The sequence below is a fragment of the Paramisgurnus dabryanus genome, chromosome 2 (genome assembly GCF_030506205.2).
Source record: "Paramisgurnus dabryanus chromosome 2, PD_genome_1.1, whole genome shotgun sequence".
Lineage (NCBI taxonomy): Eukaryota > Metazoa > Chordata > Actinopteri > Cypriniformes > Cobitidae > Paramisgurnus > Paramisgurnus dabryanus.
Genome location: NC_133338.1, coordinates 55,585,785 through 55,696,044, shown reverse-complemented (window position 1 = coordinate 55,696,044; position 110,260 = coordinate 55,585,785). Strand labels below are relative to the sequence as shown.

General features: G+C 38.0%; 2 protein-coding genes and 2 long non-coding RNA genes across 5 annotated transcripts; all 4 read right to left on the bottom strand.

Annotated features, from left to right (window-relative positions):
• Positions 1-26,157: 26,157 nt before the first annotated feature.
• Positions 26,158-109,316, bottom strand: LOC135743922 (macrophage mannose receptor 1-like). Its single transcript, XM_065261826.1, has 31 exons — positions 109,149-109,316; positions 107,620-108,021; positions 106,769-106,942; positions 106,443-106,598; positions 106,247-106,360; positions 103,015-103,155; positions 91,160-91,342; positions 90,465-90,622; positions 90,244-90,357; positions 89,773-89,888; positions 89,547-89,695; positions 89,251-89,447; positions 88,920-89,035; positions 86,508-86,589; positions 86,237-86,381; positions 84,615-84,653; positions 76,782-76,945; positions 75,749-75,819; positions 65,015-65,115; positions 62,943-63,082; positions 48,840-48,942; positions 48,060-48,232; positions 43,561-43,666; positions 42,343-42,575; positions 42,064-42,229; positions 41,197-41,349; positions 36,802-36,918; positions 36,561-36,722; positions 36,442-36,474; positions 27,757-27,789; positions 26,158-26,789 (listed from the first exon to the last, which is right to left on the bottom strand). Exons 1-31 carry the CDS (start codon positions 109,219-109,221, stop codon positions 26,563-26,565), a joined length of 4,341 nt encoding a protein of 1,446 aa, XP_065117898.1. The 5' UTR covers positions 109,222-109,316; the 3' UTR covers positions 26,158-26,562.
• On the bottom strand, positions 31,744-33,829 carry LOC135743935 (uncharacterized). Of its 2 annotated transcripts, none has more exons than XR_010530611.2 (3): positions 33,662-33,829; positions 32,448-32,594; positions 31,744-32,338 (listed from the first exon to the last, which is right to left on the bottom strand). It is a non-coding gene; the product is annotated as an uncharacterized lncRNA (long non-coding RNA). The 2 variants fall into 2 exon arrangements; XR_012335806.1 differs by having other exon boundaries at positions 32,458-32,594.
• LOC135743936 (uncharacterized) lies at positions 80,597-83,676 on the bottom strand. Its single transcript, XR_010530612.2, has 3 exons — positions 82,513-83,676; positions 82,239-82,386; positions 80,597-81,521 (listed from the first exon to the last, which is right to left on the bottom strand). It is a non-coding gene; the product is annotated as an uncharacterized lncRNA (long non-coding RNA).
• LOC135743929 (uncharacterized) lies at positions 97,542-103,008 on the bottom strand. The gene is made up of 3 exons (XM_065261840.1): positions 100,634-103,008; positions 99,061-99,819; positions 97,542-98,939 (listed from the first exon to the last, which is right to left on the bottom strand). Exons 2-3 carry the CDS (start codon positions 99,070-99,072, stop codon positions 98,334-98,336), a joined length of 618 nt encoding a protein of 205 aa, XP_065117912.1. The 5' UTR covers positions 99,073-99,819; positions 100,634-103,008; the 3' UTR covers positions 97,542-98,333.
• Positions 109,317-110,260: the final 944 nt, after the last annotated feature.

The window sequence follows — 110,260 nt, the reverse complement described above, 5'->3', positions numbered from 1 at the left end:
CGTTTTTTCATCAGAATTATATGATTCACTGCGTGATCCATTTTGCGGATGTTTATTAAAACAAACCAATCTGGCAAACAAATCCAAGACGTAAGGCAGAACAGTAAACAGTATCAGGCAGGCATGTCAAACACAGTAAGCAGTCCAATCCAGGCAAACAATATCAGTGGATAATCCAAAGGCAGACAACAGGTAAACAGGCAAATGGTCATAAACAGGCAGTCAGAATCAGGGCCGTGCACAGACATTTTGAGGGGCAGTGGCCCAAACCAAAAAGGGGGCAAGGGGGGCACAATTTATATGGTTTTAACAATATGATGTGTTATAGATTATCAAATAATATAAGTGATTATAATGGAAAATAGACTTTATAACAAGATTTAGAGTGTGACAAAACTTCTTAATATTCTATATGATTTACATGCTGAAGCTTTGAATCCATGTTTGCAATTTTGAACAGCTTTTGCAGCCTCCCTTCCAAGTTCCAACTCTGACTTTTTTTTTTTTTTTAAACATTTTTTTTTTTTTTGTCGACAAAGTGTGCCAACAACAGCAAATTTGGTGCTATTTATATTAGATCTCATCGGGTACTCATTAGACAATCACTGTAATTCTAAAAATGTTTGCTAAGTTGTTAGCACTTTAAGAAGACAGAGAGCAAATCATCCACAGAAATACAAAAACATAGGAAAGCCGAGAGAGGTCATCCATATTTTTATTTTTGCTGCTTGTTTTCTCATGATCTCGAGATAACAAAAGTTGTTTTCTCGCTATCCAGACATAATAATCCAAATGCCATAATGTAATTTCCTGTCCATAATATTTCATTTATTTTGAAGTGGACTGCTGATGCATATGGAGTCTTCGCCGTTACCACGCGTAGCTCATTGTCGATAGACTTAATAAATAAATAAAGTTTGATGTTCGTGAATTTAGGGACCATCTCTAAAGTGCACTGTACACGTTTCTATCTTCAATAGTATTTAACAGTTTATTTGAATAAATATAAAACATCTAAAAAAGTGTGCATTAAAGTTGACAACCACGAACACTTTACAGTTGGTTTTGTGACTGTTTGTTGACTTTAAGTTATTCAATTAAATGCTGTTTAAAGTAGAAACGTATATGGAGTACTTTAAAGACGGTCCCTAAATTCACCGCGCTATCAAATGGTCAATTATTGGCAAATCTGTTTCCTCTTAAGCGAATCCCTAAAGTAAAATCTCATTTGTTCATCCATTCTAATTTGCTAAATATGCTTTTGCTGTCTAAAAATGATGTTCTATTGAGTACACGTAAGCTTTAATCACATCACAAGAATACAACTTTTGTTATGTCGAGATCACGAGGAAACAGCAGCTTGTGGTCTTGTGATGTGATTAAAGCTAAAAGATAACGAATTAAGTAGTGATCACGAGAACACAAGCAAGCAAAAATAAATATAGAACACGACCTCTCTCGGCTTCAAACTACCAAATTACTAATTGAGCAGCTCAACAACTGAGGTAATGTAATGAATCTACCTGTTAATACAACAAACTGTCGTCTCCGCCCTTCAAAGAGTGGACACAGAATGTGAGAGATGCTGCGGAGCGGGCGGGAAATCACGAAGTGGATTACCAGAAACAGTGTATCTTTAGACGAGCGGTAACAGAACACTTTGACTGGGGTTGGCGAGAGGGGCACCTCAGCCGATTAGGGCAGAAGGGCAGTTGCTCTAGCCACCGGGCCACCCCCCTGTGCACGGCCCTGGTCAGAATAATACTCAGAATAACGCTTTGTATGCAGGAATTAGCTGGCAATACTTTGCGCTAGCCCTAGGCTAGCTTGAGGCTTAAGTAAGGCAAAACAGGAAATGATCAGAGAAGCACGGGGCGGCGCTATGTCAGTACTCCGGAGAGGGCTCCCTCGGGTGGCACGGCGGTATGGACGTTACAGAATCCCCCCTCCTAGGAGCGCCTACGGGGGCCTTCCTCGAGGATGTGGTGCAAGTCGGTCGGGTCTGGCTCTGTGGAACTCCTCGATGAGGTTGGGGTCCAGAATGTCGTCCGAGGCTACCCAGGACCATAGCCCTCCCAATCAACCAGATATTGGGGACGACCCCCGCGTCGCCTTGAGTCAAGCAGCTCTCTCATGGCGTAGGCCGGCTCCCCGGCAATGTCGAGAGGAGGAGGTGGCTCTTGAGGCTCTGCGTGGGGGCGTACTCCGCATGATAGGGTTTCAGTAGGGAAACATGGAAAGAGGGAGAAATACGATAATTAACGGGCAGTTCTAATTGGTATGTTAAATCATTGATTTGTCTGACTATGCAGAAAGGTCCTACATACCTCGGACTCAGCTTCTTGGATGGAAGCTGGAGCTTGAGATCTGTGGACCCATTGCATTATGCGGTGATGGAGAGTGTTTGTTTTGTTTTGTTTTGTTTTATTATTTATATAGCACACATAATACAACAGAAGTTGCCCAAGGTGCTTCACAAACAAGTTAAAACACTTAAAAAACTTACATACAAGCAATGCAGTTTAAGAGCACATAAACCGTGGGTGCAGGTGAACGGTCAGATGGTGTAGGATCATGGTAGTGAGAAAGTGCATCTGCCTTGCCGTTTTTATTACCAGGTCTGTATGTGATGGAGAAATTGAACCAGGTAAAGAACAGAAACCATCGAGCTTGACGTGCGTTAGGTCTTTTTGCTCCTTTTACATACTCCAGGTTCTTATTGTCACGACTGGTTTTAACAAAGAAGAACCCAAATGCAGACACGACGCAAAGTAAATAATAAACTGAAGGTTTATTACAACAAACACAAAAACCCACGTGGGGGTAAAACTGATGATAAATAAACACAGTGATGGAACACAAAACACTGGAACAAAATAACACTAATTCAGGAAACAGATCTCAGGAACACAGAGAACATGAAACACTGAAGTTAGACGAACGAACGCGCACACGACAGAGAACGAGAGGGCAATATAAAGACACGACATCAATGGGGAACAGGTGAACATAATTAATTACGTAAGACACGAGCACATAAGGGACTAGGGTAAAAGTGACGAGACACTGGGAACACGTGACACAAACACATAATGTGAAACACACGTGTCCCCACACAAAACACAATGCTGCCATGACCTTGCCCTCTGAAATTGGACCTGAATATTACACCAAGGTCTGGCAAGACCATGACAGCGACAAGACAGTGGGAACACGTGGAAGCCACATACACAATATGACTCCACGTGTCCCCACACAGAACATAAGACTGTCATGGTCCTGTCAGATGTACTCAGACCTTAATCTAGTACAGAAGGTCTGACAAGACCATGACACTTATGGTCTGTTAGGATCACAAAATGATGCTCGGCTCCTTAGAGCCAGTGCCTCTATTCCTCCAGAGCTGCCTTAATAGATAAGAGTTCCTTATTACCAACATCATAGTTGTGTTCTGCCTGTGTGAGTTTCCTGGAGAAATAAGCACATTGGTATACCTTATTCAATGGTTCTTGGCGTTGGGAAAGAACAGCTTCTATTCCTGTATCGGAGGTGTCTACTTCTACAATGAACTGTTTCTCTGGATCAGGGTGCTTCAGGACAGGAGCTGTGATGAAACAGATTTTTAGTTTTTGGAATGCCCGTTCAGCTTGAGGGTTCCAGGTCAGCTTTTTGGGTTTGCCTTTCAGGAGAGATGTCAGGGGTACTGCTACCATACTCTAGTTACGTATAAATCTTCTATAGAAGTTAGCAAATCCCAGGAATCTTTGGACATCCTTAACTGTACAGGGTGTGGGCCATTCCGTGACTGCCTTGACCTTAGAGTTGTCCATCTCGACTCCCTGTGAACTAATATTATAACCTAGAAAGTTGGTTTTCGAAACATGGAACTCACACTTTTCAGCTTTGACGTAGAACTGGTTCTGGAGAAGACGAGACAGGACTTCTTTGACATGGCTGACATGGTCCTCCATACTGTTGGAGTAAATCAGGATATTGTCAATGTAAGCGATTACATACTGGTTTAGGAGGTCTCTGAAGACTTCATTGATGAAGGACTGGAATACTGCAGGAGAGTTAGATAGCCCATACGGCATCACAAGGTATTCATAGTGCCCCCTGGTGGTGTGGAAAGCAGTTTTCCATTTGTCTCCTTCACAGATTCGAATGAGGTTGTATGCACTGCGTAAGTCAAGCTTGGTATAGATTTTTGCCTCTCGGAGCTGTTCAAGGGCAGAAGGGACAAGAGGTAAAGGATACGGGAATTTCACAATGATATTGTTCAAACCTCTATAATCAATGCAGGGTCTCAGGCCTCCATCTTTCTTTTCCACAAAAAAGAAACCAGCTGCAGCAGGAGAGGTGGATGATCGGATAAACCCATTTTGCAAGGCTTCAGAAATATAATCCTCCATGGCACAGATTTCAGGCTGGGACAATGGGTAGACTTTGCTCTTGGGGGGCATAGCATTCGGGAGTATTCTATCGCGCAGTCCCAAGGTCTGTGGGGAGGTAACTCAGTAGCTTTGGATTTACTGAATGCTTCAGAATATTCATGGTATACATCAGGAATCTTAATGTTCTTACCCGACGGGCTTTCAACACTGGTAGACAGACAGGCTTTGGGTTTGAGATGGTTTATGCAAACCTCCATGCAATGAGAAGACCACTGTAAAATTTCTCCAGACCTCCAGTTAATCTTAGGATTATGTGCCATGAGCCAGGGATGACCTAAAATGATGTCGTAACGAGGAGAAGAAATCACATACAGAGTTATTGTTTCCTGGTGAAGTGTTCCAAATTGAAGTGTGAGGGGAATGATGCAATGGGTAATACCATTACCAATGGGAACATCATTTACAGCAGAAATTTTTAGTGGTGGCTGACATGGAACAACAGGGATAAAATATTTAGCAATAACATCTTCATGAATGAGGTTTAATGAGGAGCCAGAGTCAATAAATGGTGTGAATGACAGGGTTTCATCATTGTTGGTGATAGTGATGGCTTGCGAACACATCTCATGACATGCAGGGAGATTTTTAAATTGGCTCACCAAGTTACTGTAGCGAGGCATCTTGGCTGGACATGAATCGATGCGATGGCCAGGCTTTCCACAGTAGAAGCACAGGTTAATGGTGCGTCTGCGGTGACGTTCCTCCATAGTAAGTGGTGAAAACCCCATTTGCATAGGTTCAACAATATTTGAAGCATCAACAGGGGGATGCAATACTTTGCGGGTTGTACTCACAAGTGGGTATCTGGAACAAGGTCGAAAAAAGTCCTGAGTGTGGTCCTCAAGGAAGCGGGAGCCCTGGCAAAGCATGAGTAGTTTCATTGCTGGAGACTAAAACTCCATTCACAAAGACCTTTGGTCCCAGAAAATACCCCTACAATTGCTAGACAACCATCTGTGTGAACACAAACTCATCCCGTAAATCTTCTGAGATCGTTTCCGGAAAGAGGACCTAGTCAGATACACGGAAAAGTTAGCAGTTATCAGAAAATAATAAATGAGACGCATAAACAATGACGCGCGTGCCGTAGCGAGGACACGTGTGTCATTGCAACATGGCGTTGGTTCAACTTTTTAAAATGAGGGATTTACATGCAATACAACATTCACGACAAGAAATGTCAGCACTGAACTGGACTGAAGCAGATATCAGGTAAGTTAGCTCGTCACTTACTGGGCAGAAGTGGAGTTCATTCAGCAGCATAAAATAATATTGCGTGACATGCTCATTTGAGCTATAATAAACAAAACTTACCGCACTCATCCCAACAAGATATATCGTTCAGCTCCTCAAAAAGGGATATAAACATAAAGCATATAAACAATCACGATGAGAAATGACTGAAAACTGGATTAAAGCAGAGATCAGGGAGCTGTCAAATATCCACTCTGAAGTTGAGATCATTCACCAGCATAAAACGGCGCGTCACACGCTCCCTTTTATAGTCTTTTCATAAACAAAAATGCGAGTGTTTTCTGGAGAGAGAAATGATAAATAATATGCAAACTTAAGATGCTGCGTAGAAGATAGGGCAGGACTTTCAACAGGTCAAATCATCAGCAAATCATTGGCAGTGTGAATTAACAAAAAAACAAACGATCCCGGAAAAATCCAGGATGCATTGTCCCTGTATTTTCCGGAATATCTGTATGAAAAGGGCTTAAAAAGCAGCTGAATCCATGTTTGGTCAGTCTATCTGTTACGTTGGTAGGAAGTAGTGATGTTCGGTTCTTGAATGAATTGTTCTTTTGAGTCTGTTTTCAGGAAGTAACCAGTCGAGCCAGTTTACAAATCGAACTAAATCGAACTATAGTTCTGGGTTGATGATGTAAAGCAATGTGTGCTGTAGGTGCCAAACTTTTAGGAGTCTTATCCAAGTGGTAAGCTAGTGACGAGGCTACATTCAACCTAAAACGGGAAGGCGATCATATTTTCAACTAATCTATGCCCCCTCCAATATATTTATCTTAAACACTGAAAATATAATAAAAGACTTGACTAGTTTTAAAATGAATAAACGTTAAGAAATTATTTTGCCAGGCAGGTAAGGTTACACTTAAATCAATCATTTTTATTGTTTTACAATGTCTCTCCATAAACAAACACAAAGTTAATTGTTTAACATGTGGTCTTATAGCGCTGCATCCAAAACCGCCTACTTTGCCTACCAAGTAGTATGGAACGTCTCGGTTACGTATGTAACCCTCGTTCCCTGAAGGAGGGAACGGAGACGTCACGTCGTGACCGACGAATTGGGAACTCGCTTAGAGAGACCAATCTGCTTCGAATACTACTAAAACGCCAATGAACTTGGCATTGAGATATTTGCATAATGCTGGCGCCGCCCCGCCAGGTGCGTATATAAGCAGCAGGTGCAAATGAGGAAATTAGCTTCTTTTTCGCTGAGAAAGCCGGAAAGTGTGACCGGCCGTAACAGCAGGTGGCAGCACCTGTGGCGACGGGACGTGACGTCTCCGTTCCCTCCTTCAGGGAACGAGGGTTACATACGTAACCGAGACGTTCCCTTTCAGTCGGTCACTACGACGTCACGTCGTGACCGACGAATTGGGAATCCCTATCAAAACGCCACTAGGGGCTGACCTCTTCCAGTGTCTGCGTAAAGCCCTCCGGTTCCACTTAAGGATAAGGAGAATTAGGTTTTAAGGCAGAAGGCCGGGCACTAGATGTTCCTTTAACCCCACGGAAGTGCCAGCGACTGGGAAGCGCCCTACCTGAGCGGGATAGGAACGCTGCGGAAGCCACCACCCGTCTTAAGGGTTAATGGTGGGCGAAAGTCAACCGTAGTTGAGGTAAAATGACAGCCGTGGCTGTGTAAGCAAAGCAGTGCTCTGCTAAGGGAAACGTGGGCTAGTAGGATTAACCCCACGGAAAATACTCACAAAGGAACCCGGTGGGACACAATGTGGAGCCCGAGCCAACACGTAGGTTCGCGAGGATGCAGCTAGTGAAGGCTGACAGCCAATGCTCCGCAACAAAGGCTGCCAAGGCAGCGGAGGAAGAACAATTCAAACCATTACGCATTTTTGTTCTGAAGGCCTTCCATACTGATACAGTTATGAAGCATCAGATGGAGGCTGCAAGCCGACCTGTGAGACTGTTCTCCGTGCTCCCCCTGGTGAGGAAAGAACACGAGAGGATACAGGCTCAATACGAACACTGTAAAATCTAATGAACGTATTAGGTGTCGCCCAACCAGCAGCTCTACAGATGTCTGTTAGCGAGGAACCACGAGCTAGAGCCCAAGATGAGGCAACGCTCCGTGTGGAGTGCGCTCTCAATTTAAAGGGGCAAGGAATACCCTGAAGATTATAAGCCAGGGCGATAGTATCAACTATCCAATGAGACATCCTCTGCTTAGTGACAGCTTTCCCTTTCTGCTGGCCACCATAACAAACAAAGAGCTGGTCTGAGGTCCGGAGGCTTTGCGTGCGATCCACGTAGAGTCGCAGTGCGCGTACGGGGCACAACAAAGCCATGGTTGGGTCTGCGTCCTCCGGAGGCAGCGCTTGCAAGCTCACCACTTGATCTCTGAAAGGAGTAGTGGGAACTTTGGGCACGTAGCCTGGTCTGGGCCTCAATGTTACGCTTGAGGCAGCAGGACCAAACTGAAGGCACGAGTCGTCAACAGAGAATGCATGTAAATCCCCTACTCTCTTCACTGAGGCCAATGCTAGCAGGGTCAGAGCTTTCATTGATAAAAGCTTCAGACTCACAGACTGCAAAGGCTCGAACGGGGGGGCCTGCAGGGCTTTCAGCACCATGGACAGGTCCCAGGGAGGAATAGAAGGAGGGCGCGAGGGGTTTAGCCTGCGAGCGCCTCTTAGAAATCTAACAACCAAATCATGCTGGCCAACTGTACTGCCGTTAATAAGTGAGTGATGAGCAGAAATAGCAGCGATATCAACTTTAATGGTGGAGGGTGACAGCCTACCGTCTAACCTATGTTGAAGATATAAAAGCACGGTGTTAATAGGGCATTCTCTGGGGTCCTCGCGTTGCGAAGAGCACCAGGTGACGAAAAGGTTCCATTTAAACGCGTAAGCCCGTCTCGTAGACGGAGCTCGTGCCGCGTTGATTGTGTTAGATACCGCTTGTGGTAAATCACTTAAACCTTGCGCGCGCTCAACGACCACACATGGAGATCCCACAGGTCGGGGCGCGGGTGCCATAATGTGCCCCCTCCTTGAGAAAGAAGGTCCTTCCTCAGGGGAATCCGCCAGGGAGGGGCTGTCGCGAGGAGCATTAGCTCTGGAAACCAATTCTTGCTCGTCCAATATGGGGCGATCAGTAAAAGGTTCTCCTCGTCCTGCCTGACCTTGCACAGAGTCTGTGCGATTAAGCTCACTGGGGGGAATGCGTATTTGCGCATCCCCCGAGGCCAGCTGTGTGCCAATGCGTCCACGCCGAGGCTGCCCTCGGTTAGTGAATAAAATAGGCGACAGTGGGTATCGTCCGGCGACGCAAACAGATCTATCTGCGCACGACCGAACTTCTTCCAAATTAGCTGGACCGTCTGGGGGTGGAGTCGCCATTCGCCGGGGCGCGCAGCTCGAGAAAGCGCGTCCGCCGCTGTATTGAGCGAGCCCGGAATGTGAATGGCACGAAGGGACCTCAGATGCTTCTGACTCCAAAGGAGGAGATGACGAGCGAGATGCGACAGGTGACGGGAGCGCAAACCGCCTTGACGGTTGATATACGCAACGGTCGCAGTGTTGTCGGTGCGTACTAGTACATCCTTCCCTCGCAGCTCCGTAGCGAAGCGTACGAGTCCCAGATATACTGCCCACAACTCTCGGCAATTGATATGCCAGTGCAACTGGGGTGCTGTCCACACCCCTGAAGCTGTAAGCTCGTCGTACGTGGCACCCCAGCCCGTGTCGGACGCATCTGTGTGTACAACAGCATGCTGGGCGATCTGTCTCATGGACACACCGGACCTGAGAAACGCGGGGTCCGACCACGGGGGGAATGTTAGGCGACACGCAGGTGTAATGGTTACACGGTGGATGCCGGCGCGCCACGCTCTCCTCGGGACTCGATCGTGAAGCCAACGCTGAAGCGGTCTCATATGGAGCAGTCCGAGCGGTGTCACGGCCGCTGCTGCAGCCATATGCCCCAGGAGCTTCTGAAATTGTTTCAGCGGGACCGCATTCTTCCCTCGGAATGAACCGAGGCAAGTCAGAATTGACTGGACGCGCTCTTCTGTCAAACGCGCCGATAAATCGATCGAGTCCAGTTCCATCCCGAGAAAAGAGATCCTCTGCGTGGGGCAGAGTTTGCTCTTTTCCCAGTTGACCCGAAGACCCAAACGGGCGAGATGCCGAAGCGTTAAATCTCTGTGCTCGCACAGCGTCCGTCGAGAATGCGCTATTATAAGCCAATCGTCGAGGTAAGCCAATATGCGAACGCCGCTCTCTCTGAGGGGTTTTAACGCCGCCTCCACTACTTTCGTGAACACACGGGGAGAGAGGGATAGCCCGAACGGTAAAACTTTGTACTGGTATGCCCGTCCCTCGAACGCAAACCGGAGAAACGGTCTGTGACGAGGGATTATGGACACATGAAAGTACGCGTCTTTCAGGTCTATTGCCGCAAACCAATCTTGGGGGCGAATTGAATTGAATATTTGCTTCGGTGTTATCATTCTGAAGGACCTCTTCTGCAGAGATCTGTTCAGAACGCGCAAATCCAAGATCGGTCGCAACCCACCGCCTTTTTTGGGTACTATAAAATACGGGCTGTAGAAGCCCGATCTCATCTCGGTTGGAGGGACCGGCTCGATCGCGTCCTTCGCCAGCAGGACTTCGACCTCTGCACGCAGTACATGTGCATCGGACGCTTTCACCGTGGTGAAACGAATGCCCGAGAATTTGGGTGTGTGCCGGATGAATTGAATTTCGTAACCGAGGCGAACAGTGCGTAAAACCCAACGAGACGGGCTGGGAAGCTGAAGCCACGCCCCCAGGGACCGTACGAGGGGAATAACGGCACTGTCGGGGTACCCGCGGTGGGGCGGCTGAGCGGGACAGGAGGTACTGCCGGTACGTCTGCTGGGACAGCATAAGTATCTACAGTATGTGTGTGTGTGACACTGACCTGAGCCCGCTGAGGGTGACGGTCGTCTGGTCTCCTCAGCGGAGAGCACAGACTCCGAAGAGGGTGCTGGTGGTCCCGTCTCCTGAGCGGAGAGCTGGAACTCCTCAGAACACCCGCTGGCGATAGAGGAGAGGGAGGAAGAGCATGTAAATGCCCGCTCACATCTCTCTCGATCCTCTGGAGACCTGGAGAAGGAATAGGAATGCACTCTTTTTGTGGTTTTGTGGGTACCGGCTGAAAAGCCGGCGGAACAGAAACAAAAGGAAACCAAAGATTCTCCATCCGGCCCTCTACCGGTGGAGGGAGCGATGCCATCACCGTCTCCCGTAGAGTGATCCCATCCCAATCCAGGTCGCCCGTCTCAGGGCCGCTTCGTCTTCCGTTTACCACGGGAAGCGGGTGGGGCGGGCGGGGCGGGCTGTCGACGGCTGTTCCCCCTCCGTGGCCTGGAAGATGTTCTCGTGGGGGGGGCGGAGGCAGCCGCCGCAGGGCGCCCTCGGCGAGGAGCAGACGGGCCCGCCGGCGCTGGAGGGCGAGATGCAGGTCGCTTGCGCCGGGGCATGATCTGTGCGATCGCCTCTGTCTGCTTCTGGGCGGCGGAGAACTGCTGGGCAAAAGACTCCACCGACTCACCGAAGAGGCCAGCCTGTGACACTGGAGCGTCCAAAAACTTGTTCTTGTCCGCTTCCGACATGTCAGCCAGACATAGCCATAAGTGGCGTTCCTGGACCACCATCGTGGACATGGCACGACCAATCGCCTGCGCTGTCACCTTCGTAGCGCGAAGAGCCAGGTCAGTGGCAGCCCGGAGCTCCGAAAGGACAGGCGAGTCGTGTCCTCCCTCGTGCAGATCCCTCAAGGCCTTGGCTTGGTGAACCTGCAGCAACGCCATTGCGTGCAGGGCGGAGGCCGCCTCTCCACATGCCTGGTGGGCAGCGCCCGTTAAACCGGAGGACTGTCTGCAGGCACGAGAGGGGAGGGTTGGGCGGTCCTTCCAAGAGGGAGCGTGTGCCGGACACAGCTGCATCGCGACAGCACGCTCCACGGGAGGGATCCCCGTATAACCCTTAGCGGCTCCGCTGGTGAGGGAGGTGAGGGGGGAGGGCTGAAACGGCCGTAATCTCATGGAAAACGGCGACTTCCAGGTTCTAGTCAGCTCCTCGTGCACCTCGGGGAAGAAAGGCACCGGTGGAGAGGGTTGTGAAACCCGGGCAGCTCCAAAGAACCAATCATCCAGGCGGGACGGTTCGGGCTGAGGGGGGGGGACCCACTCTAACCCTACGGTCTCCGCCGCTCGAGCGAGCACGGCCACCATCTCTGGATCGAACTCCGGCGTCCCAACCCGACCAGAGGGAGGAAGGGCGTCGGGGTCCACGTCAGGGGGAGGAGGCCCACCCTCGGATGCTGCGGCGTCGGTGGACCCGGAGGGCGGCACGATGGATTCTAGAGACATCGTAGAACACGATGCTGAAGTCTCCATCGGCACATCAACCGGCTGTGGATGAGGAGGCTGAGAGCCTGAGGACGAATCCCCCGCTCGGCTCAGCACAGTGATGCGCAGGTCGTCTTTTGAGAGCTTCACAGCCGCACCGTGGCGGCGTTCAGCACTCGCATGACGAGGGTTGCGTTTTTCCCGGAGGAAAGACAACCGTCTGCGCAAATCCACAAGGGACATGTTCTCGCAGTGAGAACACTTACCCCCAGCGAACGCTGCCTCTGCGTGCTCGATGCCCAAACACGAAAGACAACGCTCGTGACCGTCCTTCGGACCCATGTACTTGCCGCACCCAAGATCGCACGGACGAAAAGCCATCCTGAAAAGGACGCTGATGTCCGGATATACGAGAGAGTGGCTGCCTTTAACAAGGCACAAAGCTCTCTCGTATCACTCTTTTAGGGAAATTCACTCAGATGCTTAGTTGATGAGCGCACAGGAAGGCAACGCACACACAAAACTCAAAATAAAGATGTGGAGTCGTGGAATTAAGCGAAGCGTCCGCTGTGGTACTGCTAGTCCAACCAACTTCAGCAATCGAATCCCACCAGAGTAGAGTAGCTTCTCAGTAGCAGATACTGCCGGCTTTCGAAGCGATAAAAAGCTAATTTCCTCATTTGCACCTGCTGCTTATATACGCACCTGGCGGGGCGGCGCCAGCATTATGCAAATATCTCAATGCCAAGTTCATTGGCGTTTTAGTAGTATTCGAAGCAGATTGGTCTCTCTAAGCGAGTTCCCAATTCGTCGGTCACGACGTGACGTCGTAGTGACCGACTGAAAGGGAACTAGGTGGTTTCGGACGCAGCATCGGGCTATATATACACAGAAATCAGGGACAATAGGACGCACCTTGGAACAATTAACACAACGACCAATGAACAAAATAACAGACATAACCAGAACTTCAGAATAAGAGACATGGACTGGGGAAACACAAGACAGGTACACACCAAAAGATTATCTGGCTGATTTTGGGCCAATTTCCCCCTTTCGACATCTTGATGGTTCTACAAATTATCTTATCATATTTTCCCTTGGTGTGCGGTGTGTAAAGAGTGTCTGAACCTGATCGGAAGAACATCGGAGCTGCCCCGATCACGAATCGTAAATATTAAAATCAGAAATCTGGATGTGTGGTGGGATTGCTATTTCTCTTAATATCATTTAGTATAGTATTTACATTACATTTATTAATTTGGCAGACACTTTTATGAAAAGCAACTTACAAATAAGCAAGCATTTAACATTTTAAGAGACTAGAGCCATCAGCAAGCAAAGTAAACAAAGCTAAGTTTACAGTTACAAACAGAAATGAAGCAATGCGTTTGCAGAAACGTTTATGTAATATACTGGATGTAATGATTTTTATAAGTCAGCTATTTTTTAATAAACTAGAAAATAAATTCTTGGTAACAGTAACAGCATGATTCTGCACATGATTAGTTTTGGTTCTTGATTTCTAAAACAAAGAGGAATAGAAACAGATATGTCAAAATCGTTGGATTCTCAACAATTAATACTGTAATATAAGATATGATAAAAAAACCTTTAGCATAAGCATTAATGCTTATAACAGTGTAGCTATGAGAGAGAGAGAGAGAGAGAGAGAGAGAGAGAGAGAGGGGTGTTTTTACACTACTTTATTCACCTCTTTTTTACAAAATCATTCTATTTGAACATGCAGTATACATTTTCCAAAAAAAAAAAAAACATTGCAAAAACATTGTTATTTTAGAAAATGTCTTAGATCTTCCAGTCGTTAACCATTATGGGGTCCACGTCCTTCAGGTCCAAAAAATTGCATTTATCCTTCCCCAAAGAATCCAAACGGCTGCAGGAAGATAAACAAAGGCCATCTGAGGGTAATCCGCGTGGTGTTGTTGTAGAAATATCCATATTTAAAACTTTATGAACGAAAATAACTAGCTTCCGATAACGCCAGAGGCAGACAGAGTACACAGCTTCATTACAGATACCCCTTGCTTAATTTTACTAAAGTACAACTAAAAGTACTGCAGTAAGATGTCAACTTAAGTAAAAGTACTGAATACAATTTGCAATTCCTTTTTTAATATTGGCTCCAAAATTATTCCATACATTTGAATGGCTATAGCTGGCAAATTGGCGGGTGCATGTGGCTTCAACTACTACAACGTAACCAAGAATGTAAAAAGCTGCATTATCACAGCTAGCTAATCATTTAGTGCACTTTTCTGTAGCTAGAATCTAGCTTTGAAAAATGTAAGGACATTTATTTCAATATACGTACCTTGACATGCTTCAGCAATTTGGAGGATACATTTTTGTAGGCGGTGATGAAGTTTTGTTAGGGTAAACTCAGCAAACACTTGAAGTGAAAACAATCATTAATTTCAGAATTTTAAATATTTCAGAAAATTGAAATAGTTAGGCGAAGTGGGGGAACGGATTGGCACATTCCTGGGATGGTTTCATCTCTTATCTAAATCTGACCATGAAGTTGACTATGGCGGAAAGCTTTTTTTAGTAGGAGTAACGGGTACTTAGGGTTATGAAGAGAAATGTGGTAATATTTTGTTACATTTTATATAGCGCTTTTCTGCAGCACTCAAAGTGCTTTACATATGAAAGGGGGATTCTCCTCAACCACTACCAATGTGCAGCATCCACCTGGATGATGCGACGGCAGCCATATTGCATCAGAACCCCCAATACACACTAGCTTAGTGATGAAGGGGTTGATTAGCAGGCCAACAGGTAAGTTTGGAGCCTACTCTTTTTGAAGGACAACCTGGGATTTTTAATGACCACACAGAGTCAGGACCTCGGTTTAACATGTCATCTGAAGGACAGTGCTTTTTTGACAGTATAGTGTCCCCTTCACTATAACGGGGTGTTAGGACCCACACAGACCACAGGGTGAGCACCCCCTGTTGGTCTCACTAACACATCTACCAGCAGTAACCTGGTTTTCCCAGGTGGTCTCCCATCCAAGTACTGAACAGGCTCAGCCCTGGTTAGCTTCAGTGGGCAAGCTGTCTTGGGATACAGGGTGATATGGCTGCTGGTTAGCAAGTACAGAGTAAAGAGTACTATATTTGCCTCTCAAATGTACTTGAGTATAGTCACGAGTACTCCCCAAAAATGATACTCGAGTAAAGTACAGATCCCTCAAAATTGTACTTAAGTACTGTACTCAAATTTACTCTGTTACTGTATGGCTCTGGATAATGCCGCCATCTTAGTCGCGTCTGCATTCAAGATGAGAGCGTACGCAGTTTACGGAGGGTTCTCTGCTGCTGTTCTGTGCCCCTGCCCTCCGCATTTGTCATATATCACTAAGAAAACTGTGTACACTAAGCTGATACTCTCTCCTGAATACAGAGGAGTCTAAGATGGTGGCATCAAGGCCGCCTTAATGCACGGGCTTACCTGGGCTGAAGCCCAGGGGCCTCTCAAGTTCAGGGGCCTTCCAAGTTCACGTTCATATTGTTTTGTAACTCGTCAGGTTATCTGTCAATCACTCTTACTGTACGTTACATGGCTGCTGATTGGTCCGTGGTAACTTACCGTGAAATAAAATATCAGACGTAAAAGATTTTTCTATTCCGCGTAATGTGCGCGTTTTCAACTTGGCATTCCTACATGTTAGACTGAGTGTGACAGAGAAACGGGAAATAATCCACCAACAAATGAAAGAGTAATTTCTGAAATTTCATAATAAGCACTGATCGGGGCATGTCTCTCTCTCTTTCGCGTGCGCGCTCGCTCTCTCTGTGCTTGTGCCTTCTCTGGCATGCAGAAGTCTCTCCAACTGTGCGCAAGATACTGTGCCGCCAAATAAAGAAAGGAGTTCCCGAACATATTAATGCTGTCCGTTGTTATAAAGTTTAAGTTTACTCGCGTTTATATCAGTGACGCGTGCGCAGCTGTTGCGATGTAGTTTGATGCGATGTCAGCTCACAGTACACATCTGTTGGTTTAGAAAGACGACGCAACGGTAAATGTGCAAGTCAAAGCGCGACATGACCATCTCTAATGATCATCCCCTGATCGCACCATTCATATTTATAATCTCCTTATCTAAAGATCTTATATACATGTATGTTCCCTGTCTGTTTTGTGCATATTCATATGTGTTCGTTTTACATGCGTAGTATGCATAAATACTAAATACAGTGCAGACTATATCTTCAATAGCCTACAAAATAAATTACTGATTAAAAGATTATGTTTATAAGACTTATCTTTTGTTAACATTAATGCATTTCACTAACTTTAACTTCTTATATTTTTAAAACTGTGCTGAGCATTTAATTAGTGAGTGGCAATTTTCTGCAAATTTGTATATTCCAAAAACTATATAAACATTAAGCTTATAAACATATATACTCTCACACATTTAAGTTGCTGTGTGTGGTTGTTAAATAAAGTGTCTTGTGTTTATGCTCAAGTGGGCTCAGTGATATGTTAATAATGATATTATGGTGTTTTCTGGGTCAAAGAGGGAAAACTCACTTTTGTATGTATTGAAAGAAAATAATGCATTTTGTGATGTAGATTACCTAGATATTACACTTTTTTTTAATGAGACTATAAATTGAGGGTATGGGGGCCTCCAAAACCTCTCAGTCCCAGGGCCTCACATTAGGTTAAGGCGGCCCTGGGTGGCATTATCGGAAGTTTAAGTGTTTTAAACAGATAACAATGATACAAGTACAGCCCTTTTGCAAAAAGTCCATACTTGCAATGTCACACTTTTGTGCTCTAAACAGTTCTGTATAAAACAACCTTGCAATTACCCTATTACCCAATCTAATGGATCAGTTGTCAACAGTGTTGGGCAAGTTACTTCCAAGGTGTAATAAATTATATATTACAAATTACTGTAATTTGAAAGTAATTAGTTACATTACAATATTACTGACTCTGAACTGTAATGAGTTACACTACTTTTGCGTTACTGGAATTGCGTTACTACATAATTACTGGAAAATGATGGTACACATACCAAACACAATAGAGCTAGAGCCCAATATAATGCAACCTATAGACTAATAACATGGTAAGAGACGCAACCTCTTTTCATTTCTATTCTTTAATTCACTTTTAATTTAGATTCACAGCACAAACCTGGCATGCACTGGGTTGACACAACTTATCAAAAAGTGTTATTGGAGGATTAGGCTTTAAGGAATACAGCTCATTTCAGTACAATAAAGATTACATATAGACTAACATATAAAACGCAGACAAACAGAGAAACACTGTTTTTTGCCAACAATGAATATAGGCTCCCATACAGAGGCTGGTAAAAACTTTAAACAGTGATGTTTAAATGTTCTATTTAGATAACCATGTTAGTCTACACTAATGTTATGTTAGGTTGCTGCTTGTAATAAAACTGTAGATAGCATAGCAATAGCCTAGCAATATATTATGTATATGGACTGTAACCATAGCAACGTTAGCTTACCTTGTCATTGCTGGTGTGATATGGATTTTACTGGCAAGATTTCTAAAAGTCTCTTTACTTCTGATGTTCAAGCAGCATGGGAGACCAATAGAAACTTTCTGTTGGTTTTACTTAGTGCTCTCATTCGCAGAATTATGCGTGTGCGGCGTTGCCGGACCTGATTGCGACCACTTTAGTCAATGCTTATACTGTAAAAATAAAAAATAAAAATAACACGCAGTCTAATTTTGAAATGCATTGTTGTAACGCGCGTTACTAAGACTGTAACAAGTAAAATATTACCAAAATTTTGGTAGCACTTTATTTTACAGTACGTGTACTTACAGTGTACATATATGGTAAATAAGTTGTACTTACCGACAAATGTGTGGTACTTACTTTTAGGTATCTACAAGGTAATTAATTGGTATCATTACTGTACTTACCAGTAGTACATACTTGGTAGTTAAAATGTAACTCTAGATAAGTACTGGGTAATAACATATACATACGTATAGTGTAGGTATACTGTAACTAACTAGAAACACTACTCTACTTACAAATGAATGTACAATATAAGTATTTAGTATTTACATGCAAGTTAGGGTAAATGACAGGTATTTATAGTGTACATATATGATAACTAATATCAAACACTACTGTACTTACAAATTGTATATACATGATAAGTGTGTGGTACCTGTAGGTCATAAATAAATGACCGGCACATATGGTGTATGTATACTGTAACTAACAAGAAACACTACTGTACTTACAAATAGTATATACATGATAAGTGTGTTGTACCTGTAGGCCAGTGTAAGTTAATGAAAGGCATATATGGTGTATGTATGTATACTGTAACTAACTAGAAACACTACTGTACTTACAAATGAATGTACATGATAAGTGTGTTGAACCTGCAGGTAAATGTAAGTTATACTTATACCATACCTATATGATAAGAACAAACATTACTGATGTGCCATTTTGGTACTCAGTATCTTTGTCCTTTAAACCAAGCATTAAATAACCGTATGCATTAACTACTGGGTACATTCACTAGTACATCCATGGTAACTACAGTACATGGAAACAGGACTGTAAAATAAAGTGTTGCTTTTTACACAGTTATTATATAGGACCTACCACCTAAGATATAGCATCATATACATGTCACTGTGAAGCAAACCCAACCATTGACTATCCTACGCATTAACTACTGGGTACATTCACTAGTACATCCATGGTAACTACATGGAAACAGGACTGTAAAATAAAGTGTTGCTTTTTACACAGTTATTATATAGGACCTACCACCTAAGATATAGCATCATATACATGTCACTGTGAAGTGAAGCAAATCCAACCATTGACTATAATACGTATTAACTACTGGGTACATTTACTAGTACGTCCATGGTAACTACATGGAAACAGGACTGTAAAATAAAGTGTTGCTTTTTACACAGTTATTATATAGGACCTACCACCTAAGATATAGCATCATATACATGTCACTGTGAAGCAAACCCAACCATTGACTATCCTACGCATTAACTACTGGGTACATTCACTAGTACATCCATGGTAACTACATGGAAACAGGACTGTAAAATAAAGTGTTGCTTTTTACACAGTTATTATATAGGACCTACCACCTAAGATATAGCATCATATACATGTCACTGTGAAGTGAAGCAAATCCAACCATTGACTATAATACGTATTAACTACTGGGTACATTCACTAGTACATCCATGGTAACTACATGGAAACAGGACTGTAAAATAAAGTGTTGCTTTTTACACAGTTATTATATAGGACCTACCACCTAAGATATAGCATCATATACATGTCACTGTGAAGTGAAGCAAATCCAACCATTGACTATAATACGTATTAACTACTGGGTACATTTACTAGTACGTCCATGGTAACTACATGGAAACAGGACTGTAAAATAAAGTGTTGCTTTTTACACAGTTATTATATAGGACCTACCACCTAAGATATAGCATCATATACATGTCACTGTGAAGCAAACCCAACCATTGACTATCCTACGCATTAACTACTGGGTACATTCACTAGTACATCCATGGTAACTACATGGAAACAGGACTGTAAAATAAAGTGTTGCTTTTTACACAGTTATTATATAGGACCTACCACCTAAGGCCATGTTTACATTAGAGCATTTGCGTTTTAAAACGGCATTTTAAAATGAAAACGATCCTCGTTTATACTGGCATTTTAAAAAGAATCTTCATCCACACTATACACCACCATAAACGCATGAAACATGACCAATCATGTAACTGGGCATGCGCATAAAAGTGTAAAATAACTTATTACTCTAATAATAGCTTACCTGCACGTTTACGCAGCCTAGGGGTGTGCGATATTGACAAAAATTCATAGCTAGATCCTTTGCCGGCCACTACAACAGACCCTATTTTTTAACCTATAAAAATGTGTTTGGGAAAGTCTTATACTGTTCTATCTACCCCCTACAACATATTAATATGATTAATAGGTTAATTTTTATTTTATAAGTAAACTGAAATGTCTTTATGATTTAAAAAGAAAGCATTCAAGTGAACAGTACTAAACAGTAGCGAACTTGAAGCAAAAAATAAATTTTAGCAAATGCAAACTTCAATCAAACATAGTAAGAGGTTAAGTATTAATTTAGCCTACCAGAAATGCTTATTGCATTAATTTTTAAAAGTGTGCGAGGTCCGTGCACGTCCTCCGCTAGCAACACACAAATAGCTAAAAGCGCAACGCCTAAAAGAGCATTATATATTAATGACGATGAGTTTATTGTTTTTATTAATTTATATTCACAAAACTTATCAACAAAACATCGATTCAAATTAAGAGACAAATTATCTGAAACGAAATTCATTTTAAAGTAGCAAACAAAACTTACATTAAACTGGAAAATAATTTCTGACCCATTACAATTCTCCCTTCATATTAGCCTTTACAACGCCTATATGGCATTTAAAATTACAGTCTATCTTTCGTAAGCAAACTAAATTTAAACAAAACAAACACTTATACTGTTCTAGCTCCCCCCTACAACATATTAATATGATTAATAGGTTAATTTTTATTTTATAACTAAACAGAAAGGTCTTTATGATTTAAAAAGAAAGCATTCAAGTGAACAGTACTGAACAGTAGCGAACTTGAAGCAAAAATAAATCAGCAAATTCAAACTCCAATCAAACATAGTAAGAGGTGAAGTATTGCTTTAGCCTTTACCAGAAATGCTTATTGCATTATTTTTAAAAGTGTGCGAGGTCCGTGCACGTCCTCCGCTAGCAACACACAAATAGCTAAAAGCCAAGCGCCTAAACGAGCATTATATTAATGACGTTGAGTTTATTGTTTTTATTAATTTATATTCACAAAACTTTTAAACAAAACATCGATTAAAATTAAGAGACAAATTATCTGAAACGAAATTCATTTTAAAGTAGCAAACAAAACTTACATTAAACTGGAAAATAATGTCTGACCCATTACAATTCTCCCTTCATATTGGCCTTTGCAACGCCTATATGGCATTTAAAATTACAGTCTATCTTTCATAAGCTAACTACATTTAAACAAAACATAAACACATTAAACCCAACAATACTCAAACATTCATATAAAACAGACATTATCTATAAGGATACATGTTAAAACTATCCGATATAGCGTTTATAATAGCTGGTTGGTAGATGTTTACTATTTTTGGCAAAACCTCCGTAACAAACCAACATTTACATGAATAAAATAATTTTTACTTTGAAAATGATGCGCTGTCACGTTAACATCAGCTGTTCGTTTACATAAGACTCCGTCTATGTTCATTTACACTCAGAGCAACGTCTGAGTTCTCAAACTAAAACGGGGTCTTCAGCGTTTGCGAACGAATCCGTTTATGAGGGTCGAAAACGGTGATGTAGTGTAGATGAAAGGCGTAAACGTAGCAAAAGTAACGCGTTTTAAAGGATAAACGCATTAATGTAAACATAGCCTAAGATATAGCATCATATACATGTCACTGTGAAGTGAAGCAAATCCAACCATTGACTATAATACGTATTAACTACTGGGTACATTCACTAGTACATCCATGGTAACTACATGGAAACAGGACTGTAAAATAAAGTGTTGCTTTTTACACAGTTATTATATAGGACCTACCACCTAAGATATAGCATCATATACATGTCACTGTGAAGTGAAGCAAATCCAACCATTGACTATAATACGTATTAACTACTGGGTACATTTACTAGTACGTCCATGGTAACTACATGGAAACAGGACTGTAAAATAAAGTGTTGCTTTTTACACAGTTATTATATAGGACCTACCACCTAAGATATAGCATCAACCATTGTACAGTAGGTTTCTAGTTAGTTACAGTATACATACATACACCATATATGCCTTTCATTAACTTACACTGGCCTACAGGTACAACACACTTATCATGTATATACTATTTGTAAGTACAGTAGTGTTTCTTGTTAGTTACAGTATACATACACCATATGTGCCGGTCATTTATTTATGACCTACAGGTACCATACACTTATCATGTATATACAATTTGTAAGTACAGTAGTGTTTGATATTAGTTATCATATATGTACACTTTAAATACCTGTCATTTACCCTAACTTGCATGTAAATACTAAATACTTATATTGTACATTCATTTGTAAGTACAGTAGTGTTTCTAGTTAGTTACAGTATACCTACACTATACGTGTGTATATGTTATTACCCAGTACTTATCTAGAGTTACATTTTAACTACCAAGTATGTACTACTGGTAAGTACAGTAATGATACCAATTACTTACCATGTAGATACCTAAAAGTAAGTACCACACATTTGTCGGTAAGTACAACTTATTTACTATATATGTACACTGTAAGTACACGTACTGTAAAATAAAGTGCTACCAAAATTTTATTAGTAATGCATTATATTACTGCAATACAGCAAAAACTAATATATTACTGTAATATATTATATTTTGTAATGCGTTACTCCCAACACTGGTTATTTTATACTTCAAACAATAATAGTTTGATCATCCAATAATAGTTGTATTTATTTTATTTATTAACAATCATATTTTTATTAATTTAAGTAAATTTTATATAATACGTATAGAAGTATTTTTTAACACAGTGCCTCGCCCTCGACCAATCTGACTCCTTCACGTGACTGACTGTCACTGCCTGCACTTTTAACTGTCCTTGTGGCTGCTGCAATTGTAGGCAGTCAATTGTACATCTAATGCTATGTCCACACGTAGCCGGTGCATTCCCTATCCGATCATTTTTTTCCCTTGCTCTAAAAAATAATCGGTAAACACGAAACCACTGAAACCGACTGAAAGCGGTGTAGTATATATGCCGGACCAGTATGGGGTGCTGTAATTCTGCCACAGATATACACTATACACGGAGAAGAAGACTTTGAGCATGCACATAACCAACGTATGGTGTTGTCCATTATCGCTTGTTGGTCACCACAATTGCATAGAAGCAATAGATTTTGCTGTAATAAAGCTAGTAGGCTTTAGTAGCTTCTGTAGCACGAACACAATCATGTAGTCTGGCGTTATTGTTGTTGCTGTTACGTGTGACGCTTCCGACACGTGACGTGATGACGTTTTCGTATATACGGATTGGCTGTACAGACGAAACCGCAAGTGTGTCGGTTTCAGATTTATCCACTTTAGGACCCGGTTTCAAAAAATAGCGGATTCAGTCTCCCAAAACGCCGGATCCGTGTGGATGAAACGCCAATACGATAACAAATTTATACGTATGCAGTGATACGCGTCTCCGTGTGGACAGCCCATAAAATGTTATATATTTGTGTCACGGTAGGAAATCCATTGTTTCCTCCGTGTCATGTGTGTGTGTGTGTGTGTGTTTGCTCTGCCATGTGCCTATTAGACTGATGCCGCTCACCTGTGTGTTGATTGTCTCGCTCCAGCTGATCATCATTACTGCCACTCCATAAATACTCACTTCACTCTCTGTTCTCTGCCAGATGATTACTCTATGTTCGGCCCCTGTGTCGTGTGGTTCTCTGTGGTGTGCTGTTTGGATTACGTGTTTTCAGTTTGATTGTTTATTGTCGTCGTCGTTTCCGTGTGGATGTTCCTGTGTACAGTTCGGATCTTCACCACTGCTCACCACTCCACCAACGCCGCACTCACCAACTCACCACCGTAGTCTTCGCCACCATTGCCACCATTACTGGACATATCTGCCTCTGCATTTGACTCTGTTTCTCTCTCTTTGTTTATATCAATAAACATTGTTACATTTTCACCTGCATTTGCTTCTGCGCATTTCGTATCATTACAATTTGACATGGCTGATAATTCATAACTGCATAACTTTTTTAGTGTACTTGCACAGAAAACCATGTCTAACATAATCCTTTCGGGGGGCCCTGGGCTGTCACTGTACCAAATTTCAGCCCCCCAGGACCTTTAACCCCAGAGTAATGATGCGTCCAGTTACCAACTAAAATATAGGGTGTTTGTGTTTTTGGGGCCAATCGAGTGCTTAACAAAGTCCAGGGGCCACGGAACTTTGGACATGGCATCAGGGGCCTCTGACAAGAAATACATGTGGGATTTAAAGGCCCTTGGAGGTCAAGCGTGCCCCACCGCTACTTTTGACCCCCAGAATGTAGAGCATCCCACCTGACACATAAATATAGAGGCAGGTTGTGTTTTATAGGGGCAATTAAGCACTTAACAGGGCCAAGGGGACATGGAACTCTGAAAGCCACCCCAGCTTGGGCCAAGGCGTGCATGCCCAATTCGAGCCTCGGGCCCTACGGGGGAAGTCTGCAGAGCCACAGGACTCAGGGCTCCTGTCCGGGGGCCTTTGGAGGTCGAGCATGCTGAATTTCAAGGTCCTGCAACCTCTGGCAGTGTAGATTCTTGATCATCCCGTCTACTGCCTATTTTGGTGTTAATGAATCAATGGGGGATGGGAAGGCGATCTGTGGACAACTTACATGCTCAGCGGGACTGAGGAAGACTATGGTGCAGATAGGCAATCAGGGTCAGGTTATGGCACTCCCTGGACGAAATTAGGATGAAAAGGCTGTCAGGGGGATAAATAGGCTGTCTGCTAGACATGTGCCCAAAGCCAGATATGTTATCTGTAAGAACACAGATAATGGCTTCAAAACAAATAATGAATTCATCCCAATAACAGTAAAAAATTCTAATTCTAAACCCCTTGAAACACGAATGATGTATGTGTGAAGTGAATACGTGTAATCTCTAAAGTGTAATTATTTTCTCTTCTTCTCTTATTTAAAAATCCAAGCTTTTTTGGAATTATTTTAAAAATCTTAAAAATGCTACTATCATCACACTTCTTTTAACCCAACTGTAAAAATGTTTATTTAATTAAGCAGACCAGAAAAGCTTGATAAAATGTTGCACTCTGATAAGAAAATATTGACAGTCTATGGAGGGACACAAAAGGGGTATGATCCCTCACACCACCGAGAAGGACAATGGCAACACATTTGAATGGTCTGAAAAACCCAAAACCCCCTAAATTCCCTTACCTGACCATAAGGCCTGTATCCATGTTTTCTGAGAATCCTGTCAAAGCCGAGATGGTTGCCCCGGGGTTTCCTGTGCCTGTAGATCAGCTCCATAGTCTCTCTGCCTTAGCCAAGATGGCAGTTCCTGAGTTTCCTAGTCTCTCTGCTATGGGAGCTCCTGAGTTTCCTGAACTTTCTGTCATGTCCAAGATGGCCGTTCCTGAGTTTACTAAACTCTCTTTCTAGTAGGGGTGTAACGGTTCTTGGTAAAGAATCAAATCGTCCTGTTATCCTCCTTTGGTTCGGGACGCACGTGCACCAAGGTGCACCATGTTTGATTCGACCACGCATTTTTAATTTAAATTTGTAAAAAATGTATGGTTCTAAATAAGCTCTGCTTGTGTTTAGGTGAGAGTACCTGTCCAATCAACTCAAAGTATACAAATCAGTTGCCAACCTCACAGTTCCTCCTAACATGTGTGTGTGGGGCACGGACAGTTTAGTGCGGCAAGCGAAGGAAAAAAGAGAGGCACCGCCAGCTTTATTTAAGTCTACTGCAGCAGCGATGCTCAAGAAAATGTGGACAAAACTGTAAAATTTGCGAGTACCGTATGCTCAAAGCAACACATCTAATATGACAAGTCGCTTATTGTGCCATCATCATTCTATGCCATCATCACCAGGGTGTTGTTGATAGCACGCGATCGCAGGTGAGACAGAAACAGCAGATATTGCCTTTTGTGTTTAAATGTTAACAAACTGATCTTCTTGCGAAAAACTTGAAGATTTTGGCATAGAATATAAACAGTAACTCAGTGTTTTCAGTGATCTCGTTAATGCAAGCTAGTTTTATAATGCTGTAACCAACTGCCTGAATCTTTTCAATGTCAACCAGGACTTTGCCTTTGTTTCCCCAATCATCATGCTATATAAATACAATTTAATTCAATATACACAATTAATACACAGTAAACAAACATATATGATGTATACAAAAACTTTTATTCTGCAATTGATTAGTTGCAATTAATAATTATGCAGTCCTATACAGCCACATCTGGTTGTTCTTCAGTGAAAGTTAGAAAATGAAAATCCCCTATAATCTTCTGAAGTTGTATGACTGCTTTATGTGACTTTGTCAATCAGGCAAAATTCCATTTACATCTGCATGTACAAACATCACTCATTCGTTTATCAGCTAAGTGTGACATCATTGACACTCAAGGGTATTGATTTTTACAAGTCACAACAAATGACAAACTTTACAGTTTAAATATTTTAAGCTGTTCCCCCTGTAAAACATTTTGGTGCATGAGACCCCTGAACATAATTATTGTGGAAGTTAAGCATTTCATTCAAACTAAAGGCTGTGTGTGTGTGTTTATGTGTTATTCATCTTGATTCTGTTCAGTGTTGGCAGCAGGTTCTTTACTATCAAAAACTGTTAGAGGCTCTGAAAGGTTATTATAGACTCTGCTGTCAAAAGAACCAATCAGAGTCCTGGGATTTCTCTTAAAGAACAGAAACCAGGCAAGACCTGCGACAGCGATTATGACCAACACGACCCCTACAGCGATGCCAGCCGATACATGAGACTTCTCATATACCTGAAGATCTGCAATACACATTAAACACATATTACAGATTAAAACAGATATCAAACTAATAAATTAACTCTGTTTAACTATATACATGTGCTGGTCATATGATTAGAATATAATCAGAAAGTTGATTTATTTCACTTATTCCATTAAAAAAGTGAAACTTGAATATTATATTCATTCATTACACACAGAATGATATATTTCAAATGTTTATTTATTTTAGTTTTGATGATTATAACTGACAACTAAGGAAAGTTCCAAATTCAGTATCTCAGAAAATTTGATTGTTTCTTAAGACTAATACAAAGAAAGGATTTTTAGAAATCTTGTGAATCTCCCTCATATTTTTGAATGGGTTTTGTTTCACAATCCTCCCCACAATGCGGTTATCACTATTGCTTGTACAAATTTTTTCTACCACATCTTTTCCTCCCCTTCGCCTCTTTATTAATGTGCTTGGACACAGAGCTCTGTCAACAGCCAGTCTCTATTGCAATGACCTTTTGTGTCTTGCCCTCCTTGTGCAAAGTGTCAACGATCAAGTCAGCAGTCTCCCCATGATTGTGTAGCCTACAGAACTAGACTGAGAGACCATTTAAAGGCCTTTGCAGGTGTTTTGAGGTAATAAGCTAATTACAGTGTGGCACCAGGTATTTTTAATATTGAAACCTTTCACAATATTCTAATTTTCTGATATTGCATTTTCCTTAGTTGTCAGTTATAATCATCAAAATTAAAAGAAATAAACATTTTAGCGCTGTTATCTCATGAACTCTCAACACTTTACCTAGGTCATACCACAGTAAAATCTAGGGCCACATTTACACGACAACATTTTAAAAAAAGCATTTGTAGTTGTTATTATAAATCTGTGTGTACGCATAATTTTTTACAACATTGTCATGTGTACATGAATCACAAAAGAAAAAAACATTTTAGTACATTTACTATATGTGACAGAGATTGAGTTCATCATACCTGAGACTGATAAGTTTGCTGTTGTAGGTGTAACTGAAAAATAAAAAAGTACAAATAAATGTAGTGTTCAAGTATCATTTGATTTATAACTAAACAAACTGACCAAAGATAATAAACACTAGTGCTTGAATTCATGGGGGTATCCAGAATACCATAAGGCACCCCCTTTAAGAAGTAAACATTATACTTCAAGTTGTTTTTAGTTTGGACAGCTCTTACATTTATTTCAGTCTTGATATAGTATTATCCCTGTCCAGGAAACCACCCCATATTTGTGTTCAAATAGGGTCATATTATAAGACTTTTAAAAGATGTAAAATAAGTCTTTAATGTCCCTAGAGTGCGTATGTGAAGTTTTGCCTCAAAATACCCCACAGATTATTTAAAATAGCATGTTAAAATTATCACTCTGTAGGAGTAAGCAAAAGTGCCATTTTTGGGCGTGACATTTAAATGCAAATCAGCTAATGAAATGCAAACACTGATCACCATAATGGTGGATTGATGAAATTGAAACTCAATTGTGCTGACAATGTTTTTTCTCTCTCTCTCATAGCAGTGCAGTGACCACACCACACCAAACTATTTTTTGAGGACTTTTGAGCATTCCGGTATTTACTGGACATTCTAGTTGGCGATCATATACAATTTAATTTCACTGATTCAAGTGTTTTTGAAGCTGCACCCACTGATCTGGATGAGCTCACTGACAATGATAAGCCATGGTTTACTGCAAAACCTGAAACAGCTTTGCCAGGCCATTGATGATGCCTACATGAGTAGGGACAAACACACTGAATAAGAAGATACGAGTAGCTTTTAGAAAAGACCAAAAAACACTCCCATCTGTCAACTGGCTCTGAAACTCCAGACCAGCACTACTGAACGCAAACAAACCAAAATAAACCAAATCATTAAAGAAAGGCAAACTTCTTATTTGGATCATTGGTATAATAAAAGTACAAATCCAAAGTAAACAAAGCTATTATCGGGCAATAAACAGAAAATACAATCTGTCAGAATAAAAAGCCTTTAACACTCTGGGGTCGACGGTGGCGCGGGCGCCGCAAACTCTTTATTTTTCAATCACTCCGCAAAGAGACTTAAATTACTCTGCTGATTTTTGACATACAGATATGATTTATACATCATTTCAAACGTTAAAGTGTCTAGTATTTTTCTGTCCACTCCCAATAAAAACAGAATGTTGTGCTTTTCGCAAAATTAAGAAAATAAACATGATGCACGTTCTGTTCTCTCTCCCTCAGTGAAGTCCTTTCAGAAACGCGTCAGAAAAATAAACTGTAACTTAACGAATACTTGTCGTAGAAACAAAAGATAAATGTCTACATAATGCTTGGAATGTCTCCTTTTAAATGATATAAGTGAAATTGAAAACAGATATTGTCATTCGGTGTAAACTGTATGAGAAGGAGGAGAAGTACCGTATTTCGCCAGTTACCTCATTATCTGTAATGAGATCGGATCGCCACACCCCCGCGCCATTGAAGTGAATGAGCAGAAACATCCATATGCATGACTCGTGCCTCCTGCAGTCAATGGATATGCAATCCACAATCCAGTCTCTTCATTCCTTGTTGTTCCATCCGATTGCACCAAACATGACATAAATCCTTATTTCCTTGCGTATGTGTGTCAGTATCTCCAGACGCGAGTGTTTTCTTTGTTCTTCCGTCAAACAGTTCACGCGATTGGAACACACATACACAAACACGCGAGTCAGGAAACTCGACGCGCTTTTTGGTATTCTTATATAATGCGCGATTCCAAACAGTACAATCCTTATTTAGTTGCGTCTAAGCGCATATCTCCGCACAGCAAGTTTATTAAACACAGGATCACTCGCGTGTGCACACATTCACTGCTTTCATGATCAACACGTGAGGTAATGGCGGCGGTTGTAAACAAACATTGATACGTTTACCACGCGTGTCCCTTGTTGTGTTTCTACTATAATGATTACAAATACACAAATAAGAGTCCAGACAACGATAGGCAGTTGTTCTTTTGAGCTTTTTACTGCACAAAAGTAAACCTCTCGCTGGCCAACCAAACACTAACCCTGGGTTGAAGTGTGTTCATGTTAAGATGGCCAAACAGTATCTTTACCATGATTAAGCTACTATGGTTTTTAAAAGGTAACTTATACTTGTGAAATTAATAGAAAATATTTCAATATAAATATATATAAATATATATAATGTGTGTGTGTGTGTGTGTGTGTGTGTGTGTATTTACATTATATTGAAAAGTAAACCTTATCATGGTTTTACTACAGAGAAAGTTATTCCTGTTGAACATCCACACAAGGCTCATTAGTGGCTCATTATTCAACTCTTTTGTCTCTCAGCTGTCAATCACTGATTATTCAGGAGCTTTCCCGCCCACATGCATACAGCCTTTCCCAAGCAAAAGTGTCTTAGAAATTGTAAATCAATATCTTGCTTTATGTGATTGAGTAGGCCATCCCAGATAGCAAAATCTGCCTGGCCCACCACTGGGCCACATATTTGCTTGAGTTCTGGCCCAGTTCTGGCTGGGTCCCCGGCCCAGAACTGGTCCACACACAAAAATTGGATCAAACTATTAAATCTGGGCCAGTTGTGGCCCACACCCAGTAAAATAGATCTTACATACTGACTTGGCCCAGATTTGGCCAGCACACTGTAAAGTGACCTAAATTGTTTATTTGGCCCAGGTCTGGCTAGCACACTGTAAAGTGACTTAAATAGCTTATTTGGCCCAGGTCTGGCTAGCACACTGTAAAGTGACTTAAATTGCTTATTTGGCCCAGGTCTGGCCCAGACCCTTTGTTTTATATGGCCGACAACATCTGCATGGTCCCTGGGCCAGATGTGGCCCAGAAACTGGTAAATATTGTATATTTTTTATTTTTCAAGAAAAATACACCCATTTAAGAAGATTAAGAGCCTTTTATTAAAAAAATACACACATCACATTAATGTGAATTAACAGTTAACAAATACACAAATATGAACATGTTTTAACATGTACCAACAATTAACCAAATACATTGTAATTTTGAACATATAAATTCTTAACAAATTCAGTACACTTTACAAAAACCCAACAAATACAAACAGACATATATCTCTTACACAACACATTTTACAAGCACATAATCCACTTTATAAACAATTTAAAGGGATAGTTCACCCTTAAAATTATAATTTTCTCATAAACCACTTACCCCTGTGTCGTTCTAAACAACCAAGTGCTCCGATTGTCTTCAGAATACATTTTTTGAAATTTTTTATGAAAACCAGGAGGCTTTTGTCTGTCCCATTGACTTAAGTTAGTCTCACAATCCGTTTCCCAGAAAAGAATGAAAGACATCGCCAAAAAGGTCCATGTTCCATTGGTAGTTTAATAATAATATTATGAAGTGACAAGAACACTTTGTGCAAAAAGAAAATAAAATGAACGATTTCAACAATTTGTTCTCCTCCTTAGTTGTTGAAAGTGTATTCAAGACCAGACTATGGCGATGCTGCTGACATCACCTGCAGCTCACGTCACTTGCTGATGTGGTTAACAATGTTTTTTAAAGCATAATGCAAACATTGTAACAACACTTAAACAGCCCAAATAAATGTACAAATTACTTGGCAGCCTATTCTGTCTGTACGCTGGCAACTACGTCAGCAGGTGACGTCAGCAGCAGGTGACGTCAGCATGATGCGCCGTAGTCTGGTCGTTAACAGGCTTTGAACGACCAAGGAGAAGAACAAACTGTTGAAAAAAAAAATTAAATACTGATGGAACACTGAACTATTTGGCAATGTCTTTCATTCTTTTCTGTGAAACGGATTGTAAAACTAACTGAAATCAATGGGATGGACAGAAGCCTCCCAGTTTTCATCAAAAATATCTAAAAACGTGTTCTAAAGACAATCTAAGCACTTGTTGGTTTAGAACGACAGAGGGGAAGTGATTTATGATAAAATTGCAATTTTAGGGGGGGAACTATCCCCTTAAGCAATTACAGCGAGACAACATGTAAAACAAATTAATAAACATTTAAAGAAATAAATTCTCTCTCACACACACACACCACACACACAAGTTGGCATATGTGGTTTACCGGGACAATTTCATAGACACAATGCATTTTATACTGTACAAACTGTATATTCTATTGCCTTAACTTACCCCAGTCCCTAAGCCCAACCATAACAAAAATCTGTTGGAAGTCTTTAATCTATGAAAAAGTATCACTTAGTATTGTGTCCCTGTAAAGCATGTTTATAGCATATTAAACATGTCATTATACACTATTCCCCATAAACCACATATACCAACCCACCCGCACACACACCTCTCACACACAAACCAAGTAATTAAAACAAGTTAAACACATTTAACCAAAACACCACCACTCTTTTTACAGAACAAAACATTCTCCTTTGCAGACACAAACACAGGCGCTAACACTAACTGCTTTTCTTTTGCTAAAGTTGTCTCTTGCACCCACCCTCTCGATCGAGCCACCTCTTCATTGTCCCCTCCACAACTGTAAGGGACCTTCTCCGAACTGCATCTTTAAAATAAATAATCCATATTGTCATTGTGAAATCTTTAACATTTAATGAGCATATTAAAAAGAAATGTCTAATTTTTATTAACAAATAATTAACAGATATTTTTACCAATCACTACCTCTCTGAGTTGGAGGGTGGCAAATAAAGTATTTTCCATCCAGTTGAGGTTTTAAGCCAGGGAGTTGTCAGTCGCCCTCTTCAATGCCATGTGCAGTCTCGTACATCTGTCCCGCCAATAAGCCCCAACCAGTTAACCTGAAACAGATTTGTAGTCTTAATAGTTGGTCATAGTTTCATACAGGACACAGGTCATACAGTAGTTGATTGCTTATATCAAAGAGGTGATGCATGCTATTTTTTTGTGTGCTAATTTAAGAAAAGTTGTGTGCAATCCATAGAAGTAAACTGTTGTGTGTTTGTTGAAGTCCAAGAACAGAGATTTAATTTGAAGAAGATAACTGGCGTCATTGTTTACTTACACTGTAAAAAAATTCTGTATAAATTACAGTATTACTGGGTATTACTGGCAACTAGCTGCCAGTAACTTACTGTAGATTTTACATTTATGTTATTTACTGGCAACAGTTTGTTCAAGTTAAATGAACATGAAACATTTTCAGTCTTTAACTTCTACAGTAAGTTACTGGCAACCAGCTGCATAATTACAGATAATTTTTTACAGTGTAGGGTTTTGTACATTTGCACATCGTTCACATGTCTCTAACACTTACACATCAAATGGTGTGTAAATTCGTGAATCTGAAAATATGTGCCCTGCTGAAAAAACAGCATACCAGCAAGACCAGCATATGTTGTTTTGGTGCTGGTTTGCTAGTGAACACCAGCTAAAACAGCCTCAAACCAGCACCATCACCAAACCAGCATTAGCACCAGCATCCCATGCTGGTCATACCAGCAAGCCACAGCATATGTTGTGTTTTGGTGCTGTTATGCTGGTGACCACCAGCAAAGACCAGCATAATTCCCATGTTGGTTTGATGCTGGATTTTTCAGCAGGGTGCTCTTTAACTTCTTAACTACTTTAGCTCAAATAAGGTTCTGTGTACTGCTCCTTTTTATGAAGACATGAACGTGTGTCTGAATTCTCTGCTTGATTATTAAAAACCTGTTAACCTGCATGAGGACGACGACTGGTTATTTAAATCTTTCTAAATGGATTCAGCTTACTAACAACAATATTTAAGCTAACGTGATAGCTGGGTAAATGTGCAGGAAAATTCACGGTTTTGAATATGTAGCAAACAATTCCTTTTCATTGTTATCATGCATTTTTACATATAAAAACTAAATCAGTGACTTACCAGTTATTGATGATGGTGTCTGTGTCGAACGGGAGCTCAGCTTTGTGCTCTGCTTGATTCAAATCATAACAGCAGTCGTGATGTTGCCGTTCAACAGCTAGAGGGCTGATTGCCACATCACGGAATCGGGCCGTGTACTGTATACTGTCCGTCTGAAGCATAAACATTTTTAAATTGCCGAACAGCGTTACAACTGGCATGTGTCAGTTGCACTGGCATCGGGCCACATACTGAATTTCTGACATCATACACATCTTGGCAGTATCATATCAAACCATAATTGGTCCAGGCACAATGCAATGTAGTCGGTCCGACTACACAATGCCAGAATCGGCCCGATTACACTGAGACACTACTTTAGTAGACCCGGACTTCAGCTGAGTATGCTTACACTCGGGCCAACAGCTATAAATAGTGTTTACTACTGGTATATTATTTCCTCATCTGGGCCAGTTCTGGCGCATACACTAAAAATCTGTCCGGCTTTCAGCCGACACTGGCGGAAAAAAGCCAGAATCGGGCCAGAACTGACTGCTATCTGGGATATGATTTTCACATCATTTTGAAGAAAAAACTCTAGACTACTAGATCCAGTTTGGAAAGTCTTGGGAAAACATGTTTAGAATGAGTTTTGTGGAGTTATATCAGTGACTTAAAAATTTTGCTTTTTCAAAAACCACGCATAAACATTTTTCTCTCAAAAATACAAACATGTACATACATGTTGATTATATGATATTGTAGCCCAGTTTGTGATGAACACAGTGTTATGAGACTTTTGCCATTAATATGTTTTCAAGCAACTGAAAAAAGCACAAATGTCAGTGCATGTCAAAACTTCCCAAGGGCCCTAAAAACCCCTTAGACCCCAGAGGGTTAAAAAAATGTATTTACAGATTCCTTTTCAAGCTTTCCTTTTCATTTTAATATTGTCAGTCTTGACTCAAGATTATATTGAAAATGAAATGTCAAATCATCAATTTAATTAAATTTTTCAATTTGGCCGGAATTTTGGCTTCATCACGTTAAAAATGAAATAATTTAATATAATGTTTTAATTTTAATTTTAGCATTTCATTTTCAAATTTCTGACATATTTTGCGATTTTATTTTAATTTTATAATTTAATTAATTAATTTAAAAAAGTTAAAAAATACCTTCCATAATATTCAAGAAACCTGCGTTATTTACAGCATTTATCGGATCTTGCTCTTCTAACTTTCACTCTGTGCGTGAACACGCCGCGCATCCAAGTGATTGACATCAGAGGAGCGCGAGAAAAACTCGAGAGAGCTAAACTCAACAGATAACTTCCCTGCGCCTCATCCATTAATTGTATATAGCAGGAAAAGTTATCAGTCTCTTAGAAATACAAGGTGTGAGTGGGTAAACTAATTGAAATGCGTGTATCTTCTCCGGGGCGGATCCGCAACGGATCCAGACCGGAGCTGCCGGCTTCAGAGCGGATCCGTTGCGTGTATCCATTGACTGCAGGAGGCACGAGTTATGCATATGGATGTCTCTGCTTGTTCACTTCAATGGTGCGGGGGTGTACAGTTTACACCGAATGACAATATCTGTTTTCAATCTCACTTACATAATTTAAAGGGGTCATATTATGAGATATTTTTAAGATGTAAAATAAATCTTTGCTGTCCCCAGAGTGTGTATGTGAAGTTTTAGCTAGGGTGACCATACGTGCCATTCTACCCGGACGCATCCCGTCCAGGATTTTGTGTTTGTCTTCCGGAAGTCGTCTTTGTCGACCGCATACGTCATAGAGGATTATTATTATTAATACAGAAAAGCAACAGTTACATTTTAAGGTAAGAATTAAACTACGATTGTATATCTTATGTTTTTAACTGAATGGCGTATGCGGTCAACAAATACGACTTCCGGAAGACGCACCAAAATCCTGGACGGGATGCGTCCGGGAAGAATGGCACGTATGGCCACCCTAGTTTTAGCTCAAAATACTATATAGATAGTTTATTATAGCATGTTAAAATCGCAAATTTGTAGGCCTGAGCAAAAGTGTTCTATTTTTGGGTGTCTCATTTAAAATGCAAATGAGCGGATGAAATGCAAACACTGATCACAATGATGGCGGTTTGTTGTAATTGAAACTCAATTTTGCTGTCAAGTCCTTCTTTTCGCCCTCTTTTTCTCTGAACTAAATGGCAGTGCTGTGGTTGGATAGTGCAGATAAAGAGGGCGTTATTATTGTAATTCGCCTTGCTACCTACCTCACAAAACAGGCGAAATCTGAACGACCTAATTTTTCACATGCTTGCAGAAAATGGCTTACTCAAATTAAGTTACTGGGTTGATCTTTATCACATTTTCTAGGTTGATAGAAGCACTGGGGACCCAATTATAGCACTTAAACATGAAAAAAGTCTCATTTTAACGCTATGACCCCTTTAAAAGCAGACATTCCAAGCATTATGTAGACATTTATCTTTTGTTTCTATGACAAGTATTCATTAAGTTACACTTAATTTTTCTGATGCGTTTGTGAAAGGACTTCACTGAGGGAGAGAGAACAAAACGCGCATCATGTTTATTTTCTTAATTTTGCGAAAAGCACAACATTCTCTTTTTATTGGGAGTGGACAGAAAAAACACTTTAACGTTTTAAATGATGTATAAATCATATATGTATGTCCAAAATCAGCAGAGTTATCTAAGTCTCTTTGCGGAGTGATTGAAAAATAAAGAGTTTGCGGCGACCACAGAGTGTTAAAATTAAACCCTGCAGATGTAGTTCATCATACCTGAGACTGATGGCTTCTCTGTTGGTGGTATAACTGTTAATAAAGACACATGTAGATATTAACATACAGTAAGGTGATGTGATATTAATGGAGATTATTTGTAAGTGTATTTGTCAGACCTTTAGCAGTCTTGCAGATATAACCTCTGCGATCATCACAGCTGCTGGTGCTCCACATCCCAGTGTTTGACTGAACTTCAACACATTTTTCACCATCACCCCGCATCTCCGGTTTCCAGTTTGTGTAATCCACAACCGTATTATCAATCCACATCCAATCACCTGTCACACACAAACATCAGTTCAATATCTCTGTGATTTTAAATGCGTTGTATTGGTTTAGATGAAGGCTCGTTCTGACCCTTATGACTGCGGTGAAGTCCAATCCAGACTGACTCGACTTCATCATGCAGGATCTCCAGGTTTTGTCGGATAAACTGTGATTCTATTGGATCCTCAATACTCACTAAAGATGCACCTGAAATGACAGATAACTCACTGTATCTGCTTTTAAAAACAGTCATTCAGCCGTTAAACTAAAGCTCTGAATGTTACAGCTGCCAAAGATGAAACAACAAAACAGTAACATTAAACCATTTGTCCATTTACTGTACTATACATTCAGATGTGAGGAGTAAAGTTTGGTCTCAAAATGAGTGAATTCCATCTGTGTTTGTCAGATTTAAATGTATGTAAATGCTGTGAATATTTGGAAAACTGATATTTTTAAAGGTGCCAAAGAATGCATTATAATATCTGTTAATTGTTCTCTGATATCTACACAGAAGGTTTGTGACTTTATTATGTGCAAAATGATCTAAAGACAGTTAAAACCCTAGGATTTTTCTTAGAATTAAATGGGCGGTAATTACCTTATTTGGAAGGGTCATGAATAATAATGTTAAGCTCTGTTCTGATTACAGATTTTGAGAAACACACAATTGCTATTAGATTGGAAATGAACGTTTTTGAGTTTTAAGTTATTTGTGTTTCTTTAGTAGGGGAGAGTGTGGTGATTTGTGCCAGGGGGGAAGTTGTTCCACCCCTTGTTTATGCAAAACCATAGAAGAAATTGGTTGTGTGACCACATCATTTTGAAAAGCCATCAATTTTACTTATCCTCAAAAAAAAAGAGAGATACATAGCATGAGAGGTGAGCACATTTTAGCTCCAAAGACTGTTTTTTCCTTTCAAAGTAAAATTTCTATGATTAAGGTTTTTTTATTGTAGTGTCTAAACAATTATAGATAGGTTTGAAAATATTTTACACATGTTTTAGTGCTTTAGCAGGCTACACAATGAGTCTATACAGTTATTATAATGTTAGCTCTTAACTGCTGGATCATGCTAATTGTTCAGACTTGTAGGTCTTGAGTGATTTGTGCCAAAGGGCCTGGGTTAAGTTGTACCAGAGGTGATGTCCTCAGAAACTACCCACACCCCCAAAAAATGGTGAAACAGCCATAAGACAGCATAAGTTTATATTCCCCTGCAGTATTGACCAGTGGGATGTTAAATAGTAGGCCAGATCCAGACCACCTAGACCTACATACTCACAGGGGATAATCTGGAGAAGTGAGGAGATGGACATGCCTCATCAGTGTTTAAATAAGGCCTAACCTGCCATTTGTTTTGATTACTTAACATTGATTTCAGTTTTGAGTTTGCACTGTTATTAAAGAGAAGTTTTATTAAGTTTTTAAGTGGCCAAGTCACAATAGGATGTTTAGAAATGTAGCGATTCAGCGGGGGGAGGAGAACGGCGTTATTTAAAACACTACAATCCTCCCTCCGAAACACTCCGGGAATTTAACTCTTTCCCCGCCATTGACGAGATATCTCGTCAATTAAGAGAAAACGCTTCCCCGCCAATGACGAGATTTTCCGTCTTTGCGCAATACCGCTATTATCCTTCCGCAACTTTTTAAAACCGGAAGTATTGCCCTATGGCAAGGTGCTGCATGTCCGTGTCTGTTTTAAAGATCGCTCTGAATGAGATCTCTATGAAAAGTCCGTCACAAATATGGAATTATTTTTGCTTTTTGCTCAAAATATGGTGTTTTTGCAAAAACCTACCCATATTCAAAAGCTGATTGCAAAAGAACCACTAAAGGTAGGATGAAACGGGTTTTTTTTGTTTGAAAGCAGAGGGTCTGTTCTTTCATTTGGTATATTGTATGTTTATTTATTTAAAGAAGAACATTTTCTGGAAGGCATTAAACTTTGTTGAAAATCATGAAAAACGCTGGCGCTGGCTGGCAACTTTTTTTTAAAACGCTGGCGGTGAAAGAGTTAAGGGAATTTGGGTAAATTCCCAGATTTAGCTCAAAGGGAATAAGTACAATTAACTGTAATTAATTATACCAATTATAAAGATTTTAACTGATTTAGCAGAATAATAATATCAATTAATAAATGTATTTGTCCAGCAAATACTCATAATTGTACATTAAGAAGTTAATTCCGTGGCCTTTAGAAAACAACATTCTTACTGCTATAAGGTATTGTTAAGCATGTAGCTTTAAGATCTTAAAGGCAGATTAAGTGACATTTATTTCATGACCATTGAACACATTGTGAAATGCAAAACCGGTTTATTAAACTAAGTTACACTACAAAAACATACGATACTAACTACACATATAAACAAACAAACGAGAAACATATATGATAGAGAAAGAATGGAAAATTAAGAGAGAGAGAGAGAGAGAGAGAGAGAGAGAGAGAGAGAGTAAAAGAAGGGCAATATCACTATAGACTATAACTTCTACACAAACTATCAGAACTCTGAGAATCACCTTAATTAAAAGGGACAATAATTTTTTACAGCGAATGAACAAGCGATACTTTGGCTTTTGTGAGGCGCGTGTGTACGTCCAGCTGTATGGGCGCGTATGCGAGGAAGAGAGTTCCTGAGTTTGTGGTCACGTGACGGAGTCCTTGGAGGTATCTGTAGGAGTTGAAGTTTAAGTCCAAGTGCCAGGGTGCCTGAAACTAGAGGGATAGGGGTCCCACAACCGGAAGCTGAGCTGGGAGCTCAGCTGCACGCCGTGACCGGCGTGTCGTTGAAAGCTGTTGGCCAACTGTGAGCTGTGAGCAATGATAAATTGGGGTGCAGGCCTCTTAACCTGAGTTTAGACCAACCCCTTGAAGTTCAGATTACCAATCTTGAAAGGGTGTTGATAGAGTAGGGAGACTTTGTCTTTGTTTCACCAGACTCATTTGCATAGATGGACTATGCTAAAGATTTTGTTACAATAATAATTTGGATTGATATTGAACAAGTTTGATATCAGTTATGGTAAGATGATGCACATCATTGATCAGGAAAGGAGAAGGGGATTATTAAGAGTGTAAACAAGGTATGGTTTGAAACACACATCAAATAGTAATCTCATAAATGTGAATTATGAGAAATGCTAAGATGAACGACGCCTCCATATAGTGTTACAAGAAAGAGGTACATTACAGATACAAACATGCAATACAATGATATATAATATATACAATTTAAACTGCTTATTGTGATCTTTAGTTGTGATCTTTAGACGCAGACACATTTCTGTGTCATGCTGTAGGCACATAGTCTGAGCAACCCACTGTGTTTATCCAGCTGTTTGTCTCAAACAAATGGTCACTTAAAGTCTTTAGGTCTCACGTTTTCTCTGGGCTTTTGTTTGAAGTTTGCATTTGTAAAGATTGCATTTTTTATTAGATTGTCACCAAAAAGGCAGACAGAGAGGACACAGAAGAAGAGCAGATCTTCTGATCAAAGCATTATGTTGGGGCCAGGTGCTAAACTCGAACTAAATTCACAGCGTGAAGTAAGTTAACGATCCAGACTATTGGAGACGACCGGTCAGTCGTTACAGAAATTAGTAATTCTTATATATTACATAATTGAAAGACAGCGTTCTGTGTATGTCAACAGGCATCTATTGCCAAAGCCACTTTGCCTGAAATTATTCAGAAATATCATATTTTGTGTATTTAAGTTAAAATATTTTAACTTAATATATTATTATATTATTATAATATATAATATATTATTTAACTAAAAAAATATGACTTATTCCAAAAGTTTAATAGAGTGACAATATCTAAATTAACCTTAAATGAGTAATTGTGTGTTGAATTTGTCTTGTGTATTGAATTTGTTTTAATATAGCATTACAGTTCATAACATTAAAATGTTCTGTGAAACTTCAGAAATCACTGGCACAACTTATTTTCCCTAAAGGCACAACTTACCCCACACCAGGGGCAAGTTGTGCCACAAGACCACTTTTTGCCAAAAGCTATATTTCTGAAGCATTTTATTTCAGTTATTGTTCTTAGGGATGCACAACATCCTGAAATATATTTAGATCCTTAAGTTGAAGGCATTACTGTCATGGCCTCACTTTAAAGTCACTTTGAGTAAAAACTGGCACAACTCACCCCCCTCCCCTATATTCCTGCAAAACGAAACTGCAACGTCAATAGTAGCTTAATTCTAAAAACGCTAGCATATAGCATTAACTAGCATAACTCAGCAGTCACAAATTTAAAATGTGTGTCATGTGAACTTATGTGCATCATGTGTCATATAAAAATAAGTGCGTGCTACACTTAGCGGTCTTTTGCATGCACAAGATTTACATAAGAAGGATGAAACAATCGCGTTTAAGGCTCACAATATTATTATTCATCTATACAATTTTACATTCTTCAGCACCTTTAATAATCTCATTGGGAGGAGGATGAAGCGTCTTACCCATTCTTATACATTCTACTGTGGCTTTAGCCCAGCTGTCTCTCGTTGAGGTTATGAATGTATAGCAGTGTCCTCTACACGGTATCCAACTTTTCGTCTGATCTGATTCGGGGCAGTTACCCGGCAGCTGAGGAGGATCTGTAGGGGCAAAAACTGTGGACCGTGTGAGGGGTTAGTATATCAAATCTCTCTCTTAGCTCTTTCCCCACCATTGACGAGTTATCTGATCAATTAAGAGAAAACGTTTTCCTGCTATATCATGAAATTTATATCATGAACTCATTCCCAGCCACCATTTTTTTTGTTTTTTAGAAAAGTTGCCTGCCTGCCAGCATTTTTGTGATTATCAGAAAAGTTTCACAAAATTCCTTCGAGGAATTTTTTTTTTTTCAAAAAATATATATAAACATACAAATCTATCAAATAAAAAAACAAACCCTCTGCTTCCAAACAAACAATAAACAAAACAAACAGACAAAAAAAGAGAATTTTTTTCATCCTATTTATATTATGAAATAAAAAAATATTTTTGCTTCAGGTCTTTATAAATTGGGTAATCGTGGTATTACAAATAACCATAAAAACTTATCAAGAACACTTTTTCAAGCAAATGTTTTCTCCTAATTGACGGGATAACTCATCAATGGCGGGGAAAGAGTTAAAATATCTCTGATTTTAAAATCTTTCAAATGATCAAAAAAGGCAAAGTTAGTGTCTAGGTTCATCTTTGAACAATCCAGATTGTATTGAACTTGTAAGGATTTTTTTTTTTTTACTCAAATGGTAAAAATGAATGGGGAAATATTTCTGGAAGCAAAGCAACTAAACATTATCTAAATATAAATGATTATATGTAGAATGAAATACCTGTTGATCGTTTACAGAGGGAATAATATGTGTTGTTACACGCTGCAGTTTTCCAGTCTCCATCCGTGTCAATATAAACACAAGCTAAATTGTTTTTGGGTTCTCCTGTTGCCCATTTACTGTAGCTCAGAAACCAGTTATCCACCCAGCGATAGCGTCCAAGTGTCTGAAGAAACCACATTACCACACTCATATGTTAGTAAAATCATTTCTGCAGTGTGTATACAGTATATGATATTACATGAATGTGTTTATTGTGAAGAGAGATGCATTTATTACCAGGTTACTGTTGAGTCCGATCCACAAAGGTTCTTTGAGTTTGTCGACTTGTAGGCTGGTGTACGCCTGACTGATGGAGTTCAGTACACTCGCAAGATCAGCATCATCAGCTTTACACTGTCTTCTCGCTTCATCCCAGCTCATCTTCTCCAGCTGGACCTTATATGAATCATTGCCCAGACTGAAGTATTTCTGTGGTACTGCTGTGGTCACGGGAGCAGACAGCTGAGAGTCTAAAATACACACAAAATACTTACAGATTATCTACAGCAAGAGATCAACAAGTGACCGATAAACTCATGTCTTTTCTTCACTAATTGTTGGAAAATATTTTACGTATAAAGGACCATATTTTAACGTTCTAAGCGATTGCATGGTCAAAGCGCATAGCACAAGAGCACTTAAGGTGTGTCTGAATCCACTTGTGCTAGATTAACAATGGGAAAAATGGTCTATGTGGCTGGTGCAAAGTCTAATAAGGTTTTTCCTATTCTTGTAATGAGAAATGTTTTGGGTGTAATGTGCAATAAGCCAATAAGAGTCTAATTTCCCATCCACAGTTGTGCTTATGCCAAGGTGGTGTCCCGATTTACCTGGCGGAGTTTGTATGCGAAAAACTGTAAACATAGGAAGAAGAACACCAGTTTAAAATTGATGTTAAAAATATTGCATGTTTTTATCTATTGAAACGTTATTTGTGTTTATAACGTTATATGTTATAAAGCTTTGATTTTCTTTAAAAGTTGTTCAGTAATGGCGTAATAAGTAGAACAAGCAGTGTTTTAATTGCTGATAAAGTATGACGCATTATCACTATAATCTCAAATGTTTTTATAATAATAATTTACAAATATTATTAAATTTTCAAAAAGGTTTCCATGAGTAAAAATACTTTATATTTGTAACAAACAGGAGGTGAATAATTTACAAACATGTGGAAAGCAGTTTCATCATTGGTACAGAGCCATGAGTGTTGTGAAAAATATTGCTATGGTTCTCATCTCACCATATCCAGAGGTACAAAGTCATCATATACAATAAACCGGTGGAGTTGAATCTGACCTCATTTGTATCCAAAAGACAAATGCTCTATAATTTAGCTGGACGTGAAAATTATAACTTTGTTAGGCTGAAACTGGCAAAAACACTTGCGTTGTGCACTGTCCTGCATTTTGCTGGGTGTATGATAGAGACAAATATCTCTTGTCTTCATCTAACCTGTGTTCCTCTTGCAGATGAAACCTCTCTCATCTTTACAGTCTTCAACTTTCCACATACCAGTGGACTTCTCTGGGTGTTTAACCATCACAACACAGTCATAGTTCTACATGGAAAAGAGTTCAGATTATTTGGTACCTGGGACCACAAAACCATACAGGGTCATTTTTACATCATTTTACAGCTGAACAAATAAACTTGTTTGGTATAAACCAGCTAAAATAAATAAACCGAAATCTGAGGGTGCAAAAAATCAAAATATTGAGAAAATCACCAAAGTCCTTGGCAACACATATTACTAATGATAAATAAATTCGTTAAATATTCAAAGTAAGAAATTTACAAATTATCTTCATGGAACATGAGCATTACTTAATATCCTAATGATTTTTGGCATAAAATAATCCATCATTTTGATTCATAACATTTATTTTTGGCTATGGCTGCAAATATACCTGTGCAACTTATGAGGTTTTGTGGTCCAGGGTCACATTTGTGAAATTCATAATAAATTCCACAGTGTTTTTATGTAAATTGCTGACACAATGCCAGTTTGAGTTAACGAAACATCTACATGTTATATGCCCCTCCTCGCCTAAGGACAATGTTTATAGAGGTTAAGTGGTAAATTTTGAAATCCAGGTTAAAGTCTAATAATCTCTTATATATTGGACATATAAGATATAGCAAAATAATGGTACAAAGATCTCCTTCTCAGTAATTCCTAGAAGACACAAAAATTGCATTTTAGGAACAGCATAAAGCACCTTAAGTTTTTCCCTTAAGTATGACACTTAAGGGGTAAATTCCCCTTTACTACTGTAAGATAATAATTAAAGATTTTTGCATATAATCCCTTAAACGGTTCTCTTAGGTAAGGGTAATCGTTAAGTGTTTCATGACAGCAACCAGTGGCGGCTGGTGACTTCTTTTTCTGAGGGCGCACGATGCGAAGTTCATCACAACATGTATGTAGCCCGTCATGTGTGTGGTACGTAATTTCAAAATATGTGTTCTGCTCTTTGAGAGATCGTATGTACATCACGTGTCCTGCCAAAATAAGTGTCTGCTGCAGACGCGTCAAAGGGTTTATGATAAAAGAGACGCTCGCGTTTGCCAGATACTCGCATAATCTCATGCGTAATCAGAGTTTAATGTTAAGGGAGTGTCTTTTGGAACATGAGCGTCTCTTTTATCATAAACGGTTTTGATGCGTGTGCAGCAGGCACTTATTTTGACAAAACACGTGATGCACACAGGATCTCTCAACACGCAGGACACATATTTTGGAAAAGGGAACCACACACATGATACTCCGAACACTTATTTTGAATTCGCGCCCCTCGGATGAGGAGTCACGAGCCGCCACTGACAGCGACCCCAGTTTGTTGTTATAAAATACTATTGTTGCCATGGAGACGCAACAGAAAAAACTTAAGGGTTTTTCTGCAACACCCTTAAGTTTAAGAGAAACATAAGGGTGAACTTAAGGGAAAATTAGCACTTAAGGTGCTTTATGCAACCAGGCCCAGGTTTTTAACATTCAACATTTAAATATTCATGTATACAGTTAAGATCAAAATGAAAAGTTTTCTTATAATATCTTATAAAGATTTGTCATTAGAAATGAACAAACCCAAAGTGTTTATTATAAAATGACAAAATCTTGAAGAAGACTCTTCTGATGAAGATACTATAAGGATGCACTGAGTTGAACAAGGACAACATATTTAGTCTAGATCAGTGGTCACCAGCCTTTTTTTATGCCCAAGATCCCCAACCTCGGCTTTCTCAAAACTAAATCTTAACATGTGCGAGGTCCAGAAGGTCCAGAATAAGCCAATTTAACAACAATCATCTTGCAGGAATTCACTTGGAAATGATGGTACAGGTATAGCCACCTTCTTTAACTCATTCCCTGCCATTGACAAGTTATCTCGTCAATTAAGAGAAAACATTTGAAATAAAAATGTGTTCCTGATGAGTTTTTATGATAATCTGTAATACTGCGTTTATCCACCCAATTTATAAAATGACTGACGCACAAAATTATTAATTAATTTTACACTACATGGATGTTTATGATAAGCATTCTGAATCTGATCTCTAGCAACATTTCTGCAAAAAAATGCAATAATTTCTTCGTTTTTTTTTTTTTTGAAGAAAAATACCCATATTTAAAGAGTTTATAAGCAGAGTAGAAAATATAGATAGGATGAAACGTTTTTTTTTCCCCATTTTGAGGGTCTGTTTTTTCATTTAATATATTTGTGTGTGTATATATTTTTAGAAGAACATTTTCCTGGAAGGTATTTTTTGAAACTTTTGTGAAAATCACAAAAAAAATGCTGGCGACATAAAAAAAGGGTGGCGGGGAATGTGTAAAGATGTGCATCCATCTTTGTTGGTTTTTGTGCTGATAAATGTTTTTGTTATAAGTAGAAGTGGTGTCTCTTAATCTTAAAGAGATACAGTGCATCAATAATCTTTGAGTCTTGTCAATCCTTGTTGCATCGCTCGTGTCCGATGGAGACACTGTTAAAGATTTACTTCAATATCAAAATTGTAACAAATGGAAGTGTTTTAAATGATAGACTCATGTTAAGTACATACATTTATATATACCGTAATTGGTAAAGTTTTATGAATGATCAAAACTGGACAAAATGATAATGAACTACATTTTAGCACCAACTGTATGAATGACAAAACAGTTTTTCCTGCATAAACAAGAATCGTGATCAGATGCTTTAACTGTGCAAGATTCTATTTTGTATACTCTGATGATACCAAGTAGAGGTCGACCGATTTATCGGCCGGCCTATTAATTGGCCGATTTTTGGCATATTTTAAAAAATCGTCTTTGGCCGATTTTGCTGCAAAATTAGGCCGATTAATAGGCAGGCGCATCTGCGGGCACCTAAGCGCTGTTGTAGAACTCATGACGCTGCCTCTTGCTGCAAGCAGCTCGCTTCCGTCTCGTGTGTGTGCAGCCATGCCTTGTTCACAAACAGCTTTACTAAATGATGGCGGATCGCGCGAATTAAGCAGCCAGTACAACAGCGCGACGGGCTTATGTCTCGCGGTGCACTGTCCGTGCAAAGATTAGGCTCATTTCATGTGATTAATGAGTGATGATGAGTTTTGTTTGCGTGACAGAGAGAGAAGAGCCGCGCCCGCACGCTTTCTGTCTCCCTGCTTTTATTACTCAAAACAAAACTGACCTGATGGCGAAAGGTCGGAAGACCAAATCATATCCACAAAGGAAATGTTTTTCGTGTTGTTACAGTAAGACTTTGTTTACAGTTTTGCGCTGCTCAGCCTGGATTAGAACACAGCGCGTCCGATTCGCGAACTGACTCCTTTGAACGGATTCGTTTGAATGAACGGTTGAAACAACAGATCTGTCCCAACACTAAAGTCACAAGACGTCACTGTCAGCACAATCAGTCACTTATAGCGTCTCAGAAATGAGAATGTAAATGTGTTTAAAAAGATTTGCCCTAAATAACAGTCTCAACTAAAAACCATAGACATTTACTATGTTAAAGCAACACTATGTAGTTTCCATGTAAAATTGACTTACGGCTCCCCCATGTGGTTTAAAAGCGCAACAGTGCCTGGTATCAGACACTCTTCTACAGGCAGGGGGAGGGGCGGGGCTGTGTGCTCTACCCTCCACTGCCACTTTCAGAGTGTGCTTGTAGCAGCTAGGAGGCTGCTCAGGTTGCAGCAACAGTACAATTTGTCCAGTTAAGAGTTGTTCTATCACTGAAATAATTTAAGAGACATTATTTAAAGGTTGAAAAACTACATAGTGTTGCTTTAACTTTATGATGAATAAATAATTTATAAGGTCTACCAAATAAGGATTTTATCCTACAAAGCAATAAAAGCCATGGTAAAAAACTGATCAAAGATGATGACAGCAGAGTGTCAGGTAATATCTGTGTCTGATAAATGCATGGTGCAGAGGAGGTTGTAAAACTCTTCAGAAAGACCAGTCATATATTTTTAAATACTTTGACTTAAATAGTGACATTTTTGCATTTAAAATATCTGCTAATAATGATGAGAACATTTTGATTATTATGTACATATAGAAAATCGGCCAAACATATCGGCCATCGGCTGCTCTGATTTCTAAAAAATCGGTATCGGCATCGGCCAGAGAAAAAGCATATCGGTCGACCTCTAATACCAAGATACAATAAGCCAAAAAGACTTAAGGATCCACTGAGTTAATAAAATGGTAAAACATTAAAATTAACAACTAGGATCAGAACCCTAAAGTCACCCAGAAGTTAAACCCTAACATGCTTCCAGTGAGAAGAACATATAATGAGATGCTTATATTAACTGCTGTGATCAAACCCAAAGCTTTTAGTGTAAGATTACACAGAAAACTGACTGCTGAAATAAATACACAACAAACAAAATAGAAGCTTTGATGAATGTACTTCATTTTTATTATTTGTAATAAACTCATGCACATTTACCTCCATCATAGTGTAGTATCTTGACTGTAAACTTGACGAAGGTTGACCTTTGAGCCAGTTTGTGTATTTGAAAGCTCGATTGTCAGTCCAGACAAACTTTCTTTCTGAGACAATGTCATTTAAACCGATCCACATGTCATCAACAGCACTTAGCATTAAAGTTGTGAGAAAAACTGGGAATGCAAACAAAGGGATTTTTTTAACACAAGGCACCAGCTATATTCATTTATCATCCGTGAAACTTTTTGTATTTTATTTACAAACCACTCACACTCCAGTTAAAGTACAGCCACTGTCTGTGCTGGTTTAGCACTATACTGTAGGTCACATATTTAAAGTATTTAAAGCAACACTATGTAGTTTCCATGTAAAAATGACTTACAGCTCCCCCATGTGGTTAAAAAGCGCAAGAGTGCCTGGTATCAGACACTCTTCTGCAGGCAGGGGGAGGGGCGGGTCTGTGTTTCCTACCCTCCACGCCACTTTCAGAGTGTGCTTGTAGCAGCTAGGACGCTGCTCAGGTTGCAGCAACAGTACAATTTGTCCAGTTAAAAGTTGTTCTATCACTGAAATAATTTTAGAGACATTATTTAAAGGTAAAAAAAACTATATAGTGTTGCTTTAACATTTTTACAATTAAAATATCTACAGTGACTTGTTTTACTAGAGAATACATATTAGTAATTGAAACTTAAGCACCACAATGATACAAGCAGGTTTAATTTCTTATCTAAACAATAAATTGAAATGAACAGATAACAGTATTAGTGTCATACTCACATTGCTCTGTGTGACTCCGAATGGACACCAGATTGCCTCCATGTGAAATGCAGTGATCTCGTGATTTATGCCACTTCATCTTATTATCGAAAAACTTGTAACACTATTTGGAAACACAAACACTCAAAATTATTCAAATAATTCTTCTCATTTTCTGTGCTTATTTCCAGAAAGGATGGATTAAATATTGTCAAATAGGTTGGGTTTTTCTATTTTCTATTATATTTATGTCGTCATTTCTATAAATCTTGCAATACATCATGTTAGTCACTGAACACATTTTATTATTAATGTTATTATTGGTGATATACTCAAGAGATCACACTTTGTCTTTAGATTTTAAATGTTATTAAGATAGAAATTAAAGTGAAATCTTCCTGCTTGTTAACATATACTACTAAATTATATTATTGTTAAAGGTGCACTGTGCAAATTGGATCTCTTGACCGAAATGCAATATATTTTATTGGTTTATAAGGACCTTACACAATTAACATTATTGTTTTTATTACCTCAGAATGAACCGTTTTTATCTCCAAACACCGCGGGTCCCCTTAAATGGAAGTCGCCGCCATGTTTCTACAGTAGCCCTTAACGGACAAACTACTCTAGAGAGCATGCTTAATCACTGGATTATCTCAGACAACAACATGTTTGTCCTGTGGCGACATAGCATTTTTGAAATAAAGGACTGAGCTCTGGACTAGGCTGTTGGTTACAATTTACAAGCTCACCGCTAGATGCCGCTAAAAATTTACACAGTGGACCTTTGAGTGTTTTTTTTATTAATAATTACTAGTAAAAACAGCTGCAATAAATTAACTTTGAAGCATGTCTGCAAAGTAGACCCATTGACGCATTTACATGCCTGATCCACCAACAACTGTAGTCCGAAATTTCTGTCTGAAAACTTTGCATGTTAAAAGATAAATACAACTTCCCATTGCATCAATCAGGTTAACAAACTGCCTTTGAAACTTTCATCAGTCATAAAAAAGACTAGATTTTGTTCAGTTGTCTGCGTTTTTCACATCCGTTATACATTCTGACAATTCAGACAATGTAAAGAAATGCACCACAAAGTTAAAACAACTTGTTTTTGCCAGTTAATTCAACCTATTATTTTAGGTTTGGGCAAACCGTATAAATAATATTCAAGTTGACAACTTAATTGTAACTTTAATTTTTAAGTTAAAGTAACATAAAAGTATAGGTTGATTTGACAAAAGTGCTGCAAATGTTTTCTTTCATACAGCAAAAAATAAATTTCTCTCGCCAAACATTATTTGTAATATATGCCAAATACATTTTGTAAAAAGAGTAAAGCTTAAATAAATATATTTTTAAAAATTAAAAATATATTTAGTTTTAACCTTCATATATCAACGTATATTAAAAAATTATTTTAGGGGCAACAAATACATTTCTAATTTTACAACCCATATGGCAAAAAATACATTTTTCCTGACCAAAAAAATACAAATTTTGTATAAAATTTAGAATAAATATAAAATGTATGTATAAAATATAAAAATATTAGCATATTTCTGCTGTTGAAAATAAGTAGTTGTAACGGGCCACCATTCGTCAAACTTTTATGACCCCCTCCCCCACCCGTTGACAGGTCGTGTTTTATGACCCCTTTGACAGGGGGGGCAGGACCATCAATCAAAATCTGTACAAGTTGTCAACTTTAGACAGAAAGTATTTAATGGTTTTATTGCCGGTCATTTAGAGTGATTGTTTTTCCTGAGTGTGTTTTATGTCAAGCGTATGGTGTAGGCATGGGCCGGTATAAGATTCTGGCGGTATGATAACCTTTAGCAAAAATACCACGGTTTCACGGTGTTGCGGTATTGCCATTGCGACACTAAAATTTGTTATTTTCAAATGCCAGGTACAATAAAGCCTTTAAATTATAATATGCTTTCAAAACATATATAATATTTTCGTAATATATATTAAATGTAAACATCAAATCAATCACATGACTTCATGATTTAATGAATTTTGTATAAACACAGCTCATACCTTGGAGACGGTATCACAGAACATTTTAGTGGTTTTGAAACCTTGACTGTTTTAAACCTCGGTATACCTTGAAACCGGTAATCGGCCCATGCCTAGTATGGTGTCATGTTTAATGACGGCTCGTGTTTCGACATTTGCTGTTTATTGACATTTGATGTCAGATCTCAACCATCCTCCCTCCTTTGCTCGCCCCGTGCGAGTCTCACCACTGCGTGTCACACCGCGGGTGTGTTGTTGAATCTAAAGTTTTGCAACATTAAAAGTTTATTTAAAGGCAATCACTAATCATATATATATATATATATATATATATATTAGATGTACCTGGCTACGCTTAAAGCCGATGTTTTCTATCGAGCTATAGTTTCTGATCAGACACAAAGTCTGAACTAAATAAAATTTTAAACGGTTCACGAAGTCCGGGAATCTTTTCATGACCTGGTCTACAGTTTCACGCGTATTAAAGATCCGGCGGTGTCTGACAAAGCGTCGGGTGATTGTTCATATCTGTCATTTAAAATAAAGTTAATAAATGTAATTCTGTCCACTATGGCAAAATAGGATTTTATTTTAGATTTAGGGGAATCTTTAACCAAGTCTCTGATTAAGACATGTGTATACGTGCACAGATGGTGACAGAGAAACTTATATATGTCGTTAATAAACTTTTAAATGTTTTTAAGACGTATTCACCCCATTTTGGGGTTTTATTTTTAATTAAAGGCTTCTTAAAACATGTGTGAATATGTGTATATTATACAAAGAGTCTTATATTGTCTGCTCTGACAAAAATAAAGTATTTTTTAGATTTAGGGGAATTGACTGCGTGTGTCTTATAAATACAACTTGATAATACGTTTGTTTTGTAAAGAGACTTCTTTAAAGTCACGCAAGAATAAAATATTTTAGTTGTAACTGGTTAAACTTAAATCTGTTATTATATATTTAACTATAAGCTGTATTTTTCTGATAAGACACAAAGTTTTTGATGATGAACTTATGACCGTGTGTGATAGATATTTCACAGCAGGGTCGGTTTGTAATCTAGGTAGAGTCTTTTAAAACTGTAATGGTAAAATGTAATATGGACACTCTGTCAAAAATAAAGCATTTGTTTGTAACAAATTATTTAATGAAATATTCAGCAGTGGTATAGCGATGAGCAGTGCCAAAACCACCGGGGACACCAATAACACATTCTTTAGACTAAAGGTTATTTATTTTAAACTAAATAAAAGTTTAATCTTTTCAGACATAGTATTCTGATCACACCATTAGATCGCGCTCCGGCGTTTACAAACATACGCGGATGAATGTTCATATCCACCGTTAAGAAACTTTTAAATGATTAAAAACACTTTCATATCATTTTCTGAGTTTTGTTTTAAATTAATGACATCTTAAAATCAACTGTGAATATGTGTTTATTACACAATAAATTGTAATTCTGTCCGCTCCGGTATAATAGGGGTTTTATTTTAGATTTGGGACTTTCTTTAACCAAGTCTCTGATTAAAACATGTGAATGCGTGTACCAACGTTGCCAGAAAACGTACGCTGATGCGCACATATATCTGGCGTTAAGAGCCTTTTAAACGTTTTAAGACATTTCACACCCTATTTTGAGTTTAATTCATTAATGTCATCTAATATCGAAGTGTGTACATGTCTATTTACGATAAATGTAACACGGTAAACATTGTCAAAATAAAAGGGTTCTTGAACATGTTATTCCAGTGGGTGTTTCTTGTTTTGCGAGTGTTCGACATATTTATTGATGTGGAAAAAGTTTGTTGTTTGGACGAACAGTTTCAGTCTCTCTCTCTCTCTCTCTCTCTCTCTCTCTCTCTCTCTCTCTCTCTCTCTCTCTCTCTCTCTCTCTCTCTATCACCAGTCCGCTATCAACCAGCAGACAATCCCCCAGATGTCTGGACAGAGGGAGTGTTGGTAAAATAAAAGAAACTCAGCCCCCATTGACAAAAAGTAATAGGTTTATTTTAGATTTCAGGCTTCATTACTCAGATACAGATTAAAGCATGTTATTTCTTATTCGTAATTTAAAGAAACTTAGAAGTTTTAAGACATTTCATCACACATCCTATGATGACATAAACCCTTGTGTTAGCCCTTAGAGGACAACAAAACGGGTGCAAATATTATTTATCAACGTTTGATGTTGTTATAAACCAGGTTGTCACATACGTGACAACAATCATTGCTTTAAAGACAAAACATTTAACAAATTTGACATTTTGTTAAACATGGTTGTGTGCGTCCATAAACACAACAACAGTTAGGACATGGTTCTACATAATATTAAAATCACGGGCTTACGTTAAATAGGTAAACCTTAATTTCTACTAAATAAAATAAAAATAAACTATTTGAACATATTATCTGATATTAGGTTAGGTTTAAGATCGTAACATCGTAAAACCCCCAGCGGATATGGTGTGTGCGCGTGTGTGTGTGTGTGTGTGTGTGTGTGTGTGTGTGTGTGTGTGTGTGTGTGTGTGTGTGTGTGTGTGTGTGTGTGTGTGTGTGTGCGCAATGGATGTTATCACGTGGTGCGGACCAAACGACCAACGCTGCGGGGGTTGTGAAGCGAAGAATGAGTTCTGAACACAGAACCTTTACCAAAAACGTAACCCCGGATTAACACAACACAGAACAATTTGAACAACCGTGTCGGATTCGTACACACCAGAGGTCTGTTTTATGTTTTGCAGAAACTGTGGAAACTTTTGATGCTGCCAAGGTGTCCGAGTTCGCAAACAAACTACCAAACGCAACGCGGCGGAAACAGTGGACACGAGCCTTTTGTTGCTGAGAAGGCGATTGAACTCAGAAACAAACAAGCAAGCAAAGTTGTCTACGAAACTACGGATTCTTGAAAAAGATGGCACAAAATCATTCGAACGACTACGCAATGGCCAGAAGGGGTATGTGTACGGGACCGACCTTTTTAAAGATATGCTTAAAAAGAACTACAAGCGCGAGATGTCCAATCTACTATGTACTGTGATATACAAAGATGCCAATGTGTGCATGCCTCCAAACTATTGCGAATCTAACGCCGGTCGTGTAACCAGACTCAAGGAAAAACAGTTGGTGTGAAAAGTATAGATGGCTCTCTCAATAACATGGTACAGACGGTGGTACAGGCCCAAGAGGAACCCAGTGTGATTATTAGAAAGGCCCTAGAGATATTTTATGAATGTGACGAGGTCGAGTTCTACATCATCAATATCATACTTATGTCGGCCTTTGTAATTGATGTATGCATTGATATGCTTGTAAAGAAACGAGAAATTAATGTGTGGGAAATCATAGAAAATGCCGTAGATTTCATGTTTTGAAAAGGGTCTTGGTTCATGCATGCACGTTCTATGGTATCTAGATAATATCATAACGTTTAATAATGATGATGACTAAAAAACCAAACCTGTGAGCCAATGGTATATCTTACGCAAGTTTTTACAGTTGTTTTTTAGTTTTACCAAAAGTTTTAATCTGATTTTATTTTTTACTCAACATTATGATTGATAATCCATGTCCGTCAACAAAGGTATACTTTAACAAAAACTACGTTCTAGTAGTTTCAATGTATGGTAACTGTTGTTTTTTCATCATTGATTTTGTATACTGCTTATGTTTTTGTATGTTTTGCTGTACCGATTTCATAAAAACAAAAAATATACAAGGATTTTTGGTCTTAATGTCTGTGTTGTTACCATTAGAACATTTAGACATCTTGTTCAGACAACGTGTGACATTGCTCATTCTTCATATGTTTTTGCAAATCCACACAGAGAAATGTGAAAGATTAATAGAAATTACATGTGGCTACATCACATGTCTTTCAGAGGCGTAAAAATAAAAGTCAACAGTGTTAGTATGGGATGCTAAAACAGCACAGGCACAAGATGATCCTAATTTTGATACCTGACGTCTGTCACATAGTCAAAGCTCATCTACTTCATGTCTCTACGAATCCTGACAGAGTTTTAGTTTCATATACACAACACATCAAATGTAAACCACGGTAAACTAAATACATTTGACAGTCAAGATCTCTAATTTTCTGACAAGCCCAAAAAAGATGATGAGGTCATCATCAAACATCACTCACTTTTAAGGTACCGAAAGGTTTTTGTTTATTTTAGTATAACTCAACACTGAAATTTTAGTTAAGCACACAGAAATGCACAGATTTTACGTTTTCAGTATACATGTGTACATCACATTGCGATTTCAGTCTCAACTAGATCGATGATCTATCAATATTAGCCACAAATGTTGTTTGTATGCGTGCTCTGATTTCACAAAACATCCATTTACATTCAAAACCTAGGGATTCAATGCCTTAAAGTCATCAATGTTATTTCGTACACATCAACCACACCAAAATTTTTAGAATGTGCAAACTGTTTTACTTCGTTTTAAACATGTTTGTGCGGTTTCGGTCTAGATTTTATAGAAAACTTCAGAACATGACACCATTTTAACATTTACAAAATGATGAAATATTTTACTTTTAAATGGCTCCCATGAGTATGTGTTGCTGTGACAAATACTTTTGATTGTTTGGAAATTATATGAATGCAGAGAAACAACGCAAAAGTTTGGAACTTTAACATAATTTATATGCGTCCTGATTTTTAAAAACAGTAAGCTGTAATGTTTCTTACACACAGATCTAAACACATCACAAGTCTGAATGTTTATTAGTATGCAAAGGGTTGTTGGCGTATTTTAAACACAAGCTGTTTATCTTAATCTTTAAACAAATGTGTATGACAAAAGTTGTCCTTCCTGAACTGACACTAAGGATCGATGCCGAAATGTTAAATCTAAGTATTTGCAAAACAACCTTCACCGTCATATAGATGTTTTCAATCTAATGGTACCTGTTTAAATGTGACCATACTATTTCAAACATTACAAAGTTGTAGATGGTTGTGACTCAATTTACAAAGGTTTTAAGACACATTACTGTTTAGTCACGGTGTGTTTCATCGCATTGTTGTTGCATGCAACAGACTCTCAAGTTTTATGTTAAAAGGATTACTAAATAAAAACCTAAGCATTCTGTATTATGTTGCCACTGATGATTTTACAAGTTTTACAGTTTCAAACATTTTTTGCTATATTCGCTGTGAAAGATTTAGTAAATAAATCTAAAACATAAACAGTGTTGAAGCGTTACCTTAATCTTCTAGCAACAATTTTCAAGAGATTACCAACATGTATGATTTACTAACTGTCAGGGGATCTGTGATATTATTTTCTGAAGTAATTAGCTATCTAATGGCTACTGCACAATAACTTATGCGATAAAGAGTTTGTTACATAACCTATAGAAACGAAACAAGATAAATTACAAAGTCACTGGCATGAGGTTTACACTTAAACAAATCACGCAGATGTTTAAAGTGGTACATATTTTTTATTTCTCATCAAGTAAAAGAAATACATCATATGTTGTCATTGTAGTGTAGAAATATCACAACGTTTTTCACGATTGGTTCAATAATTTCACCAACAGCAATTTGATTATTATTTGATATTGTAAATACACACAAACCACACAGGTAATAGTCTCTAAATATTCTATAGAAAGCCATTAGCTTTTTGTCATCAAGTTTGTAACAGATGTATCACTACGACTATTTCATGATCTTGAAACCAAACAGTCTGTGGAATCGATACACGCAATGTGTATTGATTCATCAGGCATTGTCGGATCCTTCTTGGGGGCACCGGTCCATTGGTACATCATCAGACATTACTTGATCCGTACAAAGGGTTGTGTTGTTGTTGTAGGTTGATGGTCCGCCATCAGATACCATGGTGGACTTATTGAGTGCACAGGTCCAGCTGTAGGTTCTCTCATATACATATTGCTCTGGGGTGGGGGTAGCGCGAATGTGTTGGTGTAGCAGTAGGAGTCCATAGTTTCTTGAAACTTGTTAGGCGATTGTGTTTGAATGAATCATACTGGCACCGATTTAATGACTGTAATGGATAGGCGGAGATAGGAGTCCTGGAGTTAGGGACATTCCTCTCTGGGCGTAACAACTTCACTTTAAACATCTGCGTGATTTGTTTAAGTGTAAACCTCATGCCAGTGACTTTGTAATTTATCTTGTTTCGTTTCTATAGGTTATGTAACAAACTCTTTATCGCATAAGTTATTGTGCAGTAGCCATTAGATAGCTAATTACTTCAGAAAATAATACCACAGATCCCCTGACAGTTAGTACATCATACATGTTGGTAATCTCTTGAAAATTGTTGCTAGAAGATTAAGGTAACTCTTCAACACTGTTTATGTTTTAGATTTATTTACTAAATCTTTCACAGCGAATATAGCAAAAATGTTTGAAACTGTAAACTTGTAAAATCATCAGCACCAACATAATACAGAATGCTTAGGTTTTTATTTTTAGTAATCCTTTTAACATAAAACTTGAGAGTCTGTTGCATACATCAGCAATGCGATGAAACACACCGTGACAAACAGTAATGTTTGTTAAAACCTTTGTAACTTGAGTCACAACCATCTACAACTTGGTAATGTTTGAAATAGTATGGTCACATTTAAACAGGTACCATTAGATTGAAAACATCTATATGACGGTGAAGGTTGTTTTGCAAATACTTAGATTTAACATTTCGGCATCGATCCTTAGTGTCAGTTCAGGAAGGACAACTTTTGTCATACACATTTGTTTAAAGATTAAGATAAACAGCTTGTGTTTAAAATACGCCAACAACCCTTTGCATACTAATAAACATTCAGACTTGTGATGTGTTTAGATTTGTGTGTAAGAAACATTACAGCTTACTGTTTTTAAAAATCAGGACGCCTATAAATTATGTTAAAGTTCAAAACTTTTGCGTTGTTTCTCTGCATTCATATAATTTCCAAACAATCAAAAGTATTTGTCACAGCAACACATACTCATGGGAGCCATTTAAAAGTAAAATATTTCATCATTTTGTAAATGTTAAAATGGTGTCATGTTCTGAAGTTTTCTATAAAATCTAGACCGAAACCGCACAAACATGTTTAAAACGAAGTAAAACAGTTTGCACATTCTAAAAATTTTGGTGTGGTTGATGTGTACGAAATAACATTGATGACTTTAAGGCGTTGAATCCATAGGTTTTGAATGTAAATGGATGTTTTGTGAAATCAGAGCACGCATACAAACAACATTTGTGGCTAATATTGATAGATCATCGATCTAGTTGAGACTGAAATCACAATGTGATGTACACATGTATACTGAAAACGTAAAATCTGTGCATTTCTGTGTGCTTAACTAAAATTTCAGTGTTGAGTTATACTAAAATAAACAAAAACCTTTCGGTACCTTAAAAGTGAGTGATGTTTGATGATGACCTCATCATCTTTTTTGGGCTTGTCAGAAAATTAGAGATCTTGACTGTCAAATGTATTTAGTTTACCGTGGTTTACATTTGATGTGTTGTGTATATGAAACTAAAGCTCTGTCAGGATTCGTAGAGACATGAAGTAGATGAGCTTTGACTATGTGACAGACGTCAGGTATCAAAATTAGGATCATCTTGTGCCTGTGCTGTTTTAGCATCCCATACTAACACTGTTGACTTTTATTTTTACGCCTCTGAAAGACATGTGATGTAGCCACATGTAATTTCTATTAATCTTTCACATTTCTCTGTGTGGATTTGCAAAAACATATGAAGACTGAGCAATGTCACACGTTGTCTGAACAAGATGTCTAAATGTTCTAATGGTAACAACACAGACATTAAGACCAAAAATCCTTGTATATTTTTTGTTTTTATGAAATCGGTACAGCAAAACATACAAAAACATAAGCAGTATACAAAATCAATGATGAAAAAACAACAGTGACCATACATTGAAACTACTAGAACGTAGTTTTTGTTAAAGTATACCTTTGTTGACGGACATGGATTATCAATCATAATGTTGAGTAAAAAATAAAATCAGATTAAAACTTTTGGTAAAACTAAAAAACAACTGTAAAAACTTGTGTAAGATATACCATTGGCTCACAGGTTTGGTTTTTTAGTCATCATCATTATTAAACGTTATGATATTATCTAGATACCATAGAACGTGCATGCATGAACCAAGACCCTTTTCAAAACATGAAATCTACGGCATTTTCTATGATTTCCCACACATTAATTTCTCGTTTCTTTACAAGCATATCAATGCATACATCAATTACAAAGGCCGACATAAGTATGATATTGATGATGTAGAACTCGACCTCGTCACATTCATAAAATATCTCTAGGGCCTTTCTAATAATCACACTGGGTTCCTCTTGGGCCTGTACCACCGTCTGTACCATGTTATTGAGAGAGCCATCTATACTTTTCACACCAACTGTTTTTCCTTGAGTCTGGTTACACGACCGGCGTTAGATTCGCAATAGTTTGGAGGCATGCACACATTGGCATCTTTGTATATCACAGTACATAGTAGATTGGACATCTCGCGCTTGTAGTTCTTTTTAAGCATATCTTTAAAAAGGTCGGTCCCGTACACATACCCCTTCTGGCCATTGCGTAGTCGTTCGAATGATTTTGTGCCATCTTTTTCAAGAATCCGTAGTTTCGTAGACAACTTTGCTTGCTTGTTTGTTTCTGAGTTCAATCGCCTTCTCAGCAACAAAAGGCTCGTGTCCACTGTTTCCGCCGCGTTGCGTTTGGTAGTTTGTTTGCGAACTCGGACACCTTGGCAGCATCAAAAGTTTCCACAGTTTCTGCAAAACATAAAACAGACCTCTGGTGTGTACGAATCCGACACGGTTGTTCAAATTGTTCTGTGTTGTGTTAATCCGGGGTTACGTTTTTGGTAAAGGTTCTGTGTTCAGAACTCATTCTTCGCTTCACAACCCCCGCAGCGTTGGTCGTTTGGTCCGCACCACGTGATAACATCCATTGCGCACACACACACACACACACACACACACACACACACACACGCGCACACACCATATCCGCTGGGGGTTTTACGATGTTACGATCTTAAACCTAACCTAATATCAGATAATATGTTCAAATAGTTTATTTTTATTTTATTTAGTAAAAATTAAGGTTTACCTATTTAACGTAAGCCCGTGATTTTAATATTATGTAGAACCATGTCCTAACTGTTGTTGTGTTTATGGACGCACACAACCATGTTTAACAAAATGTCAAATTTGTTAAATGTTTTGTCTTTAAAGCAATGATTGTTGTCACGTATGTGACAACCTGGTTTATAACAACATCAAACGTTGATAAATAATATTTGCACCCGTTTTGTTGTCCTCTAAGGGCTAACACAAGGGTTTATGTCATCATAGGATGTGTGATGAAATGTCTTAAAACTTCTAAGTTTCTTTAAATTACGAATAAGAAATAACATGCTTTAATCTGTATCTGAGTAATGAAGCCTGAAATCTAAAATAAACCTATTACTTTTTGTCAATGGGGGCTGAGTTTCTTTTATTTTACCAACACTCCCTCTGTCCAGACATCTGGGGGATTGTCTGCTGGTTGATAGCGGACTGGTGATAGAGAGGGAGAGAGAGAGAGAGAGAGAGAGAGATAGAGAGAGATAGAGAGAGAGAGAGAGAGAGAGAGAGAGAGAGAGAGAGAGACTGAAACTGTTCGTCCAAACAACAAACTTTTTCCACATCAATAAATATGTCGAACACTCGCAAAACAAGAAACACCCACTGGAATAACATGTTCAAGAACCCTTTTATTTTGACAATGTTTACCGTGTTACATTTATCGTAAATAGACATGTACACACTTCGATATTAGATGACATTAATGAATTAAACTCAAAATAGGGTGTGAAATGTCTTAAAACGTTTAAAAGGCTCTTAACGCCAGATATATGTGCGCATCAGCGTACGTTTTCTGGCAACGTTGGTACACGCATTCACATGTTTTAATCAGAGACTTGGTTAAAGAAAGTCCCAAATCTAAAATAAAACCCCTATTATACCGGAGCGGACAGAATTACAATTTATTGTGTAATAAACACATATTCACAGTTGATTTTAAGATGTCATTAATTTAAAACAAAACTCAGAAAATGATATGAAAGTGTTTTTAATCGTTTAAAAGTTTCTTAACGGTGGATATGAACATTCATCCGCGTATGTTTGTAAACGCCGGAGCGCGATCTAATGGTGTGATCAGAATACTATGTCTGAAAAGATTAAACTTTTATTTAGTTTAAAATAAATAGCCTTTAGTCTAAAGAATGTGTTATTGGTTTCCCCGGTGGTTTTGGCACTGCTCATCGCTATACCACTGCTGAATATTTCATTAAATAATTTGTTACAAACAAATGCTTTATTTTTGACAGAGTGTCCATATTACATTTTACCATTACAGTTTTAAAAGACTCTACCTAGATTACAAACCGACCCTGCTGTGAAATATCTATCACACACGGTCATAAGTTCATCATCAAAAACTTTGTGTCTTATCAGAAAAATACAGCTTATAGTTAAATATATAATAACAGATTTAAGTTTAACCAGTTACAACTAAAATATTTTATTCTTGCGTGACTTTAAAGAAGTCTCTTTACAAAACAAACGTATTATCAAGTTGTATTTATAAGACACACGCAGTCAATTCCCCTAAATCTAAAAAATACTTTATTTTTGTCAGAGCAGACAATATAAGACTCTTTGTATAATATACACATATTCACACATGTTTTAAGAAGCCTTTAATTAAAAATAAAACCCCAAAATGGGGTGAATACGTCTTAAAAACATTTAAAAGTTTATTAACGACATATATAAGTTTCTCTGTCACCATCTGTGCACGTATACACATGTCTTAATCAGAGACTTGGTTAAAGATTCCCCTAAATCTAAAATAAAATCCTATTTTGCCATAGTGGACAGAATTACATTTATTAACTTTATTTTAAATGACAGATATGAACAATCACCCGACGCTTTGTCAGACACCGCCGGATCTTTAATACGCGTGAAACTGTAGACCAGGTCATGAAAAGATTCCCGGACTTCGTGAACCGTTTAAAATTTTATTTAGTTCAGACTTTGTGTCTGATCAGAAACTATAGCTCGATAGAAAACATCGGCTTTAAGCGTAGCCAGGTACATCTAATATATATATATATATATATATATATATATATATATATATATATATATATATATATATATATATATGATTAGTGATTGCCTTTAAATAAACTTTTAATGTTGCAAAACTTTAGATTCAACAACACACCCGCGGTGTGACACGCAGTGGTGAGACTCGCACGGGGCGAGCAAAGGAGGGAGGATGGTTGAGATCTGACATCAAATGTCAATAAACAGCAAATGTCGAAACACGAGCCGTCATTAAACATGACACCATACGCTTGACATAAAACACACTCAGGAAAAACAATCACTCTAAATGACCGGCAATAAAACCATTAAATACTTTCTGTCTAAAGTTGACAACTTGTACAGATTTTGATTGATGGTCCCGCCCCCCCTGTCAAAGGGGTCATAAAACACGACCTGTCAACGGGTGGGGGAGGGGGTCATAAAAGTTTGACGAATGGTGGCCCGTTACAACTACTAAAATATATTTAATTTTAAATGTAACCTTTTTTAAATTTTATAACTTAAACTTTTTTCTTTCAATGCGACGTGAATATAAATGCTTTAAAATATATTTATTTTAAAATATATTTCAAAACGTATAAAAAATATATTGGGGAGCAATACTTTTTCGTAACTATTTAAAAATAGATTTCAGCACACATATTTTTTGCCATTTTTGTTTTCTTCATTTTTGTTTTCTTTAAAAATATATTTAAAATGATATTTAAAAATATTAAATATTTTGCCTTATGGGATGAGCTAGTGATGGCATGTATGCTGTACTTTAAGCAGGCGCCGAGCTACATGGTGGCCAGGGGGGGCACGGCCACTATAACTTTTAAATTTTCCAGGACAAAATTCAAACACTGGTTCAAAGCAGATATTTTTGGACAGTAATGGTTCTTACTTTTCCTCTGAACAGAGTCCATTCAGGAGCACAACCACCCGCTGGCACAGTGGTTGGAGACATGGTGGTGTTGACAAAATTTGCACTTCTTTTACAGATCGAGGCTAACGAATGACCACAATTAACATCATTCCAGTGTCCTACAGAAATATACATGTTATCCAACAGATCATGTGTTCTTTTACAAAGACATTAGACAAGACATACAGTATACTATATACAGTCTTGTTCAAAATAATAGCAGTACAATGTGACTAACCAGAATAATCAAGGTTTTTAGTATATTTTTTATTGCTACGTGGCAAACAAGTTACCAGTAGGTTCAGTAGATTCTCAGAAAACAAACAAGACCCAGCATTCATGATATGCACGCTCTTAAGGCTGTGCAATTGGGCAATTAGTTGAAAGGGGTGTGTTCAAAAAAATAGCTGTGTCTACCTTTGACTGTACAAACTCAAAACTATTTTGTACAAACATTTTTTTTTCTGGGATTTAGCAATCCTGTGAATCACTAAACTAATATTTAGTTGTATGACCACAGTTTTTTAAAACTGCTTGACATCTGTGTGGCATGGAGTCAACCAACTTGTGGCACCTCTCAGCTGTTATTCCACTCCATGATTCTTTAACAACATTCCACAATTCATTCACATTTCTTGGTTTTGCTTCAGAAACAGCATTTTTGATATCACCCCACAAGTTCTCAATTGGATTAAGGTCTGGAGATTGGGCTGGCCACTCCATAACATTAATTTTGTTGGTTTGGAACCAAGACTTTGCCCGTTTACTAGTGTGTTTTGGGTCATTGTCTTGTTGAAACAACCATTTCAAGGGCATGTCCTCTTCAGCATAGGGCAACATGACCTCTTCAAGTATTTTAACATATGCAAACTGATCCATGATCCCTGGTATGCGATAAATAGGCCCAACACCATAGTAGGAGAAACATGCCCATATCATGCTCCATGCTTCATTGTCTTCACTGTGTACTGTGGCTTGAATTCAGAGTTTGGGGGTCGTCTCACAAACTGCCTGTGGCCCTTGGACCCAAAAAGAACAATTTTACTCTCATCAGTCCACAAAATGTTCCTCCATTTCTCTTTAGGCCAGTTGATGTGTTCTTTGGCAAATTGTAACCTCTTCTGCACATGCCTTTTTTAACAGAGGGACTTTGCGGGGGATTCTTGAAAATAGATTAGCTTCACACAGACGTCTTCTAACTGTCACAGTACTTACAGGTAACTCCAGACTGTCTTTGATCATCCTGGAGGTGATCATTGGCTGAGCCTTTGCCATTCTGGTTATTCTTCTATCCATTTTGATGGTTGTCTTCCGTTTTCTTCCACGTCTCTCTGGTTTTGCTCTCCATTTTAAGGCATTGGAGATCATTTTAGCTGAACAGCCTATCATTTTTTGCACCTCTTTATAGGTTTTCCCCTCTCCAATCAACTTTTTAATCAAAGTACGCTGTTCTTCTGAACAATGTCTTGACCGACCCATTTTCCTCAGCTTTCAAATGCATGTTCAACAAGTGTTGGCTTCATCCTTAAATAGGGGCCACCTGATTCACACCTGTTTCTTCACAAAATTGATGACCTCAGTGATTGAATGCCACACTGCTATTTTTTTGAACACACCCCTTTCAACTAATTCAACTAATTGCCCAATTGCACAGCCTTAAGAGCGTGCATATCATGAATGCTGGGTCTCATTTGTTTTCTGAGAATCTACTGAACCTACTGGTAACTTGTTTGCCACGTAGCAATAAAAAAATATACTAAAAACCTTGATTATTCTGGTTAGTCACATTGTACTGCTATTATTTTGAACAAGACTGTATGTGTCATATAATCTTGCTGTACTATAACAAGCTTCTGAAATATCGAACCTAATGGTAAAAATGAATTCATTAATGCAAATTTGAAAACTTCCTCCAAGGTCAACCTTAATTTAATCGGAATCAACAGATTATAATCTAGATGTGATGTCTCTGAAGCAAGTTTGAATGTTTAGTGGATGTTGTTCTTTATGTATTTGCTATATAATATACAGCTGTAATGAGAAATCCTTACCTGTGCTTTTCAAAATGGTCACACAGTTCTCATCATTGTTGGAGAAATTTGGTTCATTTGGCAGCCATGCAGTGAATACAACAGGTGAACCGTCCACCCAACTACAAACAGACACACAAAAAAAAAACACACAAGTGTTTTATTAAATTAACTTCTCCTCTTACAAATTCCATGGGTGGTCACTGTTACCCAATAACTAATATTATCACCAGAATAGCTTTTATCCATCATAATGATTGTAAAGGGGACATATCAAGAAAATCTGACATTTTTCATGTTTATGTGTTATAATTGGGTCCCCAGTGCTTCTATCAACCAAGAAAATGTGAAATAAAAACAGTAACTAGTAAACATTAACAGTTTTAGTAAACCATTCTCTGCAAGCAGGTGAAAAATAGGTACTAGAAATTTGGCTCCCTTGTGAGAGAGAGAGATAGAGAGGGGGAGAGGGAGAGAGACTTTTGACTTTTAAAAACTCTTTAATAAATGAATAAACATTAAAAAAACAACAAAAAACAAATTATTACAATCTATTACCAATTAAATTCCAGATTCCCTGATTCACTTATAATCACCAATGCTTCTCCATAGCCCCATCTTCATTCAAAATACAGAATATTATTTGTATGCCAATAGTAATAGTAATTCAATGATCACTCTTGACTTCACCAAAGACTTAAATAGGGTTACCAAATTTACATCATCACCAGAATTTTTACACTGATGTGTCTTATAAATTGCAAGCTTAGCTTGCCCTATCAAAAAGTTGGCAGGTGTACACTGTTGCTGCTGAGACCTCTTATACCGGCAACCCATTATAAATAGTGTATTGGTATAAGGGATACCCAATTTTACAATAATATTCCATAACAATTCAAACAATGAGCAAAGTCGAGAACACTCACAAAACATATGGAAAATAGTGTCATGTAAATTACAAAAGGGACATATTGGTAAAACAGTCTCATTAAACTTTGAAATAAAAGAGTTTGAGGCAACAATACAGTTCAGTAACCTCCGCTGAAGGTCCCCACTTCTCTTAGAGATAGGAGGTTTATACAACAGACTTCAAGATGGACATATCCCATCAGGAATAGATAAAAAAGAACTCAATTTAGTATCTGGTCTTTGCTTTAATTGTCCCAGATGTATAGATTTGACACAAATATGATATAACATTTTTTTCCCCCCAATGCAATAAAACACCAAATCCCCATAACCTTTCAGCAAGTTTATCTGACTTGTATCATCCTCATATTCACAATCTTTTAAAACCACCTTAAACTCAGGAAACTCAGTCTGAGGAACAAAACCATTCAGAAAACCATTATTAATGAAAGAAGTCAGCATCGGAGGGAAAGAGGCCTTAAAATCCCCAATTAATCTCTCCATAATTCTGACTGAAGTTACCCCAACTTTTTCCACAAGTTCATGTATAGTTCTCCATTGGCCTTTCTTTAAATCAATTAAATCCACAACTTTGGTGATACCAGCATTCAGAAATTTGTTAATTAAAGATGGTGACACATTAGATATTTTAGACATTTCAAAAAGGGGATTAAAAAAAAGAGGTTCTGCAATACCATAATGCTCATCCTCTTGCCTTAACAGTTTAAAACAATCCCATGATTTAATCACTGATATATAAGAACTGAAGGGCAAACAATGAATCTTCTCCACAAAGGATTTCTGCATTAAGAACAACTGCTTATCAAGACCAATTCCTCCAATATTCTTAAGTATAAGTATCCCAAAATCAACCCAAGGCACTTCATCTGAACAATATAGAAGTTTTTGCAGTGTATGCAACCTCATTGACAAAATTTTGGATTCCAGATGTATTAACCCCTGCCCTCCCTCTGCAAGAGGAAAATAGAGGACACCTGGAGGAAGCCAATGGCAACCATCCAAAAAAACTAATGCTTTTTGAACTCCAATTAGTAATTCTTTAGGATGAACTAAAACAGTACATTTGTGCCATATCATCGAATCTGCCAAGTTGTTAATGACCGAACATCTCCCTCTATACGATAGTTGTGGAAGAATCCATCTCCACTTCTGGATTCTACAAATCACTCGATCAAAAAGCCCTTCCCAGTTCTTATCTGTATAGCTTTTAGTCCCAAAGTAAAGACCAAGGACTTTAAAGCCATCTCTGGTCCATCTACATTGCTGCGGCAACTGAGGAGGTCCTATACCCTGCCAGTCTCCCAAAAGCAAAGATGCACATTTCTGCCAGTTAATTCTCGCAGATGAAGTTCCGAAATTGATCTTAAGAAGAGATCAAGCTTCTAATGTCTTCAGAACCATTTATAACTACTGTTACATCATCTGCGTATGCTGTAAGTGTAACTGGATCAAGACTGGGGGAACTGGGGACATTAATGCCACATAATTGCCTTCTGAGTAAAACTAAGAGAGGCTCAATAGAAATTGCATACAAAAGACCTGAAAGAGGGCACCCTTGCCTTATTCCCCTGCTTACAGAGAAAGGCCTAGTTAAGGAGCCATTAAGGCTTAACATGCTGTAAATTTCCTTGTATAACAATTTAATGAGAGAAACAAAATAAGGACCAAAACCAAAGGCTTCCAGGGTCTTAAATAAATACTGATGGTCCACCCTGTCAAACGCCTTTTCCTGATCCAGTGATAAAAATCCAATGTCCAAATTGTGCATTTTTGCAACCGTAATAATATCTCTCAACAAAAAGAGATTATCAAAAATGGACCTTTTGGGAACACAGAATGTTTGGTCTTTATGAATAACAGATTCCATATATTTTTTAAGTCCATTAGTCAATACTTTCGATAAGATCTTAAAATCGGCACAGATTAATGATACCGGGCGCCAATTGTTTAGACACCTAAGATCACCCTTTTTCGGGATCAGTGTCAGAATTGCCCTTCAACAACTCAAAGGGAGAGTTCCTTTATATCAATGCATTCACGAAAAACATAATATATGTCTTGTCCAATTAGTTTCCAGAAGGACTTGAAAAATTCTGCAGAAAGACCATCCAGCCCAGGTGATTTCCCTGAACACATCTCCTGAACAGCTTGTGAAAGCTCGTTGAATGATAAAGGACTGTCTAAGCCATCTCTCTCCTCTTTAGATAGTTTAGGTAGATCACATAAAAAGTAATCCGCAATTGCTATGTCACATTCTTCAGAACAGTATAAATCCTCATAAAAGGAAAAGCATAACGTTGAATTTCCTTTTGGTCAGTTGTAACTCCACCACCAGGAATTTTCAATTGATGAAACATCTTCTGTTCCCTTGACTTTTTTTTCAAGTCCAAAAAAGAAAACTGTAGGAGCATCCATGTCATTCAGCTGGGCAAACCTGGTCCTTAGCAGGGCAATTTTCCCTCGTTCCTCCAGTAAGTTCTTTAAAAGAAGCTCAATAAGAGTCAATAGAAGTTGAATTATTGTGGGTACAGTCACTGCTTTGTCCAAGAATAGCTTGTTCAAGAGATTTCATTTTTTCTTTAAGGACTCTAGTACTATGTGCAGTGTATTGTTGGCAAAAGGACTTAATTTGCACTTTACCGATGTCCCACCGTTGATTTAAAAACTGAAATTTACATCTCTCCTCTTCTCCAAGCTTTCCAGAAAAGATTAAAAGAGTGAATAAAGGTGCAGTCTTGCAATAACCTATTGTTAAAGTGCCAATGTGATTTTAAAATTCTAGGAAAAGAGACAGAAACTACAAAGACAAATAGTGATGATCCGACAGAAACGATGGCGAAATCAAGCTTTTAAAAAATCTACTCCTATTGCCTTTCTCAACATAAAAATGATCAAGCCTGGCCCCTGACAAATGATTAGAATTGGCTTTTAACCACGTGTACTGTTTAACCCCAGGAAAGGCCTCTCTCCACAAATCTACTAAATTATGGTCATTTATTAAACTTTCATATTTTAAACTCTCAGCAGAAGATGGCTGAGGCTCATCATGATTCCTATCCAAATCCGTATTAACAGTACAATTGAAATCACCACCAAGCACAGGGATTTTCCATGAGGACACTGAGATAAAGCATCAGAAAGTATTCCAATAAACTCAATACGTTCCTGACCAACATTTGGAGCATACACATTAAAAAAGGAAAAATGTCCATCACCCAAGGCAATTTCAGCTCTCATAATGCGACCAGGCATCACCTCCATCAAATCTGGTTGATTATTGATACATGGGGAAGAAAGGATGGCAACACCTGTGGCCGGTTGCATAAACATAGCCATGACTTTAAGACTGCGTCTTAAGAATGATTCTGACTAACTAGCAATTAGTTAGGGCTAATAAGTCTTATTATTTGGATTTAAATTAGACCAATCTACCTTTCTATGTAACATGCTTAAAACAGTTATGATCAGTCTTGAAGAAAAAAATTCATGACTAAGTTTTATGCAACCGGCCCCTGCACTGAGGTTTGTTCCATGACTTAACAAAACCCTAGCCTGGTCCAACCAGACTCTCGTACATTCATTTCATTTGTACAGAGAGTCTGGCCACGGTCCACTGGAAAGCGTTACTTCCATTAAGGAGGGTCCATTGTTGAAGTTTAAAACTATTGGATCTGCCCAGAGGCACTCAGGATCTGCCAAAGCCAATCGCTAACGTGTGGTCGTGACGTATATCATGCACCGAAACCGGACGGAAACAACAAGTCAGAATAATCAGACAAACAAAACTTAGCAAACCTGGTTCTTGCTCCGGCTTTAACTTCTGTATATTCAGCAGTTTTGCAACAACGGACCGAATAGCTTTTCTCACGTCTTTCTCCGCTGCTATTACTGAACTACAACTCAAACTGACGCGCGACCTCAACGTCATCGTTCTTAGCCACCCCCATCTGTTCGCTGATTGGTCCTGCAGATTTTTGCAGGAGAAAATGAAACTCTATAGAGAAATCCCAGACGTACTGCTGAAGGGAAATGAAAATTAAGCGGAAGCACGTAGGAGGGCGGAGCCAGGCTAACAAAACCCTGCCTTTCCAATCACTAATCCATTGTGCCTGATTTTGCTGATCTGTATGCGTTTACTGTAATAAAATCACATCTGCTTTCTTAAACCGCAAGTAATCAAATAAAGCAGATCTATTTTCTGCATCCCGACAACCGTTAATATTAAATGTACCTATGTTTAAGGTTGACATAGGGAAAGAAAGGAAAAGGCAAACAACAACTCCTAAAATCACCCTATTTTTAATCATTGCCTATTAATATTACTTATGACAGTTTTTTTTTCTTTTTTTAACAGCACTCATGTGTTTCTTGAGTCTATACCGTTTTGGCTGAGAAAGCTCCTCAATTGAGGCCTTTCTCATAACCATAACACAAGAATCAACAAAAAGTTGCAAATTAGAGAAATATTTCTCCAACTTTGGCCTTCGCTGATTAAAAGTAATGTCAAGAAAATCATTAATTTGTTTTACTGTATAATAAAGTACCTTCATTAGAGAGTTGTTATTCCTGCAGAGCTTCCTTGAGAACTAACATTTGTGAAATAATCTCCAATATCAGATCCCTCACTATCGCATCTAGAGACTGAGTCTCACTTCTCTCTGTGAGCTGCTCCACGTCACCCTGTGACAGGTCAGCAGCTGTGTGCGAGTCCTGTGGCTCACCGGCTCCCGCGAGCTCACCCAGATCCACTGGGTGCTCTGCGTTGCTGGTTCCCGCAGCGACGGTCTCCGCATCACCGCAAGCCTCACTGATGACATCATCACATTCACTTGCGATCTCTGAACGTTTTTCTAACCCCTCAGCATGTCTGTTTTTTGTGTGCTCTTTTGAATATTCTTCACCTTTAGACAAAGAATCAGCCTGCTGATCGGTTTTATTACCAACATCTTCATTGACATTTTCCGAAGTAGAAGCTATTGGCTCCGCGGATACATTAAGTTCCGTTTCTTTTTGTTTAGCCATCTTAGGACATTTTTGTTTTGTGTGACCAAAACCCCCAAAAGAAAAGCATTTCATTGAATCTGTGCTGATAAAAATTGTGTGATCTTTACCTGATAAATTTAATTTCACAGAAACATCCAAGGTTTGAAATTCAACATTCAAAATTATGAAGGTTTGCCGTCTAAAAGACATGACGTGTTTCAAATCAGGATTTTTAACACCAAGGGGAATCATTTTAATCGGCATCAGTATTTTTCCATAGCGACCAAGTAAACGCTCAAGCGATTCATTAGAAATAAAAAGGAGGCACATTGGAAAGAGTTACCTTTTTAGAAGGACTGGACAACGGTAAAACAGGCAAAAACGTGTCGCCAACAGATAAGCCCAATTCTACTAGATGATGAACCATAGACTCTTCTTTCACAAACACAACTACAGCTTTATTCATTCTAGATGCTGACAGCATGTTTCGAGCACCTATTTAACTGCTAATAGCAGTTAAACAGTCTTCAACTGTAATAGATTCATCTGGTAAACATTTACAGCCGTTCTGGGAGGTTAAAGTAGCAAATCCCTCAGAATCAGCCGACATTCTCTCACCCCCTAACAGCTAATTAGGATTACTACAAACTATTAAAGAAATATGAAAGAAGAAAAGAGAAAAACTCACTCAGAAAGCCGCTACAAACACTCACGCGCTTCCCCCATCACTCCGCACATGCGCTCAGAGGGGGGGGGGGAGAGAGAGAGAGAGAGAGAGAGAGAGGGGGGGGTCTGACCATTTTTTTTTTAGAACAAAACACCTTACAACTTTTAAAAAATCATAAACAATTCATATTAAAATTGATTTTAGAAATTCAAAAACAGCTGTCCTTCATCAACAACACATACAACATCATCAACACACCATAACTCACTAAAACCCATTTAATTTTTAACAAGATTTGTAATATGCAAATGTAATCTTCAATCTACTAATTACCAATTTCTTAAACATCATTCCAGCATCAGTACTAGACAGACTTCAACCTTGATTTTTCCTGGTCTTCCAAATTGCCAGTTTTTTTGTACTTGACTCCACCTATAAAAATTTGTTCTGAGACATTTTTATTAAACGCTTCAAATTACCCCCCCCCCCCCCAAAAAAAAAAAACCTTTCAATCACTTCAATCAAAGAAACAAGTGTTCAAAATCCTCATCTTTCCCACAAAACCAACATCCACATTTAACTGCTGGATTTAGGTGTGACACATGTTTGTTTGTGGCTATGAATAATCCTCCATTGTAGATCTGCTGTTCGCTTCTCTACTGGAGGTTTATACATGGTCCTCCACCTGTCCCTCACGAGAAAGTCTGAGTCCAACATACCTGGCCACCTTGAAGCGTTTTGTTTTTAAAGAGCCTTTATGCATCACTTAAAATTTTACATTGTATAATGCTTTTTTATGTTGTTTTAAATAAGTCGAATTCCGGAGTACCAAATGACAAAACTGATCTTTTCAAATCCTCTTCTGGTTCTTCACCAATCGATGCAGATACATTGATGCTTGGGAAATCTGGTTAATTTTCCAACTGAAAACCTTCAGTAATGTTCTTCTTGTAGCTACCTTGTAATGGCACAAGGATCTCTTCCATCAATTTTTCTGTTAATCGTAGAGACTTTAAACCGGTTACTTCCTTGAGGGTCTCTATAAGTATCCACCGGTCCTTATTCAGGAGCTGACCCAGTGTCTTGATTCCATTTTTCTTCAAGCAGTCTGATGACAACAACCTTGTCTGCAACAGTGAATTAGAGAACAACGGTTCTTCTTGCAACCAAATCCCAGGTTCACCAAAGACTCTTTCTACTTTGAAAACAGTTCTCCAAGCATGAATCAATGATTGATAAAATATTGTAGGTCCAGATAAGTTAATATTTTTCAAGTCCATTAAGAACAAATGTCTGTCATACCCAAGACCATCAACTTGCTGTAAAATCCGTTTTGCAGTTTGAACCCATGCCGCATCTTAATGATACAGAAGTATTGCTTGTAGTCTAAAACAGTGGATCCTGCTCAACCAAACCCTGACCTCCCTCGCTCACAGGAAGGTACAGTGTGGCAGCTTGAATCCAATGTTCGCCGCTCCAAAAAAATCCACAAATGTCTTTTGTATTCTGGAGATTAATTCCTCTGGCGGTTCCATTACAGCAAATCTGTGCCATAAAGTAGAGGCGGCCAGTTTGTTTAGAACCAGAACTTTTCCTCTGTACGATATCAGTGGTAATAGCAATTTTCCATTTAAACAATCAGGCAGACACCTTATCCAGCATCCCCTCCCAATTTTTCATTTGGAAAAGTTTATTTCCTAAAAAGACATTTTTAACCCTTCTTGACTCCACAACAATCCACCTGGTAGTTTTGGGGGCCCTAATCCATCCCTACAGTTACCAATAAAGAGCCTTTCGCTTTTTCCCCATTTGACTGTTGCTGATGATGCTTTCTCATATTTTTCAATACTTCTTTTTAAAACCTCTACATCCTCATTCCCAGTAACAAAAAAGTAACATCATCTGCATACGCTGACACAGATATTTTTCTAATTTCACTAGAAAATAAAATTCCATGGAGGTCTCTACGTAACCTGCATAATAACGGTTCAATGGCAAGACTATATAAATGGCCAGACAATGGAATTGTCAGCCTGGTTTTATCCCTTTCAAGACCGCTTTAAATGTCTTAAAGAGATATATGTGATTAACTCTATAAAAGGCCTTCTCCTGGTCAAGTGATAGAACACCCAGATCAGAATTATTACATTGGTTAAACTCAATGACATCTCTTAACAAAAAAATGTGTCCATGATTGTCCTATCCGGTACACAATGGGGCAGTTTCCCGGACAGGGATTAGACTAGTCTTGGACCAAAATAAATGTAAGAGCGGTCCAAACTGAAAACATCTTGCACTGACATCTTGAAATACAGCAGTGCCCTTTGTTTGCCTCAAAATGCACACAAGTAATGTTTTTAGAAAGAGATGTTTGTTAAAATTATATTTCCTAATTAAACTAAGGTCTAGTCCGGTCTTAAGATCATCCATGTCCGGGAAACCACCCCAATATGTTTGGTCAGTGTGAATCAATAGATCCAAACAACATTTCAACCTGTTAGCCAGCACTTTGAAAGTATTTTGTAGTCCATGCACAACAAAGAGACTGGTCTCCAATTTTTAAGAAGACACAAATCTCCCTTTTTTGGAAGCAGTGAAAGGACAGCTCTTCGACAGCTCATTGGAAGTATACTTTCCAACAATACTTCATATAGGTCATATCCTATTATGTTCCAGAAAGACTGATAGAATTCAGCGGGTAGTCCATCTATTCCTGGAGAACGATCGCTAGATAATTGTCTCATTGCCTTTGTGACTTCATGAAAGGTGATTAGTTTATCCAATTTTTTTTTTTTTGTAAGTCACTCAGCAAGTCTGACATATACTCACAATTCTCGGTGGCATACAGATCTGTATAAAAGTTAAAGAAGAAGATGGACCAAAGACCAAGAAGATGGTACAGCTGCTTCTGCAGATTAGTTTTTTTTCTTAAAAAAAAAAATTAATAAAAGAAGGAGCATCCATGTCCTTTATGGAGCAAACTCTTGCCCTTATTAATGCACCCTTAACTTGATCCAAGTTCCTTGTTTTTTTTCCAGCTTTTTGTTCCTTCTGTACATTATCGCAATTGCTTCTATTAATACAGGTATTTTCCAGAACTAGAATTTCTCTTTGAAGTTTTTAAATTGCTGTATGTAACATACTCTTATTTTTGCCTCACCAACCTCCACATAGACTATTATATAAACTTTTTTTTGATTTTCAATTTGTTGTGTTCTTTTATATGTTGCTAATTGATAAATGTTCACTAGATGGAGCTATTATGTTAGATATGAAAGTAGGCAGGCAAGGAGGAAGTTGTTTTTGTGCATGCTGAGAATTTAGAGTAAAGAGACCTGTTTGCCACTGGGTGTGCTCTTGTTTTTTTATGTGAATACACAACACAGTTATCCCAAAAAAAAAACATAAAGGTTTTACAAAAAAGGTGTTAAAAAGAGAACTAATAAAGGTAGGATGAAACTTTTTTTCAAAAGCAGAGGGTCTGTTCTTTCATTTGATATATCGTTTGTTTATATATTTAAGGAAGAAAATTTTATAGAAGGCATTAAACTTTTGTGAAAATCATGAAAAATGCTGGCGCTGGCTGGCAACTTTTTTTAAAACGCTGGCGGGCAAAGAGACATGTTTTTCCCATGTACAATGCCACTTTAAATAAATTACATTAAATAAACATCAATAAGTAAACAAGAATACTCAATATTCTTAAACTCTCTCCCATAATCTCAGGTCATACTCTTTTCCTATTCACAATACCCACACTTCTATTGTTTGGGATGCTTTATTCTGATTGGTCAGTGGAGACATGTTAGTGTTTCACAGATATCAATAATAACAAAACCTCATCTGCGTACTGAGAGTCTTAATAAATGCAGTTTAATAGTTTCAAATAATAAATTTAATGAAATATGCATAAATAATCAAATATATGATTTTCTTACAAATGATCTATATCTCATGTCCAGATATTTACTCATGTGCTGCCAATTAGCTGTACGTACATCCAGATGATTATAATCACAAATAAATACCTTGAATGTGATCCTGATCACTCTTTTGTGTTTTATTCTGTGATACCAACTGGTTTTGCTCAACATTTATTTATTATATAGTTCATATTGTATGCTTATTTGGTATTAGTTTAGCATCCACCCTGTGTTGTTGTCTTTCAAACTCACCTAAATGTTTTGTCCAACTCTAAGGTCATCCCGATGTAGTACTGAGTTTGTGACCCTTTACTTTTGGATATCTAGAAAACAGCACAAGAACACGTGTGTATTTTTATGTAAAGTGTGATTGTACCACACATACATTTACTTATGTTTTATACACATTGAAACATATAATATAAACATGTTGACAGGAATAATATGTAAATTATTTACCTATTAACAGCTTTATATATGTACAGATTTGTACGTATTAATATTTATAAATATTAAATTAAAATTTTAACAAATGAAAACTAGGCGATCTTCTGTTTTTTTGGTTATTCTGTTTGCGCTGTGGGTCGTACATTAGCGGGGGTATGTAGCACACTCTTTCAGTGATATTTAACCGTAATTATAGTAATAATCGCACGTATGAATTGTCCACTTCTGGTCAGTATTGCGATTTTACTCTTTTAAAACGTGTGCAAAAACAGTGTTGATTAATCAGAACAATGTATCGCAGTACCAACAGAAAGACAAATCACATGCAATTATTTTGCTATGATGTATTTTATCACGTACCTTGGCTGATATTTTGACTGAAGAATGTGAGATAGAAAGCATGCATCATGTCAAATGTGTAATACGTATATATTAATACGTATATGTTACTGGACATGTTTTAAAAGAGTGATCTGGATCAATCGCAATACTGACTGGACATGGACGTGCGATTATTACTATCATTACAGTAAAATTTCACTGAAAGAGTGTGTGTCATACCCCCTGGTAATGTACGTCCCACAGCGCAAACAGAATAACAAAAATAAATTCCCTAGTTTTCATTTGTTTTAAATTTTCATTTCTTAAATTACAGTTTAATAAAAGTAAAATTAAGAAAATGAGAGAAAATGCAAATAATCCAGTGATGAAAATGGTTATCCAGAAAATTAAAAAATGTACTTGCATTCACATTGTATGGTACTGCCATTGTACTGAAACCAGCCGTCAGATGTTTTGTTACATTCTATAACGAAGTATTTTATTTATTTAATTTTACCTGCTTCCATAAAAACCTTCTCTCAGTCTGACAATTAATGACAACAAGATCAGCATGATTCTTCTTACAGAAGGCACGAGCATCTTCCATAGGGTGCAGATCAAGATTAATGAAATACTGATTGCCATTGTACTGAATCCAGCCATCAGATGTTTCGTTATATTCTATAGGGAGAGGAAAAAGGACAATGATCCTTAATTTAATGTGATCTATAGCTGCAAAACATTTATTGGCAGTTATTAATAAAAATAATAATATCGTTGAGTTCAGATGCACAAGCCACTAAATGAGCCACCTCTGTACAAAATAAGATCAATTATTGCAATTAAATGCTGTCAACACATACTTAACTCTTTCACCGCCAGCGTTTTTAAAAAAAGTTGCCAGCCAGCGCCAGCGTTTTTCATGATTTTCACCAAAGTTTAATGCCTTCCAGAAAATGTTCTTCTTTAAATATATAAACATACAATATACCAAATGAAAGAACAGACCCTCTGCTTTCAAAAAAAAAAAAAAAAAACGTTTCATCCTACCTTTAGTAGTTCTTTTGCAATCAGCTTTTGAATATGGGTAGGTTTTTGCAAAAACACCATATTTTGAGCAAAAAGCAGAGATAATTCAATTTTTATGACGGACTTTTCATAAAGATCCCATTCAGAGCGATCTTTAAAACAGACACGGACATGCAGCAGCTTGCCATAGGGCAATACTTCCGAAAAATCTAGTCATTGGCGGGGAAGCGTTTTCTCTTAATTGACGAGATATCTCGTCAATGGCGGGGAAAGAGTTAAACAATATCGCTCGAGTAGGAGTGTGATATAGCTCGGCCTACGGCCTCGTGCCTCTGGCCTAATCACAGTCATGATGATATAGAGCTGTATCACACGACTCCGAGAGTGATATTGCTTTTATACAACAGTTCAACGGCACACGTTTAAAAAAAACGAAAACAGGAAAACAACAACGGAGTTATTTTTAAAAACCTCTTTGTTTGGGAACTACTTCTTCTGCCACGGATTTGAAGACCAGAATGACAGGTAACACTTTCGGCTGTTTTGAATCTCATAATAACTCAATGGACGGATTCGCTGTTTTTAAATATTACAATTTCTTGGTCACAAAGTGTAGTTTTAAGATTAGTTAAGTCGAGAATATATATATGTATTATATTCAAATTTGCAGTCGTTAAGTAAAGATAACGCCAGTTTGAACGTCTGCTTAGCAAGATTCGGTACTCGAGATCCAGAGCAATGAGCGGACGTCAGGGTTCACTCGCCCCGCTGACCACCGCCCTATCTGGGCTTCATCTCTGACAGGGATTCACTGGCTCTGATATTCACCCTGATGGTCAAAAATGAGATCAAATCAGCAGTATTTGGTGTCATGAAACTATTACTTGTTTTCTTATTCATATTTGTGGTGTTATTGTTTTGGCGCGAGGTAAAAGTTAATAAAACTATATTTATATAACGTTGCTTTCCCATTTAATCTTAACGCAATACGAGCCCTCGCTTAATATTAGGCTTTGTTCTTGTCAGTACTATATAAAACTGTTTTTCATAAGTGTCACAGATGTTTTTTGCATGCTGCTTATAAATATATCAGTGGCGATATCTCATAACGTGTTTTAATAGTCACGTCACAATAAAATAAATTATTAATTGTCCAATTTAAAAGCTGCAGTGCTTTAATCGTCCACACAATGTGACAATACTCCACTTAAGTTTAAAGTTACATCCAAGAGCGCTGATCTTTGACGGGATAAGTACTTCCGATTGTGATTCACAGACTGATTCACGAGCTAGTGAACTAATGAGACACACGGCGTCTGTGCATGCAGTTTTTCCAGTCAGAGATGAGCCTAATAAGAACCTCCATTCATTCACTAATACTAAAATGACGAGTAGGTGGCGGAATGATACGAAAGGTGAAGCGGTAACTGTGCCGTAATCAGTAGAATATCGCATAGCTCTTAGCCAATCAGAACGAGAACCAGAAAGAACTGTTGTATAATATACGTTTATCAAATACTTTTACATCAAATCTGCTTAATCCCGCTCTCAGGTCATTCAGAAATACCAGTTTTGATAAACAAATAAGAAATCATGTCAGACGCACTCAGTGCCGCTGCTAGCCATTTTGGTGCCCTAAGCATAATTCCTTTTTAATGCCCCCCACCCCGACCCTGAGTTTGTTTTTGCCAGTTAAATTTTTTTATTACCAAACATATAACATAATAGCAGAAAGTAAAATCTTTACAGCTTTAGCCAACACACATTACACATTTGAAAGTGCAAACTTTTATAAAATAGCAAAATAGAAAAAATTACCAAACTTAAATTATCAAAATAATCCAGACATGTTTTTCCCATGTACAATGCCACTTTAAATAAATTACATTAAATAAACATCAATAAGTAAACAAGAATACTCAATATTCTTAAATAAAACAATGATTCAGAGAACTAAGTGTCACAGTAATGTTTGCTTCATATCATATATAATGACGTTTTATATTTATATATATTTAACAGTCAGGAATTGTTAGCCTAGCATGTGCACTGACTGCTGACGTTAACTTTTACTGAGAAGGTTTTAGCCACCATATCAAAATAAACCACAAAATAAACTACTGCTCAATATCTAAAGAAACGTAGTAAAGAAAGTAACAGCTGCGTCAGTTATTTGTAAAATGCATATGCATAGGTAATGTTTTACAGTAAAATCTCAATTTAGCTTGCACTGAGATTATAAATTATAACAACATAGTTTGTCATCACAGCAAGTTCGAGGCGCATTACGATTAGCAGCAGCTGCAGCCCATGCGCATTTCCCTGATTTAGGAATGATTAAACATGATGGACTTACCTGCAAGTGATGCACGGGCATCATCCCGCAGTTTCTTCTTTTTTTATTTTTTCCGATCCTGACTCTTTTCGGGGCCATTTCCAAAAGTTGCCTACTTGTCCGTTTCTCAATCCGAAGGCTGCAGCCTGCGCGAGGTCGCATATGCAGGCTGCATACGTCATCAAGCCTGGTTTATTTCAGTTAACTGAACATTACATTAGCAAGTCATAAGCATATTACAACAATTTACGATTAACTAAGAATAATAGTCAACTTTATAATCGTTAATATTACCAAATAAGAACGTTTGATGACGTATGCGCTTAGATATGCGACCTCTGCAGGCTGCAGCCTTCGGATTGAGCAACGGCCTCTGTCAAACTTGGTCAGGCGCCCGCGCGATCAACCGGCACGGACCATCAAAGGCTGGGGGGCATACTTTCTAGACTAGAGCAATTAAATTATCTCGTTCCCCCTTTTTTTATAACATATATACATGGATAAAAAGTGCCTAATAATATTTCTACACTGAAAAAAAAAATCCTTTCAATTTACGTAATTTTAATGTGTACATCGGTCCCACATAATCCGATTGTGTAAAACCAACATAATTTTCCTCATTTAATTTTTATGTGTCAGACCAAAACATTTTAATTGTTTTAAGTAGTCTAATATAAATATGTTGACTCAAAGTGCTATTTCTCTTTACTATAACACATTTATTTTGTAATGTTTAAGTAATTTTATTACGTAAGGGGACTAGATTTTCATCTGTAATTCCAACATGCTTTTTTAATGCTTATATTATGGGATTATGTAACTCTAAAGCAATTTCATTATGTCTCTGGCCCCAGAATAATCACCCATAATTATCCAAATGTTATTTATTTCTTTTTTAAATACAAAATACATTTGCATTGGCATAAAAAAAGAGTTTTGAAAAAATGTTTAGTGATATTGAGGCAAACCACTGCTTTCAGATCATCAATTCATTTAAATCACTACACATTAATTCATTAACAGTCAATAACTATTACAACAATCAGCACATGCAGTACATACAAAGGGGCAATTTCCCAGACAGGTTGTAGATTAGTCCATGACTAGGCCCTAGTTATATTAGAATATTTTTTACAAAAAAAGTTTACAAACAAACCTACATTACAAAAACAACACTGGAGTACATCTTGAGACAAAACAATGGCACTGATATATGTCAAGATATGTCTTATATGTCAATATGTTTTCAAATTAAGGCATTGCAAAAGTCTGGGACTAGGAAAAGCCCCATCTGTAAAACTGACCCAAATGTTTAAAATAGTTACTATCACAGTAGATTTAGAAGTGCTAAAGCACAAACACTGCATTCCAAAGAGACATGCAAAACAGTAAGTACTATTATTTTTTAAATGGATTTACAAACTGGAAAATATCAATCCTTCAGAAAGTCAGAGCTACAGCATTTGTATAAACTGATAATCAAAGATTTAACAAAAACAAAATACAACAACCATTTCCAAAATCAACTCTGAGCAGCAAACGGTTAATGTTTTAATAAGAGAAAACACTTAAAAAAGATAAATAAAAGGAACATAAATGAGCAGCACAGTCTTTCTGATCCTTTCACTGAAAGAAACTGTTTGTTAAAGTTACGCTCAATGCAGTTCCATTAAAATCTTTTGGATTTCCTCAAAAATAAAGCGGAGATCAGGATAGCTCAGGTTTAAGGCATACATCAGCTCAAACAACATGGCACGATGTTGCAACACCTTCATGGCTTCCAGGACTATACAAAGATCCTCTTCTTCATCACAAGAAGCATGTTGTTTGAGAGCACAAATCCCAACAGTGGTGTCTTCAAATGACCTCACTGATGCTGACTTCATCCATGCCCTGTACAAAACAGACAAATGTAGTTAAAGAAACAGAAAAAAAGTTACTGTTACAATAAAAGTGTCATTGGAAATTAGTACAATGCAAACAAATATAAATGTAAGTATACAGACCCATGTGCATTGCCACAGCATGTTACAATTGGTTACAAATATATGGGTTACAAAGCAAGGCAGCTGCACTGTCCACTGCTCCAGGTGTGTGTGTGTGTTCACTACACTAGAATGAGTTAAATAAAGAGGCCACATTTCGAGTGTGTGCTACCATACCTGACAATCACAGCAAAAGTGAATTATCTCATTTTCTCACTCTCATGTTGTTATAAACCTGTATAAATGTCTTTGTTCTGATGAACACGAAGGAAGACATTTATTTTGAGAAATATTTGCAACCAAACTGTTCACGAGCCCCATTCACTTCAATAGTATTATATTTCCCCACTATGGAAGTGAATGGGGCTTATGATTGGTTTGGGTACAAACATTCCTCAAAATATCTTCCTTAGTGTTCAACAGAACAAAGACATTTATAAAGGTTTGTTACAACATGATAGTGAGTAAGTGATGAGAATTTTTATTTTTGGGTGAACTACCCCTTTAAATCTTCCCAGGGGTTTTAATGACCTGTGTGCCAAAAGATGTAACTAAAACATACTACATTTTCTGTACTTCCAACAAGGTTTACACATTTTTATGTCTATGAATCTATATTACTTACTTCTGTCATTTGATCATTAATTGTTCCAAGCCTTTTTGCTAGCTGTCCTCCTTTCTGATAGAAGAGTTTCATCAGGTTTTTGGATTGGAGGTCCAGGTGACACGCAGGAACATTAGACAGTAGTGATTCTTTTAAATTCAGCATTTATCTGAAAACAAATTAACCAACCATTGTATATTTGAGTACTGCGAGTCAAAGAATAATACATGTATATTAGTTACAAAAATAAGATTTAGCTCCTAACAGCAGTAAAACAGTGATAGGAATTACTTACCAATGCTTTTGAGTGTGTGCAAGGATGATGGACCTATAAGAGGAAATATTCAGAGGTGAAATCAACACATAACCTCAAATGATGAAGGTCACACATACACAGAGCAATAATGAAATAAGTATTAACGTTATATCAGTCATACAACATTTTGACAAAATGAGACCTTAAAACAACAAGGTTCTCTTCTGAAAACGTCAGCTTTAAGGTGTGGCACTTCAAAGCGATTTTTTTTCAGTTAATATACCAGACGTCACACGAGGCATTTAAAAAAAGCTTTTTCTAATAGAATCAAGTGTTGCTCGTGGCGTAGCGAAGTCACGAATAACTGACGCGGGTCTGTTCATCTGATTAAGCAGACAGTTTGTTTCATACGCAATGTCATTATTAATGTAGTCAATTGATATCATCTGGTAAATTACTTACATGGATAACGTTACTCTGGACAGAATAACATTTGGTTAGCGTTTTATTTGTCCTGAACCGTTTCCATAGAACAGCTGAGTAAAAAGTGCCTCAAAAGTCAACTCAGAGCTGACAGTTTTCAACTCAGATAAAACTACCAAACGTGAAATAACGTTATACAGCTGACATTTTTAAAACGCTGTTTTTCTTTATGAGCCTTACACTTACTGACTGACTGACTGACTGACTGTAACGTTAACTTACTCCACCAACCTCCTCCAAACTAATTTTTACTACAAGTCATTGCAATGGCTACATATTGTAAAAAAAACCTGTCTATCTAGTGAAGATGTATCACGTATAAAGTGAACATAAATAAATAATAGAACTTACTTTAATAACGTGGTGTCCGTCTGAGAGAGTTCTTCTGACTGACATGCTGTGCGGAGTCTCTTCATTTTGGCGCCCAAAACAAACGATATTGATTCTCCTTTTATGGCAATTGACGTACTTTTCATTGAGCTGTACTGCCACCTTCTGCTCAGGAGGTGCCATTTTGTGTGCAAACTCAATTTTATTGCTTTAAGTATTCAATTCAATCAATTTTAATCAATGTGAGAATAATGTGTTCATTTTACATTCAAACAAAACATTTTAATCCTAATCAATTAAATTATGTTTACACAAGGAATATAAATATTTTGTGTTGCATATACATGTTTATTTTATTTAAATTCAAAGACCCACCAAGTCCATTTTTTTCAGTGTATAGGGTAATGAAATAATTTCAGCATTATAATTTTTTTTCATTAGGCTATTATTTTTGGTGCCCTCTCAGCACGTGGTGCCCCACGCACAGCGCGTGATGCGCGTTATGGGAGCGGCGGGGCTGGACGCACTTAGGGTTCAGGATTTTGCATCGGACTTCTTCATATGCAAAAATGTCTAGTATAGAATTGAAGTGCGCTGCATGGGGTATGTATAGAGAAATCCCAAAAGGGTTAAAGACTTTTTCAAGAAAAAAAAATAGATAAAGAGCATCAATTGGGTACTCAGCATATTTCATTGCTCTCAAGCAAAATACACATAAATGGAAAAACGTTTGCATAAATAAATAATGTAAGGGAGAGGAAAGGCACTTTTTATCATGTTTGCATGCAGCAAATTTTGTCAATCCGATTGAAATTTAATCCGATTAAAGGTTACGACAATATAGTTTACATGTACCATATACATTTAAATCTGATTAATCTGATCTCATTCTATCCAGTCCACCTCAGTCATACTGATTAAGGTGTTTACTTGAAAACTTTTTAATCTGATTAAGCCATCAATACAATTACAAACGGATTATTGGGTAAATGTAAATGTTGCTATTGTCTTTCTAAATTGTCCCCCAGTGGCAGTCGTAATGAACTTTCAGTTTGATGGAAAACTTGATTTCTCATGTCATGACCCTTTTAAACACTCGACCATACAGCCAAATATTTTTTTGTGTGAATGTCTTTTAAGGGTGCTGGTTAAAGTTTGTGTACTGATGTTTTAAAAAGCATAATCTTTAAAAGTTTTATAAGTTTTCTCTCATAACATGTTTCATGGAAATCATGGAATTGCAAGCTAAAAATGTATAGATCTAAAGTCAAATAACATGAATATAAGATGAATGCTGTTGTATAACACACATAAGAGTGAATCTTTACCTTGAATGACTGATGTCGGTGGGGATTTTGGAGTTATGCCTGTAAAAAAAAAAAAAATTAATAAAAAAGAAATACTTCAAAGTGTCAGGGATGGTGGTGGATGAACCCAAGTGCAGACAGCTCTCAACTCAAAATACTTTTATTAATAAACAAAAACTCCCTCGAGGGGGAAGACAAGACAAGCCAAGACAAGACAAGACAAGACAAGACAAGACAAGACAAGTGACACAACGGCATATAAATACGGGAACTAATAAGGGGACAATAACAAACAGGTGAGGAAACTAATCATACATAATTAGGAAACAGGAGGGTAAGGTTAAGACTAAAGACAGGAGAGAACGTGCCACACATAACACATAGATAACGTGACTCTCCAGACAAACACAGAACACTTATATGAGGGTGTCAGGATCCTGGCACTAGAAACAAGACTAAACACATTTAATGACATTCAGGATCCTGAGACAAAGTCCTTCCCTGCATCTGAAAGAGGTTTGTTAAATGGACATTCCACTTTTTTCATTTTCCAGATCCCCTAGAGTTAAACATTTGATTTTTACTGCTTTGAATCGATTCAACTAATCTCCGGGCCTGGCGCTAGCACTTTTAGCATACCTTAGCACAATCCATCGAATCTGATTAGACCCTTAGCATCGTGCTAAAAATAACCAAAGAGTTTCGATATTTTTCCTATTTAAAACTGCGCTCTTCTGTAGTTACATCGTGTACTAAGACTGACAAAAAATTTAAAGTTGCGATCTTCTAGGCAGATATGGCTAGGAACTATACTCTCATTCTGGCGTAATAATCAAGGACTTTGGTGATGTAACATGGCTGCAGCAGGCGTAGTGATATTACGCAGCGCCCGGAAATAGTTCCATGCTATTAAAAGTTACCAAGGGGAGTATTACATTTTCTGTCGGTCTTACTACACAATGTAACTACAGATGAGTCCAGTTTTAAATGTCCAGCGCTGTGTTCATGCTGAAAAGACTTCGAAATGTTGCGGCTGACTAATCAGAATCCTATATTCCAGAAAGCCGTGTAATAAATCAAAATATTCATCAAAACATTAATTCACTGACAACGTTTTACTATACACTTTTCTGAATATACGTGCTTACAGTGTTGGGGAAAGTTACTTTTAAAAGTTATGCATTACAATATTAAGTTACTCCCCCAAAAAGTAACTAATTGCGTTACTTAGTTACTTTTCATGAAAAGTAATGCTTACTTTACTTTTGCGTTACTTTTGCATTACTTTTTCTTGGCTGAAACTTTCTGCGTTCAGAAATTGCATATTTCATCACAAAAAATGTCGAGCTCTGGCCTGCCAACTCAGTTTCTGACTCAAACTGTTCCCACACAGGCGTGTACGCATAGAGTGCATAATTCTATGTGACCACGTTCACTTTAATTCAGTAATTTTTTTTATTGAATTAATTAAACTGAATGTAACTTGCATTACTTTTTTTAAAAGTAACTCAAATATTAATATGTATATTTAAAAAGTAATGTGTTACTTTACTCGTTACTTCAGAAAAGTAATATTATTACGTAATGCACGTAACTTGTAATGCGTTACCCCCAACACTGCGTGCTTATATCTGCATGTGTACCTATTGGAATCTGACAGATCCAGTCTATATAAGCTTCACAATCACGATCATTCCACTTGCGTCCATAATTACTGCCATATTCAACACAGTGCTCATTATTCTTGTAGTTGTTTGGTTCACCAGATGCCCAGTTCTCATAATCGGACTAAAACAGAAATAAACACACAATCACAGACAGAAGAACATGATAAAAATTTAAAATAATGTTGAAGGAAAAGCCTCAATGAATCAACACCAATAGACAGAGAGTAATGAATGAGAAATCACTCACAGGAGTTTGATCTGACCACACAAAACCAGAATTACTGTCCAATGAAGTTAAGCCGATCCACGCCGTGTATGAACTGGAAACCCTGAAAAAAATGTCAGGTGACAAAACTAAAATTATTTTCTCTTTGCTAATGGTCTGCAGTATGTGTTTTCCGTCTTGCGACCAGGGTTGTTTCAAAGTCCTTTGAGATAATAAATCATTGGTTTCCCCAAGTGCATATGTAAAGTTTTAGACCAAAATCCCCAACAGATAATTTATAATCGCATGCTAAAATTGACACTTTGTAGATGTGAGCAAAAAATGTGCAGTTTTTGGGTGTTTCCTTTTAAATGCAAATGAGTTGATCAAATGCAAACACTGATCAAAACCTCAATTGTGCTGTCAATTATTTTCTCTCTCTCTGCACTAAATGGCAGTGCTGTGGTTGGATAGTACAGATTAAGGGGTGGTATTATTATAATAAGATAAAATTTCAAATTATCTATTTTTCACATGCTTGAAGAGAATTGTTTACCAAAACTAAATTACTGGGTTGTTCTTTTTCACATTTTCTAGGGTGGTAGAAGCACTGGAGACCCAATTATAGCACTTAAACATGAAAAAAGTCTGATTTTCATGATATGTCCCCTTTAAGGAAAGTATCTTTAATCAGTGGACGCATATTTCATATTTGTAACGCTTCCATGCAGCTATTTCAGTCACATAAGACTAAAGTCCTATTCACTTGGGAATGTGGAGAGAAAGGAAAGACGGATATCCCTACACTGTTTTATGCCATCTTCCATGTCTAATACTGCCACTTATATGGCTTATTCATATCTGTAATTATTTTCTTGTTTGCCACATAAACGCAATTGTTATTCGGCACAACGTCACGCAACCAATATGCTGCCAAAACACCAAACGTGAAGCATCGCATTCCTTGCTCTAGATTACTCGCGTTTGAGGCTCTTAAACTTAATGTCAGTTTGCACAATGGACCCTGGTAGAAGATGCTGAAAGTGTGGCTGCGTTTTGCAAAAACAGAAGATAAGAAAACAAAGATAAGTGTAAACTATTGTGACAAACTATTATGTTGCAAGATGGGTGTCACCAGCAATATGGCAAAGCATTTGTATTTGGGTCATTGTATCAAAAGAATGCACCCTGTTTGATGCGTTGCCCATCCAGAGTTTCGACTCTGCCGAGTACTCTTCATTAACCAAAACCGACAGTAGTGCGGCTGCAGTATCAGCACATGCTACAAGTGAGACCCCTTTTTTCCTTGCTTTGAAAGGAAAGCACACACAGGAAAAACTAAGTGTGACGGATGGAGCACTACATTTAGACTTAAAGGGCTGCATGCATTTTCTGTTGTTGAGTCCCGATCATTTAGGTTGGTGTTACGTTACGAAGGAAAATAATAAAAAAAAGAGCTATCCTAGCCATGTTTGTTTGTTTTTTTTTGTGTGTTTTTTGTGTTCAGCTGTAATGGTTAAAAATTAATATTTATGATCTATAAAGGCTTGACTGTTATTGCCTTTCACCTCTTTGGAATCAAAACCAAGAATCGTTAGAAATCGGATCCAATAAAATTTAAACTATTTAATTCAATTTATTTATATAGCTCTTTTCACAATTATTTAATTGTTTCAACTCAGCTTTATATTAATAGAAGCAGGAGAAAACACAGAAAAATTGATGGACAACATAAGCAGCAGAATATTGTGGCTAAGATTAAACTGAACTAGCGAGTGTAGCAACAATCTAACGTATAGAAGAGGGTGCTAAGTTAAAAAAATCCCTAGGAGAAAAACCTCCTTGCTTTTTTTAATCAGTAGAGAAAAGTCCTAGGAGGGAAAAAACCCTTGAGAGAGAGCCAGACATAGCTGATTCTATAGAGGATTTATAATATAATACAGGTAGGTACGATTGGGATCGGCATCGGCTGCCCAACCCTGGCTCTGGTAGATGTTACTGAGCACCCCTAGGCTCAGTTAATGAGGAAAGTGGCGCAGTCACGTTTTGCCCTTTATACAGCTTATTCGTCAAATCATCGTAGATATCACAATCTGCGAGATCCACCAATTAGAAAGGCTTTTGAATTTCAAAAGAGTTTTTAAATAAAATAAATTGAGCATATATGGCAGATCTGCTAAATTAATTTTCATCGGTTCCTATGGTTAGCCATAAAGAATTAAATCGCGACTTAGACATAATTGTAAATCTGAGAAGTTCACAATAAAAAATCTGAGAAGTTTCAGTAGAAATGTTCTGATGATAGTGTTAACATGCTGGGGTTGCCAGCAAAGGTTAATGTCTAACTCATGAACTGATTTAAAATGTTATTTAATCCTGCTTGCATCACTCTACAAAATAATATTAATGATAATAAAGAATATATTCAGTTTGTTCAAACATGTGAGCACTTACGATAAAACATTCATTTCTTTTTCTGAATGAAAGCTCGCTAAATCACCACCAACAGCTCGACAGAAGGCACGTGCTTCAAACCAATTCTTCCTCTCATCCTTCTGCTTTCTGTAGATCTAATAAATAAATATCAAAGGTGTGATTGCCATGGACACAAATAATGTTATATGTTTTATTTGTTAATAAATATATTAATATTAATGTTGCATCTTCTAATGTTATATTTCTATATTTTGTGATCTTTCTGTGCCTTCTGTGACATTTTTAAAAGTGTGTTAATGCTGTTACAGAGACTCAGTGATTCAGGAGAATCGTGTGTCTTCACATTTACCCGAATACAATTTCCTGGATCTTTTTTAATCCAATTATCCGGGCAGCTGAGAGGTCGTGTGGTTGGAGGCTCTCGGGTTGTAGTGACTCCTTCTGCCATTTTCTTACAGATGTATTTCTGTTTAGTGTTACAGGCCAATACATCCCATAATCCTGCTGAAGTTCCTGTTAACATTGCCACACAACCTTGGTGCTTATCTGAATGTGAAAATACAAAGATGTGAGAAGTTAAACTCTTGTAGATTTGACTTTAATTGATGTCACACAGACCGAACACAATGAAACTCATCAACATACCTGGCATGCCTACATTAAAGTGTGTAAACTTGACTTTATCACCATTGATCCACTGGAATTGCTCATTCTGATGAGTATTAGACAAACCAATCCATAAATATTTCTCAGGTCGAAGACCAACCAGACTGATGAGAAACGCGCTCTCATATCTAATAGCATAGATATGACATTGTATTATTCTTCTCACTGTAATTTAGTAAAATATTACTAAATATCATCTACTCACCCGTTGCCAACATCAACCAGGTTAGCTGCGGTCTGCTTACACGTCAGTTTGGCATCATCAAAAGTTTTTGTTTCCATGGCAACGCTATAACAGTAATAGCCAAACCTAAACCAACCCTGTGAAAAGACATTCTCACTATCACAAAATGACCATTAAATATAATTTACATCTTTATATTTACACACTTTATATACAACAACACAACTTCAACTTCTCATGACCAAATAACAGACAGAAACATACCAATTTTAAAATATATTAACAAATAGACTCAAGATACATTTATAATACTTTATGTCCTATAACTGACTTTACGCAGACAACTTGATGTTAATGTTACATTTGACTCTGATTTGTAATTTGTCAGTGTGTTTATTGTTTGACTTTATTGTGATTATAAGTTGACTTTCTTCATTATTTTATGTTTGTTTATTGAAGTAAAATAAAGAGTATGAAGTGATGCAGACTCACAGCTGGACATCCAGGACTGATGACCTCTGGAGATCCTTCAGGTTTAATGGAAGCTTTCTTCTTACAGATGTAACCATGAGCTGACTCACACAGATGATCTGACCACTTTCCCTCCTATTACACAAATGTAAAGCATCACTAATGAAGAATTATGAACATAAAACAATCAGAAAGAAACTATAGTGAGAACAAGATGCAAAAAGAAAATAAAAACTACCCACCTGTCCTGTGATAAGAACACAATCCTCCATTCGATTTGTGATGTGTGAAGGTTCTCCAACAAACCATTTAGTAATGGTGACGTGTGATCTATCTGACCACTCAAACAGATTCTGAATCCTTTGATCATTAAGACCAATCCAGAGCTCATCAGTCGACACTACACAACAACAACAACACTCAATTTTATACCACCAACTGATATTAAATTATTAGAGGTGCAACACTAACAAAGATTTTGATAATCAAATAAACAGTCAATGATTGCTTTTTTTGTATGTTGCCAAAACAAAATCTCCCTTAAACAGGTGCCACATGATGTAGTTTATCGTCAAGGTCACCACCATATTGGACCTGGCAAGAGCGATCTACAAACAAACCGAAGAAAACAGGAGAGCTGTGGCATTTTTAAAAAGCACACTAATATTTATATTTCCTTTTATATCAAGCACTGGTTTGGATATATTAACGTTATAGTGCTTTACATCCAGAAATGCCACAGCTCCACTGTTTGTGTTTTAGGACAGTCCTGTCCTGTCCAATATAGTGCTGAAAGTGGCTTGTGTGATGGGTCAACGTGTCAGATTTACTTTCTATGGTCAGCTGTTCGTATTTATGTATTTTCTATTTCTTTTGTCAGACAACAATGTGTAGTTTTTTTGTGTGTTACTAAAACTATGCAGTTGTACAGACGTACTGTAACCAGTCTGTGATATGATGAAACTGTGTTCTTCTATGTTGTGAATACTGGCCAGATCTGATCCTTCTCTGTGACACTCGGCCAAAGCATCACTCCACGTCTTCTTGATGCGCTGCAGATAATAACAGTGACCGGCGTACGGCACCCACGCCACTGGACAGAAGTTAGGGTGATCTTTACCTAAAAGAGAGAGGGAGAAAGAAAGAGCAAGAGAGAGAGAGATAAACAATAACATTGACTGAATATGGGCTCTGTGAGTATGTTCCCAAAAAAATTATGAAGATGAATTCATCAAAGTGGTATAATATGGTGTACCGCAGGGATCAGTTCTAGGCCCTATCCTCTTCTCATTCTACATGCTACCTCTTAGAGACATTATTAGGAAACATAACATTCCTTTAAAGCTCCACTGTGTAGGATCTACTCCCATCTAGCGGTGAAATTCTATATGACAACCCAGCAAGCAATTTGGGCTAAAACCAGGCTAAATTTGGGCTGTCAGTGAAAATCTAATAGACGTCTACCATAGCCCAAGAATAGACGATATGTATAAGTTTAAAACAAATGAAAGCAAACACCTTGAACACTTGCTGACTTTGCCTACATGTTGGAATATCATACATCTTCAAGTAATTTTGGCCAAAATGGCATGTAACCAAATTCAAAGCTATTTAGTGTAGAAGTGGGTTACTCATAGCCGGTCTATACTGAGTCTATAGTTTGCCGTCATTTCAACGTCTTGGTTTTTGCTTGCTGGGAACCAACTGAATATTACTTTCTAGCCCCCCCCCCATTCAGAGCGCGTTTTAACTCGTACGGTGGCCGTGTCATGCCAAGGTTAACATGGCTTCCAGTACAAAGCAAAAGCAATGAAAAATAATGAACAATTTGCAATGTCCTTTGCCTGTGATCCGTCATAGCACACAGATTTATGTTAAACATGGAAAAAGTCAGATTTTCATGATATGTCCGCTTTAAATCACAAACAAAAAGCAACCATAAACGTAGCTTTGACACAACTTTTTCATCGACATGAGGAAAAATATCCCAGGGGCTGTTACACTTGGTATTAAGATGTATTTTTGTCGATCGGATCACAAGTGGATGAGAGAGACACATCACATTTACACTTGGTATTTAAATCCGTCTCTTTTTGTCCATTTTCGACCGCTTCTCTCCAGATTACTGAGGGGATGGTCTGTGGACGAGTCCCTCTCCTGTCATTTAATCATGAGCGGGAGTAATGACGGGTTTAAATGGACACGAACTAATATTATGTCAGAGTCCAATGCTTATGTTTTAAGTAAACGTTACATGTCCGTGTATATGTAAGAGCTTTCTCTGAAATTGGTGAAAAAAGATCGCGCAACTTTCACACGCTTGTAAAATGAAACGAAAGAGGCGCAGATCAGACGCTTTTATCAATGAAAGGCTAAAAATAGCACTGTACACCGTGTGTTTGTGCTAGAGGTCAGAAAAGATGAAAAACATTGATCTCAGTACCTCAGATTACATAAATGGGCGGAGAGACGGCGTGTGGCTGTTCGAACACATTTAACCACATGCATGTTTACACTAACAAGTGTTATGCATAATCATGCTAAAGTTAGCCAAGGAACTATAAAACTTCAAGTTTACACCATAGACTGTATAGATTTAAACAAATATGCTGAATTACCTGTATTGAAGATAGAAAGTAGGTAACTTCGGTGTCCCGTGAGCCTTGGAAAACTAACATTACTCCAATATTGACTTTGGTCTTGTTGTTTTTCTTGTCGCGTTGTACTTTTAAATCCTCTTTTCGCTTCCTTCGCGACTTGTTTTAATGTCCTAGAGAATGGGTCTTTAACAGGCTTTCAAATCTGTCTCAAATCAAAGCATTAGATCGTGGGATCATCACGGTATGCAGCTGTTGTAAAATCCGAAGGATTCAGTCTATGCAGGTCGCATGCAGGCTGCATACGTCATCAAACACTGGTTTATTTACGCTAACTGAGCATTACATTCACAAGTCATAAGCATATTACATCAATTTACAATTAACTAAGAATAATTATCAGCTTTATAATTGTTAATATTCTGAAATAAGACTGTCTTGATGACGTATACCGCCTACACATGCAACCTCGGGAGGCTTCAGCTAGCGGCCAGCGTGAGTGTAGTTTAAAGAGCGAAAGACGGAGCTTGAATTTCAGGAATGTCCCTCTTTGGCGAATGTATTTCAAAGATGGAGGCACAACATGGATGCGCCATCGAGTGACTCGACCGTATGTATTTTAAATAGCAGATTCTATACTTACGAGAATACTTTGATTAGTGGGGTGGAAGTAATTACACATGAATGAGCACATACTTTTGAAAGAACACATGGGTTTTTGCTAAGAATCAACTCAAAAAAGTACACAGTGGAGCTTTAAAACTGTCAAAACCAACTGGTTTTCTAGGCAAGGGGTTCTCAAAGTGGGGTCCAGGGAACCTGGTTGTCCGCGATCCATACCCAGGGGGTTAGCAAAATAAACTGCTATAAATTATAAAATTGTGCTGTATTATTAAATAGGGCATGAAAATACACTCTTTTATGAGCGATGCCATACACAAGTATCCTCGATTTGATCTAATTATAGACCTATTTCAAAGCTTCCTTTTATCTCAAAAATTTTAGAGAAGACTGTATTCCTTCAATTGCAGTCTTTTTTAGATATACGTGGAATTCGGGAGATTTTTCAATCTGGTTTTAAAGCTTTTCATAGTAACAAAACAGCATTTCTAACATTTTTTAATGATGTACTGTTAATAAATAATACTGGAAATTCTGCCATACTTATCCTCCTAGATCTCACTGCCGCATTTGATACAGTTACCCATGCAGTTTTAATCTCTCGTCTAGAACACTGTGCTGATATAAGAGACATTGCCCTGCAGTGGTTAAAGTCCTATTAAGTAGGGAGATGTTTTTCTATAAAATATGAAGATTTTAGTCCATCTACTGCTCCCCTTCTTTGTGGCGTTCCACAGGGTTCTATGACTGGACCACTTCTTTTTTATTTATCTCCTTCCCCTAGGAAACATAATTAATAAATGTGGCATCTCCTATCATTTTTACGCGGATGACTCTCAAATATATCTTTCCCTTAAAAATGGGGAAAGAAATTCTCTCACACCTTTACTGGAGCGCTTAAAAGATATTAAGGCTTGGATGGCCTCAAATGATTTAAATTAAGATAAAACCGAGGTCATTGTGTTTGGATCAATTTAGGTCAATGATGTCTTGCCCGGGGCTATCTGAAATAATATGTGAAACCCTTAGTCACAAATCTGGGTATCAAAATAGACAATGGTTTAAACTATACAAACAAATAAATAATGTTGTTAAAATTTGTTTTATCATTTCAGGCTTTTATCCATAATGAAACCTGATGTATCCCCTAAGTACTTTGAACATGTGATTCATGCTTTTATTTCTACACGACTAAATAACTGTAATGCTCTTTATGTTTGCGTAAACCAAACCTCTCTTTTGTTACAGTTTTTTTTTTGCCCGCCACCACCTCTCCGGTGGAAAACTTTTTTTATAAAGTAAATTATTTTACAATACAGAAAATAGAAATACTTACATACAGTGCACATAAGGGGAGGGGGATTTAAGCACCACATAAAAGTGTAACATATAACATAAATAAAACAAAATAACAAACAAATTACAGAGGGACAATATAGTTGCAGTGAGAACTTATTATTGCTGGTTGAATAGAATAATCTTGAGGTTCACATTCGTTAGTCACAGTTAGAGTATTTAAGGGGAAATCAGTTTAAAAAGGGTTTGAAAAACATGTTATGCATGAATATAAATAGTGTGTGCCTGTAAAAGGAAAACAAATAAACTTACATAACAGAAGGGGGAGATGTGTGACTGGTAATGTACATGGCTTGTAGCTATGTTTTTGTGTTAAGAAATTATAGAATAGGGGACCAGATGTCTTTAAAGGCTGATATCTGCTTCCATCTGCGTGCATTGTATTTCTCTATTGAAATGTGTTCGGAAATTAAATTTATCCAATGATTGATGTTGCAAGATTTTTTTGACTTCCAGTTTTGGAGAACTACTTTCTTAGCGACAGCTAGAGAGACGAGCAACGGATTCCTGTATTTTTGCGGGATATGGATTTTAGAAAAGTTGCCAATGAGACAGAGTGTTGGAGATAATGGGATTCTGTGACTCAGGACGGTGGATAATGTCTCAGTGACTGTAGTGACTCTTTTGTTACAGTTAGTACAAAACTCAGCCGCACATCTTTTAACAGAAACTCGCAAGCATGAACACATAACACCAGTCCTGCCCTCGATGCACTGGCTTCCTTTACATTTTAGAATACATTTTAAGATTTTATTGTTTATTTAAAGGTTTGGCACCATTTTACATTTCCAACTTACTACAGGTTTACACCCCCTTACCGTCATTGCGGTCTAGTGAGCAACTTCGGCTGGTTGTTTAAAAAAAACAGGTTAAAAACCAGGGGGATTGCGCTTCCATCACAGCCCCAACCCTCAAATCTTTTAAATCTCGTCTTAAAACGTATTTATTTTCTCTAGCTTTTAACACATAATGAAAACTGTGTAATCATATATTGCTTTGAGGTGTTTATGTATTCATTTTTATGTGTTTATATCTACATATGTTTATAAGTGCTTTTATTGTATTATCTCTGTTCAGCACTTTGTAAACCTTTGTTTTTTTTAAATGTGCTATATAAATAAAATAGATTTGATTGGCCTTCCAGGAAAATTTTCTTCTAAAAATATATAAATATACAAATATATTAAATTAAAGAACAGACCCTCTGCTTTCAAACAGACAAACAAGGATTTTTTTAAATCATATATATATATTTTCTTTGCTTATAAACTCTTAAATATGACTTTTTTTCCTAAAAAATAAATATTTGGGCAAAAAGCTAAAAAAACTGCTTTTGTAAGGAATTTTGTTAGAGATCAGATTCAGAACGATTATCAAAACATACACAGAGTGTAAAATGAATAAATATTTTTGCTTCATTGTTTATAAATTGGGTAAGTGCAGATTAACATAAAAATAAGGAATGCTCAGATGGATCGGCTGCCAAATGGTATCGGACGATAATGGCATTAAATAACTCGATCGGTACATCCTAAATTTGCAGATCTCGTGAACTGATCTTTCTGTTTACTTTTGTCATCATAGGGATCCTGAATGCATCTGCAATTAGAGACCATTTTTTTACGTAGTGCGAGCATTTTTACAACCCATTGTTCATGAGCGATGTGCAGATTTGGATTTCTCTCTCTGCCTTTACAGAGATATGTGTATTTTCTATGAGCGCGTGCTCCAGTCAACAGCGCAAAGCGTTTTCACATCCCCATTAAAAACGGCGTATAAAACACAGATGTATCGTGGACAATTGCATCCTCATGTCGAAAGTTTATAATGTGTATGCGTTTTAAAGGAGTGGTGAATCAAACAATCAATTTTAACTTGATGATTTGTTATATAAGAGGTCATCATACTCAAATGAACACTCTGCAAGTTTCAAAACTGAAAACGTCTGTGCTACTAAAATGGTTGATTCATGAATGTGCCGAAATATGACGTCAGAGTAGAATTGAAACAGCTCTTCAAACCCAAAGACAACAACCACTTTTGTAGCCCTGCCCACAGCTTCACATGACACATGTGTCAGCCAGGGGTATAGCAAACCATGAAGTGTCTGTAAACATGTCTTTAAAGATTGCCAAATGTAACCAAAATGACTTTTAAAAAATTTTTTCCTGAAAGACTTTTATTTTGACGTGGTGATCTGTTATGAGTACGTTACCCAACAGAGTGTTCCGTCTAAGGGAAGAACACAGCCGCTGTATAACGGAGACTCGGAACATACTATTAGGAATGCGTGGTTAAAGTTGGTTTTTTGAAGAAGTTTCATCTCGCGTGGGGAGTGTTTGTTTACTTTGTGTACCACAGATTCATTTGTAAAGAAGCCACAAGTCGGTGCTTAAAAAGCACAACCCTGCTGAAAAAACAGCATCAAACCAGCATGGGAATTATGCTGATCTATGCTGGTTTGATGCCTGTTTAGCTGGTGGTCACCAGTATACCAGCACCAAAACACAACGTATGCTGGTATGACCTGCATGGGATGCTGGTGCTAATGCTGGTTTAGCTGGTGCTAATGCTGGTTTGGTGCTGGTAAGGAAGGACTTACAAGGCGTAGATTAGATTCTGATGAGCGCTTGTGTTGTATATGGTAATTTAGTCACATTGAGTTTAAAGTTTTGTTTCTACTTTACTATACGTAGGGTGAAGTCAGGTAAAGTGGGACACTTTTTGGTAAATTGCATTTTAAACAACCTAAATCAGTTAGAATGTATTAAAATTGTATGTGTTTTGTTTAAATAGATTGTAATAAAGGCCACTATGCTTAATTTTTTTCAATTTATGAATTTATTAACAAACAGTTCATCTTTAAACATCATCTGACACCCTCTTCAGCAAACTGGAAGCAATCAGGTTGAGTGGGACACTTTGTTAGGAAAAGTGGGACACTATTTTATGGTTAAAATGAACACATGAGAAATACAATTCCAATGAAGTTTGGACATTGTGTAAAATGTAAATAAAACCATAATACATGCATTAAAAATGTGTGGCGCATTATGAACCACAAAATACAACAACGGAGACCTTCAACTAATGAATACTTGGAAGGATTTTTAAAAAATGCATTTCTGGAACTAATGCAAAAATTGTAACATTGTAAACTTCACTCTACATTCAATAAATGGAACTTTCCTTTTCCTTTTGGAACATTTGGAACATCTTTTTAGAACCTTTTAACAACTTCAGTGAACACATTCAAGACAGATGAAGTCATCGTCATCCATAAGTCCGTTGAGCTCTCCACAGGACTCATGATACCACCGTTGGCAGTGGCAGCAAGCCACCCATTTCATCATTGGCCTTTGGGTCGTTGCATCCCCATAAACGCCCTTGCAACCAGTACAGGGGTCACTTCCCTGAACTGTTTGCAGGGGAGGAACAGCAGCTTTTTGGTTGTTTTTGTTTTCTTTTTTTCTGCTTTCGCCTGGATAAATTTTAAGTGTTCCTGGCTTGTTAGGTGGTAGCTGGGTGGCCTCGCCATCATCCTCTTCTTTCCCCTCTCTCTTGTAAAAAAGCTTCTGCTAAATGACAAAATGTTGTAGGTACTTCAATTAGGTCTGAGAACCTTACAATGGAAGCCTGCTCAGCTGTTGAAGTGCTGGGTAGAGAGGGTGGCCCAGTTGTGAGGGTGGAGGCATGAGGTGCTGGCCCAGTTGTGAAGGTGAAGGCATGGGGGGCTGGCCTAGTTGTGAGGGTGGAGGCATGTGGGGCTGGCCTAGTTGTGAGGGTGGAGGCATGGGTGGCTGGCCTAGTTGTGAGGGTGGAGGCATGGGGGGCTGGCCTAGTTGTGAAGTCGGAGGCATGGGAGGCTGGCCTAGTTTTGAGGGTGGAGGCATGGGGGGCTGGCCTAGTTGTGAGGGTGGAGGCATGTGGGGCTGGCCCAGTTGTGAGGGCAGAGGTATGTGCATTCTCATCAGGCTGGCTGGTTACCACCACTTCTTCCACCCCAAAATAAATGTCCTCCTCTGACAACAGAAGGGTTTCTGATGTTTCCTCAATCACCCTTTCAGTGGTTTGGCTTGGCAAAAAAAGGTCAGTTGGAATGACTTCCATTGGAAACAGGAAACATCCCTGAGGCTCGGAAACCTGTAGAAGAGTAATATTTATAATGCAAAGTAAATAAAACAGTAAAAACAATGATCCACTTACTGATAATCTTTTAATACAAATAATTCAAGACAATTAATTATTAATAAGAGAGTCAAACCTGCTTGGGCATTCTCAACAGTGGCAGCCTTCTTCCACGCAGGGCTGAACATATAAAAAAAGAGCTGTTTTGGAAGCTTCTTCCCACCTGTCTTCCTTGTTCACTTGCGTCGCAGTTCCTGCCAGTGGTGTTTCAGACTTCGAAACAGCGATCTATCTGCTGGCTGGAGGGCGTGGGTGGTATGGGGAGGATAGCTCACTACATGGAAATTATTTTTCTTCATGAGCTCCAAGAATTCGAGATTGAAGACATGGCTGTAGTGGCCATCTAAGAGCAGGACATGGGGTCTTGGATCCTCCTTAGGCAGCTGCTGGACAAACCGCTGGCCCACTCCAGAAACAGCTGGGAGTTTATCCAGCCATTGTCTGACACGCGGATAATTGCATTTTCTGGTCGTTTCTCCAGCCACTCTGCCCTCAGCCTCTTTCCCTTAAAACTTACCATTGTGGGGGTGTAAGTCCCAACCGCATTGAAACCAGCTAGGACTGTTGTCGTTTCTCCTTTCTCCCCTGAGGTTACCTGGAAGCAGGACTTGCCAGTCACCCCAACAACCTTTTTTGAGATGAAATGGTCCTGCAGTCCGGATTCATCACAGTTCCACAGGTGAGATGGCATGTCCTGGATGTGTAGGCAATGGAGGAGTGATGTGTACGTCTGAAACCATTGCTCAACTACTGTGAGATTCATCCCAGAGGCCCTTGCAGCTGAGAGTGATTCTGGCTTGCGGAGGCTCAGGTTTGGATTCCTTTTCATGAACCCCTCAAACCAGTAGTGACCAGCTTTTTGCTTTTCCGCAGAAAAAACAGGGATGTCATTCATTTTGGCGTACTGGAACGCAATACGCCGTATATCACTGCGTTCCAGGGGGAACCCCCTTTCAGCTAACATTTTAACAAGCCTAGCCAATTCACTCTCAGCATGAGCTGAAAGCAGGGGGCTCTTCCCTGAAGCATGGCGGTAGCCACTCACCAGCCCTTTCACTCGCCTTTGCAGTGTTGATTTTGGGATGTTCCATGCCCTGGATAAAAACCTTAATTTTGGTTTGTGTCCTTCATTCACCCCCTGCTCATATTCTTCAATAGCCCCTGCTATTTAGCCACTGGTTTAGTTTTCTTCCTTTCCTATTTTGCTGTCTTTTCCTTTTATGTATTGCCCTGTCTCTACTTTCCTCTCTCTCTCTCTCTCTCTCTCTCTCTCTGTACTTCCCCTCTCTGTAAGGGTGCCATCTTGTGTATATTGAAAAATATAAATTTATAAAAATGTTATATTCAGACACATTACTATTACTTATAACTTTAAAATTTGTTCATGAAATGGCTGCACTGTGTGCTAGCATTAGCCCTAAAACTGTCCCACTCAACCTGAAATGCACTGTCCCACTCATCCTAACACTGTCAGGTTGAGTGGGACAGTGCTGTGAATCTAATTTTCACAAATATTTTATACAGTTAGATGCTCATTGTTATTAATTTCTAATACACAGACAGCATAAATCTATATGTAAGCAAAAGTTTTATTGTTATATCATAAGTGACAGAATTATCAACTTTATTATTCTAAAATAGATTTACACTTGCCGGATGACTTACAGTGAGGTCCCAGGAGTGAAGCAATTTGAAAAATAATAACCATGTCACACCAATCACAACCTTTATTTCATATTCAATAGACATTCAGCTACAACATAGTAACAAATGTTGTGATTGGCTTACAAAATTAACCCCTTACAGTACCCGAAAGCTTAAGGGCTCTATCTTACACCCGGCGCAATGCAGCGCAATGCGCAACGCAAGTGTCTAGCGCTAGTTTCCACCCTAATTTTCACGTTTAGCGCCGCGTTGTTTAAATAACAAATGCATTTGCGCCCCCTTTTGCGCCCATGGGCGTTCTGGTCTGAAAACGAGGTGGGTTCATGCGCATTGTTGGCGCGTTGCTATTTTGAGGCAACTAAAATAGACTACGCCATTGACCAACAAAAACCTGGTCTAAAGTCTAAAGTCAATGGCGCAATGTGTTTTATGTTATTTAAAGAGTGCATTAGTAAAATGCGCCTATACACGGGAGGACAACGCGGGTTTGCTTATCACAAGGTACATAATGCGCAGCAGCACAAAAATGCTTTTAAATATGAAAGATTAAAGGATTGAATGTAAAAGATTATTATTGAATCTCTTGGACATAAATGAGGACTAATTATGAGACGTTAGAAGGCGCAAAGAGCTGCTTCACCTGCAGCCTGGTAAGTAAATAAATGCTTTGCTTTAAACAAATGCGTCTGTTTTTAAATGTTTTTTTAATGCTACCTCACGGATTTATTGTATATGATGACTCTGTACCTGTGGATATGGTGAGATGAGAAACATTTTTAAGTAATGCTTAAAAAAACTCTTTGCTAAAAAAAACGCTGTCCAAAGTGCTGAAACGTGAGGAGAGCCGTTTGTAAATTCTTTATCTCTTGTTTGTTACAAATAAAGTATTTTTAGAGTACAAACCTTATCTTACATACTTGTAAATTATTTTTTGATGATATTGGATAGCCATACATTTAAAGCAATTACAAGCCTGCTTTTTACTTCCATGACTAAAAGAAAACGGGTTTTAAAGGTTTTAATAAAAAAATAACAATTTCAATACAAGTGAAAAAAAAAACAATTATTTAACATTAATCTTAAACTGGGGATCTTCTTCCTCCGCTTAGTTTTTCAGTTTAAAAAGTCCGTCATCTAAATAGGGATTAGACACAACGCCAGCGCAACTTGCTTTTAAAGGGGATGAGAGCTGAGTCTCTCATTGGTTTACTGCACGTTACGCCCAAAATAATCCCATTACAATAGGACCTACCTTTTCCGACCATGCGTTCGGCGCAAAAACCATTTTTCCCGTCGTTAAATTAGCAAAAGTGGATTCGGACACGCCCATTTAGACGTTGCGCTGTGCGCTTTAGACGATGCGCTTAGATCGTTAAAATAGGGCCCTAAGTGTCCCACTCAACCTGATGTCCCACTCTACCTGAATTCACCCTATTGTCATTTATGTGTATCATCTTTAGCACCCAGAATCTTTTTATGGCTCAAACATATATATGTGTTCGGCTGCTATTTTTACAAATTAATGTTTTTTAAAAACATTTCCCCACATGTTATGGCGGGGAATGAAGCTATCCAATCATAGCAGTGGGCGTTTACGTCCAGGTCTTCAATGCTGCCCGCCCCTTCAAACAAAGCTCTTCTCCAGACAGCATCAGAACCAAGTTACAAAATAGCGTATTACTTATTGCTTTTGATGTTTTTGATTGTAAAAACCATGCAAACATCATACGTAGGCCTCAGACAACAGTATAAACAATAAAATTGACAGGTTCATTGCCCCTTGCCTGTCATCAGCGGTACACTTGAACAGAGTGATCTCTCTCACGTCTTAAAGCCGCAGTATCCTAATTCATCTATCAATAAAATCACTCTCTGCTCTTGACTTAGGAACTGTTATACTTCATACGAATACATGTATATTTAATTCATACAGTAAAGACTGTTAAGTGTTTATTTACATTACTTTTAAAAGACATAAACCTTTTTAAAGAGATATTAAACATCAGGAACACAGTTTTTCATGCAAATATTTTCTCTTAATTGATGAGAAAACTGGTCAATGGCGGAGAAAGAGTTAATCAGCTGGTGCAAGTGCACTTCATAATGTACATTGTTATATTAATGAATAATATCTAGACATACAATCAGTTAATTATATCTGTACATATAAAATATAATACCACTCAGTAAAATAAGTTCAAAAGCTCTTTAAGGTCTTTAATCAATTTATGTATTCATTTGGAACCGTTATGTAGCTGTGAGGTACTTATATGCACTCTTTAAGTAAAGATGTACCTTTACAAAGGTGTTGGGGGTTAAAGGTTCTTTATGGAACCATGCATCCACAAAAGGTCAATCTATGTACCTGTTGAAGGTGTGATATCTGTTGAATTTCCCTTGCGGCAAATGTAACCTAACTTCTTAATGCATTCCAAACTTTCCCACTTGGATGCTTTACCAGCGTTTAATGCAGCACAGTTAAGGCCCGGCTCCAGAGAGGGATTACCTACAGGAATATAAAGATGACATTCAAACAATAAAAACATTTACATCTAAACCATTGAACTGCTTTTCAACTGGATCATGTGTAAAGTTTTCTGTGTTTTCTTTCAGCAAAATCTCAAGTGTTAAATTAACAATGCTCAGTCGCAGTATTAAAATATTGACTTTCCTCTCTATCACCTTTTCTTTTTGAAACCTAAAATTGCACTTTACATCTTACTTGTAGAGTTATTTATTATAATTTTAGGTTTGGATATTGGCTTTATTTTATGTAAAGTCACTATTATGATTAGTGTTTGTTTTAGTTTGACTCTTTATTTTTTGCTTGTTGTTGGCTTGTTTTCTGGCTGCTATGACTTTGTGTGTTTAAAACATATTTGTTATGCGAAGAAGAGACCACGTTGCAATTCTATTATGGTGGTTGATACATAATGTCAAACATTATGATCTAGAAAGTGTTTGCTCACTAGTATCTTTCTATCTCAGTAATGTGAAACTACAGTATGAGATCCAGCACTCTCAGTTTGTCATTCTGAAGATTTTGAAACAATGTATACAGTACTCAAAATTATCCATGGTGTAATTTAAACACACAAGGACCAAGACAAAGTATGAACCACAACAATTGGGACAAAGAAAATATGTCAAGATTTTAATGGTTTTTTTTTTGTGTTGTGGCGCAGTGCATTCTGGGAGCTCTGGATAAGATTTATTACTTGTTGATACCCAGCATCAGTGGTGGGCCGTCAGGACCAGCAGGGCCTTCTCTGCTGGCCCTATAAAAAATTAAAAATATATATTTTTTAAAAGTGTTAAATGTTTTTCTTTAGTATGCTATTTATTTTTTTCTCATTGGTGTAATGTCCGCAAAATTTGTTAGTTTTGTTGAGGTTGAACCGGAGTACCCTCAAAAATTCACATAAAAATCAGCTTATTCAGCTGGGGCCAGCTCTACAGATACTGCAAGGCTTGTGTTGAAGGACAACACATCTGGTTTGTTACAATCATTAGTGACAGAAACAACAACCAATCAAATTTTGACGTTTATTGACAGCACATCCTCTGGGTCTAGCGACGTGCCCAGCGCTACCCCTGACGTCTGTCGTCAATTTCCAACGTGAGCGCGAAATTCAGTTATTATTAAAGAAAATGACATCCGCTGTTGCAGATACACGCGATCTTGTTGCCCCAGCACAAGAAGTTATTTTGTTGGCCGTGTTTACTTTTTAATACGAGTAAAGGGACATGGAATGATTCTGGCTTTGACAGTCTGAACAGCTTCACACAGGCAGCTCTTAAACACCAAGGCTCCGAGCGCCATAATAATGTCAATCATGCATTTAAAAACTTTTGGTGAACGTCCTGTGGATTTGCAACTTAACGAGTAGATAAAACGGGAGATCAGCGTCCACAATGAGAGGGTCAGAAAGAACCGGGACATTCTGAAGCGTCTTAGTGAGTGACTGTGTTCTCTTTTTGGGACGGCGAGAATTATCAGGGGACACGATGAAGGTTCGCTGAACAGGGGTAATTACTTGGAATTGTTAACGCTATAGCGGAGCATGATGCTGACTTGCGACATCATCTTTCCACGGCCACAGTTTTTACAGGACCGTCAGGAAAAAATCAAAACGATATAATAAATGCAGTGTCAGAACAGTGTTAAATGATCACATCAAAGAAGAAATTAAACAAACTAATTTTGTGGCAGTTATGGTGGATGAGATGACTGACTTCAGTAACACAGCGCAGCTCTCATGTCCTTGGGTATGTGACTGAAAAGTGACGGGTGAGTGCTTTACTACTTGTAGAGTATTGTATCATGCAGATTGTGGTTTGTATCTGATAATAAGTATTATTAAGGGCTTATGCACAATGTTATTGACTGGTTCGTGTTGCACTAATAGTAGCCTGTAGCATGTGGATGTGACACTATGCACACACACAGTGTGCATAGGGGGATTACATGATACATGCAGTGAAATTTATTCTGAGTTCAACCCACCCTTACCTAGCATACTGTTTTAGGCTAATTGTTGATCAGCTGTCATGTTGCTGAGTGCCTGTATGTGCGGCCGAATATGCACATTATTTGCATATGGGTGCGTTAGCTTTAACAGATGAGTATGTATGTGGTTTACATGCTTACTGAAGGCCCTGACTGAAACCCCACGGCACGCCACTGCCCAGCATGCATTGCAGCATAAAGCTTTTTATTTTATTGTCACCATTGTTGAGATCCATATTCTGATTCGTAATGTTTGTGTGTCTATATTAGACAATGGTTAATTTTTAATTGTCAGTGTTTTAAAATTATTCAGAATGACAAACTGATGTGAGAGTGACAGATCGCATACTTTAGTATCATATTATTGACAGAAAAAATACTTCTGGTGATTAAGCAAGTACTAAAATAATAAATCAGTTTTTTAGATGATTATGTTTAACATTATATCCTTACCACCACAATAGAATTTTTGCCACAACAAACATGTTTTAAACACACAAAGTTATAGCCAGAAAAAAGTTAAAAACCAAGAGTCAAGTGTCCAACTGAAACAAGCACTGATCACCATAATAGTGACTTTGTTTTATTTAAAGACAACATCTAATCCTATGGTAATAACTTTACAAGTAAGATGTAGAATGCAGTTTTAGGTTTCAAACAGAGATAGCGAGACATGTTGCACAGACTGCTCCAGTGTGGACCTATATAAATACTGAGCATTGTTAAAGGGATAGTTTGCCCTAAATGAAAATTCTGTCATCATTTTTCACTGTCATATTGTTATAAACTTGTTTAAATGTTTTTGTTCTGATGAACATGAAGGAAGATATTTTGACTAATCTTCATAATCAAACCATTCGTAAGCCCCATTCACTTTCATTGTATTCTCTTTTCCTACTATAGGAGTGAATGGGGCTCACAAACGGTTTGGTTATAAATATTACTCAAAATATCTTCCTTCCTGTTCATCAGTACAAATAAATTTGTAACACGAGAGTGTAAAATTGATGACAGAATTTTCATTTTTGAGTAAACTTTCCCTTTAATTTAACACTGGGGATTTTGCTGTGTCATGAATGTTTGTTACCTGGAGCCCAGTTGAGATATCTGAATGGGTTTCCATTACTCCACTGCCATCCACTCTCAAAGTCAAGACTGTTGAGTCCGATCCATAAAGCTGAACCCAAGAGATCTGTCAAGCCTGAAATATAAAGTTCATGAAATGCTGTTTTGTGTAGTGGATGAAATCATTTTAGTTTAGGATAATAGTGGGATCTGTGTACCTGATATATAAGACTGTTCATGTAGTTCTGATATACTGAGAAGATCTGCATCTTGTTGTTGGCAGCTGGCTCGAGCTTGATACCAGGTCAGTGCTGATTGTGTGTTTCTCTGATATAATACACCAGTTACTGGATCACTGTCCCATCCTGAGATGCCTATTGAGTCAAACAATAATCTAAATTATAGTCAGCTTCATGTGCTTTTAAAAAAAAATGCGTGTATTGTAGTGTGTATATATTTATATATTTTTATATACATATATGAACTTGTTTCCATATATATATATATATATATATATATTTTTTTTTTTTCTTTATGGTCTCACGTTTGGTTGGACAGAGGCCCCACTTCTTGTCCGAATCATAATCTGTCTCAGTTGAACACCACAGTTTGCCGTCTGATCTTCCCTCCCTGATGCACTCAGCGTACCACTTGTCCTTAAACTTAAAGGGAAACTGACATGGCTTTCCAAATGAATTCCCATCCAGAGTATAAATCTCTACATGACACAAAATTAGAGGAAAGTGAGAAAAATATCGATGTAGTAAACAAATGAATGAGGGGTTGTAACAAAAAACTAGATCAGAAGTTTTTTTTTCTGATGTGGGCAGAAGGGCAATCAACAATGCTAAATATATACCTAAAAGTTGTATTACTTTAAATGAACCTCATGAAAATATAATATATATTTAGCATATAATTATTGCAAATGTGGTTTTGTCCTCAAAAATAGATTATAATCTAATAAAATGGTATGTACCTTATCATTGGCTACCAAACATATCGTCAAGTAATATGAAAAAAAATAAAACATCATATTAAACTCGACATGCCTTTTAATCTTACATGAAAATGACTCTTATATAAAAAGATATAATAGCTGGACTTTAACATTACATAAATAATTTTGAAATAATACCATGAGCAGTCGGGTAAAAAGCAAAGAGAAATTAAAACAAAAATTAAAACAGTGACGTCTTTAAGATTGTAGAAGGACTATTACAATAAAAGCTATAAACAGAATTACAAAACATTAAGATAAGCTAAACCAATGTTAACAGTCTCACAGTAAAATATTATGGAAATTAAATGATAACATTTTTATTGTTTTTGCGTTTACTCAGTTTTCAGTTGCTATCCAAAGGTTGCATGCATTACTTAATATTGAGGATGTACCTTGATATCCATGAGAACACAGATGGTCTGTAGTCCCATAAATCTGCCAGCGACTCCAAGATCCATTTCCCTTAAACAGCACCACATTTGTCTCTTCATTATTGCCGTAGTTCAGATGTAACGGTTGACCCTTTAAGCCAAACAAGGTCTCATTCTTACATTCCCAGGTCTGTAGAGGACTGAGCTCTTTACAGGGCAGAAGGATCACTTTCTCAAAGTCTTTAACGCTTTGAGCCCCCAAACAGAGTTTAAGAGAGACGCTGATAATTCTTGAAGAAGAAACCCATCGGAAACGCTGAGCGTCAGAAGATACATCACACGGTGCCGTCTGTACAACACTGGCATTAATGACATTCACACATCTGTTGTGATCCTCATTGTAGATGAGAAAAGAGCTGGAGTCTAAAGAAAAATAAATATAAGACAAGTCAATGATATTTAATATTACACCGACTACTATGTTTGTTTAAGACTCAAGTCATTCAGTTAAACCTGGAGTGCCACTGACATGCAGAACTCATAAAGCATCTGTATTATTTATATTTACTCTATTTGGTTGAGAATTATGCTCAACCTCTAACACCACATCTAGGTAGGCCAGGGGTCTTTAACGTTTTTCGTGGCAGGGACCCTTAGATGAGAGTGGCATGGAGCAGGGACCCCCTGATACTAAATGTGTAAAATAGAGATATTTAAGTAACCAGTAAGGTACAAGAAGCTGCTTTTTCGTATTAGTAAAGTACAACTGATGATCAATCAGAATAAAGGACTGGAACTGTTTTATAAATATAAACAAACCATGTTGTCACACAGCCATACTATGTTAAGACAATACATTAGCACTATTATGCTGCTGTGGTACAATTATCCAATGACACATTTACCTGAACCTGGGCTTTCAGTTTATAAAGATGACTGATCATGGTGAATGGCACAAAGACTGTCTATTCTGGTGAGGATAGAGGTTGTGCTATAATCTGAGGTCCATTGCCTTTCTCTTGGATCATCGTTGTCACGAGTTTGAGTTATGCCAGTTTATTTTCTGCAGAGCATCATATTAGACTCAAGAGAATAACATGCAACAAGTCCACAGCATCGCATTGGGACAACTTTTTGAGAGGCGCTAGTCTGGACACCGGATTTCAATCTGACTTTGAATAGTGCACCAGGCACCATCACGGCGCGCGTTTCATTGATATTTAATTGCGTTGTCACAGTTTAAAATGCAGACACAGTGTGGTGTCATTTTGCCTGTCGAATTAGCGCTTTAGCAATAGTCCAAGTTCAGAAATATAGATGAGACAACATGTCGCACTGATTCTAACTGGTTTAATCGCGGACCCCCTGTGGCCCGTGGTTGAAATCCCATGAGACAGATACATAGACAGATGTCATTTTTTTATGTTACTGTAATTAAACGTAAAAAAAAAGATATTAAATATATTAAATATCTTCTTTGTCTAATACATTGATAATATCTCCCAGTAATTATAACATACAAAATAAATGTTGAAAATAAACCAATGTACCTGTTTGACTGGACGGCTGTACTGCAGCATACAAACAAATCAAAACAAACAGTTGACTACAAAACATCTTCATATCTGACTTGTGATCCCCACTTCAAGAAATCCAGTTTGTGTTCGAGGAGTGAGACACTCATATACACTCTTGTTAAAGTTTTTATCCTGTCATGTGGTAAAGGGGTTCTGGTTTACAAGTATGTCCAAAGTTCCTTCCTCATTTTAACATCTTAGTGAGTTTTCCCTTTTTCCTTGTGTTATGCAATATATACACATTTAAAGGCCTTCACTGGTTTCTCCAAACATGAGATGATTCAGTGACACAAAAGTAAATACAAAAATGTGCTGTTCACAAACACATCATTGTTATGCATTTCATCAGTAATATATCATTCACACATCAGTATATTTGGTACCAGTAACCTCTGTCAGAAAGCAGAAGGAAGGTGTTGAGGTAGGTGCAGGCCCATCATTTGGGGGCACTAGGGGGTAGGTTCCCACCCAATTGTATGGTGATTGGCTGATCTTTGAATTTGGATCCTCTCTTATACCAGTAATACAAGCTCTCTTCAGCATTTAAATTTGATTATTCATTTTGATTAATTATTAATATGCAGCTACTTTATTTAAAAGAACTCAAAACAATACATGGTGTCTGGGCCATTTTGAAAACAGCCTCGGGCACCATCTTGGAAGCAGGTTTGAGCGCAACGGCCATCTTGGAAACAGGTTCAGGCGTGATGGCCATCTTGGAAACAGGTTCAGGCATGGTGGACATCTTGGGAATAAGTTATGGCGTGGTGGCCATCTTGAGAACTGGTTCAAGCATGAGTCTCGGGCTTGCCACCATGAGTGTGGTGCACAGAGCAATTTGTGACTGATCTGACTCTACGACACACAGAGCCTGTTGCCTACTGCCGCCGCAAAAAAAACTGTTTAGGCAAGTATCAGTCTCTACCTCGCCCACAGTTAAGGGAGATTCGCTTAACACTACCTCACATCCTAATAAAGGACTAACTATCTTTCTCTATTTCCCTTTATCTGTATCTGTACATTTCTTTTAAAAAAAATTACTAACCAACCCTTGTCTATGTATACTGTGTTGGACTTGATTTCCA

What these genes read in the sequence shown, in the direction of transcription:
- LOC135743922 (XM_065261826.1), bottom strand. Translation starts at nt 109,221, where the DNA reads ATGAAGATGTTTTGTAGTCAACTGTTTGTTTTGATTTGTTTGTATGCT. An exon ending in CTTTAATGTAGGCATGCCAG is followed by an intron (nt 89,448 to 89,546) that starts GTATGTTGATGA and finishes TTTCACATTCAG; the next exon opens with ATAAGCACCAAGGTTGTGTG. An exon ending in GATACTACACTATGATGGAG is followed by an intron (nt 43,667 to 48,059) that starts GTAAATGTGCAT and finishes TTTTCCATGTAG; the next exon opens with AACTATGACTGTGTTGTGAT.